The sequence below is a fragment of the Parambassis ranga genome, chromosome 15, assembly GCF_900634625.1.
Source record: "Parambassis ranga chromosome 15, fParRan2.1, whole genome shotgun sequence".
Classification (NCBI taxonomy): Eukaryota; Metazoa; Chordata; class Actinopteri; family Ambassidae; genus Parambassis; species Parambassis ranga.
In genome coordinates this window covers 8,783,572-8,927,622 of record NC_041035.1, presented here as the reverse complement: position 1 = coordinate 8,927,622, position 144,051 = coordinate 8,783,572, and the positions used below count along the sequence as shown (strand labels likewise).

Below are 144,051 nucleotides of genomic sequence, written 5' to 3'. Positions count from 1 at the left end.
AAGACAAGGAGGCACAGGTGGCACACATTAGGACAGGGCAGGTAATCACACAAGGAGGGAAAACACAGGAAGCAAAACTCCAGACAATGCACAGGGGGTCAGGACTATCAAAGTAAAACAGGAAGCACAAGACACAACTAAACAAAACACTAGAACAACAGGAAAATAACAAGAACTAAACACAGATTAAACTAAAAACCCAAAACAAGGAAAACTAAACCATAAATAAACACCAGGTCGTGACAATTAATAGGTTTTGCAATACATTTTTCAATTTTAAATGGCCTACATTTCTCTGTTTTAATTGTTTAATTTAATTGTAATGGTTATTCGAGTAGACTATTTTAATCAAAATAACATAGATACATGAATTTGAATGTTTTTATGATTATTTCCACATTGATACCCATAAGAAATCCACCCCGTCACATGAGTTGCCCCCCGTCACGTGTGTTACCACTCCGTCACAGTGTAATTTTCTTTAAAAAATGTGAAAGGAGAGTGAAATGCTCTATAAATGAATGTGTCATAATGCTCTCACTTCTTGGACTGTTCAAATAAATGCAACGTTCATTTGATAATATATAGTGAAATAGTGTTTTTTGTTTAGAAACTGAAGCTCTGGTCATGTCAAAATCATATTTCAAGACTAAAACTCTTAAAATGAATAAATAATAATTAAATAACAAGACTAAACTTATTAGTATCCTAAAAAAGGACAGTTTACTTATAGGAAAGCATTTGATTTAAAACAACTATTTAATGTATTACAAGTCAAATTGTACACAAACTGTCTGTGACAGGGTGGTGCAAGAATGACCCCCAGGTCTGAATTAAAAGGATAATATAAATAAGGATTATATGCCTGAGGTGGGAAAACACATTTTTCTGAATGTTTAACATGTCTTTTATAAAGAGGATTTCTAAAAAAAAACTCTTAGCCTTGATGAAAATTTTACAAATTGCAAAGTGGAAATGGCACCCGTTTCATAGAATGACCCGGCCCACACATACACACAGGGAGACATGGGAGTGATTATATGGTGATTGCTAAATTTGCTGCAGAAAAAATCTATTTGAATTTACTTTTGGGATTTAACATGAATGATTTTGCTCTGCTTCTTCATTAAGTTGTCAATAGACACTGTCCCCTCCCACATACACACACTTACATGTATGTAGGAGGATAACTGATCAGAGAAGTGAGAGCTCTTACCATTAACAGTACCTTACCAGACAGACGGCTGAGAGAGAGAGAGAGAGAGAGAGAGAGAGGACTTTACTGCTGGCTCCTCCAAAAATTTTAAAATATTAAATGACTTCAATGAAAACCTGAATAGGACCTAAAATAAGTGGATATTTTGCATTTAACCCTCATGCGTTGTTCGGGACATTTTTGTCCTCTGAGAGAAATTTTTCTGTTTATTTTGGCCATAACTTTGTCAATATGTGGACAAATTGAATCATTTTTCCTCAATAAGCTTAATTTTACATAAATTTTGTTAATATGATTTTAAAATTTTTCATAGGTCAACGGTACACTGTGGGCAAATTTTACCCCCTAATGTGTTGTTCGGGGACAAAAACGTCCCCTAACTTTAACGGTTTTAAAAATATATTAGATAAATATTTTTTTGAAATTTTTTTGCATAGACCTTTTAATTAACTTCAGTTCTAATCAACAGTAGTGAAAAAATCATTTTCCCCCAGGATTTTAACCCTTTAATCACCAATTTTATAAGGGGTGGTGCTGAAAATTGAAAAAAAAACACACAAAATGGCTCATTTTTAATAGAAAAGGTGAATGTGGACTGGATTCTTTTTAACCTTTATTATAGTCTTGGTCATGTCAAACATCAGTAAAAAAATTGACTTTATTGCATTATTAGTTTTTGCACAGCACTGGATTTTCTTTTTTTCTCCCATTTTGTCCCATAGACTTACATTATAAACACACTTTTTTTGACTGCACAGCCATGGCACTAAATAATCATGCATTCTTGATTGTTGGTGGTTTACCCTGTTGGTAGGAGGTAACATTTGTGATTTTTACAGTTAACAACTTAATTACCATATTAACCCTTTACCTGCAGGCCTGTGCTCATGTACTGTAGTTTCTGGCTTGTATATGGAGTTATAGGGAGTATTTTAGCACATAATTGTGTGTCTACACACTGTGTGTGTATGTTAGAGAGGAAGAGAGCCATTTGCACACTGTCAGGGAAGGAAAGTCAGGAAAATAAAGTTACTAAGTAAGTGAAGTGTACCTAATTCAGACGTACAACGGCAATGCATAAGCATGTAAAATGAAAACATCCAGGAGTTCTGGCGTCTGAAGTTGTGGATGGGTAAAATAGCTGTTTTTTTTTTTTTTTTTTAGCTTTCGGAAAACACGTCCTCCAGTAGAGTGACTTTACTTTTAGGTTAGTGTCTCAGTTGAGATCACTGAATTAGTCTAAGTGAGGTCTAAGTGCCCCTTTTCCATGGTGTGTTGCGCTCCACACGACCATACGTACATGTGCATGTTACTAAATAGACACCATAGATAGATAACTTGATAACATAATAAATAATCATTGACTAACTAAATCTAATCTACAGTTTAGTCCCCTACTAAAATTAGTATTAAAAGTAGTTTAGTAAAGTAAAGTAAAGTAAATTTGTTGCAGCCCTAAAAGTAAGTGCCGGGCCCTTTGATGCTGAGAGGTTCAGACTAAACAAAACAAAAACACTAGTGGACTTGCATGCATCCTCCTGGTCATTTAATGGTGACAAGAGCAGCAAGCAGCATGAAGAGAGGATTCACCTGTGCATGAGTGAAGGATTCACTTGTGAACAAATGAAGGATTCGCTTGTGAACAAGTGACGGATCTACTTGTGCAGCCTTCACAGCTTCACAGCCTGGCCCTTCATAGAGCCAGGCTGCACAATCATTTCCAGAGATTGTGCACAAGTGAATCCTCTCTTCATGTTGCTTTCTGCTCTTCTCACCATCAAATGACCACAAGGTCACATGTAAGACCACTTGCCTTTTTGTTTTGTTTAGTCTGCACCTGTAGACATCAAAGGGCCACACGTGCATAGCAACACTTTCTTTGTTTTTGTTTACTATGAAGACTCTGTGGTTGTGTGTACTCACAGACAACAAGATCAGTGTGCAAATGGCTCTCTTCCTCTCTAACATACACACACAGTGTGTAGACACACAATTATGTGCTAAAATACTCCCTATAACTCCATATACAAGCCAGAAACTACACTACATGAGCACAGGCCTGCAGGTAAAGGGTTAATATGGTAATTAAGTTGTTAACTGTAAAAATCACAAATTTTACCTCCTACCAACAGGGTAAACCACCAACAATCAAGAATGCATGATTATGTAGTGCCATGGCTGTGCAGTCAAAAAAAGTGTGTTTATAATGGAAGTCTATGGGACAAAATGGGAGAAAAAAAGAAAATCCAGTGCTGTGCAAAAACTAATAATGCAATAAAGTCAATTTTTTTACTGATGTTTGACATGACCAAGACTGTAATAAAGGTTCAAAAGAATCCAGTCCACATTCACCTTTTCTATTAAAAATGAGCCATTTTGTGTGTTTTTTTTTCAATTTTCAGCACCACCCCTTATAAAATGGGTGATTAAAGGGTTAAAATCCTGGGGGAAAATGATTTTTTCACTACTGTTGATTAGAACTGAAGTTAATTAAAAGGTCTATGCAAAAAAATTTCAAAAAAATATTTATCTAATATATTTTTAAAACCGTTAAAGTTAGGGGACATTTTTGTCCCCGAACAACACATTAGGGAGAAAAAAAGAAAATCCAGTGCTGTGCAAAAACTAATAATGCAATCAAGTCAATTTTTTTACTGATGTTTGACATGACCAAGACTGTAATAAAGGTTCAAAAGAATCCAGTCCACATTCACCTTTTCTATTAAAAATGAGCCATTTTGTGTTTTTTTTTTTCAATTTTCAGCACCACCCCTTATAAAATTGGTGATTAAAGGGTTAAAATCCTGGGGGAAAATGATTTTTTCACTACTGTTGATTAGAACTGAAGTTAATTAAAAGGTCTATGCAAAAAAAATTCAAAAAAATATTTATCTAATATATTTTTAAAACCGTTAAAGTTAGGGGACGTTTTTGTCCCCGAACAACACATTAGGGTAGTGTTTGCGAACAATGCATGAGGGTTAAACTACAACTGATGTGTCTGTAACAGTGTGTTTGTGTGGTGGCTTAGAGTTTGTACATTTCTGTCATGTTTCAAGTGTTTGATGCACATTGGTGAGATGTTTGCTGTGACAAGTAGTTCATAAACCCACTCCTACACATTTAAACAGGTGCAGGGCTGAACATTGAACAGCTTTTGTATAATATTGATTTTTGAATGAGTTACATGGCGACCGTTGTTGTTGTTGTTCTAATGATATACCATGTGAATGTCACTCAGAGAGCTCCAAAGCTCATTCCAGCTTCAGCCTGCAGAGAGGTAAGAGCACTTTTCAGCTGCTAAAACTTGATGTTTCTGAGGACATTTACTTTGCTGACATGTCATTGTGTTGCTGTGATGAGCAGATCTACAAACACTTTGTGTGAAAGATGATTTTCATCTGACAGCTGTGCTTCATTTCTTACCTGTGTTACATGTGTGCACAATGAACAGCTTTTGTTTTTACCTTTTTTTGGTAGATTTTTATGGCTGCTGTTGTAGTTTTCCTGACATGGTAATGTTAGCGAGTGGATTATTAGCTTAATCTTTGACTAGCATGATGCTAATTAAACTAGCAGACTAGCAGGAGTTAACAACCTGGGAGTTGTTTGATGGTTTCTAAGAGCAAGAGAAACATATGTCTGTAAGTATCTGCACATGCAAATCTATGTGTAGGTGTGTACCTTACCTTGAGTAATTTGTACCATTTGATTTCTTTTAATGGCGTCGCGGCACATATGCTAGTTTGTTTGCATGTCTATGGGATTTCCCATTATACATTAGCATAATGCTAAAGTCAGTGCGATAACTTTTGTTTTTAACTTTGCCGTAGTTGCAGAAGGTGTGTTTATGGTTATAAATGTCTTAGTTTAGGGTGAATAATCTTTGAAAGTGTGTAGAAAATGAACTTTTCTTAAAGCTCAGACATCACCTGGCAATCATGTCTTTCATTTGAAGAACTGTTTATCTATCTGCAGAACTGAAAAGCACCCACATTCAGGGAGGGCAGAATAGGTTTACTCAATCGACAATTAACCCACTCCCTCTGATTGTTTGGGTACAGCAACATAACTTGGTAAAATGGTTAAAGATCTCATTTTCTTATGGGGCCCACACATACACACAGGGAGACATGGGAGTGCAGTGACTTTAAGTTCAACATGACACAAACTCTGAATAAGATCCAATTTCTTTATTCATTTTTATGATGCTAAAAAAGATCTCATGCTGCTGGTAGTGTAGCCTTGTGGTGTAGATCATAATGTCAGTTATATATCGTTGTTTTTACAGATCCCAATAAACAAATTTTTTTCATTTTCTTACAGACATTTTGCACAATGTAAAGAGGTCACAACTGAGCAGACCAGATCTCAGCTTGCCACCCTTCTACCCAGCAACGTTATGGATGAGGTCATCAACCTGACAGAAAAAGTCCAGATGGCGTCGCCACAATAGAACTCCCAGGACAAATGGGTGAAGAACCTATCAATCAGACAGGGAGCTGAGCCAGCCTGAAAAAGATGTGCTGGTCAAACTTTGCCATCTCTCCGCAGCAGATTCCAGTGGTGGAACGCATCACAGCCACAGAGTCAGCAATCAAGAACAACAACCTGACGCCACAGAGCTTCTGATGTCCTTGTTGCAGACATGATGATGGGTAAGTCAATTCTTTTTTTCAAAACATGTTATGTGATTCAGGAACATTTTGCACGTGTGTGCAGGAACATGTAACACAGCTCTGTGTGTAGTTGATAGCATGGTAACAGATTCAAAAAAGAGGTGACATCACTTAAGCCTTTGGACCAGCAAAATTCAAAAGCAGGCAAGTTCCCACCTCATTTTTTGTTGATTATTTGTTGCTTTTGTATTTTAGACGGGGTCCGTCGAGCTTAACCTCACCACCCCGTCACGTGGGATTGATAGGGAAAACAGTGTTTTATCACTTTTTTTCCAGTATTAATGAAAAGAAGATCATATTTCAAGTTGAAAAGTACATATGCTAAGTTAGCTTGCTGACCACATGGTGAACTGCAGCCATTTTAGGTTGAAATTTACCACCCTGTCACATACCACCCTGTCACATTTTTTACTGTGACGGGGTGGTATTACATGCAATCTAAACTAGAAAACTAGTTAATTGGAGCCCACAACCTGTAGGTTAATATGCCATGAATAGGAAAGATCAATGGCATATATTATTAGTGTTTTTAATGTAATATAATCACTTTTCTTAACTTATCTGTTTTGTTCTTCTCTCTCTCATCCATTCACTCACTAGCTTTTCACAAACTCACTCAATCAACAACACCAATTCATCAATTCATTTTATTGTCTCACTCATTCACTGAGTCTTTCGCGCACACATTTAGTCAGTCAGTCACTTTCTCACACAATACCTGAATCTCTCAATAACTCACTACAGAATAATGATAATAATAAAATATTTGCACATAGAGATGTCTCCATCATGGCATCAAATTTTTATTCTTGCTATTTTATCAATTACCATAATTTTTTTTATCAGAGTTTCAGACACTGTTAATGTCACGACCTGGTGTTTATTTATGGTTTAGTTTTCCTTGTTTTGGGTTTTTAGTTTAATCTGTGTTTAGTTATTGTTATTTTCCTGTTGTTCTAGTGTTTTGTTTAGTTGTGTCTTGTGCTTCCTGTTTTACTTTGATAGTCCTGACCCCCTGTGCATTGTCTGGAGTTTTACTTCCTGTGTTTTGGAACGAAACATGGAACGAAACAAACCCTACACCAGACGAGGCAAACTAGCAAAGACAGAGGGGAAGACACAGACTATATACAAAGGGACCAGGGAAGACAAGGAGGCACAGGTGGCACACATTAGGACAGGGCAGGTAATCACACAAGGAGGGAAAACACAGGAAGCAAAACTCCAGACAATGCACAGGGGGTCAGGACTATCAAAGTGAAACAGGAAGCACAAGACACAACTAAACAAAACACTAGAACAACAGGAAAATAACAATAACTAAACACAGATTAAACTAAAAACCCAAAACAAGGAAAACTAAACCATAAATAAACACCAGGTCGTGACAATTAATAGGTTTTGCAATACATTTTTCAATTTTAAATGGCCTACATTTCTCTGTTTTAATTGTTTAATTTAATTAGGGCCCGAGCACCGAATGGTGCAAGAGCCCTATTGAAACCCTTAGGATTATTATTTTTAGGGCCCGAGCACCGAATGGTGCAAGAGCCCTATTGAAACCCTTAGGATTATTATTTTTTTTTTTTTTTTTTTTTTTTCCCCCTCCGAGATCGCATTTTTGGAGGCCTTAACATGCCCAAAAACTCACCAAACTTGGTAGAAAAATTCATTCGCCCGAAAAATTTTGAAATTTGCTGACTTTTGAAATGCACATATAAAAATGGCTCTATAGCGCCCCCAATGCGTAGCCCCTCTGGCCGGTTTGACACAGGATTATGAAAATTGGCACACATATGTATCACCTCAAGACGCACAAAAAAGTCTCTTGGACCCCCCCTCCAAACCCAACAGGAAGTCCGCCATTTGAAGGTTTGTGGCCATTTTTGGCGATGTGTGACCCTGCTGCCAAACTTTTCACGCCTCGCATACTTCATCGGATTGAGCTGAAATTCGCTGTGTCCACTCAGGACACCATAGGGAATAGACGCATTCCAAAACTCTTACAAAAGTCTGACGGTGTGGCCGGGGCGTGGCCTCAAAGTTTGACCATTTCTGAGGACACAGAAAGTCTCTATAACTTCTTCGTTTTCTGTCCGATCTGTACGAAATGTCACATGTATGATCAGAGTCCGACCCTAAACACATCTATACAACAATATTGAGGCTTTGACAGAGCGCCACCTACTGGCTACACAAAATGTTGTGTTTTCATAGGTTTTTCTGCCTGCCCCCCTGGCCTGTTTTGAGTAGGGTCATGAAAATTGGCACACATGTGTATCACCCCAAGATGCACAAAAAAGTCTCTTGGACCCCCCCTCCAAACCCAACAGGAAGTCCGCCATTTTGAAATTTCTGTTAATTTTTGGCGATTTGTGACCCTGCTACAAAACTTTTCACGCCTCGCATACTTCATCCAATCAAGCTGAAAATCACTGTGTCCACTCAGGACACCATACGGAATAGACGCATTCCAAAACTCTTACAAAAGTCTTACGGTGTGGTGGGGGCGTGGCCTCAAAGTTGACCATTCGCCATTACAAAAGAACTCCCTGTATTTTTTGCCCTAACGCGTAGCCCCTCTGGCCAGTTTGACACAGGATCATGAAAATTGGCACACATGTGTATCACCCCAAGACGCACAAAAAAGTCTCTTGGACCCCCCCTCCAAACCCAACAGGAAGTCCGCCATTTTGACTTTTGTGGGCATTTTTTGCCTATTTTTGACCCTGCTTCAAAACTTTTCACGCCTCACATACTTCATGCAATTGAGCTGAAATTCACTGTGTCCACTCAGGACACCACAGGGAATAGACGCATTCCAAAACTCTTACAAAAGTCTTACGGTGTGGTGGGGGCGTGGCCTCAAAGTTGACCATTCGCCATTACAAAGGAACTCCCTGTATTTTTTGCCCTAATGTGTAGCCCCGCTGGCCAGTTTGACACAGGTTCATGAAAATTAGCACACATGTGTATCACCCCAAGACGCACAAAAAAGTCTCTTGGACCCCGCCTCCAAACCCAACAGGAAGTCCGCCATTTTGACTTTTGTGGCCATTTTTTGCCTATTTTTGACCCTGCTTCAAAACTTTTCACGCCTCACATACTTCATGCAATTGAGCTGAAATTCACTGTGTCTACTCAGGACACCATAGGGAATAGATGCATTCCAAAACTCTTACAAAAGTCTTACATTGTGGTGGGGGCGTGGCCTCAAAGTAGACCATTCACCATTACAAATGAACTCCCTGTATTTTTTGCCCTAACGCGTAGCCCCGCTGGCCAGTTTGACACAGGATCATGAAAATTAGCACACATGTGTATCACCCCAAGACGCACAAAAAAGTCTCTTGGACCCCCCCTCCAAACCCAACAGGAAGTCCGCCATTTTGACTTTTGTGGCCATTTTTTGCCTATTTGTGACCCTGCTGCAAAACTTTTCACGGCTCACATACTTCTTGCAATTGAGCTGAAATTCACTGTGTCCACTCAGGACACCATAGGGAATAGACGCATTCCAAAACTCTTTCAAAAGTATTACCGTGTGGCGGGGGATTTGCCTCAAAGTTGACCATTCGCCATTACAAAGGAACTCGCTGTGTTTTATGCAGTACTACCCATATACTTTATGCAATGTGGACAAAATCTTACAGTACTGCCATGGAGCCGAGTCTAAACAGATATATATGCTAATAGGATGATACGGTCATAGCGCCACCTACTGGTAGCAGGAAAGTTTGGTTGTAAACATGTGTTTGTTGTATATCTGTGGAAATGAGAGGAGGAGAGCATAGCACAGGAGAGTATAGGAGACGCGAGCATAGGAGAGAAGACTGCGATGACCCCACGGATCGCAAGGTGCGCGAGGGCCCGCAATGCTGCTTGCAGCTTTAATTTTTTTTTTTCCCCCTCCGAGATCGCATTTTTGGAGGCCTTAACATGCCCAAAAACTCACCAAATTTGGTAGAAAAATTCATTCGCCCGAAAAATTTTGAAATTTGCTGACTTTTGAAATGCACATATAAAAATGGCTCTATAGCGCCCCCAACGCGTAGCCCCTCTGGCCAGTTTGACACAGGATTATGAAAATTGGCACACATATGTATCACCTCAAGACGCACAAAAAAGTCTCTTGGACCCCCCCTCCAAACCCAACAGGAAGTCCGCCATTTGAAGGTTTGTGGCCATTTTTGGCGATGTGTGACACTGCTGCCAAACTTTTCACGCCTCGCATACTTCATAGAATTGAGCTGAAATTCGCCGTGTCCACTCAGGACACCATAGGGAATAGACGCATTCCAAAACTCTTACAAAAGTCTGACGGTGTGGCCGGGGCGTGGCCTCAAAGTTTGACCATTTCTGAGGACACAGAAAGTCTCTATAACTTCTTCGTTTTCTGTCCGATCTGTACGAAATGTCACATGTATGATCAGAGTCTGACCCTAAACACATCTATACAACAATATTGAGGCTTTGACAGAGCGCCACCTACTGGCTACACAAAATGTTGTGTTTTCATAGGTTTTTCTGCCTGCCCCCCTGGCCTGTTTTGAGTAGGGTCATGAAAATTGGTACACATGTGTATCACCCCAAGATGCACAAAAAAGTCTCTTGGACCCCCCCTCCAAACCCAACAGGAAGTCCGCAATTTGGAAATTTCTGTTAATTTTTGGCGATTTGTGACCCTCCTACAAAACTTTTCACGCCTCGCATACTTCATCCAAATGAGCTAAAACTCACTGTGTCCACTCAGGACACCATAGGGAATAGACGCATTCAAAAACTCTTACAAAAGTCTGACGGTGTGGCGGGGGCGTGGCCTCAAAGTTGACCATTCGCCATTACAAAGGAACTCACTGTATTTATTGCCCTAATGTGTAGCCCCGCTGGCCAGTTTGACACAGGATCATGAGAATTAGCACACATGTGTATCACCCCAAGACGCACAAAAAAGTCTCTTGGACCCCCCCCTCCAAACCCAACAGGAAGTCCGCCATTTTGACTTTTGTGGCCATTTTTTGCGTATTTGTGACCCTGCTTCAAAACTTTTCATGGCTCACATACTTCTTGCAATTAAGCTGAAATTCATTGTGTCCACTCAGGACACCATAGGGAATAGACACATTCCAAAACTCTTTCAAAAGTATTACCGTGTGGCGGGGGAGTGGCCTCAAAGTTGACCATTCGCCATTACAAAGGAACTCGCTGTGTTTTATGCAGTACTACCCATATACTTTATGCAATGTGGACAAAATCTTACACTACTGCTATGGACCCGAGTCTGAACAGATATATATGCTAATAGGATGATACGGTCATAGCGCCACCTACTGGTAGCAGGACAGTTTGGTTGTAAACATGTGTTTGTTGTACATTTCTGCAAATGAGAGGAAAAGAGAGCATAGGACAGGAGAGTATAGGAGACAAGAGCATAGGAGAGAAGACAGCAATAGCCCCGTGGATCGCAAGGTCTGCGAGGGCCCGCAATGCTGCTTGCAGCTTTAATTGTAATGGTTATTCGAGTAGACTATTTTAATCAAAATAACATAGATACATGAATTTGAATGTTTTTATGATTATTTCCACATTGATACCCATAAGAAATCCACCCCGTCACATGAGTTGCCCCCCGTCACGTGTGTTACCACTCCGTCACAGTGTAATTTTCTTTAAAAAATGTGAAAGGAGAGTGAAATGCTCTATAAATGAATGTGTCATAATGCTCTCACTTCTTGGACTGTTCAAATAAATGCAACGTTCATTTGATAATATATAGTGAAATAGTGTTTTTTGTTTAGAAACTGAAGCTCTGGTCATGTCAAAATCATATTTCAAGACTAAAACTCTTAAAATGAATAAATAATAATTAAATAACAAGACTAAACTTATTAGTATCCTAAAAAAGGACAGTTTACTTATAGGAAAGCATTTGATTTAAAACAACTATTTAATGTATTACAAGTCAAATTGTACACAAACTGTCTGTGACGGGGTGGTGCAAGAATGACCCCCAGGTCTGAATTAAAAGGATAATATAAATAAGGATTATATGCCTGAGGTGGGAAAACACATTTTTCTGAATGTTTAACATGTCTTTTATAAAGAGGATTTCTAAAAAAAAACTCTTAGCCTTGATGAAAATTTTACAAATTGCAAAGTGGAAATGGCACCCGTTTCATAGAATGACCCGGCCCACACATACACACAGGGAGACATGGGAGTGATTATATGGTGATTGCTAAATTTGCTGCAGAAAAAATCTATTTGAATTTACTTTTGGGATTTAACATGAATGATTTTGCTCTGCTTCTTCATTAAGTTGTCAATAGACACTGTCCCCTCCCACATACACACACTTACATGTATGTAGGAGGATAACTGATCAGTGAAGTGAGAGCTCTTACCATTAACAGTACCTTACCAGACAGACGGCTGAGAGAGAGAGAGAGAGAGAGAAAGGACTTTACTGCCGGCTCCTCCAAAAATTTTAAAATATTAAATGACTTCAATGAAAACCTGAATAGGACCTAAAATAAGTGGATATTTTGCATTTAAACTACAACTGATGTGTCTGTAACAGTGTGTTTGTGTGGTGGCTTAGAGTTTGTACATTTCTGTCATGTTTCAAGTGTTTGATGCACATTGGTGAGATGTTTGCTGTGACAAGTAGTTCATAAACCCACTCCTACACATTTAAACAGGTGCAGGGCTGAACATTGAACAGCTTTTGTATAATATTGATTTTTGAATGAGTTACATGGCGACCGTTGTTGTTGTTGTTCTAATGATATACCATGTGAATGTCACTCAGAGAGCTCCAAAGCTCATTCCAGCTTCAGCCTGCAGAGAGGTAAGAGCACTTTTCAGCTGCTAAAACTTGATGTTTCTGAGGACATTTACTTTGCTGACATGTCATTGTGTTGCTGTGATGAGCAGATCTACAAACACTTTGTGTGAAAGATGATTTTCATCTGACAGCTGTGCTTCATTTCTTACCTGTGTTACATGTGTGCACAATGAACAGCTTTTGTTTTTACCTTTTTTTGGTAGATTTTTATGGCTGCTGTTGTAGTTTTCCTGACATGGTAATGTTAGCGAGTGGATTATTAGCTTAATCTTTGACTAGCATGATGCTAATTAAACTAGCAGACTAGCAGGAGTTAACAACCTGGGAGTTGTTTGATGGTTTTTAAGAGCAAGAGAAACATATGTCTGTAAGTATCTGCACATGCAAATCTATGTGTAGGTGTGTACCTTACCTTGAGTAATTTGTACCATTTGATTTCTTTTAATGGCGTCGCGGCACATATGCTAGTTTGTTTGCATGTCTATGGGATTTCCCATTATACATTAGCATAATGCTAAAGTCAGTGCGATAACTTTTGTTTTTAACTTTGCCGTAGTTGCAGAAGGTGTGTTTATGGTTATAAATGTCTTAGTTTAGGGTGAATAATCTTTGAAAGTGTGTAGAAAATGAACTTTTCTTAAAGCTCAGACATCACCTGGCAATCATGTCTTTCATTTGAAGAACTGTTTATCTATCTGCAGAACTGAAAAGCACCCACATTCAGGGAGGGCAGAATAGGTTTACTCAATCGACAATTAACCCACTCCCTCTGATTGTTTGGGTACAGCAACATAACTTGGTAAAATGGGGCCGGGTCATTCTACCAAACGGGTGCCATTTAAGTCCTCAACATTTGATGCAATGTAAAAGTTATAAAATATATCAATCTGCATGTTCTACAGTTTAAATTTGTTAATTAAAGTCTCCTTAATCACACAATATATGAATTAATGCTATTTCAAAACAATAAGATATAATTTTTAATCATTTTTTAATTTATTTTTTTTGCCCCCCGTCACGTGTGTTACCACTCCGTCACAGTGTAATTTTCTTTAAAAAATGTGAAAGGAGAGTGAAATGCTCTATAAATGAATGTGTCATAATGCTCTCACTTCTTGGACTGTTCAAATAAATGCAACGTTCATTTGATAATATATAGTGAAATAGTGTTTTTTGTTTAGAAACTGAAGCTCTGGTCATGTCAAAATCATATTTCAAGACTAAAACTCTTAAAATGAATAAATAATAATTAAATAACAAGACTAAACTTATTAGTATCCTAAAAAAGGACAGTTTACTTATAGGAAAGCATTTGATTTAAAACAACTATTTAATGTATTACAAGTCAAATTGTACACAAACTGTCTGTGACGGGGTGGTGCAAGAATGACCCCCAGGTCTGAATTAAAAGGATAATATAAATAAGGATTATATGCCTGAGGTGGGAAAACACATTTTTCTGAATGTTTAACATGTCTTTTATAAAGAGGATTTCTAAAAAAAAACTCTTAGCCTTGATGAAAATTTTACAAATTGCAAAGTGGAAATGGCACCCGTTTCATAGAATGACCCGGCCCACACATACACACAGGGAGACATGGGAGTGATTATATGGTGATTGCTAAATTTGCTGCAGAAAAAATCTATTTGAATTTACTTTTGGGATTTAACATGAATGATTTTGCTCTGCTTCTTCATTAAGTTGTCAATAGACACTGTCCCCTCCCACATACACACACTTACATGTATGTAGGAGGATAACTGATCAGTGAAGTGAGAGCTCTTACCATTAACAGTACCTTACCAGACAGACGGCTGAGAGAGAGAGAGAGAGGACTTTACTGCCGGCTCCTCCAAAAATTTTAAAATATTAAATGACTTCAATGAAAACCTGAATAGGACCTAAAATAAGTGGATATTTTGCATTTAAACTACAACTGATGTGTCTGTAACAGTGTGTTTGTGTGGTGGCTTAGAGTTTGTACATTTCTGTCATGTTTCAAGTGTTTGATGCACATTGGTGAGATGTTTGCTGTGACAAGTAGTTCATAAACCCACTCCTACACATTTAAACAGGTGCAGGGCTGAACATTGAACAGCTTTTGTATAATATTGATTTTTGAATGAGTTACATGGCGACCGTTGTTGTTGTTGTTCTAATGATATACCATGTGAATGTCACTCAGAGAGCTCCAAAGCTCATTCCAGCTTCAGCCTGCAGAGAGGTAAGAGCACTTTTCAGCTGCTAAAACTTGATGTTTCTGAGGACATTTACTTTGCTGACATGTCATTGTGTTGCTGTGATGAGCAGATCTACAAACACTTTGTGTGAAAGATGATTTTCATCTGACAGCTGTGCTTCATTTCTTACCTGTGTTACATGTGTGCACAATGAACAGCTTTTGTTTTTACCTTTTTTTGGTAGATTTTTATGGCTGCTGTTGTAGTTTTCCTGACATGGTAATGTTAGCGAGTGGATTATTAGCTTAATCTTTGACTAGCATGATGCTAATTAAACTAGCAGACTAGCAGGAGTTAACAACCTGGGAGTTGTTTGATGGTTTTTAAGAGCAAGAGAAACATATGTCTGTAAGTATCTGCACATGCAAATCTATGTGTAGGTGTGTACCTTACCTTGAGTAATTTGTACCATTTGATTTCTTTTAATGGCGTCGCGGCACATATGCTAGTTTGTTTGCATGTCTATGGGATTTCCCATTATACATTAGCATAATGCTAAAGTCAGTGCGATAACTTGTTTTTAACTTTGCAGTAGTTGCAGAAGGTGTGTTTATGGTTATAAATGTCTTAGTTTAGGGTGATAATCTTTGAAAGTGTGTAGGAAATGAACTTTTCTTAAAGCTCAGACATCACCTGGCAATCATGTTTTTCATTTCAAGAACTGTTTATCTATCTGCAGAACTGAAAAGCACCCACATTCAGGGAGGGCAGAATAGGTTTACTCAATCGACAATTAACCCACTCCCTCTGATTGTTTGGGTACAGCAACATAACTTGGTAAAATGGTTAAAGATCTCATTTTCTTATGGGGCCCACACATACACACAGGGAGACATGGGAGTGCAGTGACTTTAAGTTCAACATGACACAAACTCTGAATAAGATCCAATTTCTTTATTCATTTTTATGATGCTAAAAAAGATCTCATGCTGCTGGTAGTGTAGCCTTGTGGTGTAGATCATAATGTCAGTTATATATCGTTGTTTTTACAGATCCCAATAAACAAATTTTTTTCATTTTCTTACAGACATTTTGCACAATGTAAAGAGGTCACAACTGAGCAGACCAGAACTCAGCTTGCCACCCTTCTACCCAGCAACGTTATGGATGAGGTCATCAACCTGACAGAAAAAGTCCAGATGGTGTCGCCACAATAGAACTCCCAGGACAAATGGGTGAAGAACCTATCAATCAGACAGGGAGCTGAGCCAGCCTGAAAAAGATGTGCTGGTCAAACTTTGCCATCTCTCCGCAGCAGATTCCAGTGGTGGAACGCATCACAGCCACAGAGTCAGCAATCAAGAACAACAACCTGACGCCACAGAGCTTCTCATGTCCATGTTGCAGACATGATGATGGGTAAGTCAATTCTTTTTTTCAAAACATGTTATGTGATTCAGGAACATTTTGCACGTGTGTGCAGGAACATGTAACACAGCTCTGTGTGTAGTTGATAGCATGGTAACAGATTCAGGGTATCTGATTCAGGAACAGTTTGCACGTTTGTGCAGGAACATGTGACACAGCTCTGTGTGTAATTGATAGCATGGTAATGGACTCATGCTGTCTGGACAGGCGAGTATGGAAGACTGGTTCGCCTATGACGGGTAAGATCCCTTCTTGACCACCGGGACAACCTAAAGCAGGCACAGCCACGATTACTCGACCTCTAGTTCCCACTGTTGGCAGGAACAGTTTTCACGTGGGTGCAGGAACATGTGACACAGCTCTGTGTGTAGTTGATAGCATGGTAACAGATTCAGGGTGTCTGATTCACGAACAGTTTGCACGTGTAGTTGATAGCATGGTAGCGGATTCAGGCTGTCTGGACAGGCGAGTATGGAAGACTGGTTAGCCTATGACGGGTAAGATCCCTTCCTGACCACCGGGACAACCTAAGGCAGGCACAGCCACGATTACTCGTCCTCTAGTTCCCACTGTTGGCAGGAACAGTTTGCACGTGTGTGCAGGATCAAGTGACACAGCTCTGTGTGTAGTTGATAGCATGGTAACCTATTCAGGCTGTCTGGATAGGCGAGTATGGAAGACTGGTTCGCCTATGACGGGTAAGATCCTTTCCTGACCACCGGGACGACCTAATGCAGGCACAGCCACGATTACTCGACCTTTAGTTCCCACTGTTGGCAGGAACAGTTTGCACATGTGTGCAGGAACATGTCAAGCAGTTCTGTGTGTTGTTGATAGCCTGGTGAAAGTCATGTTATGTGATTCAGGAACAGTTTGCACATGTGTGCAGGAACATGTGACACAGCTCTGTGTGTAGTTGATAGCATGGTAATGGACTCATGCTTTATTGACAGGCGAGTATGGAAGACTGGTTCGCCTATGACGGGTAAGATCCTTTCCTGACCACCGGGACAACCTAAGGCAGGCACAGCCACAATTACTCGACCTCTAGTTCCCACTGTTGGCAGGAACAGTTTGCACGTGTGTGCAGGAACATGTGACACAGCTCTGTGTGTAGTTGATAGCATGGTAACAGATTCAGGGTATCTGATTCAGGAACAGTTTGCACGTGTGTGCAGGAACATGTGACACAGCTCTGTGTGTTGTTGATAGCCTGGTAAAAGTCATGCGATTCAGGAACATTTTGCATGTGTGTGCAGGAACATGTAACACAGGTCTGTGTGTAGTTGATAGCATGGTAACCTATTCAGGCTGTCTGGATAGGCGAGTATGGAAGACTGGTTCGCCTATGACGGGTAAGATCCTTTCCTGACCACCGGGACAACCTAAGGCAGGCACAGCCACGATTACTCGACCTCTAGTTCCCACTGTTGGCAGGAACAGTTTGCATGTGTGTGCAGGAACATGTGACACAGCTCTGTGTGTTTTTGATAGCCTGGTGAAAGTCATGTTATGTGATTCAGGAACAGTTTGCACATGTGTGCAGGAACATGTGACACAGCTCTGTGTGTAGTTGATAGCATGGTAATGGACTCATGCTGTCTGGACAGGAGAGTATGGAAGACTGGTTCGCCTATGACGGGTAAGATCCTTTCCTGACCCCCGGGACGACCTAAGGCAGGCACAGCCACGATTACTCGACCTCTAGTTCCCACTGTTGGCAGGAACAGTTTGCACATGTGTGCAGGAACATGTGACACAGCTCTGTGTGTTGTTGATAGCCTGGTGAAAGTCATGTTATGTGATTCAGGAACAGTTTGCACATGTGTGCAGGAACATGTGACACAGCTCTGTGTGTAGTTGATAGCATGGTAACCTATTCAGGCTGTCTGGATAGGCGAGTATGGAAGACTGGTTCGCCTATGACGGGTAAGATCCTTTCCTGACCACCGGGACAACCTAAGGCAGGCACAGCCACGATTACTCGACCTCTAGTTCCCACTGTTGGCAGGAACAGTTTGCACATGTGTGCAGGAACATGTGACACAGCTCTGTGTGTAGTTGATAGCCTGGTAATGGACTCATGCTGTATTGACAGTAGGGTTGGGCGATATTGGCAAAAAAATTAATCACAATTAATTGTGGCATTTAGCCAATAACGATTAATTTGACGATTAATTGATGACAATTGCACTTACATGTTTTTGACTCTAAATTGGCACAGTGTTCTAGCATGATACCGACAAATCATCAGTCAAGTTAACTACTTCATTCTAACAGGTTAAGCTGGTGAGTAGTGATTAGGCACCAACCAGCCATGGAAATATTTATTGATAATATTGAGGCACAAACTGCTTCAAAATAATAATGAAGCAAACATTTAAAGTAACTTTGTCCTTCAAATGTTTTTATCTTAAGGTCACAAAGCATGTCAACACTAAAATTAAACAGACAAAGTTCAGAAAAGTCACATCAGTGATTATTTCAAGTTAAAAAATGTGAATATGTCCCACAGTAGTGCATGTTTTCACTCACACTGTTGAACAGCAGCAGAAAAAACAAACAAATAAACAAACCGGACAATTTCACATTTAAATGTGTGTCTGTGCAAATCAACCTACGTTACGTTCTTCCAGCGCTTAGTTTGGTCGTAAGCAGCACACTGACTAACATATCGCGGATTCTCGGCTGAGTGGAATTCTTTGCAATATCTGCTGGAGGAGACTTCGCTGTTGTAATGTTTCCTATCTTGCTGTGGAGTCCTTAAATAAAGATCGGAGTTTATTCATTTGATACGAGCAAAAATTCAGTTACTATGGCAACAACCAATGCTCCACGCTTCACCTAATGCATGTTGCGGCACTATATACAGCTGTAGCCGGCGTTGTGTCCTCGTTGTGCTTTCTTCGACTTTCTTCGTGCTCGGACTTATGGTGACAACGTTGAACTCCGCATTATTTAACTGAACACCACTGCCTTCCACCGTTATTGTTATTGTGGGCTCACATGTGCGCGGGTGATGGTGAGAGTACGCCGCACACAAAAATACGTCATCATGACGAGGCACTAATCGCCGTAATCGATAAGTGGCAAATATTAATCGATGACAGTTTTTTTGACGATTAATTGCACACGATACGATTTTGCACAAGCCTAATTGACAGGCGAGTATGGAAGACTGGTTCGCCTATGACGGGTAAGATCCTTTCCTGACCACCGGGACAACCTAAGGCAGGCACAGCCACGATTACTCGACCTCTAGTTCCCACTGTTGGCAGGAACAGTTTGCACGTGTGTGCAGGAACATGTGACACAGCTCTGTGTGTTGTTGATAGCACGGTGACAGTCAGGTTATGTGATTCAGGAACAGTTTGCACGTGTGTGCAGGATCAAGTGACACAGCTCTGTGTGTAGTTGATAGCATGGTAATGGACTCAGGCTGTCTGGACAGGCGAGTATGGAAGACTGGTTAGCCTATGACGGGTAAGATCCTTTCCTGACCACCAGGACAACCTAAGGCAGGCACAGCCACGATTACTCGACCTCTAGTTCCCACTGTTGGCAGGAACAGTTTGCACGTTTGTGCAGGAACATGTGACACAGCTCTGTGTGTTGTTGATAGCCTGGTGAAAGTCATGTTATGTGATTCAGGAACAGTTTGCACATGTGTGCAGGAACATGTGACACAGCTCTGTGTGTAGTTGATAGCATGGTAATGGACTCATGCTGTATTGACAGGCGAGTATGGAAGACTGGTTCGCCTATGACGGGTAAGATCCTTTCCTGACCACCGGGACAACCTAAGGCAGGCACAGCCACGATTACTCGACCTCTAGTTCCCACTGTTGGCAGGAACAGTTTGCACGTGTGTGCAGGAACATGTGACACAGCTCTGTGTGTTGTTGATAGCTTGGTGAAAGTCATGTTATGTGATTCAGGAACAGTTTGCACATGTGTGCAGGAACATGTGACACAGCTCTGTGTGTTGTTGATAGCCTGGTAAAAGTCATGCGATTCAGGAACATTTTGCATGTGTGTGCAGGAACATGTAACACAGGTCTGTGTGTAGTTGATAGCATGGTAACAGATTCAGGGTGTCTGATTCACGAACAGTTTGCACGTGTGTGTAGTTGATAGCATGGTAGCGGATTCAGGCTGTCTGGACAGGCGAGTATGGAAGACTGGTTCGCCTATGACGGGTAAGATCCTTTCCTGACCACCGGGACAACCTAAGGCAGGCACAGCCACGATTACTCGACCTCTATTTCCCACTGTTGGCAGGAACAGTTTGCATGTGTGTGCAGGAACATGTGACACAGCTCTGTGTGTAGTTGATAGCATGGTATCCTATTCAGGCTGTCTGGATAGGCGAGTATGGAAGACTGGTTCGCCTATGACGGGTAAGATCCTTTCCTGACCACCGGGACGACCTAAGGCAGGCACAGCCACGATTACTCGACCTTTAGTTCCCACTGTTGGCAGGAACAGTTTGCACATGTGTGCAGGAACATGTCAAACAGTTCTGTGTGTTGTTGATAGCCTGGTGAAAGTCATGTTATGTGATTCAGGAACAGTTTGCACATGTGTGCAGGAACATGTGACACAGCTCTGTGTGTATTTGATAGCATGGTAATGGACTCATGCTTTATTGACAGGCGAGTATGGAAGACTGGTTCGCCTATGACGGGTAAGATCCTTTCCTGACCACCGGGACAACCTAAGGCAGGCACAGCCACGATTACTCGACCTCTAGTTCCCACTGTTGGCAGGAACAGTTTGCACGTGTGTGCAGGAACATGTGACACAGCTCTGTGTGTAGTTGATGGCATGGTAACAGATTCAGGGTATCTGATTCAGGAACACTTTGCACGTGTGTGTAGTTGATAGCATGGTAACCTATTCAGGCTGTCTGGATAGGCGAGTATGGAAGACTGGTTCGCCTATGACGGGTAAGATCCTTTCCTGACCACCGGGACAACCTAAGGCAGGCACAGCCACGATTACTCGACCTCTAGTTCCCACTGTTGGCAGGAACAGTTTGCACGTGTGTGCAGGATCATGTGACACAGCTCTGTGTGTTTTTGATAGCCTGGTGAAAGTCATGTTATGTGATTCAGGAACAGTTTGCACATGTGTGCAGGAACATGTGACACAGCTCTGTGTGTAGTTGATAGCATGGTAATGGACTCATGCTGTATTGACAGGCGAGTATGGAAGACTGGTTCGCCTATGACGGGTAAGATCCTTTCCTGACCACCGGGACAACCTAAGGCAGGCACAGCCACGATTACTCGACCTCTAGTTCCCACTGTTGGCAGGAACAGTTTGCACGTGTGTGCAGGAACATGTGACACAGTTCTGTGTGTTGTTGATAGCCTGGTGAAAGTCATGTTATGTGATTCAGGAACAGTTTGCACATGTGTGCAGGAACATGTGACACAGCTCTGTGTGTTGTTGATAGCATGGTAATGAACTCATGCTGTCTGGACAGGCGAGTATGGAAGACTGGTTCGCCTATGACGGGTAAGATCCCTTCCTGACCACCGGGACAACCTAAGGCAGGCACAGCCACGATTACTCGACCTCTAGTTCCCACTGTTGGCAGGAACAGTTTGCACGTGTGTGCAGGAACATGTGACACAGCTCTGTGTGTAGTTGATAGCATGGTAACCTATTCAGGCTGTCTGGATAGGCGAGTATGGAAGACTGGTTCGCCTATGACGGGTAAGATCCTTTCCTGACCACCGGGACAACCTAAGGCAGGCACAGCCACGATTACTCGACCTCTAGTTCCCACTGTTGGCAGGAACAGTTTTGCACGTGTGTGCAGGATCAAGTCACACAGCTCTGTGTGTAGTTGATAGCATGGTAACCTATTCAGGCTGTCTGGATAGGCGAGTATGGAAGACTGGTTCGCCTATGACGGGTAAGATCCTTTCCTGACCACCGGGACAACCTAAGGCAGGCACAGCCACGATTACTCGACCTCTAGTTCCCACTGTTGGCAGGAACAGTTTGCACGTGTGTGCAGGAACATGTGACACAGCTCTGTGTTTAGTTGATAGCATGGTAATGGACTCATGCTGTCTGGACAGGCGAGTATGGAAGACTGGTTTGCCTATGACGGGTAAGATCCTTTCCTGACCACCGGGACAACCTAAGGCAGGCACAGCCACGATTACTCGACCTCTAGTTCCCACTGTTGGCAGGAACAGTTTGCACGTGTGTGCAGGAACATGTGACACAGCTCTGTGTGTAGTTGATAGCATGGTAATGGACTCATGCTGTATTGACAGGCGAGTATGGAAGACTGGTTCGCCTATGACGGGTAAGATCCCTTCCTGACCACCGGGACAACCTAAGGCAGGCACAGCCACGATTACTCGTCCTCTAGTTCCCACTGTTGGCAGGAACAGTTTGCACGTGTGTGCAGGATCAAGTGACACAGCTCTGTGTGTAGTTGATAGCATGGTGAAAGTCATGTTATGTGATTCAGGAACAGTTTGCACATGTGTGCAGGAACATGTGACACAGCTCTGTGTGTAGTTGATAGCATAGTAACCTATTCAGGCTGTCTGGACAGGCGAGTATGGAAGACTGGTTCGCCTATGACGGGTAAGATCCTTTCCTGACCACCGGGACAACCTAAGGCAGGCACAGCCACGATTACTCGACCTCTAGTTCCCACTGTTGGCAGGAACAGTTTGCACGTGTGTGCAGGAACATGTGACACAGCTCTGTGTGTAGTTGATAGCATGGTAATCGACTCATGCTGTATTGACAGGCGAGTTTGGAAGACTGGTTCGCCTATGACGGGTAAGATCCCTTCCTGACCACCGGGACAACCTAAGGCAGGCACAGCCACGATTACTCGTCCTCTAGTTCCCACTGTTGGCAGGAACAGTTTGCACATGTGTGCAGGAACATGTGACACAGCTCTGTGTGTTGTTGATAGCCTGGTGAAAGTCATGTTATGTGATTCAGGAACAGTTTGCACATGTGTGCAGGAACATGTGACACAGCTCTGTGTGTAGTTGATAGCATGGTAACCTATTCAGGCTGTCTGGATAGGCGAGTATGGAAGACTGGTTCGCCTATGACGGGTAAGATCCTTTCCTGACCACCGGGACAACCTAAGGCAGGCACAGCCACGATTACTCGACCTCTAGTTCCCACTGTTGGCAGGAACAGTTTGCACATGTGTGCAGGAACATGTCAAACAGTTCTGTGTGTTGTTGATAGCCTGGTGAAAGTCATGTTATGTGATTCAGGAACAGTTTGCACATGTGTGCAGGAACATGTGACACAGCTCCGTGTGTAGTTGATAGCCTGGTAATGGACTCATGCTGTATTGACAGTAGGGTTGGGCGATATTGGCAAAAAAATTAATCACAATTAATTGTGGCATTTAGCCAATAACGATTAATTTGACGATTAAGTGATGACAATTGCACTTACATGTTTTTGACTCTAAATTGGCACAGTGTTCTAGCATGATACCGACAAATCATCAGTCAAGTTAACTACTTCATTCTAACAGGTTAAGCTGGTGAGTAGTGATTAGGCACCAACCAGCCATGGAAATATTTATTGATAATATTGAGGCACAAACTGCTTCAAAATAATAATGAAGCAAACATTTAAAGTAACTTTGTCCTTCAAATGTTTTTATCTTAAGGTCACAAAGCATGTCAACACTAAAATTAAACAGACAAAGTTCAGAAAAGTCACATCAGTGATTATTTCAAGTTAAAAAATGTGTCTGCGCAAATGAACCTGTGACTGAATATGTCCCACAGTAGTGCATGTTTTCACTCACACTGTTGAACAGCAGCAGAAAAAACAAACAAATAAACAAAGCGGACAATTTCACATTTAAATGTGTGTCTGTGCAAATCAACCTACGTTACGTTCTTCCAGCTCTTAGTTTGGTCGTAAGCAGCACACTGACTAACATATCGCGGATTCTCGGCTGAGTGGAATTCTTTGCAATATCTGCTGGAGGAGACTTCGCTGTTGTAATGTTTCCTATCTTGCTGTGGAGTCCTTAAATAAAGATCGGAGTTTATTCATTTGATACGAGCAAAAATTCAGTTACTATGGCAACAACCAATGCTCCACGCTTCACCTAATGCATGTTGCGGCACTATATACAGCTGTAGCCGGCGTTGTGTCCTCGTTGTGCTTTCTTCGACTTTCTTCGTGCTCGGACTTATGGTGACAACGTTGAACTCCGCATTATTTAACTGAACACCACTGCCTTCCACCGTTATTGTTATTGTGGGCTCACATGTGCGCGGGTGATGGTGAGAGTACGCCGCACACAAAAATGCGTCATCATGACGAGGCACTAATCGCCGTAATCGATAAGTGGCAAATATTAATCGATGACAGTTTTTTTGACGATTAATTGCACACGATACGATTTTGCACAAGCCTAATTGACAGGCGAGTATGGAAGACTGGTTCGCCTATGACGGGTAAGATCCTTTCCTGACCACCGGGACAACCTAAGGCAGGCACAGCCACGATTACTCGACCTCTAGTTCCCACTGTTGGCAGGAACAGTTTGCACGTGTGTGCAGGAACATGTGACACAGCTCTGTGTGTTGTTGATAGCACGGTGACAGTCAGGTTATGTGATTCAGGAACAGTTTGCACGTGTGTGCAGGATCAAGTGACACAGCTCTGTGTGTAGTTGATAGCATGGTAATGGACTCAGGCTGTCTGGACAGGCGAGTATGGAAGACTGGTTAGCCTATGACGGGTAAGATCCTTTCCTGACCACCAGGACAACCTAAGGCAGGCACAGCCACGATTACTCGACCTCTAGTTCCCACTGTTGGCAGGAACAGTTTGCACGTTTGTGCAGGAACATGTGACACAGCTCTGTGTGTAGTTGATAGCATGGTAACCTATTCAGGCTGTCTGGATAGGCGAGTATGGAAGACTGGTTAGCCTATGACGGGTAAGATCCTTTCCTGACCACCGGGACAACCTAAGGCAGGCACAGCCACGATTACTCGACCTCTAGTTCCCACTGTTGGCAGGAACAGTTTGCACGTTTGTGCAGGAACATGTGACACAGCTCTGTGTGTTGTTGATAGCACGGTGACAGTCAGGTTATGTGATTCAGGAACAGTTTGCGCGTGTGTGCAGGATCAAGTGACACAGCTCTGTGTGTATTTGATAGCATGGTAATGGACTCAGGCTGTCTGGACAGGCGAGTATGGAAGACTGGTTAGCCTATGACGGGTAAGATCCTTTCCTGACCACCAGGACAACCTAAGGCAGGCACAGCCACGATTACTCGACCTCTAGTTCCCACTGTTGGCAGGAACAGTTTGCACGTTTGTGCAGGAACATGTGACACAGCTCTGTGTGTAGTTGATAGCATGGTAACCTATTCAGGCTGTCTGGATAGGCGAGTATGGAAGACTGGTTTGCCTATGACGGGTAAGATCCTTTCCTGACCACCGGGACAACCTAAGGCAGGCACAGCCACGATTACTCGACCTCTAGTTCCCACTGTTGGCAGGAACAGTTTGCACGTTTGTGCAGGAACATGTGACACAGCTCTGTGTGTTGTTGATAGCCTGGTGAAAGTCATGTTATGTGATTCAGGAACAGTTTGCACATGTGTGCAGGAACATGTGACACAGCTCTGTGTGTAGTTGATAGCATGGTAATGGACTCATGCTGTATTGACAGGCGAGTATGGAAGACTGGTTCGCCTATGACGGGTAAGATCCTTTCCTGACCACCGGGACAACCTAAGGCAGGCACAGCCACGATTACTCGACCTCTAGTTCCCACTGTTGGCAGGAACAGTTTGCACGTTTGTGCAGGAACATGTGACACAGCTCTGTGTGTTGTTGATAGCCTGGTGAAAGTCATGTTATGTGATTCAGGAACAGTTTGCACATGTGTGCAGGAACATGTGACACAGCTCTGTGTGTAGTTGATAGCATGGTAATGGACTCATGCTGTATTGACAGGCGAGTATGGAAGACTGGTTCGCCTATGACGGGTAAGATCCTTTCCTGACCACCGGGACAACCTAAGGCAGGCACAGCCACGATTACTCGACCTCTAGTTCCCACTGTTGGCAGGAACAGTTTGCACGTGTGTGCAGGAACATGTGACACAGTTCTGTGTGTTGTTGATAGCCTGGTGAAAGTCATGTTATGTGATTCAGGAACAGTTTGCACATGTGTGCAGGAACATGTGACACAGCTCTGTGTGTATTTGATAGCATGGTAATGGACTCATGCTGTCTGGACAGGCGAGTATGGAAGACTGGTTCGCCTATGACGGGTAAGATCCTTTCCTGACCACCAGGACAACCTAAGGCAGGCACAGCCACGATTACTCGACCTCTAGTTCCCACTGTTGGCAGGAACAGTTTGCACGTTTGTGCAGGAACATGTGACACAGCTCTGTGTGTTGTTGATAGCCTGGTGAAAGTCATGTTATGTGATTCAGGAACAGTTTGCACATGTGTGCAGGAACATGTGACACAGCTCTGTGTGTAGTTGATAGCATGGTAATGGACTCATGCTGTATTGACAGGCGAGTATGGAAGACTGGTTCGCCTATGACGGGTAAGATCCTTTCCTGACCACCGGGACAACCTAAGGCAGGCACAGCCACGATTACTCGACCTCTAGTTCCCACTGTTGGCAGGAACAGTTTGCACGTGTGTGCAGGAACATGTGACACAGCTCTGTGTGTTGTTGATAGCACGGTGACAGTCAGGTTATGTGATTCAGGAACAGTTTGCACGTGTGTGCAGGATCAAGTGACACAGCTCTGTGTGTAGTTGATAGCATGGTAATGGACTCAGGCTGTCTGGACAGGCGAGTATGGAAGACTGGTTAGCCTATGACGGGTAAGATCCTTTCCTGACCACCAGGACAACCTAAGGCAGGCACAGCCACGATTACTCGACCTCTAGTTCCCACTGTTGGCAGGAACAGTTTGCACGTGTGTGCAGGAACATGTGACACAGCTCTGTGTGTTGTTGATAGCCTGGTGAAAGTCATGTTATGTGATTCAGGAACAGTTTGCACATGTGTGCAGGAACATGTGACACAGCTCTGTGTGTAGTTGATAGCATGGTAATGGACTCATGCTGTATTGACAGGCGAGTATGGAAGACTGGTTCGCCTATGACGGGTAAGATCCTTTCCTGACCACCGGGACAACCTAAGGCAGGCACAGCCACAATTACTCGACCTCTAGTTCCCACTGTTGGCAGGAACAGTTTGCACGTGTGTGCAGGAACATGTGACACAGCTCTGTGTGTAGTTGATAGCATGGTAACCTATTCAGGCTGTCTGGATAGGCGAGTATGGAAGACTGGTTCGCCTATGACGGGTAAGATCCTTTCCTGACCACCGGGACAACCTAAGGCAGGCACAGCCACGATTACTCGACCTCTAGTTCCCACTGTTGGCAGGAACAGTTTGCACGTGTGTGCAGGATCATGTGACACAGCTCTGTGTGTTTTTGATAGCCTGGTGAAAGTCATGTTATGTGATTCAGGAACAGTTTGCACATGTGTGCAGGAACATGTGACACAGCTCTGTGTGTAGTTGATAGCATGGTAATGGACTCATGCTGTATTGACAGGCGAGTATGGAAGACTGGTTCGCCTATGACGGGTAAGATCCTTTCCTGACCACCGGGACAACCTAAGGCAGGCACAGCCACGATTACTCGACCTCTAGTTCCCACTGTTGGCAGGAACAGTTTGCACGTGTGTGCAGGAACATGTGACACAGTTCTGTGTGTTGTTGATAGCCTGGTGAAAGTCATGTTATGTGATTCAGGAACAGTTTGCACATGTGTGCAGGAACATGTGACACAGCTCTGTGTGTATTTGATAGCATGGTAATGGACTCATGCTGTCTGGACAGGCGAGTATGGAAGACTGGTTCGCCTATGACGGGTAAGATCCTTTCCTGACCACCAGGACAACCTAAGGCAGGCACAGCCACGATTACTCGACCTCTAGTTCCCACTGTTGGCAGGAACAGTTTGCACGTTTGTGCAGGAACATGTGACACAGCTCTGTGTGTAGTTGATAGCATGGTAACCTATTCAGGCTGTCTGGATAGGCGAGTATGGAAGACTGGTTCGCCTATGACGGGTAAGATCCTTTCCTGACCACCGGGACAACCTAAGGCAGGCACAGCCACGATTACTCGACCTCTAGTTCCCACTGTTGGCAGGAACAGTTTGCACGTTTGTGCAGGAACATGTGACACAGCTCTGTGTGTTGTTGATAGCCTGGTGAAAGTCATGTTATGTGATTCAGGAACAGTTTGCACATGTGTGCAGGAACATGTGACACAGCTCTGTGTGTAGTTGATAGCGTGGTAATGGACTCATGCTGTATTGACAGGCGAGTATGGAAGACTGGTTCGCCTATGACGGGTAAGATCCTTTCCTGACCACCGGGACAACCTAAGGCAGGCACAGCCACGATTACTCGACCTCTAGTTCCCACTGTTGGCAGGAACAGTTTGCACGTGTGTGCAGGAACATGTGACACAGCTCTGTGTGTTGTTGATAGCACGGTGACAGTCAGGTTATGTGATTCAGGAACAGTTTGCACGTGTGTGCAGGATCAAGTGACACAGCTCTGTGTGTAGTTGATAGCATGGTAATGGACTCAGGCTGTCTGGACAGGCGAGTATGGAAGACTGGTTAGCCTATGACGGGTAAGATCCTTTCCTGACCACCAGGACAACCTAAGGCAGGCACAGCCACGATTACTCGACCTCTAGTTCCCACTGTTGGCAGGAACAGTTTGCACGTTTGTGCAGGAACATGTGACACAGCTCTGTGTGTTGTTGATAGCCTGGTGAAAGTCATGTTATGTGATTCAGGAACAGTTTGCACATGTGTGCAGGAACATGTGACACAGCTCTGTGTGTAGTTGATAGCATGGTAATGGACTCATGCTGTATTGACAGGCGAGTATGGAAGACTGGTTCGCCTATGACGGGTAAGATCCTTTCCTGACCACCGGGACAACCTAAGGCAGGCACAGCCACAATTACTCGACCTCTAGTTCCCACTGTTGGCAGGAACAGTTTGCACGTGTGTGCAGGAACATGTGACACAGCTCTGTGTGTAGTTGATAGCATGGTAACCTATTCAGGCTGTCTGGATAGGCGAGTATGGAAGACTGGTTCGCCTATGACGGGTAAGATCCTTTCCTGACCACCGGGACAACCTAAGGCAGGCACAGCCACGATTACTCGACCTCTAGTTCCCACTGTTGGCAGGAACAGTTTGCACGTGTGTGCAGGATCATGTGACACAGCTCTGTGTGTTTTTGATAGCCTGGTGAAAGTCATGTTATGTGATTCAGGAACAGTTTGCACATGTGTGCAGGAACATGTGACACAGCTCTGTGTGTAGTTGATAGCATGGTAATGGACTCATGCTGTATTGACAGGCGAGTATGGAAGACTGGTTCGCCTATGACGGGTAAGATCCTTTCCTGACCACCGGGACAACCTAAGGCAGGCACAGCCACGATTACTCGACCTCTAGTTCCCACTGTTGGCAGGAACAGTTTGCACGTGTGTGCAGGAACATGTGACACAGTTCTGTGTGTTGTTGATAGCCTGGTGAAAGTCATGTTATGTGATTCAGGAACAGTTTGCACATGTGTGCAGGAACATGTGACACAGCTCTGTGTGTATTTGATAGCATGGTAATGGACTCATGCTGTCTGGACAGGCGAGTATGGAAGACTGGTTCGCCTATGACGGGTAAGATCCTTTCCTGACCACCGGGACAACCTAAGGCAGGCACAGCCACGATTACTCGACCTCTAGTTCCCACTGTTGGCAGGAACAGTTTGCACGTGTGTGCAGGAACATGTGACACAGCTCTGTGTGTTTTTGATAGCCTGGTGAAAGTCATGTTGTGTGATTCAGGAACAGTTTGCACGTGTGCAGGAACATGTGACACAGCTCTGTGTGTAGTTGATAGCATGGTAATGGACTCATGCTGTCTGGACAGGCGAGTATGGAAGACTGGTTCGCCTATGACGGGTAAGATCCTTTCCTGACCACCGGGACAACCTAAGGCAGGCACAGCCACAATTACTCGACCTCTAGTTCCCACTGTTGGCAGGAACAGTTTGCACGTGTGTGCAGGAACATGTGACACAGTTCTGTGTGTTGTTGATAGCCTGGTGAAAGTCATGTTATGTGATTCAGGAACAGTTTGCACATGTGTGCAGGAACATGTGACACAGCTCTGTGTGTATTTGATAGCATGGTAATGGACTCATGCTGTCTGGACAGGCGAGTATGGAAGACTGGTTCGCCTATGACGGGTAAGATCCTTTCCTGACCACCGGGACAACCTAAGGCAGGCACAGCCACGATTACTCGACCTCTAGTTCCCACTGTTGGCAGGAACAGTTTGCACGTGTGTGCAGGAACATGTGACACAGCTCTGTGTGTTTTTGATAGCCTGGTGAAAGTCATGTTGTGTGATTCAGGAACAGTTTGCACGTGTGCAGGAACATGTGACACAGCTCTGTGTGTAGTTGATAGCATGGTAATGGACTCATGCTGTCTGGACAGGCGAGTATGGAAGACTGGTTCGCCTATGACGGGTAAGATCCTTTCCTGACCACCGGGACAACCTAAGGCAGGCACAGCCACAATTACTCGACCTCTAGTTCCCACTGTTGGCAGGAACAGTTTGCACGTATGTGCAGGAACATGTGACACAGCTCTGTGTGTTGTTGATAGCATGGTAATGAACTCATGCTGTCTGGACAGGCGAGTATGGAAGACTGGTTCGCCTATGACGGGTAAGATCCCTTCCTGACTACCGGGACAACCTAAGGCAGGCACAGCCACGATTGCTCGTCCTCTAGTTCCCACTGTTGGCAGGAACAGTTTGCACGTGTGTACAGGATCAAGTGACACAGCTCTGTGTGTAGTTGATAGCATGGTAACCTATTCAGGCTGTCTGAACAGGCGAGTATGGAAGACTGGTTCGCCTATGACGGGTAAGATCCTTTCCTGACCACCGGGACGACCTAAGGCAGGCACAGCCACGATTACTCGACCTCTAGTTCCCACTGTTGGCAGGAACAGTTTGCACATGTGTGCAGGAACATGGCAAACAGTTCTGTGTGTTGTTGATAGCCTGGTGAAAGTCATGTTATGTGATTCAGGAACAGTTTGCACATGTGTGCAGGAACATGTGACACAGCTCTGTGTGTAGTTGATAGCCTGGTAATGGACTCATGCTGTATTGACAGTAGGGTTGGGCGATATTGGCAAAAAAATTAATCACAATTAATTGTGGCATTTAGCCAATAACGATTAATTTGACGATTAATTGATGACAATTGCACTTACATGTTTTTGACTCTAAATTGGCACAGTGTTCTAGCATGATACCGACAAATCATCAGTCAAGTTAACTACTTCATTCTAATAGGTTAAGCTGGTGAGTAGTGATTAGGCACCAACCAGCCATGGAAATATTTATTGATAATATTGAGGAACAAACTGCTTCAAAATAATAATGAAGCAAACATTTAAAGTAACTTTGTCCTTCAAATGTTTTTATCTTAAGGTCACAAAGCATGTCAACACTAAAATTAAACAGACAAAGTTCAGAAAAGTCACATCAGTGATTATTTCAAGTTAAAAAATGTGTCTGCGCAAATGAACCTGTGACTGAATATGTCCCACAGTAGTGCATGTTTTCACTCACACTGTTGAACAGCAGCAGAAAAAACAAACAAATAAACAAACCGGACAATTTCACATTTAAATGTGTGTCTGTGCAAATCAACCTACGTTACGTTCTTCCAGTGCTTAGTTTGGTCGTAAGCAGCACACTGACTAACATATCGCGGATTCTCGGCTGAGTGGAATTCTTTGCAATATCTGCTGGAGGAGACTTCGCTGTTGTAATGTTTCCTATCTTGCTGTGGAGTCCTTAAATAAAGATCGGAGTTTATTCATTTGATACGAGCAAAAATTCAGTTACTATGGCAACAACCAATGCTCCACGCTTCACCTAATGCATGTTGCGGCACTATATACAGCTGTAGCCGGCGTTGTGTCCTCGTTGTGCTTTCTTCGACTTTCTTCGTGCTCGGACTTATGGTGACAACGTTGAACTCCGCATTATTTAACTGAACACCACTGCCTTCCACCGTTATTGTTATTGTGGGCTCACATGTGCGCGGGTGATGGTGAGAGTACGCCGCACACAAAAATGCGTCATCATGACGAGGCACTAATCGCCGTAATCGATAAGTGGCAAATATTAATCGATGACAGTTTTTTTGACGATTAATTGCACACGATACGATTTTGCACAAGCCTAATTGACAGGCGAGTATGGAAGACTGGTTCGCCTATGACGGGTAAGATCCTTTCCTGACCACCGGGACAACCTAAGGCAGGCACAGCCACGATTACTCGACCTCTAGTTCCCACTGTTGGCAGGAACAGTTTGCACGTGTGTGCAGGAACATGTGACACAGCTCTGTGTGTTGTTGATAGCACGGTGACAGTCAGGTTATGTGATTCAGGAACAGTTTGCACGTGTGTGCAGGATCAAGTGACACAGCTCTGTGTGTAGTTGATAGCATGGTAATGGACTCAGGCTGTCTGGACAGGCGAGTATGGAAGACTGGTTAGCCTATGACGGGTAAGATCCTTTCCTGACCACCAGGACAACCTAAGGCAGGCACAGCCACGATTACTCGACCTCTAGTTCCCACTGTTGGCAGGAACAGTTTGCACGTTTGTGCAGGAACATGTGACACAGCTCTGTGTGTAGTTGATAGCATGGTAACCTATTCAGGCTGTCTGGATAGGCGAGTATGGAAGACTGGTTCGCCTATGACGGGTAAGATCCTTTCCTGACCACCGGGACAACCTAAGGCAGGCACAGCCACGATTACTCGACCTCTAGTTCCCACTGTTGGCAGGAACAGTTTGCACGTTTGTGCAGGAACATGTGACACAGCTCTGTGTGTTGTTGATAGCCTGGTGAAAGTCATGTTATGTGATTCAGGAACAGTTTGCACATGTGTGCAGGAACATGTGACACAGCTCTGTGTGTAGTTGATAGCATGGTAATGGACTCATGCTGTATTGACAGGCGAGTATGGAAGACTGGTTCGCCTATGACGGGTAAGATCCTTTCCTGACCACCGGGACAACCTAAGGCAGGCACAGTCACGATTACTCGACCTCTAGTTCCCACTGTTGGCAGGAACAGTTTGCACGTTTGTGCAGGAACATGTGACACAGCTCTGTGTGTTGTTGATAGCCTGGTGAAAGTCATGTTATGTGATTCAGGAACAGTTTGCACATGTGTGCAGGAACATGTGACACAGCTCTGTGTGTAGTTGATAGCATGGTAATGGACTCATGCTGTATTGACAGGCGAGTATGGAAGACTGGTTCGCCTATGACGGGTAAGATCCTTTCCTGACCACCGGGACAACCTAAGGCAGGCACAGCCACGATTACTCGACCTCTAGTTCCCACTGTTGGCAGGAACAGTTTGCACGTGTGTGCAGGAACATGTGACACAGCTCTGTGTGTTGTTGATAGCACGGTGACAGTCAGGTTATGTGATTCAGGAACAGTTTGCACGTGTGTGCAGGATCAAGTGACACAGCTCTGTGTGTAGTTGATAGCATGGTAATGGACTCAGGCTGTCTGGACAGGCGAGTATGGAAGACTGGTTAGCCTATGACGGGTAAGATCCTTTCCTGACCACCAGGACAACCTAAGGCAGGCACAGCCACGATTACTCGACCTCTAGTTCCCACTGTTGGCAGGAACAGTTTGCACGTTTGTGCAGGAACATGTGACACAGCTCTGTGTGTTGTTGATAGCCTGGTGAAAGTCATGTTATGTGATTCAGGAACAGTTTGCACATGTGTGCAGGAACATGTGACACAGCTCTGTGTGTAGTTGATAGCATGGTAATGGACTCATGCTGTATTGACAGGCGAGTATGGAAGACTGGTTCGCCTATGACGGGTAAGATCCTTTCCTGACCACCGGGACAACCTAAGGCAGGCACAGCCACAATTACTCGACCTCTAGTTCCCACTGTTGGCAGGAACAGTTTGCACGTGTGTGCAGGAACATGTGACACAGCTCTGTGTGTAGTTGATAGCATGGTAACCTATTCAGGCTGTCTGGATAGGCGAGTATGGAAGACTGGTTCGCCTATGACGGGTAAGATCCTTTCCTGACCACCGGGACAACCTAAGGCAGGCACAGCCACGATTACTCGACCTCTAGTTCCCACTGTTGGCAGGAACAGTTTGCACGTGTGTGCAGGATCATGTGACACAGCTCTGTGTGTTTTTGATAGCCTGGTGAAAGTCATGTTATGTGATTCAGGAACAGTTTGCACATGTGTGCAGGAACATGTGACACAGCTCTGTGTGTAGTTGATAGCATGGTAATGGACTCATGCTGTATTGACAGGCGAGTATGGAAGACTGGTTCGCCTATGACGGGTAAGATCCTTTCCTGACCACCGGGACAACCTAAGGCAGGCACAGCCACGATTACTCGACCTCTAGTTCCCACTGTTGGCAGGAACCGTTTGCACGTGTGTGCAGGAACATGTGACACAGTTCTGTGTGTTGTTGATAGCCTGGTGAAAGTCATGTTATGTGATTCAGGAACAGTTTGCACATGTGTGCAGGAACATGTGACACAGCTCTGTGTGTAGTTGATAGCGTGGTAATGGACTCATGCTGTATTGACAGGCGAGTATGGAAGACTGGTTCGCCTATGACGGGTAAGATCCTTTCCTGACCACCGGGACAACCTAAGGCAGGCACAGCCACGATTACTCGACCTCTAGTTCCCACTGTTGGCAGGAACAGTTTGCACGTGTGTGCAGGAACATGTGACACAGCTCTGTGTGTTGTTGATAGCACGGTGACAGTCAGGTTATGTGATTCAGGAACAGTTTGCACGTGTGTGCAGGATCAAGTGACACAGCTCTGTGTGTAGTTGATAGCATGGTAATGGACTCAGGCTGTCTGGACAGGCGAGTATGGAAGACTGGTTAGCCTATGACGGGTAAGATCCTTTCCTGACCACCAGGACAACCTAAGGCAGGCACAGCCACGATTACTCGACCTCTAGTTCCCACTGTTGGCAGGAACAGTTTGCACGTTTGTGCAGGAACATGTGACACAGCTCTGTGTGTTGTTGATAGCCTGGTGAAAGTCATGTTATGTGATTCAGGAACAGTTTGCACATGTGTGCAGGAACATGTGACACAGCTCTGTGTGTAGTTGATAGCATGGTAATGGACTCATGCTGTATTGACAGGCGAGTATGGAAGACTGGTTCGCCTATGACGGGTAAGATCCTTTCCTGACCACCGGGACAACCTAAGGCAGGCACAGCCACAATTACTCGACCTCTAGTTCCCACTGTTGGCAGGAACAGTTTGCACGTGTGTGCAGGAACATGTGACACAGCTCTGTGTGTAGTTGATAGCATGGTAACCTATTCAGGCTGTCTGGATAGGCGAGTATGGAAGACTGGTTCGCCTATGACGGGTAAGATCCTTTCCTGACCACCGGGACAACCTAAGGCAGGCACAGCCACGATTACTCGACCTCTAGTTCCCACTGTTGGCAGGAACAGTTTGCACGTGTGTGCAGGATCATGTGACACAGCTCTGTGTGTTTTTGATAGCCTGGTGAAAGTCATGTTATGTGATTCAGGAACAGTTTGCACATGTGTGCAGGAACATGTGACACAGCTCTGTGTGTAGTTGATAGCATGGTAATGGACTCATGCTGTATTGACAGGCGAGTATGGAAGACTGGTTCGCCTATGACGGGTAAGATCCTTTCCTGACCACCGGGACAACCTAAGGCAGGCACAGCCACGATTACTCGACCTCTAGTTCCCACTGTTGGCAGGAACAGTTTGCACGTGTGTGCAGGAACATGTGACACAGTTCTGTGTGTTGTTGATAGCCTGGTGAAAGTCATGTTATGTGATTCAGGAACAGTTTGCACATGTGTGCAGGAACATGTGACACAGCTCTGTGTGTATTTGATAGCATGGTAATGGACTCATGCTGTCTGGACAGGCGAGTATGGAAGACTGGTTCGCCTATGACGGGTAAGATCCTTTCCTGACCACCGGGACAACCTAAGGCAGGCACAGCCACGATTACTCGACCTCTAGTTCCCACTGTTGGCAGGAACAGTTTGCACGTGTGTGCAGGAACATGTGACACAGCTCTGTGTGTTTTTGATAGCCTGGTGAAAGTCATGTTGTGTGATTCAGGAACAGTTTGCACGTGTGCAGGAACATGTGACACAGCTCTGTGTGTAGTTGATAGCATGGTAATGGACTCATGCTGTCTGGACAGGCGAGTATGGAAGACTGGTTCGCCTATGACGGGTAAGATCCTTTCCTGACCACCGGGACAACCTAAGGCAGGCACAGCCACAATTACTCGACCTCTAGTTCCCACTGTTGGCAGGAACAGTTTGCACGTGTGTGCAGGAACATGTGACACAGTTCTGTGTGTTGTTGATAGCCTGGTGAAAGTCATGTTATGTGATTCAGGAACAGTTTGCACATGTGTGCAGGAACATGTGACACAGCTCTGTGTGTATTTGATAGCATGGTAATGGACTCATGCTGTCTGGACAGGCGAGTATGGAAGACTGGTTCGCCTATGACGGGTAAGATCCTTTCCTGACCACCGGGACAACCTAAGGCAGGCACAGCCACGATTACTCGACCTCTAGTTCCCACTGTTGGCAGGAACAGTTTGCACGTGTGTGCAGGAACATGTGACACAGCTCTGTGTGTTTTTGATAGCCTGGTGAAAGTCATGTTGTGTGATTCAGGAACAGTTTGCACGTGTGCAGGAACATGTGACACAGCTCTGTGTGTAGTTGATAGCATGGTAATGGACTCATGCTGTCTGGACAGGCGAGTATGGAAGACTGGTTCGCCTATGACGGGTAAGATCCTTTCCTGACCACCGGGACAACCTAAGGCAGGCACAGCCACAATTACTCGACCTCTAGTTCCCACTGTTGGCAGGAACAGTTTGCACGTATGTGCAGGAACATGTGACACAGCTCTGTGTGTTGTTGATAGCATGGTAATGAACTCATGCTGTCTGGACAGGCGAGTATGGAAGACTGGTTCGCCTATGACGGGTAAGATCCCTTCCTGACTACCGGGACAACCTAAGGCAGGCACAGCCACGATTGCTCGTCCTCTAGTTCCCACTGTTGGCAGGAACAGTTTGCACGTGTGTACAGGATCAAGTGACACAGCTCTGTGTGTAGTTGATAGCATGGTAACCTATTCAGGCTGTCTGAACAGGCGAGTATGGAAGACTGGTTCGCCTATGACGGGTAAGATCCTTTCCTGACCACCGGGACGACCTAAGGCAGGCACAGCCACGATTACTCGACCTCTAGTTCCCACTGTTGGCAGGAACAGTTTGCACATGTGTGCAGGAACATGGCAAACAGTTCTGTGTGTTGTTGATAGCCTGGTGAAAGTCATGTTATGTGATTCAGGAACAGTTTGCACATGTGTGCAGGAACATGTGACACAGCTCTGTGTGTAGTTGATAGCCTGGTAATGGACTCATGCTGTATTGACAGTAGGGTTGGGCGATATTGGCAAAAAAATTAATCACAATTAATTGTGGCATTTAGCCAATAACGATTAATTTGACGATTAATTGATGACAATTGCACTTACATGTTTTTGACTCTAAATTGGCACAGTGTTCTAGCATGATACCGACAAATCATCAGTCAAGTTAACTACTTCATTCTAATAGGTTAAGCTGGTGAGTAGTGATTAGGCACCAACCAGCCATGGAAATATTTATTGATAATATTGAGGAACAAACTGCTTCAAAATAATAATGAAGCAAACATTTAAAGTAACTTTGTCCTTCAAATGTTTTTATCTTAAGGTCACAAAGCATGTCAACACTAAAATTAAACAGACAAAGTTCAGAAAAGTCACATCAGTGATTATTTCAAGTTAAAAAATGTGTCTGCGCAAATGAACCTGTGACTGAATATGTCCCACAGTAGTGCATGTTTTCACTCACACTGTTGAACAGCAGCAGAAAAAACAAACAAATAAACAAACCGGACAATTTCACATTTAAATGTGTGTCTGTGCAAATCAACCTACGTTACGTTCTTCCAGTGCTTAGTTTGGTCGTAAGCAGCACACTGACTAACATATCGCGGATTCTCGGCTGAGTGGAATTCTTTGCAATATCTGCTGGAGGAGACTTCGCTGTTGTAATGTTTCCTATCTTGCTGTGGAGTCCTTAAATAAAGATCGGAGTTTATTCATTTGATACGAGCAAAAATTCAGTTACTATGGCAACAACCAATGCTCCACGCTTCACCTAATGCATGTTGCGGCACTATATACAGCTGTAGCCGGCGTTGTGTCCTCGTTGTGCTTTCTTCGACTTTCTTCGTGCTCGGACTTATGGTGACAACGTTGAACTCCGCATTATTTAACTGAACACCACTGCCTTCCACCGTTATTGTTATTGTGGGCTCACATGTGCGCGGGTGATGGTGAGAGTACGCCGCACACAAAAATGCGTCATCATGACGAGGCACTAATCGCCGTAATCGATAAGTGGCAAATATTAATCGATGACAGTTTTTTTGACGATTAATTGCACACGATACGATTTTGCACAAGCCTAATTGACAGGCGAGTATGGAAGACTGGTTCGCCTATGACGGGTAAGATCCTTTCCTGACCACCGGGACAACCTAAGGCAGGCACAGCCACGATTACTCGACCTCTAGTTCCCACTGTTGGCAGGAACAGTTTGCACGTGTGTGCAGGAACATGTGACACAGCTCTGTGTGTTGTTGATAGCACGGTGACAGTCAGGTTATGTGATTCAGGAACAGTTTGCACGTGTGTGCAGGATCAAGTGACACAGCTCTGTGTGTAGTTGATAGCATGGTAATGGACTCAGGCTGTCTGGACAGGCGAGTATGGAAGACTGGTTAGCCTATGACGGGTAAGATCCTTTCCTGACCACCAGGACAACCTAAGGCAGGCACAGCCACGATTACTCGACCTCTAGTTCCCACTGTTGGCAGGAACAGTTTGCACGTTTGTGCAGGAACATGTGACACAGCTCTGTGTGTAGTTGATAGCATGGTAACCTATTCAGGCTGTCTGGATAGGCGAGTATGGAAGACTGGTTCGCCTATGACGGGTAAGATCCTTTCCTGACCACCGGGACAACCTAAGGCAGGCACAGCCACGATTACTCGACCTCTAGTTCCCACTGTTGGCAGGAACAGTTTGCACGTTTGTGCAGGAACATGTGACACAGCTCTGTGTGTAGTTGATAGCATGGTGAAAGTCATGTTATGTGATTCAGGAACAGTTTGCACATGTGTGCAGGAACATGTGACACAGCTCTGTGTGTAGTTGATAGCATGGTAATGGACTCATGCTGTATTGACAGGCGAGTATGGAAGACTGGTTCGCCTATGACGGGTAAGATCCTTTCCTGACCACCGGGACAACCTAAGGCAGGCACAGTCACGATTACTCGACCTCTAGTTCCCACTGTTGGCAGGAACAGTTTGCACGTTTGTGCAGGAACATGTGACACAGCTCTGTGTGTTGTTGATAGCCTGGTGAAAGTCATGTTATGTGATTCAGGAACAGTTTGCACATGTGTGCAGGAACATGTGACACAGCTCTGTGTGTAGTTGATAGCATGGTAATGGACTCATGCTGTATTGACAGGCGAGTATGGAAGACTGGTTCGCCTATGACGGGTAAGATCCTTTCCTGACCACCGGGACAACCTAAGGCAGGCACAGCCACGATTACTCGACCTCTAGTTCCCACTGTTGGCAGGAACAGTTTGCACGTGTGTGCAGGAACATGTGACACAGCTCTGTGTGTTGTTGATAGCACGGTGACAGTCAGGTTATGTGATTCAGGAACAGTTTGCACGTGTGTGCAGGATCAAGTGACACAGCTCTGTGTGTAGTTGATAGCATGGTAATGGACTCAGGCTGTCTGGACAGGCGAGTATGGAAGACTGGTTAGCCTATGACGGGTAAGATCCTTTCCTGACCACCAGGACAACCTAAGGCAGGCACAGCCACGATTACTCGACCTCTAGTTCCCACTGTTGGCAGGAACAGTTTGCACGTTTGTGCAGGAACATGTGACACAGCTCTGTGTGTTGTTGATAGCCTGGTGAAAGTCATGTTATGTGATTCAGGAACAGTTTGCACATGTGTGCAGGAACATGTGACACAGCTCTGTGTGTAGTTGATAGCATGGTAATGGACTCATGCTGTATTGACAGGCGAGTATGGAAGACTGGTTCGCCTATGACGGGTAAGATCCTTTCCTGACCACCGGGACAACCTAAGGCAGGCACAGCCACAATTACTCGACCTCTAGTTCCCACTGTTGGCAGGAACAGTTTGCACGTGTGTGCAGGAACATGTGACACAGCTCTGTGTGTAGTTGATAGCATGGTAACCTATTCAGGCTGTCTGGATAGGCGAGTATGGAAGACTGGTTCGCCTATGACGGGTAAGATCCTTTCCTGACCACCGGGACAACCTAAGGCAGGCACAGCCACGATTACTCGACCTCTAGTTCCCACTGTTGGCAGGAACAGTTTGCACGTGTGTGCAGGATCATGTGACACAGCTCTGTGTGTTTTTGATAGCCTGGTGAAAGTCATGTTATGTGATTCAGGAACAGTTTGCACATGTGTGCAGGAACATGTGACACAGCTCTGTGTGTAGTTGATAGCATGGTAATGGACTCATGCTGTATTGACAGGCGAGTATGGAAGACTGGTTCGCCTATGACGGGTAAGATCCTTTCCTGACCACCGGGACAACCTAAGGCAGGCACAGCCACGATTACTCGACCTCTAGTTCCCACTGTTGGCAGGAACAGTTTGCACGTGTGTGCAGGAACATGTGACACAGTTCTGTGTGTTGTTGATAGCCTGGTGAAAGTCATGTTATGTGATTCAGGAACAGTTTGCACATGTGTGCAGGAACATGTGACACAGCTCTGTGTGTATTTGATAGCATGGTAATGGACTCATGCTGTCTGGACAGGCGAGTATGGAAGACTGGTTCGCCTATGACGGGTAAGATCCTTTCCTGACCACCAGGACAACCTAAGGCAGGCACAGCCACGATTACTCGACCTCTAGTTCCCACTGTTGGCAGGAACAGTTTGCACGTTTGTGCAGGAACATGTGACACAGCTCTGTGTGTAGTTGATAGCATGGTAACCTATTCAGGCTGTCTGGATAGGCGAGTATGGAAGACTGGTTCGCCTATGACGGGTAAGATCCTTTCCTGACCACCGGGACAACCTAAGGCAGGCACAGCCACGATTACTCGACCTCTAGTTCCCACTGTTGGCAGGAACAGTTTGCACGTTTGTGCAGGAACATGTGACACAGCTCTGTGTGTTGTTGATAGCCTGGTGAAAGTCATGTTATGTGATTCAGGAACAGTTTGCACATGTGTGCAGGAACATGTGACACAGCTCTGTGTGTAGTTGATAGCGTGGTAATGGACTCATGCTGTATTGACAGGCGAGTATGGAAGACTGGTTCGCCTATGACGGGTAAGATCCTTTCCTGACCACCGGGACAACCTAAGGCAGGCACAGCCACGATTACTCGACCTCTAGTTCCCACTGTTGGCAGGAACAGTTTGCACGTGTGTGCAGGAACATGTGACACAGCTCTGTGTGTTGTTGATAGCACGGTGACAGTCAGGTTATGTGATTCAGGAACAGTTTGCACGTGTGTGCAGGATCAAGTGACACAGCTCTGTGTGTAGTTGATAGCATGGTAATGGACTCAGGCTGTCTGGACAGGCGAGTATGGAAGACTGGTTAGCCTATGACGGGTAAGATCCTTTCCTGACCACCAGGACAACCTAAGGCAGGCACAGCCACGATTACTCGACCTCTAGTTCCCACTGTTGGCAGGAACAGTTTGCACGTGTGTGCAGGAACATGTGACACAGCTCTGTGTGTTGTTGATAGCCTGGTGAAAGTCATGTTATGTGATTCAGGAACAGTTTGCACATGTGTGCAGGAACATGTGACACAGCTCTGTGTGTAGTTGATAGCATGGTAATGGACTCATGCTGTATTGACAGGCGAGTATGGAAGACTGGTTCGCCTATGACGGGTAAGATCCTTTCCTGACCACCGGGACAACCTAAGGCAGGCACAGCCACAATTACTCGACCTCTAGTTCCCACTGTTGGCAGGAACAGTTTGCACGTGTGTGCAGGAACATGTGACACAGCTCTGTGTGTAGTTGATAGCATGGTAACCTATTCAGGCTGTCTGGATAGGCGAGTATGGAAGACTGGTTCGCCTATGACGGGTAAGATCCTTTCCTGACCACCGGGACAACCTAAGGCAGGCACAGCCACGATTACTCGACCTCTAGTTCCCACTGTTGGCAGGAACAGTTTGCACGTGTGTGCAGGATCATGTGACACAGCTCTGTGTGTTTTTGATAGCCTGGTGAAAGTCATGTTATGTGATTCAGGAACAGTTTGCACATGTGTGCAGGAACATGTGACACAGCTCTGTGTGTAGTTGATAGCATGGTAATGGACTCATGCTGTATTGACAGGCGAGTATGGAAGACTGGTTCGCCTATGACGGGTAAGATCCTTTCCTGACCACCGGGACAACCTAAGGCAGGCACAGCCACGATTACTCGACCTCTAGTTCCCACTGTTGGCAGGAACAGTTTGCACGTGTGTGCAGGAACATGTGACACAGCTCTGTGTGTTGTTGATAGCCTGGTGAAAGTCATGTTATGTGATTCAGGAACAGTTTGCACATGTGTGCAGGAACATGTGACACAGCTCTGTGTGTATTTGATAGCATGGTAATGGACTCATGCTGTCTGGACAGGCGAGTATGGAAGACTGGTTCGCCTATGACGGGTAAGATCCTTTCCTGACCACCGGGACAACCTAAGGCAGGCACAGCCACGATTACTCGACCTCTAGTTCCCACTGTTGGCAGGAACAGTTTGCACGTGTGTGCAGGAACATGTGACACAGCTCTGTGTGTTTTTGATAGCCTGGTGAAAGTCATGTTGTGTGATTCAGGAACAGTTTGCACGTGTGCAGGAACATGTGACACAGCTCTGTGTGTAGTTGATAGCATGGTAATGGACTCATGCTGTCTGGACAGGCGAGTATGGAAGACTGGTTCGCCTATGACGGGTAAGATCCTTTCCTGACCACCGGGACAACCTAAGGCAGGCACAGCCACAATTACTCGACCTCTAGTTCCCACTGTTGGCAGGAACAGTTTGCACGTGTGTGCAGGAACATGTGACACAGTTCTGTGTGTTGTTGATAGCCTGGTGAAAGTCATGTTATGTGATTCAGGAACAGTTTGCACATGTGTGCAGGAACATGTGACACAGCTTTGTGTGTATTTGATAGCATGGTAATGGACTCATGCTGTCTGGACAGGCGAGTATGGAAGACTGGTTCGCCTATGACGGGTAAGATCCTTTCCTGACCACCGGGACAACCTAAGGCAGGCACAGCCACGATTACTCGACCTCTAGTTCCCACTGTTGGCAGGAACAGTTTGCACGTGTGTGCAGGAACATGTGACACAGCTCTGTGTGTTTTTGATAGCCTGGTGAAAGTCATGTTGTGTGATTCAGGAACAGTTTGCACGTGTGCAGGAACATGTGACACAGCTCTGTGTGTAGTTGATAGCATGGTAATGGACTCATGCTGTCTGGACAGGCGAGTATGGAAGACTGGTTCGCCTATGACGGGTAAGATCCTTTCCTGACCACCGGGACAACCTAAGGCAGGCACAGCCACAATTACTCGACCTCTAGTTCCCACTGTTGGCAGGAACAGTTTGCACGTATGTGCAGGAACATGTGACACAGCTCTGTGTGTTGTTGATAGCATGGTAATGAACTCATGCTGTCTGGACAGGCGAGTATGGAAGACTGGTTCGCCTATGACGGGTAAGATCCCTTCCTGACCACCGGGACAACCTAAGGCAGGCACAGCCACGATTGCTCGTCCTCTAGTTCCCACTGTTGGCAGGAACAGTTTGCACGTGTGTACAGGATCAAGTGACACAGCTCTGTGTGTAGTTGATAGCATGGTAACCTATTCAGGCTGTCTGAACAGGCGAGTATGGAAGACTGGTTCGCCTATGACGGGTAAGATCCTTTCCTGACCACCGGGACGACCTAAGGCAGGCACAGCCACGATTACTCGACCTCTAGTTCCCACTGTTGGCAGGAACAGTTTGCACATGTGTGCAGGAACATGGCAAACAGTTCTGTGTGTTGTTGATAGCCTGGTGAAAGTCATGTTATGTGATTCAGGAACAGTTTGCACATGTGTGCAGGAACATGTGACACAGCTCTGTGTGTAGTTGATAGCCTGGTAATGGACTCATGCTGTATTGACAGTAGGGTTGGGCGATATTGGCAAAAAAATTAATCACAATTAATTGTGGCATTTAGCCAATAACGATTAATTTGACGATTAATTGATGACAATTGCACTTACATGTTTTTGACTCTAAATTGGCACAGTGTTCTAGCATGATACCGACAAATCATCAGTCAAGTTAACTACTTCATTCTAATAGGTTAAGCTGGTGAGTAGTGATTAGGCACCAACCAGCCATGGAAATATTTATTGATAATATTGAGGAACAAACTGCTTCAAAATAATAATGAAGCAAACATTTAAAGTAACTTTGTCCTTCAAATGTTTTTATCTTAAGGTCACAAAGCATGTCAACACTAAAATTAAACAGACAAAGTTCAGAAAAGTCACATCAGTGATTATTTCAAGTTAAAAAATGTGTCTGCGCAAATGAACCTGTGACTGAATATGTCCCACAGTAGTGCATGTTTTCACTCACACTGTTGAACAGCAGCAGAAAAAACAAACAAATAAACAAACCGGACAATTTCACATTTAAATGTGTGTCTGTGCAAATCAACCTACGTTACGTTCTTCCAGTGCTTAGTTTGGTCGTAAGCAGCACACTGACTAACATATCGCGGATTCTCGGCTGAGTGGAATTCTTTGCAATATCTGCTGGAGGAGACTTCGCTGTTGTAATGTTTCCTATCTTGCTGTGGAGTCCTTAAATAAAGATCGGAGTTTATTCATTTGATACGAGCAAAAATTCAGTTACTATGGCAACAACCAATGCTCCACGCTTCACCTAATGCATGTTGCGGCACTATATACAGCTGTAGCCGGCGTTGTGTCCTCGTTGTGCTTTCTTCGACTTTCTTCGTGCTCGGACTTATGGTGACAACGTTGAACTCCGCATTATTTAACTGAACACCACTGCCTTCCACCGTTATTGTTATTGTGGGCTCACATGTGCGCGGGTGATGGTGAGAGTACGCCGCACACAAAAATGCGTCATCATGACGAGGCACTAATCGCCGTAATCGATAAGTGGCAAATATTAATCGATGACAGTTTTTTTGACGATTAATTGCACACGATACGATTTTGCACAAGCCTAATTGACAGGCGAGTATGGAAGACTGGTTCGCCTATGACGGGTAAGATCCTTTCCTGACCACCGGGACAACCTAAGGCAGGCACAGCCACGATTACTCGACCTCTAGTTCCCACTGTTGGCAGGAACAGTTTGCACGTGTGTGCAGGAACATGTGACACAGCTCTGTGTGTTGTTGATAGCACGGTGACAGTCAGGTTATGTGATTCAGGAACAGTTTGCACGTGTGTGCAGGATCAAGTGACACAGCTCTGTGTGTAGTTGATAGCATGGTAATGGACTCAGGCTGTCTGGACAGGCGAGTATGGAAGACTGGTTAGCCTATGACGGGTAAGATCCTTTCCTGACCACCAGGACAACCTAAGGCAGGCACAGCCACGATTACTCGACCTCTAGTTCCCACTGTTGGCAGGAACAGTTTGCACGTTTGTGCAGGAACATGTGACACAGCTCTGTGTGTAGTTGATAGCATGGTAACCTATTCAGGCTGTCTGGATAGGCGAGTATGGAAGACTGGTTCGCCTATGACGGGTAAGATCCTTTCCTGACCACCGGGACAACCTAAGGCAGGCACAGCCACGATTACTCGACCTCTAGTTCCCACTGTTGGCAGGAACAGTTTGCACGTTTGTGCAGGAACATGTGACACAGCTCTGTGTGTTGTTGATAGCCTGGTGAAAGTCATGTTATGTGATTCAGGAACAGTTTGCACATGTGTGCAGGAACATGTGACACAGCTCTGTGTGTAGTTGATAGCATGGTAATGGACTCATGCTGTATTGACAGGCGAGTATGGAAGACTGGTTCGCCTATGACGGGTAAGATCCTTTCCTGACCACCGGGACAACCTAAGGCAGGCACAGTCACGATTACTCGACCTCTAGTTCCCACTGTTGGCAGGAACAGTTTGCACGTGTGTGCAGGAACATGAGACACAGCTCTGTGTGTTGTTGATAGCACGGTGACAGTCAGGTTATGTGATTCAGGAACAGTTTGCACGTGTGTGCAGGATCAAGTGACACAGCTCTGTGTGTAGTTGATAGCATGGTAATGGACTCAGGCTGTCTGGACAGGCGAGTATGGAAGACTGGTTAGCCTATGACGGGTAAGATCCTTTCCTGACCACCAGGACAACCTAAGGCAGGCACAGCCACGATTACTCGACCTCTAGTTCCCACTGTTGGCAGGAACAGTTTGCACGTTTGTGCAGGAACATGTGACACAGCTCTGTGTGTTGTTGATAGCCTGGTGAAAGTCATGTTATGTGATTCAGGAACAGTTTGCACATGTGTGCAGGAACATGTGACACAGCTCTGTGTGTAGTTGATAGCATGGTAATGGACTCATGCTGTATTGACAGGCGAGTATGGAAGACTGGTTCGCCTATGACGGGTAAGATCCTTTCCTGACCACCGGGACAACCTAAGGCAGACACAGCCACAATTACTCGACCTCTAGTTCCCACTGTTGGCAGGAACAGTTTGCACGTGTGTGCAGGAACATGTGACACAGCTCTGTGTGTAGTTGATAGCATGGTAACCTATTCAGGCTGTCTGGATAGGCGAGTATGGAAGACTGGTTCGCCTATGACGGGTAAGATCCTTTCCTGACCACCGGGACAACCTAAGGCAGGCACAGCCACGATTACTCGACCTCTAGTTCCCACTGTTGGCAGGAACAGTTTGCACGTGTGTGCAGGATCATGTGACACAGCTCTGTGTGTTTTTGATAGCCTGGTGAAAGTCATGTTATGTGATTCAGGAACAGTTTGCACATGTGTGCAGGAACATGTGACACAGCTCTGTGTGTAGTTGATAGCATGGTAATGGACTCATGCTGTATTGACAGGCGAGTATGGAAGACTGGTTCGCCTATGACGGGTAAGATCCTTTCCTGACCACCGGGGCAACCTAAGGCAGGCACAGCCACGATTACTCGACCTCTAGTTCCCACTGTTGGCAGGAACAGTTTGCACGTGTGTGCAGGAACATGTGACACAGTTCTGTGTGTTGTTGATAGCCTGGTGAAAGTCATGTTATGTGATTCAGGAACAGTTTGCACATGTGTGCAGGAACATGTGACACAGCTCTGTGTGTATTTGATAGCATGGTAATGGACTCATGCTGTCTGGACAGGCGAGTATGGAAGACTGGTTCGCCTATGACGGGTAAGATCCTTTCCTGACCACCAGGACAACCTAAGGCAGGCACAGCCACGATTACTCGACCTCTAGTTCCCACTGTTGGCAGGAACAGTTTGCACGTTTGTGCAGGAACATGTGACACAGCTCTGTGTGTAGTTGATAGCATGGTAACCTATTCAGGCTGTCTGGATAGGCGAGTATGGAAGACTGGTTCGCCTATGACGGGTAAGATCCTTTCCTGACCACCGGGACAACCTAAGGCAGGCACAGCCACGATTACTCGACCTCTAGTTCCCACTGTTGGCAGGAACAGTTTGCACGTTTGTGCAGGAACATGTGACACAGCTCTGTGTGTTGTTGATAGCCTGGTGAAAGTCATGTTATGTGATTCAGGAACAGTTTGCACATGTGTGCAGGAACATGTGACACAGCTCTGTGTGTAGTTGATAGCGTGGTAATGGACTCATGCTGTATTGACAGGCGAGTATGGAAGACTGGTTCGCCTATGACGGGTAAGATCCTTTCCTGACCACCGGGACAACCTAAGGCAGGCACAGCCACGATTACTCGACCTCTAGTTCCCACTGTTGGCAGGAACAGTTTGCACGTGTGTGCAGGAACATGTGACACAGCTCTGTGTGTTGTTGATAGCACGGTGACAGTCAGGTTATGTGATTCAGGAACAGTTTGCACGTGTGTGCAGGATCAAGTGACACAGCTCTGTGTGTAGTTGATAGCATGGTAATGGACTCAGGCTGTCTGGACAGGCGAGTATGGAAGACTGGTTAGCCTATGACGGGTAAGATCCTTTCCTGACCACCAGGACAACCTAAGGCAGGCACAGCCACGATTACTCGACCTCTAGTTCCCACTGTTGGCAGGAACAGTTTGCACGTTTGTGCAGGAACATGTGACACAGCTCTGTGTGTTGTTCATAGCCTGGTGAAAGTCATGTTATGTGATTCAGGAACAGTTTGCACATGTGTGCAGGAACATGTGACACAGCTCTGTGTGTAGTTGATAGCATGGTAATGGACTCATGCTGTATTGACAGGCGAGTATGGAAGACTGGTTCGCCTATGACGGGTAAGATCCTTTCCTGACCACCGGGACAACCTAAGGCAGGCACAGCCACAATTACTCGACCTCTAGTTCCCACTGTTGGCAGGAACAGTTTGCACGTGTGTGCAGGAACATGTGACACAGCTCTGTGTGTTGTTGATAGCACGGTGACAGTCAGGTTATGTGATTCAGGAACAGTTTGCACGTGTGTGCAGGATCAAGTGACACAGCTCTGTGTGTAGTTGATAGCATGGTAATGGACTCAGGCTGTCTGGACAGGCGAGTATGGAAGACTGGTTAGCCTATGACGGGTAAGATCCTTTCCTGACCACCAGGACAACCTAAGGCAGGCACAGCCACGATTACTCGACCTCTAGTTCCCACTGTTGGCAGGAACAGTTTGCACGTTTGTGCAGGAACATGTGACACAGCTCTGTGTGTTGTTGATAGCCTGGTGAAAGTCATGTTATGTGATTCAGGAACAGTTTGCACATGTGTGCAGGAACATGTGACACAGCTCTGTGTGTAGTTGATAGCATGGTAATGGACTCATGCTGTATTGACAGGCGAGTATGGAAGACTGGTTCGCCTATGACGGGTAAGATCCTTTCCTGACCACCGGGACAACCTAAGGCAGGCACAGCCACGATTACTCGACCTCTAGTTCCCACTGTTGGCAGGAACAGTTTGCACGTGTGTGCAGGAACATGTGACACAGCTCTGTGTGTAGTTGATAGCATGGTAACCTATTCAGGCTGTCTGGACAGGCGAGTATGGAAGACTGGTTCGCCTATGACGGGTAAGATCCTTTCCTGACCACCGGGACAACCTAAGGCAGGCACAGCCACGATTACTCGACCTCTAGTTCCCACTGTTGGCAGGAACAGTTTGCACGTGTGTGCAGGATCATGTGACACAGCTCTGTGTGTTTTTGATAGCCTGGTGAAAGTCATGTTATGTGATTCAGGAACAGTTTGCACATGTGTGCAGGAACATGTGACACAGCTCTGTGTGTAGTTGATAGCATGGTAATGGACTCATGCTGTATTGACAGGCGAGTATGGAAGACTGGTTCGCCTATGACGGGTAAGATCCTTTCCTGACCACCGGGACAACCTAAGGCAGGCACAGCCACGATTACTCGACCTCTAGTTCCCACTGTTGGCAGGAACAGTTTGCACGTGTGTGCAGGAACATGTGACACAGTTCTGTGTGTTGTTGATAGCCTGGTGAAAGTCATGTTATGTGATTCAGGAACAGTTTGCACATGTGTGCAGGAACATGTGACACAGCTCTGTGTGTATTTGATAGCATGGTAATGGACTCATGCTGTCTGGACAGGCGAGTATGGAAGACTGGTTCGCCTATGACGGGTAAGATCCTTTCCTGACCACCAGGACAACCTAAGGCAGGCACAGCCACGATTACTCGACCTCTAGTTCCCACTGTTGGCAGGAACAGTTTGCACGTTTGTGCAGGAACATGTGACACAGCTCTGTGTGTAGTTGATAGCATGGTAACCTATTCAGGCTGTCTGGATAGGCGAGTATGGAAGACTGGTTCGCCTATGACGGGTAAGATCCTTTCCTGACCACCGGGACAACCTAAGGCAGGCACAGCCACGATTACTCGACCTCTAGTTCCCACTGTTGGCAGGAACAGTTTGCACGTTTGTGCAGGAACATGTGACACAGCTCTGTGTGTTGTTGATAGCCTGGTGAAAGTCATGTTATGTGATTCAGGAACAGTTTGCACATGTGTGCAGGAACATGTGACACAGCTCTGTGTGTAGTTGATAGCGTGGTAATGGACTCATGCTGTATTGACAGGCGAGTATGGAAGACTGGTTCGCCTATGACGGGTAAGATCCTTTCCTGACCACCGGGACAACCTAAGGCAGGCACAGCCACGATTACTCGACCTCTAGTTCCCACTGTTGGCAGGAACAGTTTGCACGTGTGTGCAGGAACATGTGACACAGCTCTGTGTGTTGTTGATAGCACGGTGACAGTCAGGTTATGTGATTCAGGAACAGTTTGCACGTGTGTGCAGGATCAAGTGACACAGCTCTGTGTGTAGTTGATAGCATGGTAATGGACTCAGGCTGTCTGGACAGGCGAGTATGGAAGACTGGTTAGCCTATGACGGGTAAGATCCTTTCCTGACCACCAGGACAACCTAAGGCAGGCACAGCCACGATTACTCGACCTCTAGTTCCCACTGTTGGCAGGAACAGTTTGCACGTTTGTGCAGGAACATGTGACACAGCTCTGTGTGTTGTTGATAGCCTGGTGAAAGTCATGTTATGTGATTCAGGAACAGTTTGCACATGTGTGCAGGAACATGTGACACAGCTCTGTGTGTAGTTGATAGCATGGTAATGGACTCATGCTGTATTGACAGGCGAGTATGGAAGACTGGTTCGCCTATGACGGGTAAGATCCTTTCCTGACCACCGGGACAACCTAAGGCAGGCACAGCCACAATTACTCGACCTCTAGTTCCCACTGTTGGCAGGAACAGTTTGCACGTGTGTGCAGGAACATGTGACACAGCTCTGTGTGTAGTTGATAGCATGGTAACCTATTCAGGCTGTCTGGATAGGCGAGTATGGAAGACTGGTTCGCCTATGACGGGTAAGATCCTTTCCTGACCACCGGGACAACCTAAGGCAGGCACAGCCACGATTACTCGACCTCTAGTTCCCACTGTTGGCAGGAACAGTTTGCACGTGTGTGCAGGATCATGTGACACAGCTCTGTGTGTTTTTGATAGCCTGGTGAAAGTCATGTTATGTGATTCAGGAACAGTTTGCACATGTGTGCAGGAACATGTGACACAGCTCTGTGTGTAGTTGATAGCATGGTAATGGACTCATGCTGTATTGACAGGCGAGTATGGAAGACTGGTTCGCCTATGACGGGTAAGATCCTTTCCTGACCACCGGGACAACCTAAGGCAGGCACAGCCACGATTACTCGACCTCTAGTTCCCACTGTTGGCAGGAACAGTTTGCACGTGTGTGCAGGAACATGTGACACAGTTCTGTGTGTTGTTGATAGCCTGGTGAAAGTCATGTTATGTGATTCAGGAACAGTTTGCACATGTGTGCAGGAACATGTGACACAGCTCTGTGTGTATTTGATAGCATGGTAATGGACTCATGCTGTCTGGACAGGCGAGTATGGAAGACTGGTTCGCCTATGACGGGTAAGATCCTTTCCTGACCACCGGGACAACCTAAGGCAGGCACAGCCACGATTACTCGACCTCTAGTTCCCACTGTTGGCAGGAACAGTTTGCACGTGTGTGCAGGAACATGTGACACAGCTCTGTGTGTTTTTGATAGCCTGGTGAAAGTCATGTTGTGTGATTCAGGAACAGTTTGCACGTGTGCAGGAACATGTGACACAGCTCTGTGTGTAGTTGATAGCATGGTAATGGACTCATGCTGTCTGGACAGGCGAGTATGGAAGACTGGTTCCCCTATGACGGGTAAGATCCTTTCCTGACCACCGGGACAACCTAAGGCAGGCACAGCCACAATTACTCGACCTCTAGTTCCCACTGTTGGCAGGAACAGTTTGCACGTATGTGCAGGAACATGTGACACAGCTCTGTGTGTTGTTGATAGCATGGTAATGAACTCATGCTGTCTGGACAGGCGAGTATGGAAGACTGGTTCGCCTATGACGGGTAAGATCCCTTCCTGACCACCAGGACAACCTAAGGCAGGCACAGCCACGATTACTCGTCCTCTAGTTCCCACTGTTGGCAGGAACAGTTTGCACGTGTGTACAGGATCAAGTGACACAGCTCTGTGTGTAGTTGATAGCATGGTAACCTATTCAGGCTGTCTGAACAGGCGAGTATGGAAGACTGGTTCGCCTATGACGGGTAAGATCCTTTCCTGACCACCGGGACGACCTAAGGCAGGCACAGCCACGATTACTCGACCTCTAGTTCCCACTGTTGGCAGGAACAGTTTGCACATGTGTGCAGGAACATGGCAAACAGTTCTGTGTGTTGTTGATAGCCTGGTGAAAGTCATGTTATGTGATTCAGGAACAGTTTGCACATGTGTGCAGGAACATGTGACACAGCTCTGTGTGTAGTTGATAGCCTGGTAATGGACTCATGCTGTATTGACAGTAGGGTTGGGCGATATTGGCAAAAAAATTAATCACAATTAATTGTGGCATTTAGCCAATAACGATTAATTTGACGATTAATTGATGACAATTGCACTTACATGTTTTTGACTCTAAATTGGCACAGTGTTCTAGCATGATACCGACAAATCATCAGTCAAGTTAACTACTTCATTCTAATAGGTTAAGCTGGTGAGTAGTGATTAGGCACCAACCAGCCATGGAAATATTTATTGATAATATTGAGGAACAAACTGCTTCAAAATAATAATGAAGCAAACATTTAAAGTAACTTTGTCCTTCAACTGTTTTTATCTTAAGGTCACAAAGCATGTCAACACTAAAATTAAACAGACAAAGTTCAGAAAAGTCACATCAGTGATTATTTCAAGTTAAAAAATGTGTCTGCGCAAATGAACCTGTGACTGAATATGTCCCACAGTAGTGCATGTTTTCACTCACACTGTTGAACAGCAGCAGAAAAAACAAACAAATAAACAAACCGGACAATTTCACATTTAAATGTGTGTCTGTGCAAATCAACCTACGTTACGTTCTTCCAGTGCTTAGTTTGGTCGTAAGCAGCACACTGACTAACATATCGCGGATTCTCGGCTGAGTGGAATTCTTTGCAATATCTGCTGGAGGAGACTTCGCTGTTGTAATGTTTCCTATCTTGCTGTGGAGTCCTTAAATAAAGATCGGAGTTTATTCATTTGATACGAGCAAAAATTCAGTTACTATGGCAACAACCAATGCTCCACGCTTCACCTAATGCATGTTGCGGCACTATATACAGCTGTAGCCGGCGTTGTGTCCTCGTTGTGCTTTCTTCGACTTTCTTCGTGCTCGGACTTATGGTGACAACGTTGAACTCCGCATTATTTAACTGAACACCACTGCCTTCCACCGTTATTGTTATTGTGGGCTCACATGTGCGCGGGTGATGGTGAGAGTACGCCGCACACAAAAATGCGTCATCATGACGAGGCACTAATCGCCGTAATCGATAAGTGGCAAATATTAATCGATGACAGTTTTTTTGACGATTAATTGCACACGATACGATTTTGCACAAGCCTAATTGACAGGCGAGTATGGAAGACTGGTTCGCCTATGACGGGTAAGATCCTTTCCTGACCACCGGGACAACCTAAGGCAGGCACAGCCACGATTACTCGACCTCTAGTTCCCACTGTTGGCAGGAACAGTTTGCACGTGTGTGCAGGAACATGTGACACAGCTCTGTGTGTTGTTGATAGCACGGTGACAGTCAGGTTATGTGATTCAGGAACAGTTTGCACGTGTGTGCAGGATCAAGTGACACAGCTCTGTGTGTAGTTGATAGCATGGTAATGGACTCAGGCTGTCTGGACAGGCGAGTATGGAAGACTGGTTAGCCTATGACGGGTAAGATCCTTTCCTGACCACCAGGACAACCTAAGGCAGGCACAGCCACGATTACTCGACCTCTAGTTCCCACTGTTGGCAGGAACAGTTTGCACGTTTGTGCAGGAACATGTGACACAGCTCTGTGTGTAGTTGATAGCATGGTAACCTATTCAGGCTGTCTGGATAGGCGAGTATGGAAGACTGGTTCGCCTATGACGGGTAAGATCCTTTCCTGACCACCGGGACAACCTAAGGCAGGCACAGCCACGATTACTCGACCTCTAGTTCCCACTGTTGGCAGGAACAGTTTGCACGTTTGTGCAGGAACATGTGACACAGCTCTGTGTGTTGTTGATAGCCTGGTGAAAGTCATGTTATGTGATTCAGGAACAGTTTGCACATGTGTGCAGGAACATGTGACACAGCTCTGTGTGTAGTTGATAGCATGGTAATGGACTCATGCTGTATTGACAGGCGAGTATGGAAGACTGGTTCGCCTATGACGGGTAAGATCCTTTCCTGACCACCGGGACAACCTAAGGCAGGCACAGTCACGATTACTCGACCTCTAGTTCCCACTGTTAGCAGGAACAGTTTGCACGTGTGTGCAGGAACATGTGACACAGCTCTGTGTGTTGTTGATAGCACGGTGACAGTCAGGTTATGTGATTCAGGAACAGTTTGCACGTGTGTGCAGGATCAAGTGACACAGCTCTGTGTGTAGTTGATAGCATGGTAATGGACTCAGGCTGTCTGGACAGGCGAGTATGGAAGACTGGTTAGCCTATGACGGGTAAGATCCTTTCCTGACCACCAGGACAACCTAAGGCAGGCACAGCCACGATTACTCGACCTCTAGTTCCCACTGTTGGCAGGAACAGTTTGCACGTTTGTGCAGGAACATGTGACACAGCTCTGTGTGTTGTTGATAGCCTGGTGAAAGTCATGTTATGTGATTCAGGAACAGTTTGCACATGTGTGCAGGAACATGTGACACAGCTCTGTGTGTAGTTGATAGCATGGTAATGGACTCATGCTGTATTGACAGGCGAGTATGGAAGACTGGTTCGCCTATGACGGGTAAGATCCTTTCCTGACCACCGGGACAACCTAAGGCAGACACAGCCACAATTACTCGACCTCTAGTTCCCACTGTTGGCAGGAACAGTTTGCACGTGTGTGCAGGAACATGTGACACAGCTCTGTGTGTAGTTGATAGCATGGTAACCTATTCAGGCTGTCTGGATAGGCGAGTATGGAAGACTGGTTCGCCTATGACGGGTAAGATCCTTTCCTGACCACCGGGACAACCTAAGGCAGGCACAGCCACGATTACTCGACCTCTAGTTCCCACTGTTGGCAGGAACAGTTTGCACGTGTGTGCAGGATCATGTGACACAGCTCTGTGTGTTTTTGATAGCCTGGTGAAAGTCATGTTATGTGATTCAGGAACAGTTTGCACATGTGTGCAGGAACATGTGACACAGCTCTGTGTGTACTTGATAGCATGGTAATGGACTCATGCTGTATTGACAGGCGAGTATGGAAGACTGGTTCGCCTATGACGGGTAAGATCCTTTCCTGACCACCGGGACAACCTAAGGCAGGCACAGCCACGATTACTCGACCTCTAGTTCCCACTGTTGGCAGGAACAGTTTGCACGTGTGTGCAGGAACATGTGACACAGCTCTGTGTGTTGTTGATAGCACGGTGACAGTCAGGTTATGTGATTCAGGAACAGTTTGCACGTGTGTGCAGGATCAAGTGACACAGCTCTGTGTGTAGTTGATAGCATGGTAATGGACTCAGGCTGTCTGGACAGGCGAGTATGGAAGACTGGTTAGCCTATGACGGGTAAGATCCTTTCCTGACCACCAGGACAACCTAAGGCAGGCACAGCCACGATTACTCGACCTCTAGTTCCCACTGTTGGCAGGAACAGTTTGCACGTTTGTGCAGGAACATGTGATACAGCTCTGTGTGTTGTTGATAGCCTGGTGAAAGTCATGTTATGTGATTCAGGAACAGTTTGCACATGTGTGCAGGAACATGTGACACAGCTCTGTGTGTAGTTGATAGCATGGTAATGGACTCATGCTGTATTGACAGGCGAGTATGGAAGACTGGTTCGCCTATGACGGGTAAGATCCTTTCCTGACCACCGGGACAACCTAAGGCAGGCACAGCCACAATTACTCGACCTCTAGTTCCCACTGTTGGCAGGAACAGTTTGCACGTGTGTGCAGGAACATGTGACACAGCTCTGTGTGTAGTTGATAGCATGGTAACCTATTCAGGCTGTCTGGATAGGCGAGTATGGAAGACTGGTTCGCCTATGACGGGTAAGATCCTTTCCTGACCACCGGGACAACCTAAGGCAGGCACAGCCACGATTACTCGACCTCTAGTTCCCACTGTTGGCAGGAACAGTTTGCACGTGTGTGCAGGAACATGTGACACAGTTCTGTGTGTTGTTGATAGCCTGGTGAAAGTCATGTTATGTGATTCAGGAACAGTTTGCACATGTGTGCAGGAACATGTGACACAGCTCTGTGTGTATTTGATAGCATGGTAATGGACTCATGCTGTCTGGACAGGCGAGTATGGAAGACTGGTTCGCCTATGACGGGTAAGATCCTTTCCTGACCACCGGGACGACCTAAGGCAGGCACAGCCACGATTACTCGACCTCTAGTTCCCACTGTTGGCAGGAACAGTTTGCACATGTGTGCAGGAACATGGCAAACAGTTCTGTGTGTTGTTGATAGCCTGGTGAAAGTCATGTTATGTGATTCAGGAACAGTTTGCACATGTGTGCAGGAACATGTGACACAGCTCTGTGTGTAGTTGATAGCCTGGTAATGGACTCATGCTGTATTGACAGTAGGGTTGGGCGATATTGGCAAAAAAATTAATCACAATTAATTGTGGCATTTAGCCAATAACGATTAATTTGACGATTAATTGATGACAATTGCACTTACATGTTTTTGACTCTAAATTGGCACAGTGTTCTAGCATGATACCGACAAATCATCAGTCAAGTTAACTACTTCATTCTAATAGGTTAAGCTGGTGAGTAGTGATTAGGCACCAACCAGCCATGGAAATATTTATTGATAATATTGAGGAACAAACTGCTTCAAAATAATAATGAAGCAAACATTTAAAGTAACTTTGTCCTTCAAATGTTTTTATCTTAAGGTCACAAAGCATGTCAACACTAAAATTAAACAGACAAAGTTCAGAAAAGTCACATCAGTGATTATTTCAAGTTAAAAAATGTGTCTGCGCAAATGAACCTGTGACTGAATATGTCCCACAGTAGTGCATGTTTTCACTCACACTGTTGAACAGCAGCAGAAAAAACAAACAAATAAACAAACCGGACAATTTCACATTTAAATGTGTGTCTGTGCAAATCAACCTACGTTACGTTCTTCCAGTGCTTAGTTTGGTCGTAAGCAGCACACTGACTAACATATCGCGGATTCTCGGCTGAGTGGAATTCTTTGCAATATCTGCTGGAGGAGACTTCGCTGTTGTAATGTTTCCTATCTTGCTGTGGAGTCCTTAAATAAAGATCGGAGTTTATTCATTTGATACGAGCAAAAATTCAGTTACTATGGCAACAACCAATGCTCCACGCTTCACCTAATGCATGTTGCGGCACTATATACAGCTGTAGCCGGCGTTGTGTCCTCGTTGTGCTTTCTTCGACTTTCTTCGTGCTCGGACTTATGGTGACAACGTTGAACTCTGCATTATTTAACTGAACACCACTGCCTTCCACCGTTATTGTTATTGTGGGCTCACATGTGCGCGGGTGATGGTGAGAGTACGCCGCACACAAAAATGCGTCATCATGACGAGGCACTAATCGCCGTAATCGATAAGTGGCAAATATTAATCGATGACAGTTTTTTTGACGATTAATTGCACACGATACGATTTTGCACAAGCCTAATTGACAGGCGAGTATGGAAGACTGGTTCGCCTATGACGGGTAAGATCCTTTCCTGACCACCGGGACAACCTAAGGCAGGCACAGCCACGATTACTCGACCTCTAGTTCCCACTGTTGGCAGGAACAGTTTGCACGTGTGTGCAGGAACATGTGACACAGCTCTGTGTGTTGTTGATAGCACGGTGACAGTCAGGTTATGTGATTCAGGAACAGTTTGCACGTGTGTGCAGGATCAAGTGACACAGCTCTGTGTGTAGTTGATAGCATGGTAATGGACTCAGGCTGTCTGGACAGGCGAGTATGGAAGACTGGTTAGCCTATGACGGGTAAGATCCTTTCCTGACCACCAGGACAACCTAAGGCAGGCACAGCCACGATTACTCGACCTCTAGTTCCCACTGTTGGCAGGAACAGTTTGCACGTTTGTGCAGGAACATGTGACACAGCTCTGTGTGTAGTTGATAGCATGGTAACCTATTCAGGCTGTCTGGATAGGCGAGTATGGAAGACTGGTTCGCCTATGACGGGTAAGATCCTTTCCTGACCACCGGGACAACCTAAGGCAGGCACAGCCACGATTACTCGACCTCTAGTTCCCACTGTTGGCAGGAACAGTTTGCACGTTTGTGCAGGAACATGTGACACAGCTCTGTGTGTTGTTGATAGCCTGGTGAAAGTCATGTTATGTGATTCAGGAACAGTTTGCACATGTGTGCAGGAACATGTGACACAGCTCTGTGTGTAGTTGATAGCATGGTAATGGACTCATGCTGTATTGACAGGCGAGTATGGAAGACTGGTTCGCCTATGACGGGTAAGATCCTTTCCTGACCACCAGGACAACCTAAGGCAGGCACAGTCACGATTACTCGACCTCTAGTTCCCACTGTTGGCAGGAACAGTTTGCACGTGTGTGCAGGAACATGTGACACAGCTCTGTGTGTTGTTGATAGCACGGTGACAGTCAGGTTATGTGATTCAGGAACAGTTTGCACGTGTGTGCAGGATCAAGTGACACAGCTCTGTGTGTAGTTGATAGCATGGTAATGGACTCAGGCTGTCTGGACAGGCGAGTATGGAAGACTGGTTAGCCTATGACGGGTAAGATCCTTTCCTGACCACCAGGACAACCTAAGGCAGGCACAGCCACGATTACTCGACCTCTAGTTCCCACTGTTGGCAGGAACAGTTTGCACGTTTGTGCAGGAACATGTGACACAGCTCTGTGTGTTGTTGATAGCCTGGTGAAAGTCATGTTATGTGATTCAGGAACAGTTTGCACATGTGTGCAGGAACATGTGACACAGCTCTGTGTGTAGTTGATAGCATGGTAATGGACTCATGCTGTATTGACAGGCGAGTATGGAAGACTGGTTCGCCTATGACGGGTAAGATCCTTTCCTGACCACCGGGACAACCTAAGGCAGGCACAGCCACAATTACTCGACCTCTAGTTCCCACTGTTGGCAGGAACAGTTTGCACGTGTGTGCAGGAACATGTGACACAGCTCTGTGTGTAGTTGATAGCATGGTAACCTATTCAGGCTGTCTGGATAGGCGAGTATGGAAGACTGGTTCGCCTATGACGGGTAAGATCCTTTCCTGACCACCGGGACAACCTAAGGCAGGCACAGCCACGATTACTCGACCTCTAGTTCCCACTGTTGGCAGGAACAGTTTGCACGTGTGTGCAGGATCATGTGACACAGCTCTGTGTGTTTTTGATAGCCTGGTGAAAGTCATGTTATGTGATTCAGGAACAGTTTGCACATGTGTGCAGGAACATGTGACACAGCTCTGTGTGTAGTTGATAGCATGGTAATGGACTCATGCTGTATTGACAGGCGAGTATGGAAGACTGGTTCGCCTATGACGGGTAAGATCCTTTCCTGACCACCGGGACAACCTAAGGCAGGCACAGCCACGATTACTCGACCTCTAGTTCCCACTGTTGGCAGGAACAGTTTGCACGTGTGTGCAGGAACATGTGACACAGTTCTGTGTGTTGTTGATAGCCTGGTGAAAGTCATGTTATGTGATTCAGGAACAGTTTGCACATGTGTGCAGGAACATGTGACACAGCTCTGTGTGTATTTGATAGCATGGTAATGGACTCATGCTGTCTGGACAGGCGAGTATGGAAGACTGGTTCGCCTATGACGGGTAAGATCCTTTCCTGACCACCGGGACAACCTAAGGCAGGCACAGCCACAATTACTCGACCTCTAGTTCCCACTGTTGGCAGGAACAGTTTGCACGTATGTGCAGGAACATGTGACACAGCTCTGTGTGTTGTTGATAGCATGGTAATGAACTCATGCTGCCTGGACAGGCGAGTATGGAAGACTGGTTCGCCTATGACGGGTAAGATCCCTTCCTGACCACCGGGACAACCTAAGGCAGGCACAGCCACGATTACTCGTCCTCTAGTTCCCACTGTTGGCAGGAACAGTTTGCACGTGTGTACAGGATCAAGTGACACAGCTCTGTGTGTAGTTGATAGCATGGTAACCTATTCAGGCTGTCTGAACAGGCGAGTATGGAAGACTGGTTCGCCTATGACGGGTAAGATCCTTTCCTGACCACCGGGACGACCTAAGGCAGGCACAGCCACGATTACTCGACCTCTAGTTCCCACTGTTGGCAGGAACAGTTTGCACATGTGTGCAGGAACATGGCAAACAGTTCTGTGTGTTGTTGATAGCCTGGTGAAAGTCATGTTATGTGATTCAGGAACAGTTTGCACATGTGTGCAGGAACATGTGACACAGCTCTGTGTGTAGTTGATAGCCTGGTAATGGACTCATGCTGTATTGACAGTAGGGTTGGGCGATATTGGCAAAAAAATTAATCACAATTAATTGTGGCATTTAGCCAATAACGATTAATTTGACGATTAATTGATGACAATTGCACTTACATGTTTTTGACTCTAAATTGGCACAGTGTTCTAGCATGATACCGACAAATCATCAGTCAAGTTAACTACTTCATTCTAATAGGTTAAGCTGGTGAGTAGTGATTAGGCACCAACCAGCCATGGAAATATTTATTGATAATATTGAGGAACAAACTGCTTCAAAATAATAATGAAGCAAACATTTAAAGTAACTTTGTCCTTCAAATGTTTTTATCTTAAGGTCACAAAGCATGTCAACACTAAAATTAAACAGACAAAGTTCAGAAAAGTCACATCAGTTATTATTTCAAGTTAAAAAATGTGTCTGCGCAAATGAACCTGTGACTGAATATGTCCCACAGTAGTGCATGTTTTCACTCACACTGTTGAACAGCAGCAGAAAAAACAAACAAATAAACAAACCGGACAATTTCACATTTAAATGTGTGTCTGTGCAAATCAACCTACGTTACGTTCTTCCAGCGCTTAGTTTGGTCGTAAGCAGCACACTGACTAACATATCGCGGATTCTCGGCTGAGTGGAATTCTTTGCAATATCTGCTGGAGGAGACTTCGCTGTTGTAATGTTTCCTATCTTGCTGTGGAGTCCTTAAATAAAGATCGGAGTTTATTCATTTGATACGAGCAAAAATTCAGTTACTATGGCAACAACCAATGCTCCACGCTTCACCTAATGCATGTTGCGGCACTATATACAGCTGTAGCCGGCGTTGTGTCCTCGTTGTGCTTTCTTCGACTTTCTTCGTGCTCGGACTTATGGTGACAACGTTGAACTCCGCATTATTTAACTGAACACCACTGCCTTCCACCGTTATTGTTATTGTGGGCTCACATGTGCGCGGGTGATGGTGAGAGTACGCCGCACACAAAAATGCGTCATCATGACGAGGCACTAATCGCCGTAATCGATAAGTGGCAAATATTAATCGATGACAGTTTTTTTGACGATTAATTGCACACGATACGATTTTGCACGAGCCTAATTGACAGGCGAGTATGGAAGACTGGTTCGCCTATGACGGGTAAGATCCTTTCCTGACCACCGGGACAACCTAAGGCAGGCACAGCCACGATTACTCGACCTCTAGTTCCCACTGTTGGCAGGAACAGTTTGCACGTGTGTGCAGGAACATGTGACACAGCTCTGTGTGTTGTTGATAGCACGGTGACAGTCAGGTTATGTGATTCAGGAACAGTTTGCACGTGTGTGCAGGATCAAGTGACACAGCTCTGTGTGTAGTTGATAGCATGGTAATGGACTCAGGCTGTCTGGACAGGCGAGTATGGAAGACTGGTTAGCCTATGACGGGTAAGATCCTTTCCTGACCACCAGGACAACCTAAGGCAGGCACAGCCACGATTACTCGACCTCTAGTTCCCACTGTTGGCAGGAACAGTTTGCACGTTTGTGCAGGAACATGTGACACAGCTCTGTGTGTAGTTGATAGCATGGTAACCTATTCAGGCTGTCTGGATAGGCGAGTATGGAAGACTGGTTCGCCTATGACGGGTAAGATCCTTTCCTGACCACCGGGACAACCTAAGGCAGGCACAGCCACGATTACTCGACCTCTAGTTCCCACTGTTGGCAGGAACAGTTTGCACGTTTGTGCAGGAACATGTGACACAGCTCTGTGTGTTGTTGATAGCCTGGTGAAAGTCATGTTATGTGATTCAGGAACAGTTTGCACATGTGTGCAGGAACATGTGACACAGCTCTGTGTGTAGTTGATAGCATGGTAATGGACTCATGCTGTATTGACAGGCGAGTATGGAAGACTGGTTCGCCTATGACGGGTAAGATCCTTTCCTGACCACCGGGACAACCTAAGGCAGGCACAGCCACGATTACTCGACCTCTAGTTCCCACTGTTGGCAGGAACAGTTTGCACGTGTGTGAAGGAACATGTGACACAGCTCTGTGTGTTGTTGATAGCACGGTGACAGTCAGGTTATGTGATTCAGGAACAGTTTGCACGTGTGTGCAGGATCAAGTGACACAGCTCTGTGTGTAGTTGATAGCATGGTAATGGACTCAGGCTGTCTGGACAGGCGAGTATGGAAGACTGGTTAGCCTATGACGGGTAAGATCCTTTCCTGACCACCAGGACAACCTAAGGCAGGCACAGCCACGATTACTCGACCTCTAGTTCCCACTGTTGGCAGGAACAGTTTGCACGTTTGTGCAGGAACATGTGACACAGCTCTGTGTGTAGTTGATAGCATGGTAACCTATTCAGGCTGTCTGGATAGGCGAGTATGGAAGACTGGTTCGCCTATGACGGGTAAGATCCTTTCCTGACCACCGGGACAACCTAAGGCAGGCACAGCCACGATTACTCGACCTCTAGTTCCCACTGTTGGCAGGAACAGTTTGCACGTTTGTGCAGGAACATGTGACACAGCTCTGTGTGTTGTTGATAGCCTGGTGAAAGTCATGTTATGTGATTCAGGAACAGTTTGCACATGTGTGCAGGAACATGTGACACAGCTCTGTGTGTAGTTGATAGCATGGTAATGGACTCATGCTGTATTGACAGGCGAGTATGGAAGACTGGTTCGCCTATGACGGGTAAGATCCTTTCCTGACCACCAGGACAACCTAAGGCAGGCACAGCCACGATTACTCGACCTCTAGTTCCCACTGTTGGCAGGAACAGTTTGCACGTGTGTGCAGGAACATGTGACACAGCTCTGTGTGTTGTTGATAGCACGGTGACAGTCAGGTTATGTGATTCAGGAACAGTTTGCACGTGTGTGCAGGATCAAGTGACACAGCTCTGTGTGTATTTGATAGCATGGTAATGGACTCAGGCTGTCTGGACAGGCGAGTATGGAAGACTGGTTAGCCTATGACGGGTAAGATCCTTTCCTGACCACCAGGACAACCTAAGGCAGGCACAGCCACGATTACTCGACCTCTAGTTCCCACTGTTGGCAGGAACAGTTTGCACGTTTGTGCAGGAACATGTGACACAGCTCTGTGTGTTGTTGATAGCCTGGTGAAAGTCATGTTATGTGATTCAGGAACAGTTTGCACATGTGTGCAGGAACATGTGACACAGCTCTGTGTGTAGTTGATAGCATGGTAATGGACTCATGCTGTATTGACAGGCGAGTATGGAAGACTGGTTCGCCTATGACGGGTAAGATCCTTTCCTGACCACCGGGACAACCTAAGGCAGGCACAGCCACAATTACTCGACCTCTAGTTCCCACTGTTGGCAGGAACAGTTTGCACGTGTGTGCAGGAACATGTGACACAGCTCTGTGTGTAGTTGATAGCATGGTAACCTATTCAGGCTGTCTGGATAGGCGAGTATGGAAGACTGGTTCGCCTATGACGGGTAAGATCCTTTCCTGACCACCGGGACAACCTAAGGCAGGCACAGCCACGATTACTCGACCTCTAGTTCCCACTGTTGGCAGGAACAGTTTGCACGTGTGTGCAGGATCATGTGACACAGCTCTGTGTGTTTTTGATAGCCTGGTGAAAGTCATGTTATGTGATTCAGGAACAGTTTGCACATGTGTGCAGGAACATGTGACACAGCTCTGTGTGTAGTTGATAGCATGGTAATGGACTCATGCTGTATTGACAGGCGAGTATGGAAGACTGGTTCGCCTATGACGGGTAAGATCCTTTCCTGACCACCGGGACAACCTAAGGCAGGCACAGCCACGATTACTCGACCTCTAGTTCCCACTGTTGGCAGGAACAGTTTGCACGTGTGTGCAGGAACATGTGACACAGTTCTGTGTGTTGTTGATAGCCTGGTGAAAGTCATGTTGTGTGATTCAGGAACAGTTTGCACATGTGTGCAGGAACATGTGACACAGCTCTGTGTGTATTTGATAGCATGGTAATGGACTCATGCTGTCTGGACAGGCGAGTATGGAAGACTGGTTCGCCTATGACGGGTAAGATCCTTTCCTGACCACCGGGACAACCTAAGGCAGGCACAGCCACGATTACTCGACCTCTAGTTCCCACTGTTGGCAGGAACAGTTTGCACGTGTGTGCAGGAACATGTGACACAGCTCTGTGTGTTTTTGATAGCCTGGTGAAAGTCATGTTGTGTGATTCAGGAACAGTTTGCACGTGTGCAGGAACATGTGACACAGCTCTGTGTGTAGTTGATAGCATGGTAATGGACTCATGCTGTCTGGACAGGCGAGTATGGAAGACTGGTTCGCCTATGACGGGTAAGATCCTTTCCTGACCACCGGGACAACCTAAGGCAGGCACAGCCACAATTACTCGACCTCTAGTTCCCACTGTTGGCAGGAACAGTTTGCACGTTTGTGCAGGAACATGTGACACAGCTCTGTGTGTAGTTGATAGCATGGTAACCTATTCAGGCTGTCTGGATAGGCGAGTATGGAAGACTGGTTCGCCTATGACGGGTAAGATCCTTTCCTGACCACCGGGACAACCTAAGGCAGGCACAGCCACGATTACTCGACCTCTAGTTCCCACTGTTGGCAGGAACAGTTTGCACGTGTGTGCAGGAACATGTGACACAGTTCTGTGTGTTGTTGATAGCCTGGTGAAAGTCATGTTATGTGATTCAGGAACAGTTTGCACATGTGTGCAGGAACATGTGACACAGCTCTGTGTGTATTTGATAGCATGGTAATGGACTCATGCTGTCTGGACAGGCGAGTATGGAAGACTGGTTCGCCTATGACGGGTAAGATCCTTTCCTGACCACCGGGACAACCTAAGGCAGGCACAGCCACGATTACTCGACCTCTAGTTCCCACTGTTGGCAGGAACAGTTTGCACGTGTGTGCAGGAACATGTGACACAGCTCTGTGTGTAGTTGATAGCATGGTAACAGATTCAGGGTATCTGATTCAGGAACACTTTGCACGTGTGTGTAGTTGATAGCATGGTAGCGGATTCAGGCTGTCTGGACAGGCGAGTATGGAAGACTGGTTCGCCTATGACGGGTAAGATCCTTTCCTGACCACCGGGACAACCTAAGGCAGGCACAGCCACGATTACTCGACCTCTAGTTCCCACTGTTAGCAGGAACAGTTTGCACGTGTGTGCAGGAACATGTGACACAGTTCTGTGTGTTGTTGATAGCCTGGTGAAAGTCATGTTATGTGATTCAGGAACAGTTTGCACGTATGTGCAGGAACATGTGACACAGCTCTGTGTGTTGTTGATAGCATGGTAATGAACTCATGCTGTCTGGACAGGCGAGTATGGAAGACTGGTTTGCCTATGACGGGTAAGATCCCTTCCTGACCACCGGGACAACCTAAGGCAGGCACAGCCACGATTACTCGACCTCTAGTTCCCACTGTTGGCAGGAACAGTTTGCACGTGTGTGCAGGAACATGTGACACAGCTCTGTGTGTAGTTGATAGCATGGTAACCTATTCAGGCTGTCTGGATAGGCGAGTATGGAAGACTGGTTCGCCTATGACGGGTAAGATCCTTTCCTGACCACCGGGACAACCTAAGGCAGGCACAGCCACGATTACTCGACCTCTAGTTCCCACTGTTGGCAGGAACAGTTTGCACGTGTGTGCAGGAACATGTGACACAGCTCTGTGTGTTTTTGATAGCCTGGTGAAAGTCATGTTGTGTGATTCAGGAACAGTTTGCACATGTGTGCAGGAACATGTGACACAGCTCTGTGTGTAGTTGATAGCATGGTAATGGACTCATGCTGTCTGGACAGGCGAGTATGGAAGACTGGTTCGCCTATGACGGGTAAGATCCTTTCCTGACCACCGGGACAACCTAAGGCAGGCACAGCCACAATTACTCGACCTCTAGTTCCCACTGTTGGCAGGAACAGTTTGCACGTATGTGCAGGAACATGTGACACAGCTCTGTGTGTTGTTGATAGCATGGTAATGAACTCATGCTGTCTGGACAGGCGAGTATGGAAGACTGGTTCGCCTATGACGGGTAAGATCCCTTCCTGACCACCGGGACAACCTAAGGCAGGCACAGCCACGATTACTCGACCTCTAGTTCCCACTGTTGGCAGGAACAGTTTGCACGTGTGTGCAGGAACATGTGACACAGCTCTGTGTGTACTTGATAGCATGGTAACCTATTCAGGCTGTCTGGATAGGCGAGTATGGAAGACTAGTTCGCCTATGACGGGTAAGATCCTTTCCTGACTACCGGGACAACCTAAGGCAGGCACAGCCACGATTACTCGACCTCTAGTTCCCACTGTTGGCAGGAACAGTTTTGCACGTGTGTGCAGGATCAAGTCACACAGCTCTGTGTGTAGTTGATAGCATGGTAACCTATTCAGGCTGTCTGGATAGGCGAGTATGGAAGACTGGTTCGCCTATGACGGGTAAGATCCTTTCCTGACCACCGGGACAACCTAAGGCAGGCACAGCCACGATTACTCGACCTCTAGTTCCCACTGTTGGCAGGAACAGTTTGCACGTGTGTGCAGGAACATGTGACACAGCTCTGTGTGTAGTTGATAGCATGGTAATGGACTCATGCTGTCTGGACAGGCGAGTATGGAAGACTGGTTTGCCTATGACGGGTAAGATCCTTTCCTGACCACCGGGACAACCTAAGGCAGGCACAGCCACGATTACTCGACCTCTAGTTCCCACTGTTGGCAGGAACAGTTTGCACGTGTGTGCAGGAACATGTGACACAGCTCTGTGTGTAGTTGATAGCATGGTAATGGACTCATGCTGTATTAACAGGCGAGTATGGAAGACTGGTTCGCCTATGACGGGTAAGATCCCTTCCTGACCACCGGGACAACCTAAGGCAGGCACAGCCACGATTACTCGTCCTCTAGTTCCCACTGTTGGCAGGAACAGTTTGCACGTGTGTGCAGGATCAAGTGACACAGCTCTGTGTGTAGTTGATAGCATGGTAACCTATTCAGGCTGTCTGGACAGGCGAGTATGGAAGACTGGTTCGCCTATGACGGGTAAGATCCTTTCCTGACCACCGGGACGACCTAAGGCAGGCACAGCCACGATTACTCGACCTCTAGTTCCCACTGTTGGCAGGAACAGTTTGCACGTGTGTGCAGGAACATGTGACACAGCTCTGTGTGTTTTTGATAGCCTGGTGAAAGTCATGTTATGTGATTCAGGAACAGTTTGCACATGTGTGCAGGAACATGTGACACAGCTCTGTGTGTAGTTGATAGCATGGTAACCTATTCAAGCTGTCTGGACAGGCGAGTATGGAAGACTGGTTCGCCTATGACGGGTAAGATCCTTTCCTGACCACCGGGACAACCTAAGGCAGGCACAGCCACGATTACTCGACCTCTAGTTCCCACTGTTGGCAGGAACAGTTTGCACGTGTGTGCAGGAACATGTGACACAGCTCTGTGTGTAGTTGATAGCATGGTAATGGACTCATGCTGTATTGACAGGCGAGTATGGAAGACTGGTTCGCCTATGACGGGTAAGATCCCTTCCTGACCACCGGGACAACCTAAGGCAGGCACAGCCACGATTACTCGACCTCTAGTTCCCACTGTTGGCAGGAACAGTTTGCACGTGTGTGCAGGAACATGTGACACAGCTCTGTGTGTACTTGATAGCATGGTAACCTATTCAGGCTGTCTGGATAGGCGAGTATGGAAGACTAGTTCGCCTATGACGGGTAAGATCCTTTCCTGACCACCGGGACAACCTAAGGCAGGCACAGCCACGATTACTCGACCTCTAGTTCCCACTGTTGGCAGGAACAGTTTTGCACGTGTGTGCAGGATCAAGTCACACAGCTCTGTGTGTAGTTGATAGCATGGTAACCTATTCAGGCTGTCTGGACAGGCGAGTATGGAAGACTGGTTCGCCTATGACGGGTAAGATCCTTTCCTGACCACCGGGACGACCTAAGGCAGGCACAGCCACGATTACTCGACCTCTAGTTCCCACTGTTGGCAGGAACAGTTTGCACGTGTGTGCAGGAACATGTGACACAGCTCTGTGTGTTTTTGATAGCCTGGTGAAAGTCATGTTATGTGATTCAGGAACAGTTTGCACATGTGTAAAGGAACATGTGACACAGCTCTGTGTGTAGTTGATAGCATGGTAACCTATTCAAGCTGTCTGGACAGGCGAGTATGGAAGACTGGTTCGCCTATGACGGGTAAGATCCTTTCCTGACCACCGGGACAACCTAAGGCAGGCACAGCCACGATTACTCGACCTCTAGTTCCCACTGTTGGCAGGAACAGTTTGCACGTGTGTGCAGGAACATGTGACACAGCTCTGTGTGTAGTTGATAGCATGGTAATGGACTTATGTTGTATTGACAGGCGAGTATGGAAGACTAGTTCGCCTATGACGGGTAAGATCCTTTCCTGACCACCGGGACAACCTAAGGCAGGCACAGCCACGATTACTCGACCTCTAGTTCCCACTGTTGGCAGGAACAGTTTGCACATGTGTGCAGGAACATGGCAAACAGTTCTGTGTGTTGTTGATAGCCTGGTGAAAGTCATGTTATGTGATTCAGGAACAGTTTGCACATGTGTGCAGGAACATGTGACACAGCTCTGTGTGTAGTTGATAGCCTGGTAATGGACTCATGCTGTATTGACAGTAGGGTTGGGCGATATTGGCAAAAAAATTAATCACAATTAATTGTGGCATTTAGCCAATAACGATTAATTTGACGATTAATTGATGACAATTGCACTTACATGTTTTTGACTCTAAATTGGCACAGTGTTCTAGCATGATACCGACAAATCATCAGTCAAGTTAACTACTTCATTCTAACAGGTTAAGCTGGTGAGTAGTGATTAGGCACCAACCAGCCATGGAAATATTTATTGATAATATTGAGGAACAAACTGCTTCAAAATAATAATGAAGCAAACATTTAAAGTAACTTTGTCCTTCAAATGTTTTTATCTTAAGGTCACAAAGCATGTCAACACTAAAATTAAACAGACAAAGTTCAGAAAAGTCACATCAGTGATTATTTCAAGTTAAAAAATGTGTCTGCGCAAATGAACCTGTGACTGAATATGTCCCACAGTAGTGCATGTTTTCACTCACACTGTTGAACAGCAGCAGAAAAACAAACAAATAAACAAACCGGACAATTTCACATTTAAATGTGTGTCTGTGCAAATCAACCTACGTTACGTTCTTCCAGCGCTTAGTTTGGTCGTAAGCAGCACACTGACTAACATATCGCGGATTCTCGGCTGAGTGGAATTCTTTGCAATATCTGCTGGAGGAGACTTCACTGTTGTAATGTTTCCTATCTTGCTGTGGACTCCTTAAATAAAGATCGGAGTTTATTCATTTGATACGAGCAAAAATTCAGTTACTATGGCAACAACCAATGCTCCACGCTTCACCTAATGCATGTTGCGGCACTATATACAGCTGTAGCCGGCGTTGTGTCCTCGTTGTGCTTTCTTCGACTTTCTTCGTGCTCGGACTTATGGTGACAACGTTGAACTCCGCATTATTTAACTGAACACCACTGCCTTCCACCGTTATTGTTATTGTGGGCTCACATGTGCGCGGGTGATGGTGAGAGTACGCCGCACACAAAAATGCGTCATCATGACGAGGCACTAATCGCCGTAATCGATAAGTGGCAAATATTAATCGATGACAGTTTTTTTGACGATTAATTGCACACGATACGATTTTGCACAAGCCTAATTGACAGGCGAGTATGGAAGACTGGTTCGCCTATGACGGGTAAGATCCTTTCCTGACTACCGGGACAACCTAAGGCAGGCACAGCCACGATTACTCGACCTCTAGTTCCCACTGTTGGCAGGAACAGTTTTGCACGTGTGTGCAGGATCAAGTCACACAGCTCTGTGTGTAGTTGATAGCATGGTAACCTATTCAGGCTGTCTGGATAGGCGAGTATGGAAGACTGGTTCGCCTATGACGGGTAAGATCCTTTCCTGACCACCGGGACAACCTAAGGCAGGCACAGCCACGATTACTCGACCTCTAGTTCCCACTGTTGGCAGGAACAGTTTGCACGTGTGTGCAGGAACATGTGACACAGCTCTGTGTGTAGTTGATAGCATGGTAATGGACTCATGCTGTCTGGACAGGCGAGTATGGAAGACTGGTTTGCCTATGACGGGTAAGATCCTTTCCTGACCACCGGGACAACCTAAGGCAGGCACAGTCACGATTACTCGACCTCTAGTTCCCACTGTTGGCAGGAACAGTTTCACGTGTGTGCAGGAACATGTGACACAGCTCTGTGTGTAGTTGATAGCATGGTAATGGACTCATGCTGTATTAACAGGCGAGTATGGAAGACTGGTTCGCCTATGACGGGTAAGATCCCTTCCTGACCACCGGGACAACCTAAGGCAGGCACAGCCACGATTACTCGTCCTCTAGTTCCCACTGTTGGCAGGAACAGTTTGCACGTGTGTGCAGGATCAAGTGACACAGCTCTGTGTGTAGTTGATAGCATGGTAACCTATTCAGGCTGTCTGGACAGGCGAGTATGGAAGACTGGTTCGCCTATGACGGGTAAGATCCTTTCCTGACCACCGGGACGACCTAAGGCAGGCACAGCCACGATTACTCGACCTCTAGTTCCCACTGTTGGCAGGAACAGTTTGCACGTGTGTGCAGGAACATGTGACACAGCTCTGTGTGTTTTTGATAGCCTGGTGAAAGTCATGTTATGTGATTCAGGAACAGTTTGCACATGTGTGCAGGAACATGTGACACAGCTCTGTGTGTAGTTGATAGCATGGTAACCTATTCAAGCTGTCTGGACAGGCGAGTATGGAAGACTGGTTCGCCTATGACGGGTAAGATCCTTTCCTGACCACCGGGACAACCTAAGGCAGGCACAGCCACGATTACTCGACCTCTAGTTCCCACTGTTGGCAGGAACAGTTTGCACGTGTGTGCAGGAACATGTGACACAGCTCTGTGTGTAGTTGATAGCATGGTAATGGACTTATGTTGTATTGACAGGCGAGTATGGAAGACTAGTTCGCCTATGACGGGTAAGATCCTTTTCTGACCACCGGGACGACCTAAGGCAGGCACAGCCACGATTACTCGACCTCTAGTTCCCACTGTTGGCAGGAACAGTTTGCACGTGTGTGCAGGAACATGTGACACAGCTCTGTGTGTTTTTGATAGCCTGGTGAAAGTCATGTTATGTGATTCAGGAACAGTGTGCACATGTGTGCAGGAACATGTGACACAGCTCTGTGTGTAGTTGATAGCATGGTAACCTATTCAAGCTGTCTGGACAGGCGAGTATGGAAGACTGGTTCGCCTATGACGGGTAAGATCCTTTCCTGACCACCGGGACAACCTAAGGCAGGCACAGCCACGATTACTCGACCTCTAGTTCCCACTGTTGGCAGGAACAGTTTGCACGTGTGTGCAGGAACATGTGACACAGCTCTGTGTGTAGTTGATAGCATGGTAATGGACTTATGTTGTATTGACAGGCGAGTATGGAAGACTAGTTCGCCTATGACGGGTAAGATCCCTTCCTGACCACCGGGACAACCTAAGGCAGGCACAGCCACGATTACTCGACCTCTAGTTCCCACTGTTGGCAGGAACAGTTTGCACGTGTGTGCAGGAACATGTGACACAGCTCTGTGTGTAGTTGATAGCATGGTAATGGACTCATGCTGTCTGGACAGGCGAGTATGGAAGACTGGTTTGCCTATGACGGGTAAGATCCTTTCCTGACCACCGGGACAACCTAAGGCAGGCACAGCCACGATTACTCGACCTCTAGTTCCCACTGTTGGCAGGAACAGTTTGCACGTGTGTGCAGGAACATGTGACACAGCTCTGTGTGTAGTTGATAGCATGGTAATGGACTCATGCTGTATTAACAGGCGAGTATGGAAGACTGGTTCGCCTATGACGGGTAAGATCCCTTCCTGACCACCGGGACAACCTAAGGCAGGCACAGCCACGATTACTCGTCCTCTAGTTCCCACTGTTGGCAGGAACAGTTTGCACGTGTGTGCAGGATCAAGTGACACAGCTCTGTGTGTAGTTGATAGCATGGTAACCTATTCAGGCTGTCTGGACAGGCGAGTATGGAAGACTGGTTCGCCTATGACGGGTAAGATCCTTTCCTGACCACCGGGACGACCTAAGGCAGGCACAGCCACGATTACTCGACCTCTAGTTCCCACTGTTGGCAGGAACAGTTTGCACGTGTGTGCAGGAACATGTGACACAGCTTTGTGTGTTTTTGATAGCCTGGTGAAAGTCATGTTATGTGATTCAGGAACAGTTTGCACATGTGTGCAGGAACATGTGACACAGCTCTGTGTGTAGTTGATAGCATGGTAACCTATTCAAGCTGTCTGGACAGGCGAGTATGGAAGACTGGTTCGCCTATGACGGGTAAGATCCTTTCCTGACCACCGGGACAACCTAAGGCAGGCACAGCCACGATTACTCGACCTCTAGTTCCCACTGTTGGCAGGAACAGTTTGCACGTGTGTGCAGGAACATGTGACACAGCTCTGTGTGTAGTTGATAGCATGGTAATGGACTCATGCTGTATTGACAGGCGAGTATGGAAGACTGGTTCGCCTATGACGGGTAAGATCCCTTCCTGACCACCGGGACAACCTAAGGCAGGCACAGCCACGATTACTCGACCTCTAGTTCCCACTGTTGGCAGGAACAGTTTGCACGTGTGTGCAGGAACATGTGACACAGCTCTGTGTGTACTTGATAGCATGGTAACCTATTCAGGCTGTCTGGATAGGCGAGTATGGAAGACTAGTTCGCCTATGACGGGTAAGATCCTTTCCTGACCACCGGGACAACCTAAGGCAGGCACAGCCACGATTACTCGACCTCTAGTTCCCACTGTTGGCAGGAACAGTTTTGCACGTGTGTGCAGGATCAAGTCACACAGCTCTGTGTGTAGTTGATAGCATGGTAACCTATTCAGGCTGTCTGGACAGGCGAGTATGGAAGACTGGTTCGCCTATGACGGGTAAGATCCTTTCCTGACCACCGGGACGACCTAAGGCAGGCACAGCCACAATTACTCGACCTCTAGTTCCCACTGTTGGCAGGAACAGTTTGCACGTGTGTGCAGGAACATGTGACACAGCTCTGTGTGTTTTTGATAGCCTGGTGAAAGTCATGTTATGTGATTCAGGAACAGTTTGCACATGTGTGCAGGAACATGTGACACAGCTCTGTGTGTAGTTGATAGCATGGTAACCTATTCAAGCTGTCTGGACAGGCGAGTATGGAAGACTGGTTCGCCTATGACGGGTAAGATCCTTTCCTGACCACCGGGACAACCTAAGGCAGGCACAGCCACGATTACTCGACCTCTAGTTCCCACTGTTGGCAGGAACAGTTTGCACGTGTGTGCAGGAACATGTGACACAGCTCTGTGTGTAGTTGATAGCATGGTAATGGACTTATGTTGTATTGACAGGCGAGTATGGAAGACTAGTTCGCCTATGACGGGTAAGATCCCTTCCTGACCACCGGGACAACCTAAGGCAGGCACAGCCACGATTACTCGACCTCTAGTTCCCACTGTTGGCAGGAACAGTTTGCACGTGTGTGCAGGAACATGTGACACAGCTCTGTGTGTAGTTGATAGCATGGTAATGGACTCATGCTGTATTGACAGGCGAGTATGGAAGACTGGTTCGCCTATGACGGGTAAGATCCCTTCCTGACCACCGGGACAACCTAAGGCAGGCACAGCCACGATTACTCGTCCTCTAGTTCCCACTGTTGGCAGGAACAGTTTGCACGTGTGTACAGGATCAAGTGACACAGCTCTGTGTGTAGTTGATAGCATGGTAACCTATTCAGGCTGTCTGGACAGGCGAGTATGGAAGACTGGTTTGCCTATGACGGGTAAGATCCTTTCCTGACCACCGGGACAACCTAAGGCAGGCACAGCCACGATTACTCGACCTCTAGTTCCCACTGTTGGCAGGAACAGTTTGCACATGTGTGCAGGAACATGGCAAACAGTTCTGTGTGTTGTTGATAGCCTGGTGAAAGTCATGTTATGTGATTCAGGAACAGTTTGCACATGTGTGCAGGAACATGTGACACAGCTCTGTGTGTAGTTGATAGCCTGGTAATGGACTCATGCTGTATTGACAGTAGGGTTGGGCGATATTGGCAAAAAAATTAATCACAATTAATTGTGGCATTTAGCCAATAACGATTAATTTGACGATTAATTGATGACAATTGCACTTACATGTTTTTGACTCTAAATTGGCACAGTGTTCTAGCATGATACCGACAAATCATCAGTCAAGTTAACTACTTCATTCTAACAGGTTAAGCTGGTGAGTAGTGATTAGGCACCAACCAGCCATGGAAATATTTATTGATAATATTGAGGAACAAACTGCTTCAAAATAATAATGAAGCAAACATTTAAAGTAACTTTGTCCTTCAAATGTTTTTATCTTAAGGTCACAAAGCATGTCAACACTAAAATTAAACAGACAAAGTTCAGAAAAGTCACATCAGTGATTATTTCAAGTTAAAAAATGTGAATATGTCCCACAGTAGTGCATGTTTTCACTCACACTGTTGAACAGCAGCAGAAAAAACAAACAAATAAACAAACCGGACAATTTCACATTTAAATGTGTGTCTGTGCAAATCAACCTACGTTACGTTCTTCCAGCGCTTAGTTTGGTCGTAAGCAGCACACTGACTAACATATCGCGGATTCTCGGCTGAGTGGAATTCTTTGCAATATCTGCTGGAGGAGACTTCGCTGTTGTAATGTTTCCTATCTTGCTGTGGAGTCCTTAAATAAAGATCGGAGTTTATTCATTTGATACGAGCAAAAATTCAGTTACTATGGCAACAACCAATGCTCCACGCTTCACCTAATGCATGTTGCGGCACTATATACAGCTGTAGCCGGCGTTGTGTCCTCGTTGTGCTTTCTTCGACTTTCTTCGTGCTCGGACTTATGGTGACAACGTTGAACTCCGCATTATTTAACTGAACACCACTGCCTTCCACCGTTATTGTTATTGTGGGCTCACATGTGCGCGGGTGATGGTGAGAGTACGCCGCACACAAAAATGCGTCATCATGACGAGGCACTAATCGCCGTAATCGATAAGTGGCAAATATTAATCGATGACAGTTTTTTTGACGATTAATTGCACACGATACGATTTTGCACAAGCCTAATTGACAGGCGAGTATGGAAGACTGGTTCGCCTATGACGGGTAAGATCCTTTCCTGACCACCGGGACAACCTAAGGCAGGCACAGCCACGATTACTCGACCTCTAGTTCCCACTGTTGGCAGGAACAGTTTGCACGTGTGTGCAGGAACATGTGACACAGCTCTGTGTGTTGTTGATAGCACGGTGACAGTCAGGTTATGTGATTCAGGAACAGTTTGCACGTGTGTGCAGGATCAAGTGACACAGCTCTGTGTGTAGTTGATAGCATGGTAATGGACTCAGGCTGTCTGGACAGGCGAGTATGGAAGACTGGTTAGCCTATGACGGGTAAGATCCTTTCCTGACCACCAGGACAACCTAAGGCAGGCACAGCCACGATTACTCGACCTCTAGTTCCCACTGTTGGCAGGAACAGTTTGCACGTTTGTGCAGGAACATGTGACACAGCTCTGTGTGTAGTTGATAGCATGGTAACCTATTCAGGCTGTCTGGATAGGCGAGTATGGAAGACTGGTTCGCCTATGACGGGTAAGATCCTTTCCTGACCACCGGGACAACCTAAGGCAGGCACAGCCACGATTACTCGACCTCTAGTTCCCACTGTTGGCAGAAACAGTTTGCACGTGTGTGCAGGAACATGTGACACAGCTCTGTGTGTAGTTGATAGCATGGTAATGGACTCATGCTTTCTGGACAGGCGAGTATGGAAGACTGGTTCGCCTATGACGGGTAAGATCCCTTCCTGACCACCGGGACAACCTAAGGCAGGCACAGCCACGATTACTCGACCTCTAGTTCCCACTGTTGGCAGGAACAGTTTGCACGTGTGTGCAGGAACATGTGACACAGTTCTGTGTGTTGTTGATAGCCTGGTGAAAGTCATGTTATGTTATTCAGGAACAGTTTGCACATGTGTGCAGGAACATGTGACACAGCTCTGTGTGTAGTTGATAGCATGGTAATGGACTCATGCTGTCTGGACAGGCGAGTATGGAAGACTGGTACGCCTATGACGGGTAAGATCCTTTCCTGACCACCGGGACAACCTAAGGCAGGCACAGCCACGATTACTCGACCTCTAGTTCCCACTGTTGGCAGGAACAGTTTGCACGTGTGTGCAGGAACATGTGACACAGCTCTGTGTGTAGTTGATAGCATGGTAATGGACTCATGCTGTATTGACAGGCGAGTATGGAAGACTGGTTCGCCTATGACGGGTAAGATCCCTTCCTGACCACCGGGACAACCTAAGGCAGGCACAGCCACGATTACTCGTCCTCTAGTTCCCACTGTTGGCAGGAACAGTTTGCACGTGTGTGCAGGATCAAGTGACACAGCTCTGTGTGTAGTTGATAGCATGGTAACCTATTCAGGCTGTCTGGACAGGCGAGTATGGAAGACTGGTTCGCCTATGACGGGTAAGATCCTTTCCTGACCACCGGGACAACCTAAGGCAGGCACAGCCACGATTACTCGACCTCTAGTTCCCACTGTTGGCAGGAACAGTTTGCACGTGTGTGCAGGAACATGTGACACAGCTCTGTGTGTAGTTGATAGCATGGTAATGGACTCATGCTGTATTGACAGGCGAGTATGGAAGACTGGTTTGCCTATGACGGGTAAGATCCTTTCCTGACCACCAGGACAACCTAAGGCAGGCACAGCCACGATTACTCGACCTTTAGTTCCCACTGTTGGCAGGAACAGTTTGCACATGTGTGCAGGAACATTTTTTGTTTTGTTTTTTTTTGTTTTTTTTTTAATCTTTATTTAACCAGGTAAAAAACCCATTGAGATCCAAAACTCATTTACAAGGGTGACCTGGCCAAGTGGTCAGCAGCACACGCCAAGAACAGCAGGACAACATTTCAAAGTTGGCTAACAAGATCAAAACAGTTATCTGAGCAGTGAAAATAAGAGCAGCAATGGAAAGATATCTTAAAAACACAGGCACTGATAAATGGATGCTTTTTGCCGAATGTGTAATAAAGAATTAAAAGTTTTAAATGAGATAAGCTCAGAGATTTTTAAATCAGTCTGGAGGGTATTCCAGGCTGAAGGGGCAGAGTAGCTAAAGGCCCGCTTTCCTAGCTCAGTCCGCACATGAGGGACCTGCAGGTGGTAAATGCCACTGGAGTGTAGGGCATAGTGGCTGGTGGTTCGCTGGAGAAGAGCAGACAGATAAGGTGGAGCCAAACCAAGGAGGGTTTTATAGATCAATGCCAGTGTGACCGCCTGGACAACCTAAGGCAGGCACAGCCACGATTGCTCGATCTCTAGTGTAAAGTGTACACAGCTGATCTCACCTTGCATGGCAGTACACTGCGTGAGCACCTGGAGAGGGAGTATGTCGTACCATGGATGAGGGAGATTCATGGTAATTTCATAATGGTAAGTTCTTTTATCATTTATCCATCAACAATACACGAGAAAACAGACAGAGGCTATTTTTGTCCATGAAGTTTGGTTTTAAAATGGCCTAAACCGTGCGTTCATCAATTAGATCAAATTGGGTAAAAAACATGATAATGGTGACTCAGTATTATAAAGTCTAACAGCTTATGAGTTGTTCCCAGAAATTTATATTCTGTGTAAAGGCATGCCACACTGTGAGGCTTCCAAATTTGGCTGGGTTTTGTCATGCATTTGACCGATTTCCCATTCTTTCCTGTGAGAAGTCAGCTTAACTGGCTGGCTTGTCCAAACGTAAGTGGCATGGACATGGGGACTGAATATGTCTAACCCTTATGTGTATTTGACCTTTTGATTGAAAGTTCTGTCTGACACCATGACCAATCATAATGCCTCTATAGTGTGACAGTGTTTTGGTGCCTGTGGGGAGGGTTGATTATAGTTTTTCTGGATTTTTTCAAACACTGTTTGTCTGATCACTACCAAACCTCACAGGGTAGTAGACTACAAAGATCCATGTAGAAATAATTTCTATTTTATAGGAATAAGTATGGATCAAGCTTAAGCAATCTGAGTTAGAAGAAAGGAGAAGCTAGGCAGGGCCCTACACATTTGGACATGACATCAACATTAATATGATTTTCTGAATCTTTTCTTCAGGTAAAGCAGAAGCTGATTTTCAAAGTTCATAGAGTCTATCTGGCTCCGTTTGGATGTAAACAGTCATTGACATGCAGCTGAGGCAGGAAGAGGTGTTTTTTTAGACAGTTTCTTTATGGCTGGGAAGGAAAGTCAAGCTAAACTGGATTCTGCAGCATTCTGGAGAGCGGCCTGGAGAAAAACTTGTCATCGTCACATGACTCTCTTTGCTGATCCTCACCTTCTTGTTTTCTCAAGGTGTTGTTTCAGGTATGTCAGCACTGTGATTACAACATAATACTTCAATTTTATTGAATATGTTTGAATACATAGTCATCATTCTGTGTTGCAAACACATGGAAGGCTTTGATGAAGTTGGATCCACTATCAGTTGTGCTCCTTACAGCTTTTTCTCTTATCTTGTATTGGCAGTGTACATCATCAAGAGCACCAGCAATGATGTCGAATGTGTGAGATCCTCTCAATCTTTTGCTTGCTAGAGCTGCAGATCTTCTTTCCAATGACTCTTCCTCTATCTAATGGCAAGTGACACTAAGGTAACTTTTTTGATAAGCAGACCAACAGTGGTGGTTGCAACAAATGTATGTTTATTCTTACTTATTGAAGTCATTAGTTCTTTGAATGCTTGCTGTTCTACCACTGCAAACCTTCACATATGAAATTGACAATAAGCTTGTCGATGGCTGCTTGAGGTACATGTTTGCTTGCAGCTGCCAACATCATATCTGCTAACTTGGTTTGCTTACTGGTTGAAAATGTGTTAGGTGTGGCTGTGGTCTTCTGTTAATGGGATGCTGCTGCTACAATGTCATGGAACTGATCAATCTTTGATGGATGTTTTTTCTACAGAGTGAAAATATGAATAGTTATATATCACTTTTATAAACTTGTTTAAAGTCCAATACATGGAGTTTTTAGATAGCTTAGGTGCTATCTGTTTTACAAGATTAAGCTGTAAAACAGTTAAGGCAGATAAATATAGAACACAAAAAGCTACTCTGTCATTGTTATATATGTAATTGGTAAAGTAATTTTATTTAGCCTTAGCTCTCTATGAAGAATCCACATTTGATTTGGCTTAGGTATGTCAGCCTTATAACTAAGAAAACTTACCTCATAATGAACATCAGTGAGCAGGACTGTTCAAAAAACAATGTTTGAAGACACAAGAGTAACATAAACTCCTCAAGTTCTTCACAGATTTAAACCACAACAAAGGAGGTCCCTTTGTCGTCAGGCTGGATCATGACGTCATGGGCAACCAGATTCATGCAGGATCTCCACAGCAAGCTGCCGATAGAGGACAGACAGCCAGGACATGGTTGATGGTGGACATCAAGAGTGAGTTCATCATTGTTATTTCCCCCTTTAATCCCAGTTGTCTTTGTTTCCATAAATTGATTATATGTTTGATTTTGTTCCGTTCAAAGCTCCCAGGTGGTGCAGTGGTTTGCACTGTTGGCGTGAATATAATATATATATAATATATATAATATAATATCCTGTAGGTGTGAATGGTTGTTTGTCTCTGTGTCTTTAAAACCTCACGTGTTATTAGTGCTCTGTGCTCCCCCACACATCATAATCTGGGATTTATTTACATTCTTTTTTGCACTTGATGCTTTACAAAAAGAATTTATAGGGCCCATCATCTCATTAACACTATGTACATCTGTCATGATATTAGCATCATCACAGTCTGGCACTATGCAGACTCTGATATTAAGCCCTCTAATATTTACATTTTGGCTGAGCTTTGATTTGCATGTGCTGCTGATAATCAGTTCTTGATTAATTGATCATCAGCAGGTGTGCAAATAATCAAAACTGATCAGTTTGTCTAACTGTGTGTGTTTTAGCTGCTAGCTTTTAGCTGTAAAAGATGATGTGAAAGTACAAAGTAAATGTGTGCAACAGTTCATGTTGACATTATCTATGACGGCTGATGAAGAATATAGAAATGAGTGATGGCCCTGAAATAAGAGAGGATGAGGAACAGATTTAAAGATGACCTCATGAATTCAGATAGATCTTTGAATCATTGATCTTAAAAGGAGACCTTGGGTGTGCTACGATGACAGAAGCTTTTCATGTCATTCAGAGAAAGTGAATGTACAGCCCCCTGAATGCTAAATGTCAGAATAATGTCAAAGCTGAGCTCATGATAAAGTCCCTGTGTTTACCTGACCTGCAGGTGGACCTCAGTACCAGGAGCACAGCCGGCTTTTGTCAGCTGATGGACAGAGAGTGATCATAGGAAAGCTTGTCCCCTCACAGATCAACAGGAGAAGAACCTGAATGAAGCATCTGACCACAAACTGTATGTCCTGAAACCAAAGCATGTGTAACACATCAGAGATCAACATATTTGTTTGATTGTGTGCACATACAGAGCAGTTTGCATCTTTATGTCCTGCAGATGGAAACTTAATGGTGTCCACATGATTACAAATGGCAGCTAAAGCTTTTGAAGTGACAGCATCAGTCTTCAGGCCTGGAGGCAGCCTTCCTTGTGATCCGTTTCTTCTTTTTGCCCTAAAATAAAACACATTGAAAACTCAGAAGACAAACACTTTGCAATGACTAGTAGTGATGTGAACATGTCTGACTGGAATGTGAGTGTACATACATAGTTGTTGGAGTTGGACCAGTCCAGGTGTTCATTAGAGCCACCAAGCCACATACAGAAACAGCAGACCCAGCAGTCCAAACAAAAAATACCAGAGCTATCAGACCATCTGCAGATCCAGCAGACACACCATTCATTTGTCATTAGGTGATGAACATCTGTCCAACTTGAATGTATACCTCCCTGTTCCAAAGAGACCACACCCCAAGGATCTGAACCGCCACTATCTCTGTCAGAGCTGAAGAGGTTTGGCCATGGCGCAGTCAAAACAAAGCAAACCTTACAGCAGCTGCCATTATCCACAAGACGCGTCATTATGACAAGTGAAATGCTTTTGTAAAATGATGGAGCTTCATCTTGTTAAATGGTCATTATACCCTGCATTCATTGTGTTGGTGCAAAATTCTCTGTCAGGAGAAATGCTGATATGATACTTATTTTAGCCTCAGAACTGTTCAGCTTGTGTTCAATGGCCATATGTTATCCTGGACATGGATACACACACACACATCTTTGAAATCTTTTACCAGTCTGTCTGTTGTGACCAGCACTCTGTTCTCCTGTGTGTCCTGAATTTTGACATACTTATTTCATAAATCATAATTAATAAACTTTTGTTCTCAGAATTTGAACATTTCTTCTCTTTTATTTATATTTGTTTAATTAATGTTAATTTTTACAGTGTCATTTTATTTTAACCATATCCTCTTTGCTGCTTGGGCCCTCAGTATTATAACTGCTTGATAGTTTAAGCAGTTTTAACATTGAGCAGGATGGTCTCCAGACTCCAAAGCATTTGGAAAGGTCCAACACTGCTGCTGCGTGATGAGGCCTGACATGCATGGATGGGTTTGAGGTCAGGTATAAAGATCAATGTATCATCTGATACACTTCCAGAACACTGTTTTAAAGCAGCATTGTATGTTTGTGAACACTCTAACCTGCATCTCAAAACAGCAGCAAAGTGGCTACACACTGATCAAATAGAATGAAACACAGCTGGGTAATACTGGCACAGAAGCCCATGCGCTGCAATTATTTTGTGAATGATTCTCTTTTGTTTAATGAAGGTCACATTATAGAAAAAGATTTTATTTTGAAATGATGAAAGCAAGGATATGTAAAAAATTAACAACTTTTCTCCCAGCCTACACTGGTCCTCAGAAGACTACAATGGACTCTGACTTATTCTCTGATTAAAAAATAAAGAATAGAAGAATAGAATAAAAAATACTTTATTCATCCCAAGCTGGGGAATTTCACTATTGCAGCAGCAAAAATATTATTTTATAATATATAAAATATACCTATAATTGTAAAAATTAAACAGTATAAACATTATTTACAGCAAGATAAAAAATAAACATCATTATGATTTATTTCACAACACGTTTTGTTCTTTTCATTGTCCTGGCTGTCTGTCTGAAAAATAATTTCATAAAAAGATGTTTATCGAAACTCGGTGAATGAGTGGGCGTGGCTGGTGTGACTGACAGGTCTATCCTCCAATCACTGACGGGCTCTTTGACCCTGGCCTGAGCTCACAATGGAAGCCGGAAGTACACAGAAGTAACACCGGGCGATGGAGACCTTGCTGCAAAAGTTATGATCCACGCCGTTTTCCAGGTTAACCTTTAATAAAAAATACTAATTAGTCTGCGAACAAAGACCATCACCAGATGATATTTCGAGCAGGAAACCAGCGCATTCATTTTAACGGGCGGATTTAGCATCAACAGCGGAGCATAAGCTGGAATTGTTTGTTTTTTGGCGGCTGGCTGTCACGGTCTAAATGTCCTTAATTTGGAGGAACTGCTGATGGCTTTAAAAGCGAAGGACCAGTTGCTTCAACTATTTCATCCAACAGGACGAGATGACAGACTGTTTTCAAGTTGTCAAAAGGTAGGTTTTTAAATGCTAAATGGCTGCTGTGCTAGCTAGCTATCATGGGTTAAGTTCTGTTTGTAGTCTGTATTTGAAGGTATCTGTAAGAGTGGAAATCAGCATATATACAGAGAAGAACACTGAGCAGCTCTTCTTACCTGCTCTATTCACACATATGCACACAGACTTTATACAAGGCAGCTGGCAGAATAAAAACCAGTGATGTCCAGTATGACTGAATCAGACATTTGTCTTTTCTCTCTCTCTCTCTATTCATCATGCACATCTTAAACCCTGATTTCATGACTTCAGTTCATATAGCGGCAGAAAACTTTACTTTACTATTCAACCTCTAATCTCAGACTGCTGTGTTTATAGGTGCTTCATCAGGATCAATCCAGAAAGAGGCTCAAAGACTGGTCAGGGTACTGCTGTCTCCAAGAGGACAGGGAAAGTGGTCCAGAAGAAGTCTGCCACCATCAGTCCTCATGTCTCCTCTGTCTTCTGATGAAGCGGAGTGGAGTTTCATAGGTCAGTGAGAGCTCTCTATCCAGACACTTTACATCACTGCTACCATGGATATTTTTTCTGTCAATCATATTGTTATTCTCCTGATATATTCCATTCAGAAATAGAAGTATGTGATGTAGAATACTGCAGACAAACTGTCCATATCTGTCTCTCACACAGACATGGACACTTCTTCTGTATATCTATAAAGTACTTTCCATACAACACATCTTGTAACACAAAGTTCTTTCTAGGAAAACAACAAAGAAACAAAAACATTTAAATGAGTGTGTCTAATTAGATAATGTCTAATTACACTACACTACATCTCTTCACTGGCTCAAGCAGAGAGAGTTTGTTTGGGGAAAAATTGGTGCTTAACTCTATGAGTAAGCTTATATTTAATCAGTCTTATAGTATCATCAGATGAAATCTGGTTTTGAACCTGAAACTAATTTTCATAAAGGTAAAAATATAAAGCAGCTCAACATTATATTCAAAAACATCCTTCAATCAGGTAAATCTGAATCACCACAGGCTTTAATAACATCTGACACAGTAAATATCAGTTATTTGTGTGCAGCAGCTTTCTCCTTAATGCTGCTTTCACACACAAATGAGGCACATGTCTGTTCAGGAACAAAGAATATAGCTCAAAGTTCTAATCACTTCCATAGACACAGGTGTATAAAATTTTACCTTCACTAAATATTCCACACTCAACTCACAGTGGTATTATAACAAAGTGGAAGTGAGTACGGATGACAGCAACACAAAGTGGTAGGCCATGCAAAATGAGCAGTTGCTGAGGCAGTCAATCGCTACCGACCTCCAAACTTCAGGCGGCCTTCAGGTTAGCTCAAGAACACTGTGTAGAGAGCTTTATGGAATGTGTTTCTATGGCTGAGCAGCTGCATCCAAGCCCAACATCACCAAGTGTACTGGACTAGAGCAGTGGAGACGCTTTCTTTGGAGTGCCAAATCATGCTTCTCCATCTGGCAATCTGATGGATGAGTGGATTAAGTTCATATATGTGTAATAGTGTAATGAGCGAATACTTTGGACAATGTAGTGTTCAAGTAGCAGTAGTCATTGTGGAGTAGTCATTCGAGATGGAAAGACACTACTACACTACTACTAGCACACAGGAGGCTCTGGAGATGATCATGCACTCTGAGTGCAAGGATAATGAAAAAAATGTTCATTCAGCACTAACAAAAATCCCCCAGCACCTGTTTGACCAGACAGAGTCAGAAATGTCTCTTCCCAGCCCACCATGTCTGAGTCTCACCCACCAACTCCTCAGTTACAGTTTTTATCTATTTGCTAAAACGTTTGTGATGATTTCATAGTCTGTGTTTCATAAACTAATTGGCCAATAATTTTCCAGTTAGTTTTTTCTTATAAATGAATGTTATTGTTCCTTTTGCAAAGTTTTCAATTGTTTTCTTTCTATATTGTTAAATTATAAAACACAATATAAAGTAACAAAGTATAATTTTTATTTGTTGTTAGTATAATCAGACATAGAGTAAATGTGGTGTCAGATTTGAACAGTCAATTTAAAAACAATAAATCAGCACATCAAAGACATCAGACTGTCCTGGATAGTTTGTCACAGCTCTTTATCTGATCAATACTTATACAGTATTTATCATATATATATGTTATCATTGTGATCAATATTATGAAATGCAAAAAACAATATCAAATCAATAATCAAAAAGAGATGGTTATTTTCTGTTTGTGTTGGACTTTTTCTCTACTTTCAAAGATGGCGACTGTCTGCTGAGTCTGTATGTGGAGAATTCTTCCTGTTATAAATGTGATGAACAGTAACAAGCTGTTAAACCCTCACAGCTCCTTTACATAACTACACACGTGTTCTGTCATTAGTCTATGACATTGCACAGCTCAGCAGTGTCTCCAGAACGAAACGGTTCAAGTCCAGCATAGAGTCTCTCTGTGAATGTGGTCTGCACTCTGTGGAGGAGAGTTGTGGTTTCAGTGATGCTGTAGAAGGACAGAAATCCTGCTCTGTGATCCAGGTACACTCCTACTCTGGAGGAAGGAGGACCTGAGACCTTAGTGCGTCTCTTGTTGTGATAAAATGCATAACTGTCTGCGAAACAATATAATGACCAGGATTTATCATTCAATCCAAACCCCTCTGCTCTGCTGATATTCTTGTATGCGACTGATATACCAACTCCTCTTCTTCCTCTCCACTCCACCTCCCAGTAGCAGCGTCCAGTCAGACTCTGTCTGCTCAGGACCTGAGACCACCCAGTGAATCTCTCTAGATGATTTGGAGGAGATTGTTTGTTCTTCAGTAATGTTACTTTCCTGTTCCCTTCAGATAATAACAGCTTTGCGTGTGCTGTGTTTGGATCCAGGGTGAGTTCACATGAATACTTTGAAAATCCAGCTCTGGTCTTTGGCTCTGGTTCTGACAGTAAAACATCCACTTCAGTCAGTGAGATATTTGTCCACGTCTCACTCAGAATGTCCTGTAGTTTGTCTCTGAGCTCTGACACGGCTGCTGTCACGTCCTCAAAGGACCTCAGAGGATGGATGTTGATGCTGGATGAGTGTGTAGACTCACTGAGTGCTGACAGTGAGTGGTAGTTGTGTAGAAAGTGGTTGTGGTCCTCTGTGTGTGAGAGCTGCTCCAGCTCGGCGTTTTTCCTCTTCATCTCAGTGATCCTCTGCTCCAGCTTCTCCTGACACTCTTTGACTCGACTTACTTCAGTTTCCTGCTGGGATCTGACCCGCTGCTTCACATCAGAGCTTCTTTTCTGGAAGAGACAGATCAGCTCAGTGAAGATCTTCTCACTGTCCTCCACTGTTTTATCAGCAGAGAGAGTGAGGGCCTCCACCTGCTGTTGGAGCAGCTTCACATCTTTCTCTGCGTCCTGGATTCCCTGCTGGAGTTGTAGTCTCGTCACCTGGAGCTCCTTCTGCTTCTCAGCCCTTTCTGCTGCAGCTGAGACTGTTTCATGGCCTTTATGTTCCTCCATTGTGCAAAGATGACAGACAGACTGCTGATCAGTGCGACAGAAGATCTTCATCACCTCACCATGACGAGAGCAGATGTTCTCCTGGAGGTTCTTGGAGGGCTCCACCAACTTGTGTTTCTTGAACGTAGCTGCATCATAGTGAGGTTGGAGGTGTTTCTCACAGTAAGAGGCCAAACACTGCATGCAGGATTTCAAGGCTTTCAGCTTCCTGTCAGTGCAGACATCACAGGCCACATCTTCAGGTCCAGCATAGCAGTGATCAGCAGGAGCAGCTTGGAGTCCAGTCTTCTTCAGATCCTCCACTAACTCTGCTAACAGGATCTGTTTCACCAGGACAGGCCTCGGTGTGAAAGTGCTCCTGCACTGAGGGCAGCTGTGGATTCCCTTCCTGTCCTCTTCATCATCCCAGAAGCTTTTAATACAGTTCATGCAGTAGCTGTGTCCGCAGGGAACAGTCACTGGATCTTTCAGGAGATCCAGACAGATGGAACAGGAGAACCTCAGTGAATCCTGCTGATTTCTTCGCTGCGCCATTTCAGCTCTCGACAAGTCTGAACGAGGCCGGTTCTGGGCAGGGGCGTGAGGCGGCAGCGCCCCCTCAAATAAATGTCTTGCCCCCTCAAATCAAACTTTTAGAAGCTGAGAAAGCACATGTCAATATACTCACAAAGTTAGTATATTACGAGTTGACAAAATTATCAGCGATAGCGGAAAAATCCGACAAGAAGGGGCACTTCTGGTTAGCGTTCCCCGTCCGTCCGCTGTGTGTATTCACAGACTGCGGCGCGCACACACCCTGAGCCCTGAGTAAACGTCCAATCAGCGTCCGTATGCAAATGAGTCACCGCGTAGCCTTACGGTGTAGCGTCAGGTTTCAGTGGTTACGGAGAGGGAAGACTAGGAGAAGCTGCACTCACGCTTCTTGGGGTGAATACTCCGTGCCGAAACGAAATTTTTTTGTTATTCTTGCCACCTCGGGAGCGAGGAGAAAGTTCTTTGTTCTCGTGGAGCATGCTCCCAGCGTTACAACAAGCACAGAGACGTGTCCATGTCCGCTGAATGTGACAGACTGGAGACAAATGACCGCTGTCTGCCAGAGACATACGTAAAACCCCGCCCCAGACTGCAGTTCTACACTGTTCATATCATCACAGCAGTTTCTACAAAGTCAACTGACTTAATTTCCGCTCCAGCTTTCAGCAGGACACAGTTGTTTTATGAAAGTTTTTGCAAAGCGAAATAGGAGACTGTGGTTGTAAAGTGGACAGGAGTAGAGTGCTTTAAAAAATACAAATAACACAAACAAACAATAAAAAAAGAGTAAACATAAAATGATCTATGGCCTATCTGCTGCTTTATATATTTTAGTTTAACTTAGCTTTTGTTTTATTCATAAGACTACCTTTTAGTTTTGTAAACTTAAACTTGCTTGTTTCCTTCAAAATAAGGTGACAGCTTTTTAAATTAATCTGTTTAGCCATTGTCAGTGAAGTCTGTATAACTTACAGTATACTTAGTGGCACATCTCCACCTGAAAGGACACACTATGAATTTACAATAATATAAACGCAGTGAGATAATATAACTTGCACTGTAGTTAGCCACTAAAAATAATTAGCTTTTCCAGCTCAAGCAGGCAAATCATTTTCACTGAGCTCAATTATTGTTCAATGAAACAAGTTTTTTTTTTCTCAGAGAAACCGCACATCCTCCCTCCACACACTCACATGTAACTACAGAATCAGATGATGTGTGGGAATGATGTAACCTTTGAACACAGGTTTGTTGTTGAGCTGTTTATTCTTCAGAATTCATCGTTTCCGCTGCAGAGAACAACAAAGAGAAGTATACTGATGATCTGGAGAAAGGGACAGCCGTACATATGGGTGATAAACATACAGATGTGGACAGAGAGACAAACACAGGCCTCTGTTAGCTGAAGGGCAAGGAACTTACACTGATTAACACACTAGCACATGCACGCAGAGGTGGACTCACATCATTATGATTCCAAGAAAAGTGGCAGGCCTACACTGTTAAAAAACAACCCACAATGTAGACCCAGAAAGGGACTGAAAGGATAATTAAAACAGATTCTTTAAAACACATTATACAGGATAACATTCTCTCATCTGCAACAAGCCTCTGGTGATGAATTAAATGTATGTATACATCACAATGGAAATCCATCTTTCATTTGACTGCCCCCAAGTGGCCAATAAAAGGTCTGCATGTTCAGGTTTAGGTGGAATCTTATCAGAATCTGATAAATGAAAGAATCTGGTAAAAGTGGCAGAAAAGGGAAATAAATGCGCCCTTTTTACAAACATGTCATCAAGATAAGGTACGACCTCTGCAGCCACACTCAGGCTTTTACTGACACTTTATTAGAACTGGACAAGTTGATTGCAGAGTACTACAGTTTATAGTTATGCACTAGCTTTTCCATCAGTCTTCTTCTAATCAGTATAGCTCCGTAAATCATCCTCATTAACAGCCAGTCACGCCTCCTTCAATCTAATGACTTACTTGCTACAGTATGTGACTGTATGATGAACAAATGTCTCTCTCTCTCTCCTCCTGATCACTCCCCTATGTCCTTCTACTCTCAGAAGACAAGGACCTTTTTGTACAAAAGGGAAATCATAGGACTCACATGCTTTGGAAGAGAGACAGTGAGTGACCAGAGCGGAAGATAGGGTTGTTCAGAGGAGAGGATCAAGGCGGAGGAGCGGGTTCCAGTTGTTTTGAGCTGGACAAGGAACTTGTACTACAGAGAAATAGACAGAACAGGACATCACAAACATGGAGAATGGCAAAACAGAGACAGAGGACAAGCTGGACGGCATGTCAGAAGGTAAAATAAAAAAAGAAAAGGCTTCCACTGAATGTTTGTTTAGTCTCTAAAATATGAGAAAGTATAAAAACTACCATAAAAATGAATGTACCAGAGATCAAAAGCACAGGGATACTTTTTAGAGATGTTTCATCAGGCCTTCATCTCCATAGGATTATATATATATAATAGGAAAATATATTGACATCCTTAAAACCAATAGATAACATACATTTATTTGTTAATACACTGACATTGTACATTCATACTGGTACATTCATGTCATGCTCTTTACTATGTAAAGGTTTTTATACAGTAGTATGTTCTTTAGATACAACTCAGGGATTTAAATGCTGTCTAGGTTTTTAGATATTTATTATATATTTCTATTTCATATTTCAATTATTTCTTCTATGTGTCTGTAACAAACAAGAATTTGATTCCCTCAGGGATAAATAAAGTCATTTCTGATTCTGATTCTAATAACTTGTAGAGTGTAGAGTATTTTAAAGTAGATGTAATTTAGTTAACACACAGCTGGTACATAGAGATCAGCCTGTTGGTATTGTTAGCATTGTTAGCTTGCTAAACAGAGAAGATAGAGAAATAGTGACATCATATTATGTTTACATGGTGAGAAACTTTTTTTTCATAGTTTTCATTCTGTGGTGTGAAAGAAGAATGAAAAATTGGATCTTTTATCAGATAAAACCTCACCATCAGAGGGACTCCTGGGTTCAGCTTACATTTGAAAGTTTTATTGTGTGAATGTCATATTCATGCACTGTTGCACACAACAGTAATGTGGCCAAATGATCCAAAATATTCAAAACGCAGTTCTTACTTTGGGTAATTAGATGGAAATTTCATGTTGATTCAAAGCATGCAATCCATTAAAAGGGCACTGATTTAACAGAGTATGAACCCTTTCACACACTATTGTTTTTACTGGAGTATACAAAGGGTCATATTTGTCACCACATACAGTAGAAACCGTAATAATCACCATGTGCCTCTTTCTGTCTGGAAGTCAGAGGTCCCTCTGGGACAGCAGTTTAACGAGGCATCTTGATGCCTGTAACAGTTGGAGCAAAATGCACAAATCTCTGTCGCCAGAGGAAATTTGACACACACCCTGTGTTCCTGCAGACAGAAAGAGGGACTCCGTTGTTTGGAACATTATCATTTTCCTTTGGCTCTTTTTTGTACTTAGGAAGTGTTACGCAGTAGACTCTGGCTGTCACATTACGCATGATAATATATGTTAGTAAATGCGTGTTTCAGATGACCCTCTACAGTTTTGAAAGGCAGCCTCAATGTGTGACATTTACTCAACAGACAGACTCATTGTGCTTTTATACAACCAGTTAACTGTGCATTATAAGTACAAATCATAATTCTGAATATGCTGATGCAGCATTTTGTAATGAATGGAGAAACTCTCGGTTTTAAGTCATGACATGAAAGGACTTTAAAATGAGGCTGGATCGCATGTGTAGCTGGACAGGACCTGCCTTTAGAGAGTTTAACGTGTAGTGCTTTCACATGACTGCTGAAATCTTTTACTGTGCTAACCTCTCCGTCTCAGGCCTAAAACACATATTATGAGCTCTGCTTTGATAAAAATCTGACACATTAATGGTACCTATGCATTGGATTAAAGACTAGATTGAGATATCTCTTTGTCTGATCTACGTAATCCCTTCAATTAACTTACATTTCATGTTAGACTTGACACAGGACACAGGAGAGAATTTAAATCTGTGCTATGATTTATGGTGTTTTTTAAGATTATGATGTTGGAATTGGGAGATTTATTGGCCATGTTTATTCCAGTGAGTTAAAAAATTGATGTTTTTTGCTTGTTAAATTTACACACAAAACACATTTACCTCAGACAAAGAACAGTATTATTAGCAAATACTATGCATTTATCAAAAAAAGCAGATAACATGAGGAGAGCTGAAGCATCTGATGTTCTGGAGTCTTATCCATGTCATTTTACATATTTGGAAGAATTTGCAATGCTATTATGAGAAGATGCATGTTTCAAACAGTTTTGCTCCAATGATTTCAGTGTTTGTAGCAACAGCTATCACAAAAACCACAAACGGTCATGACAGTTCCGAATGACCTAGCTGGCGGTGTGTGTGTGTGACGTAATCTGGTCATGGGGATGGTCAACAGACAGAGGTGGAGGAGTAGATGGAGCATACAACTGACTTTTTGTGTCCAATATGGGACCTTTTTATTTAAGTGCTAACAAAGTCACTGACTTTGCCCTTTACTGTATTATTCAGTGTAAGAATATTTCATCCATCCATACCTGACCTGTATTATTCATTGTTAATTTTTTCTATATTTTTTGATTTCTAGAAACAGAAGAAAATGTGGAAGAAGCCAACATGGAGATTGCTCAGGTAATCAAGATAATAATTCCTGTTAATTACTTCCTCCAGGAGCAAACATCCACATATTTCTACAGGGAAACCCTGATGTTTAATATCTTTATGTCTGCTGCTGGTACATCACTGTGCTACTACAAACTTGCCTCAAGCAGTCTCAATAACATTTGCTTTTCATTTTTTCATGGTAAAAACGCGTGGAAAAATCTCAAGGAAACCTTCAGGTCATAAGTCAGAAAAGGGTCAAAGGTCAGTGTAGTCATGCCAGAGTGCTGTCTCTTCTTGACATTCTTGGATTGAAGTTACATCGGTTTTATACTAACACCTTTCAACCAGAAATGTTAAGTTCTAAATTTAAAGTCATAGTTGTCGGTGCTCACTCAAGCTTGAGAGCAACATGAGAGAAGAAAAGTCTCAGTGTCTGTGTTCTTATCATTTTGCAGGAGCTGTGAAAATGCGAAGTGAGTGAAGCTTCCGCTCTCTCTGTATGAGGTCTCATGACATTTGATCAAGATTGCATAGTTACTCACGGAAGAGCAGATCCAATATATGAGACTAATGTTGAGGCATGAGCCTCTGTGGGTTAAAGCAACATTTTACTGGACAAGAGCTCAGAAAACCATTCAACATAATTAAAAAAAAAAAATGTTTTTTTTTTAAAATGAGTTTTGAGTATGTCTTTCACTGAGGCTGCTAAAGCTTGCTTTCAATGTCGTGTTATGTGCTGATTAACTGAAACATTTCAGCATGCAGATGACTAATATAGACCAATGTAAAGAAATAACTAAACATGTCTTAACTAAGCCTGCAATCGGTGTAAGTAAATAATGAGATCTAGGACTTTTCCTGGTGTTCGAATGCTCAGCATCTCTGTCAACTATAGTAAGGCTGAAAAAGAGCAGCAGGCAAACAGGACAGACTCTCTATTGAGTCTTCTGCCTGATGCTTTTCACATGACTGAGAAAAAGAGCAAGAGAGATGGAAAGATAGAGAGCGAGCTGCTCAGCCCATGTAATGTTCCCATGAGCTGATTTAGTTATCCCCACTAAATAAATTCAATCAGCTATGCATGAGAAAACTGAGAATAAAACTGCAGAAAAGAGGGAATTTTTAAGTTTTTAGTAAGTAGAGAAGAGACGCCTGTAAAGAAAGTCACGTCTTAAAAAGCACCAAAAAGTCAGAGAAGATCAAGCACATCAAAACCCAAATAGGCAAAAAATAAATAAATTAATAAAATAAAATAATCAAAGTATAAAATTAAGAAATTGTGCATTAAAATATTCCTTGTGATGCAGTTGCAGGGCCTGGTGGCTGAGCTGCGCGAAGGGCTCCAGGCCGCTCTGATGGAGCTGTGCGAGCTGCGCCAGAGGGACCACCGCCTGGAAGAGAAGCTGCAGGCCCATCAGACTGATGTGGATGATAAGATAATGGGCCTCAAGAACTCGCTCAACACTTTCAAGGTGCTGAAGACACTCGCCAGTAAAAACACACACACACACACACACAAACACAGTCTATTCTGAGTGAGGTGAAGAGGCCTCAGTAACATAATTTGGAGCATCTGACTGCAACTCTGTAGAAACTTTAAACTAATTTAATCTATTAGACAGGAAGCAAGGCCTGTGTAATGCATCTGCACACACACCAATAGCCCGACCAGCCAAACTGATTCTTATTCCGTTCTATACAAAATATTAGTCTGGTCTATGAATCCGATTCACCCAATCAGAGACTGATCCTTGTGGTGTAGGCAGAGCAACAACCAGAATAGTATCAACAAAAGGGTGTGCAGTGGTGTTCACGCCTAAAAATCCAAAGTGTTATTAACAATTCTGCAAATATTTTGAAGTGGCAAGTCATCAACCCTGCTACATTGCAGATTATTGATGGATCTGTTTGTGAATAGGAGGACTTCAGGAGGACCATTTTTGACAGTCAGAACTTTTACAGAGTGAATGGTATGGCAGGTCAGGCTGACACACCAACACATACATACTCCTAATATATTTATGGTGTGTGTGTATGTTCATAGTATATTTAATATAATTACTATCAGACTGGATTCTTAAAAAAGGCCCCTATCCTTTTCACCTTAGAATTTAGTGGTTGTTAGACTCACTTACGGTGGTCTTTATTTTTACACAGCTGATATTAAATAATATTTTTGAGTTCTTTTGGATAAGCAGTTGAACTAAAGTTGTTTCTTTCTTGCAGGAGGAGCTGAATGTGGCGTTGTTCCACATCAAAGACATGTCCAGCAGACAGAGAGAGGTGCAGAAGAGGATGGAACTACTGCAGTCTGAAAACATCATCTCGGTCCCACATAGGTAGGCTTAAACACATTATCCATTTTTTAATTTTTATTATTTTTATAAATAAACCTGCTTTTTAATCTTACACCATTATTTGTAGAGACACAGACTGTGTTGCATAACTCGTCAATTAAGTTGTTTTTGTCCAACAGCAGGAAGAGTTCCAGGGCTGATGTGCTAACAGCGTCGGGGGATGAACATATCTGTTCACCCAGCCAAACAGATCTCAGTGTTATTCAGCACTTTTTTTCCAGCCTGCAACACAGCGGGTCACCACAGAGGAGTAACACATCGACACAGAGTGAGTCTGGGTAGCTTGAGTGAGGATGAACCCTGTAGGAGCCATTTTGCTCATATTTGTGTGTGTGTGTGTGTGTCAGCCTCCACCTCTGAGCAGGAGGCTCAGCAGCAGAGATGTGGTCTCTCCAAATCTCCAGTGTGGGGAGAGAGGAATAGTAACAGAGATGAGACAGAGACTCCCAGCAGTCACACTGAAAACAGTAAGACTTACACTTGTTACTGCCACCAATGATACCATGGCTGCAACCATTTATCATCAGTACTCTTACCGCTTACTGCTGCTGATACTATATGCACATCCATGTATTTGTTACTTAATAATTGTGGACAACACTCACCTTCTAACACTAGTAAATGAATTGATTTTCCAAAAAAAAAAAAGAAAAGTGTTACCCTTGGTGCTTTGAAATACTTAGCAGGTGAGCTAATGTAGCTTCCAGTATATATCCAGGTGCAGTCCAGCCAATAGCCCATTTTAATGCCCCTGCTTTTTACTAGCGAGTAACGTGTTTAATCTTAGAGTACGTTGTGTGTGCAGATAAGAGACAGAGAGCAGCCCTGGAGCTGCTGGAGTCGGAGAGGGTTTACGTATCCCACCTGTCTCTGTTACTGAAGGCCAACATCTCCTTTAACGGATCAGAGGCTCTCACTCCCAAAGACAAACGGTAAGCCTGCAGACACAACAAAGACATGGAAAGACATTACTAAAAAGGTCAGACTGATACAAACCTATGGAGAGATCTGCTCTGCTCTAAACAGTGTGTAATTCAGGAGTGCTGCTTATCTAATTTGTGCTCTTACAGTGAGAGGAGAACAGGAAATAAATAAATCAAATAAAAGCTGCTCATAAACACCAGAGAGACAGAGAAGTTACTCTCGTTAATGTAATCACTGCTAAGCTTCAGCACACGTGTTCCCAATGGTGCGACCACTGAACTGGGTCAAACGGCGTTATAAATGACTCCATTTGTTTAAACCCCTTTAACCTGCTGCCAGATGTCCATTGCACAAAATGGCACCATAAATTGTCAAACGTACTACATGAAGGGATAAACATGGTCTGAAAAAGTAGTGATGTGTAAACAACAGGCTTTCAAAACCATACTGTGTATTTAAATCCTTCTCACACGTTGGTTTTCTCATGCTTTTTTTTTCATTTTTCTTTAATTCCATCTATCTTGACTCCATACAAAATAGGAAAATATTCTCAATAACTGACCTCATCTCTCTTCTTCTCCTGTCTTTAGTCCATTTCCCAGCAGTCTGAGGTTTCTGATCCAGCAGCACCTGGAACTCCTCCATACTCTGCAGGAACGTGTGCTCAAGTGCCAGTGGCAAGGCATCATGGGAGATGTATTCATGAGGCTCACCAGCAAAGAGGTAAACACAGAATCAGAAAAACGTGTAGGAACTACAGTGCATTTTATGTCAAATGTCATTAACCCTACACGAGTCTGGGTTGTTGCTCCATCTGCTCTTTACAGTAGGGGACAGACATTTGCTACCCGATGTTCTGGAGGACTGTGTGTTTGTGGAATTATGTCTCTGATAAGTGTCCAACACCATGGTGTTATAAATAATCTGACACCAACAGAAAAGGTCTTTATTTTCTCGTGGGCCTCATGAGGGAGGTCTTTTGCTGTCATTACAAACTTTGTTCATTGTCATTGCTGTAGTTTAGGGTTTGTTGGTTGTCATGGACCCTGACTGACCTGCGGCGCAAGCAGTCACCCGCCTTGCCTGCTGGCAAGCCGTGGTTCGGCTTGCCTGTAAATCAAAATCCTTTCTACAGTTCAATACCCAGTGCTGTTTAATCTGGAGGGTCAAAGATTCAGACCCTCATACTGAGTCTGAATCACTGTGGCGGCAGTGTTTAAATGTCAAATTCCAGCGGAGCCATGTTGACAGCTGGAGCAGACAGAAACACTGATTCTTGTTACAACTGTGCGGAAGACTGATGGCAAAAAAGACACTGGAAAGATAGTATAATAGTATAGTACTATATATATTAGATATACCCTGTGTACAATGGAAAGACTTACATTATGTTTTTACAGTCTTAATATTTGGATTGAAAGTAATCCACCACTGAATGTTTTATTAAGGTGGTGTATAAACCCATCTGAAAGCCAGGATCAGACTCAAAACACTGAAGCTAATGAGTCTGTTTTATTAAAGCCAATGTGAGGCTGATTGTGTCTAAGTGAGAGGGAGGAACAGCAGTAATTGGAAAGAACATCTTGCAAATGAATGGCAGAACATTAAGAGACTTTATGAGTGGCGCAAGAAGGAAGAATTGCCTGTGGATGACTCTCTCTCTCTCCCTCCCTCCCTCCCTCTCTTCATCCATCCATATCCAGAGTGATTTCTTGGACTTCTATGTGTCCTACTTGAAGGAGCTTCCAGACTGTCTGGCAGTTGTCACCATGCTGGCCTCGAGCTCTGTGAAGTCCTCAGCCTTTGTGGAGGTAACACAGAATGAAACACAAATAAGGGAGAATATCAATATATATATATATATATATATATATATCAATACCATATTCTGCAGCTAATACCAAGAATGACTCAGACGCAGCTAAGTAACACCACGGTGCTTACACCTGTACTAACATGTTTCCTCCTTCTATCCTGATTGGTCCCTCTGTGCTGCTGTGTGCTCTGATTGGCTGTCAGAGTGACATAATGGGGGATGAATCCAAACCGTCCCTGCACACTCTGCTCCTTCAGCCGGTTCAGAGGATCCCTGAGTACCTGCTACTACTCCAGGTTGGATCAACACTGCTGTGAAAATGAGCAATAATAATCAGCATCTATTCTTTTCTCTATACATATGCAAATTCATCTGTGCATATATATTTATATGTGAATAAACAGGGACTGCTTAGACAGACAGATGCAGAGCACCCAGACTACTACCTGCTGCTGGTGTGCATCCAGCAGTTCAGGTCCTTCACAGCACAGTACCACCACCTCCTCCAGCACAACCAAGAGCTTCTGCTGCTCAACCGCAAGGAGGTGAAGAGGTCAGGAGTGAAAGCACTGCAGCTCACATTTAAACAAATCTGTCTCATAATTGAAATCTGTGCAAATAAGAAATGTGTTAACTGTGCAGGTCAACCATGAAACAGCTGTTAAAGACAGTGGAGAGTGGGATTCAAGCCAACATCAGCTCACCTTACACATGCAGCAGCACAATGATGTGAGTATCCACTTGCGTATATCTTTCCATCTATATTTTATTGTTTGATACATTTTTTTCAGTTTTTATTCGAGAAACTTCAAAAATATCCCTTGTGTTTATGTTATGCAGGGATCATGCCAACCAGGTGAAGCTAAGGAAGCAGTGTCTTCTGGAGCAGATCCAGTCTCACCGCTTCCAGGACTGGGATCGGGACCAAGAGCCTGAATCCCGTTGTTATGACTCAGAGTGGACCCCCCAGGTCCCATTCTTCAGCCCCGAACAGGACCCGCAGAACCACAAATCAGCAGGTCTGTGCATTATGTTTGATTACACACAGGATCTTGGGACCAGTGCTGCTTCAACAGAAAACCTTGTCACTTAAATGCATTTGGGACAATCACTCTAATCAACAGTTTTCTCTCAGGCCTTGGTAGTATCCGAGAGAGTGACATGTCTGAAAGGTCCATGTCATGCCAGCACCATCTACCCTCCAGACCTGCAGAATTCCGTCAGGTTCAGCCCGGCTCAGCTCTGGCTGATGCCCTTGGAGAGTTCCTCCTCCCTCCCGACCCCCCAGGGATGGAGAGCCTTTATGAAGAGGATGGAGGCTCCCTTCATGACGCATCCATGTTCGATCGCTGCTCATCTGCCTCTTCAGATTCCTCCATTGACATAGCCTTTGTGAAGTGCCCCAAAGCCCCCTCAGCGTCGCATCATGCAATAGCCACAAATGTTTCGACCGCACGAGATATCTTTGGTGGCGGCGGAAGCCAAGGGAGTAGTTACAATAAACTGCCCAGCCGGGGCTGCGTGTCTCCAGATGAAGCTGTGATGATGCGTCGCAATCAGCATCGCCCTCTTCAGGCCAGCCAGCGTAAGAGTAAGGTATGCTTGTTTACATGGAGAAATACTCACATCATTTTTACATATGTATCAAATCAACATGTACATCCTGTCTGCGATTTAGTCGCTGAACGGCCTCCAGATGGAGAACACAGTGAGCGGTCTGGATGGTGGACCTTTGTCAGACCCCCTCCAAAGGGTGGGAGTAGGCAGCCACGCCAAGCTAGAGCGCCAGGGCAGCAAGGGAAGCAAAGGAGGTTCCACCCCGTCCCGTAAGGTCCAGAGCCCCCGAGTGGACACTGACAAACACAGCCCAGATCTTCAGGGACTGCTCAACATGGTGGGTTTTTATCATATTCATCCCTTCAGTGTTGTCATGTTCACCCACTTTGTGCAAATGTAATATTGCGTTCAACCCCAACAGGACTCTGGGATCCAGTCATGGGGAGATGAGTCAAAGTGGAGGGGTGGGGCTGAGGAGAATAACCACACCCCCTTCAGTGAGAGGAGTCGCAAAGACAAAGGAGGCTTCAGGAGCTCCTTCAAGAAGCTCTTCAAGAAAAAGTAAGAATGATACCATGGAAATATGCACACGGATAGACTGATACCAAATCTGCTTTAACATTTTTTTTTTCCCTTCTCTCGTTTTTAGGACCGGCGATGAGAAGAAGGAGAAGGCAGGTGAGAAAACATCAGAAAACCAAAACAATGGTGAACAAGAGACACCAGGGAAGAATTTCAAACTGGTCCATGTGGAGTTAAACCGTGGCACCGCTGTATAAACACCACTGGCTGAACACATTAGCAGGCTTTTCTTACATACTAATAAGCTCCAGAGACTGTTTTTTTTTTACACCTGCTGTATTAATGCTGTATAGCGTTATCTGCCAAAGTTTTGTTCCAACCAAAAATGATACAGGTGGTACAGTTAATATGTCTGCCACATTACTGAGACAGGAGAATCAACTGAGGGTACTTTTATCTATATGCTGTAAATGACTGCTTTCAGTCTGCTTAAATTCTTAAGCAATAATAAGAATTATAAATATATATATACTCAGGAGAACAAATATTTAGCAATTAATATTTTGTGTATACATTTCTCTATATGTTTAAGCATTTTGTAAAACATGTTCTTTGATAATAACTTCATTATATTATATAAAAGGTGGCTCAGTTATACTGATCCGTGCTAACAGGTGAAACCAGTAAGTGTTATAAAATTATTTTATTCCTATCAGCGCCTTTTCATCATAAATGACCACAAAACAAACATGTCACTTCCTTCTTTTTAATGTGTTAACCAGTCATCTCATAAATCTGTTACACTTCTGAAACAAAATATAGGCAATTATACAGTATGTAAAACAAACCCATTTTATTTTACACTATGTACACTTAATAACGTATGCGTTGCATTATGAAAACAAAAGACAAAGGTAATGTAAAAGCGACAGAATAGATGTGACCTACTGTATTTTGTATTAAACAACAGAGAGGGTGGATTTTAAAACAGGCGGTCTCAGAATAATCATCTAAAAGCCAATTATGTATTGTTTTATATCATTCTGGTAAGCGAAGGATCCTAAAACACAACATACATTATTTGATTTAGGCCCACCTGTACTTGATTTATTTAAAAAAAAAAAAATCAGCAAAGTCCATAAAGGAGGGAGTATGAACATTATTATGTTTTATGACATTTTCCCAAAATTACATATTTTGAGTGTGGAGTCTGTGGAAAATGGGCAAAAGAGGTTAGGCCTCCCTGAATGCTGTTTGAAAACATGTCCACATTAAATGTGCAGCTATAGCTTAAGAATTTTTTGAGATCTCACATTTCAGAATAAACTTTGATCTGTGATATTTAAGTAACTTTTGTTCATTTACACACATTGACTGAGAGGACACACAGTTTAGAGAGAATGCTGTGGACAGGTGTCATTAGAGCCAGACATTTTTTGTGTTGTTTTTTTTTACTACAGCACGAGGTAGACTAATCTAAATATGGCCATAAGTACATTTCAGCAACATATTTTGGCATTCGGTTAAGAAATGTCGAACATGTTTTCTGATGAGCCCTAATAAATGTAAAGGAATACTTGATTTATTTTTCCTAAATGTCTAATGAAAGGTTTCTCGTGCAGGGCTGATGGCATTTATATGACCAAGGATCAACCAAAATCAATCCAATCTGATGTGAAGCATGATTAAATTGGCCTACAGATAAAATTAATCTGTTTTACAGTAATGGCCATTTTTTGGTTTAAAAACTCAGCCCTGTTACTAAGCCCACTCTGTATTAATGGCTGTTGGCAGGAAGCACGTGTATTAGCATGAACTTGGCTAAGATTGCTCATTGGGGCACTGATACATTTTGTAGGCAATTTAAAGCAATATAAATGCATGTTATTGTGTGGATGTCAAGACACCATAACCAAATTTCACTGTACACAAGGGTAATAACAAATCAGAACTAAATACTGGTACATTCCTTTCCATAATGTCTCTTAATTACTGCTGACAGGGAGGCAGATGTAATGTTAACCACAAGATGGCAGCAGTAACAGGATTTATGACCTTCAATGGTAGTAACCTAATAACCACTCATTTGTATTTAGTGTTGCTTGGTGATCTGAGGAAGTCCCTTGTGTGCTTTGTTTGTTTTCTCATTATGTGGTCTCATGTACTTTAGTTTACACCTCTACATATGTAAAGGACGTGACAGCTCTGGAAGATTTCAGCATTAGGTTCAGCTAAACTAGTGTCAAAGTCCTCAGAAGCAACGTCTAGTGTCACAGTTTGTAAAGACTGGTAGTGTACTGCCACACCTTAGACTCTCCTAGACACCACACAGTGCGCATCTACATGCATGTAGTGTGATCTCTCGTGCAGATGTTGGTCTTTAAGAGTCACAGCGGTAAAGGCTGCTGATGAAAACCCCCATATATAGTGCAATGATCAACATGCAAGCTTAGACTTACACAGAAAAAAAAACATGGTCTTAAAGATTAATATCACTAAGACACGGCAATGTAAGGGTTAATGTTATATCCTGCAGATTTTGAGAATCTGTATCCTGTGTGTCTCTCTTGAGTATCAGATTAGAGTTCTATAGCTAATATTAAACAGGGTGTCACGTCAGCTGTGAAATACTCATCAATTCAACACATTGTTGGGGTCAAAAAATTTAATTGTAATGCCTAAATGGGTTAACCTGTTAGTGTTTTTTTTGGTGTAAATCCAGCTTTTTTCTTTTTATATAGCTTGATATTTTTTTCCCCAATCAGCCTTAACCAGAAACATGACTGTCACTTAAAGACCAAATCTGTACATATTCTAGGTCTACACCCACATTCACACACACTCACTGTGCATACATACAAGGTCATATATTATAATGACATCACATTTGTTTATGAAATACATTTTTCTCTGTGCAAACGTTTAACACCAGTGGTTGAATAAAAAAAAATTAAAAAACACAAAGAACAAAAAAGATTTCTGATTAAATCAGCATTAAAAAATTAAATGGATGATGTCGAAACAGGAGAAACGAATGTAAATAAACAGAACGCTGCTGCCCTGATGAGTTGCTATGACAGGTGCAAACAAGCAGGAAGCTATGATGCTGCATGCAGAATGAAAATGACCATTCAGTGTTGCTTCCTGTGTTCGCTCAGTTCCATCCTGAGCCATACACCATTAAGAGAGTAATATCCGATTACTAAAGCTGTTCACCTGAGGAGACTGCAGGGTTTTCTAGACCCTCGTCACATGATCAAGGAGAGAGAATGCATTGTCCCATCACTCCTCCACGCCTCTCTCTTTTTTGTCTCCACAGCTGTACAGAGCAACTATACACACGCCTATCTACATGACCAGTCCTTTTTAGTGTTTGTCAAAAAAATACTACATTTATATTTACAACAATTAAATAGAGGTCAATTAAGCACTTGTGTGTTGTGGTGAGGGGTACTGGACTTTGATGCTAGCGAAAGTGGCGAAGCTTTTTTTTTTTTATCCTTTTAAAAAAACACAACAAATAAAACAGAAGAGCCATCCTGGTTGATAAAGTTACATCATGCCACAATAAATAAAGGGACAGTCTAAAATAAAAAGGGAAGGAGGGGGAGGAAAGACAGAGGAGGACGAGGCAGTGGAAGAGGAAGGGCGATGAAGGAGAGAAGGTAGAACTTCTGTGCAAGATGGCCCCTCTGTGAAGCTTTAGCGCAAGTAGCAGTAGTATAGTAGTGTTGTAGTCATATTTGCGTGCTGGATGGTGTTTTCCCATTGTGCAGTATACAGGGGAAGGTGGTATCAGGAAAAAGGAAAAGCTATCTCAAACAAACCTGGCCTCAGCCCAGCAGTTCAAATCCCCAAAACCCTGCTGCTCTAACACAATACGCTTTACTGATACACACATATAACACTGCGGTGCTTTTAAAAATGGCTACAACTGGGAATACACACCTGCAACTCATGAGCTGCTCATCCCTCAGTCACAGTGCCAGCAGGCCGGATGAAGAGGTGAAGGCTAGGTGGGTTAAAGATCTACCAGTTGCTTCCTCCCTTGTCTGCAATAGTGATGAGAATTGTTTTTTTTGTGTGTGTGTTTGTGTATGTGAGTGTAGCTCAGTAGCTGTTTTCATGGCCTGCCAGGATGTAGAGGTTGCTGTGGGCTGTGGGGTTGTCCGTAGGCCTGCTCTCCAGCACCACCACCCTGAAACACAAACACACATGGCCATAAACACACACACATCGATACATCAAGTTTAGTTTCAAGGGCAACTGTTGACCTTTATATCCCAAACAAGAGAACAGCCCGGCATGATGTTCTAACAAAATAGTGAAAACATGTTAGAATCCAGGTCAAGAATCAAGTAAACACCCAGAATTTATTGTAACCATATGTGCAAGAGCCAGTAACCCACACAGGATATGGTCTGAGTCTAAAAAGCCATGTTATCTGGAAAAAGACACTGAGAGAGGACTGTGTGTACTCTGTTTACCCAAAGGGGAAGTGTGAAAAAGCTGTTAAGAGGCTCACACATTCACACATCATAACTCAAAGGGTCTTAGCTTCTCAGTAATGTGGCAACAGATACCAAAATCATCGTCTTGTATTTTTCAAACTGAGTGAAGTTGCAGTAAATGACATCTAAGACGTGTCAACTTCTACATTTATAGAAACTGATTATGTCCTCAAATGATTTTGGTATCCAATATCCACGTCTCAAGAGCCCCGACAAAAAGAGTTTCAAAAACCATTTGTGGCCAGTGAGCAGTGAGTGTACCTGGGCAGAGTGAGGCCTCTGTCCTCAGCCTCTGGATCTCTATGGTCAGTTAGTGACGAGACATCAGAGAAGACGTTAACAGAGAACTAAGCGTGTGTTTGTCCGTGTGATTTAGGTATGATATATAAAGGAAGTGTCTGTGTTTCTTACCTGTCTGATCCCAGTAGTCTGAAGATACGTGTGTTGTCAGAGATCTCCTGTGTGATCTGATGGGTGAAAGTCACACAATATGTAGGGTAGCATGATAAGATACTGACATCTTGACAGACATCTTTGATTTTAGGAGCCATCCTTAACATGTACTGTAATTACAGAAAAGACAGAAGCCATGTATCACGCTTACCTCATTGGTCTTGAAACTCCGTCCCTGCATGCCATGCCTCCAGAAGGCCAGTACACTGTCTTGGAGACAAACTGCAAAAAAATAATTATTGCTTGTTTGTCGATTACTAATTCACTAGAAGAAAATGATATATGTAGCTCTGAGTGACACTGTGCAATAATTTTAAATATTTGGCTCCTCTCTTTCCATTTACCTATGGATTCAATCTGGAAGTTGAAGGTTAGCTCAGCTGACAACTTTCTGCTGGATTTCAACCTGCCCTGGAGGTTCACAATCTTTATACATCCTGCAGAACGAAGAAAGAGACAGGAATTCAATGAGTAAAGTCTCATGTTTTAAAATGATCAATGTTAAAAAGTGGAGAAGTAGAAATGATTATAAATGTTCAGTTACTCACTGTCGAGGCAGACGAGGATGGTGTCTCTCTCTAGCTGCGTGACATGGATCACACATGTCTGTGGAGTGTCTGCATAGAGGAAGAAGAGGAATATTTTGGTCTCAATGATGTACACATCAACTTTAAGCTGTAGCACCACTCTCACAGTTCTTACCTGCTTCCGTGAACCAGGAGGAGGTAGAGTTTGGGTTGACGGTGCCGAATCGGACCACCTGGTTGAGCTCGGTTCCTTTACTGACTGCCACACAGATCAGGGGATACATTTGCTCCGGAACCACCAGCATCTCAAAGACTTCCAACGGACATGGCAACGGGAAGTCGATGGTCTGTGTTGAGTAGATGAAGAGAAGGTAGGAACAAAAGTGAAGCACTAACTGTGCTTGTGTAGAATTCTGTGATAAAATGAGCTAAAAAGAAGCACAGAGATACAAAGGTGGAGGCAAACTGACCTTGATGAGCATGAACTTCTGCATGGACTCCACCCATTCCAGCAGCATGACACTGGACTGAAAGGCTCCACACAAGTACTTATGGCCTGTGTACGGGTTACGAACTGCACAAAAACAAGATAAAATAATTCAAATAAAAACATTTTCTTTTTACACCTCTGTTAACATGTTTCTAAAGATTATTTTAAAGCACAAAGTATATGAAGTCCTCTGCTATAGTAACTCACCTACGCAGCACTTTTGGCACCCTTTAGTGTCTGGAATTTTGTTGGACACAGCAAACTTCCTGTAACCAAAAGACATGTTACCTCTTAAAAACGCTTTTTATTTTATTGTTGATATTACCTAATTAAATATGGATTTCATACCTGAATATTTTAGGTTTTAAGTTATTGAAAATCTTGAAACATTGGCTCAGGTGAGTTACAAGGAAATAAGACTCTGTAAATAATTGACTTTGACTTTACCTGGGAATCATCTTATCAGGCAGCTTGTGTGTGGGAATGGCTACTGGTAACTTCTGTAACTGTCGGGCCTGTTCAAACAGACCACTTAGACTATGGGAGTACAGCTGCGAGGCTTTTCCTGGAATGGGACCACACAGAACAAAATATATATAAAAATAAATCATTCAAGTGTTTATTATCAAGGGTAATTTTAGGTTAAAAAGAGAACACCCTTATCTATTAGTAAACAATTCCATTACACAGATACAGGTCATTGTGACTCACCGGATATGGAAAGAAGACAGCTGTTCATGACATATAACCAGGTACACCGCCGAGGGAACAGCTGCATACAAACGCAGAGATTACATTTGCAGCAACTAGTACACTTTCTTTTTCTTACGAAGATTATTGCTTTTATTTATAAATGTAACTTTTCGAGTCTTACCTGTTCCATTGTTGTCTCATGCAGCTCATTGAGGTTTAATGTGTAGATTCCCTCTTCAGCTCCGAATATCAAATACTGGTCTGAAACACAACATTAATTATTTTATGAGGTCCCAACAAAACTCCCAAACCCTCAGAGACACAGTGTTGTGACTCAGGATGACATCACCATGCAGTTTTAACTACGCTTTTGTTTTCCTGTTACCTCTGGTGTCAGGGTTGATCCATGAAGTGGCACAGTGGATCTTCAGAGGACAGCCATTGAACACTTTGGAGAAACATGCACCCATCTGGAAAAACACAAAAGATCATCTTTGTTCAACTGTAGTTGTTTTTGCAAAGTAATACAAAAATTAAAACAACACATAAATGAAGACAGAAAAAAGAAAATTCTACTTACATGGACTTTAGGTGTAGGTGGAAGACCATTACTGATCGGCTTCTGGGGCAACAACACACACATATTAACTAAACAATATTAGAAAATAACCTACAATGCTATAATGTAAAAAAAAATGAACATCTGACTTGGAGCATTGCATTTCTTTTTTTCCATTTATCAAATTTAAAGACTTGAAAAACTATCTAATGTAGACTGAGGACTCCATGGTGCACTGTTGTCTTCTTACCGGAGTATCCTTTTTGTCTTTCCGTGTGGGGACACTAGGGGGCATGGTGGACTGTCTCTCTGCTGGACTGTCCCTCTCGCCATTATGGGGAGAGTTAAGCCCATTACCTTCAATGACACAGACACCATGCGATGAATGCAAGCTGCACAGAAACACGATGCCTGTGCATCTGACACAGATACAGACACAGCCCAATAACACTATTCGTAAAAAATGCTGCTTATAATTTCTAAATAATATCATTTTCTAAAGACAGTAAAGAGTTAAAGTAATGAAAAAAAACTACTGGGCGCAGAGAGGGAGAGGAGGGCGGGAAGGAGCAGGCTAGCAGGAAGAATACAGAGGATCAAATGTTGTCATGAACGTAGGTGGGTTTGAACACTCCACACACCATCAGTTAGACAGTGGTGAACTATGACTGGGAGGTTTGTCCCTTTTATCGCACAGACACACAAGTAATCACTGAATCTAGACCTACTCTGGTAATAAAGTTTACGTTGGCTTTCACACTGAATGGAAAAAGTGCAAAATCAGAGAAGCAGGGGTATATATGTGTATGGTTTTTCTCCAATTAACAAAGCCAACAGTGAAATGAATCCAAGTTTGGATTTAAGACCCCATAATGCACAGTGTTTTGAAACAAAACTGAACCCATACACATTTCTATGTACATCATCTATAATCCTATGTTCTGACAAAGCCAGGAAAATGTTTTCTCCTCTTCCTTCTTCCTACTAGGAAGCGAGGGGGACAGGTAGCAGCTTTTGAATGATTGGATTAAGCAACCAATCAGACTTGACTAGAAAATGGCTTTAGAGACAAACAGTCATATTGAGCAGGAGCTGATGAACAGAAGGTATCTACAAACAAAAACAAAATAAGAGGTGTTATTGTTAATGGACTTATGGAACAAATATATCGATTAGACTTCAGGGATTGAGCAATGGGAGACCACACAACCAATCGAAGGGGACGACAGGATCTGAGGACACTACCCATCTATCAATCAGCTGCTCTTACTCTTTTCCTCCTGTTTTTCCTGCTCCTCTTTCACCTCCTTCAGCACCTCCCACGCCTCCTCCAGCTCCTCCTCAGTGTGAGGTGTGTGGAGCCACTCCCAGAAATGCCTAAAGCTCCCATCATCCTCTGGGGCAGAGTTTTCCACGTCTTTGCGCATCGGGCTCTCGTTACCTAGGCTACTGCGGCGGTGGGGCGGCAGCTTCGGGGGTGGGGGCCGTGGGGGGACGTTAGAGGCCGGCCTGGCGGGGCTTGGTGTCTCTGGGACAGGACAGCGTTTGATGGTCCCTCCGCCTCCACCGTCATCCTCGCTGTGTGATTGGCTGTCGTCTTGTTTTTGTTGCTGCTGCTGTTGAGGCGAGCTGATGGACTTAGGCTGGAAGGAAAATACAGTACATACATCTTTGTAATAATAAGAGAATATACAATATAGACTGACTGTGGCTGGGTTGTTCCTACCTTGGGAGGAAGTGGGGGTGGAACCTTTGGCCTCATGATAGTGCTTGATTTACTAAAGTATGAGAAGATATTTCACATTATATTTTCATATAACAAAAATCAAGATAAAGCAATCAATAGATTTTAACTTGTCACTTCCAGATCAGATAAAAAAGTGAAAATGACAGCCATAGCCTGACACTATTTAACATAGAGACAGACAACAGATAGTCATGAAAAGGTTAACCACTAAATACAGTGACTAGAACCAGAAGATGCAAATGTATAAAGTCTCTGAAAAAATGGTAGAAGATATTACTTTATCATGAATAAATGTTTTTCAGCATCTGGATAGACAACAATCCTAATTTAGTCTTCAGATCAGATCTACTTTCAGAGACTTTATGCATGACAGCTCGGAAATTTCAGATCTGAAGAGTAATTGATGAATGACACAAATTCAAATGGAGAGAAGCTGGGAGGCAATCACAGTGAAAACAAATACAGCTACATCAGTACGACTCAGTCACAGTGACTCAGCTGAATTGTAAGTAACAGACACGCAGCTTATCCCCCTCACAGACGCTTATACTTGACAGTAATATGCGATCTGACAGTTTACATAAGGGTCATATAAGGAGGTGCAGAAATGCAGAGGGTGGGAAAACAGCATCTAAAAGAAGCCAGGTTAGCAGAGTCAAAAGGTGGGAAGTTTAGGCCTACAGTTTGGCGTTTGAAATCCATCTTTAACAGTTGGTGATGGAAAAAGGAACATGACTGATCTGTCAGGTGCTGAATCCATAGGCATTAGCAAAAGGAAAGCACAAAACTGTTTTTTACAAGCTCCACAGACACATAGTTACTATGAATACCTTGCAATTGCTGGCAGTCTTTTCCTAAATGTAAATATTAAGGGCCTATAATTTTACCAACATTTTCAGTATTTAATTCCCTAGAACACACAAACGTTAGGTTGTTATATAATAGCCTGAAACTGTAACACTACTGATCAGAACTGATTGTGGTGTGTTTGCAAATCAGGAATTCAGGTCCCTTCTATTTTTATTGTCATTGCACTGTGTGCACTGGATGTGATTATAAGTAAAAATGCTGAAACATAAAGCACAAAAGGCTTTTCTGACTTCAGTGGAAAATCTGTCTAGAAAGAACACTCTGGCCCACCACAGACTTTTGGCTTTTACACAATGAGCGAAGAGGCTGGACGCCAGACCTGCAGAGTTTTATGGGAGGCAAGAGAAGACAGAAGGTAGTGCGAGTACACACAGACACACAGACACAGAGACACAGAGACACAGAGACACAGAGACACACACACACACAGACACACACACACAGACACACACACAGACACAGACACAGACACAGACACACAGACAACAGACACACACACACACACACACACACACACACACACACACACACACACACACACACACACACACACACACACACACACACACACACACACACACACACACACACACACACACACACACACACACACACACACACACACACACACACACACACACACACACACACACACACACACACACACACACAGCAAGGAGGCACACACAGCAAGGAGGCACACAGATGGCGATGCAAGTGGAGAACAAAACAAGACAACAGCAAATAAGACGACAAGGTCACAGGATCGGTTATCAAAGGAGTGAAACTGAACTCCAGACTTGTGTTGCATCAAAGAAAAATAGCTAATAATCCAGTAAGAATTTCATATGACCTACTGTAGGACTAAAAAGAGAGAGCATTGTTACTATCGAATCAGCTGTAAAAACACTGACAGTCTGTTGGTTAGCTGTTAGGGTTACTGTTAGTAGTTCACACCGGACAGCAGTAACAGCATGGAAAACACACAGGCAGTAAACACACACACAAACACAGGTGGCGTATGTGGGGTGACGGTGGTGTGTGCTGCATAGAGATGCATGGATGAAACCTTGGTAGGAGGCCTTTCTCCCCATCTTCCTCCTAATCCTCATTCTTTCCCCTTAGATATAAAGGAGGGGAAAGAAAGGAAGATGTGGAGACAAGGAAGGAGGAGGAAGGAAGCTTTCAGTTCTAAGACTGAGAGGGAACTTACTGAGTGTGAGTTTCATCATCATCTGCACCATCATCATCCTCATCCTCATCATCCCCTAAGTGTGCCACATGGCCCCTGGGAGAGGAGGTGAAGACAGGAGGGGAGTGGGAAAGAAAGTAGAATGTAGATGTAGGAGGGGGGAATAGAAATTGTGGTGCCAGGGAGAACGAAAGAGGAAAGGGAGCAAGCAAAGACAGGAGACAGGAGATGACAAGAAGAGGAGGTGAAAGAAGATGGAGGGAGAAGGGAAAGGGGAAGGGAGAACTGAGTGACTCTTGGTTCACAAACTACCTCTAACCCCTAAACCCTGGGCTGATCTGAAAGGACTGGACAGATCCAAACAACAGCTACATGTTCATACTGCAACAAACACAATTAACAAACTGGTCAACATCTAGTGAAATTCCATCACAAAACATTCAAACTTAACTGTGCTGTTCGCATCTATACAGTCCTTACAGATCCACACACACCTTAACAGACTGAACTTCTATACTCTTCACAGTACACATTATCAACAGGGCAGGTCTTTGAACCTGATTTTTAACAAGTGATAAAGACACTAATTTATATTCAATGCAATTTAGTGGCTTTACACCTATAAAAATTAAGAAGAAATACAATGACATGATTTTATGACTAATGGGACTAATAAACACAGTTTATTTATTGGTGCCCTGCTGCTAACTGCTAACAGCTGATTGGCTGTACCCACAAATCTGACTCCCTCCGTGTTTTACCTTCCTCCGAAAACATGGTGTATAGGACGTCAGGCTGTCCAATCGTCCAATCAGAGCATATAATCATCCAGTAGAGTGTGCCTTTGACCTGTTTCCTTGCCAGCATGCTACTGCCAAACGCTAACAGCTGATTGAGTAGGATGGCCTGTACACCTGAACTTGTTGGTACAGTGACTCAATCATCCCCTCTAAATGATGCTTGTTAACACAGTTGCAGTTATAAACGTTGCCCTCGTTTCAGCACCACCAGGGAATGAAACTTAATACTACTCACTACAACAAAGCATGAAAGGGGACAATCTTTACCTAGTTGTTACTGATTTTAGCGCCAATACAAATGTTACATCCACTGTATCACTTTTAGCATGATAGTCATTGTCAAAACTGTCACTGCTGCTAGCTAATGCCAGCTACTGTCGGATATCTACACAAACCCAGTGACCCATATTTTACTTAGGCTAACTACAGTTAGTGTTTAATTGCCTCATTAACAGCCAGAGCTAAAAGTCTTCAGACCCACCTTGAAAAAAATGCTACTAACTTATTTAAGGAAATTCTAAACACTAAAACAAACGACGAACCATTGGGCAACAAACTACTAAAACTACATATAGACATATGAACTGACACATAAATAAACTAAAGGAGACATACATAGACAAAACCAGGCACAACTCAAACTGTGGCAAGGAAATCTTTAAGAATGAAACACTACCAGTCCATAAAACACTGATCCAACAAACACTGCCTACAAAATGTGGAACTGTATGGAAAATTGGTATAAAATTGAATCTAAGTGAATATTTATTAAGCATTTTTTTTTATCCTGAGGTAATACATGTAAGCAGTCTTTCATGTAGACCAATGAATTTAGTGGACATTTGTTGTGTGAGATTGCCTCATAGAAAAGAGCAAAGCACATAAACAGCAATCATATTTTCAGCAATTTGATTATTCCACAGACTTCCCAGCATTTTTGCTATAATTAATTTGGCTACACAAATTAACGTGCATGTGTTTAAATGCTGACATGCACAAAGGTGTGTGTGTGTGTGTGTGTGTGTGTGTGTCATGCTCTGCAGGAAGCTCCTATGAAGCACAGCCTTTCCTGATGACATCAAAGCATGAAGCAAGCCGCAGAGAGAAAATAAAAACCAGCAGAATCCAAAGTGCAGCGAGCTGTGACAGCCTGAAGTCATTATACCAGCATTAGTTGCGTGTGATTGGCCCGATTAGTCCTGGCATTAAACAATGATTGGCTGATGGGTGGGCGAGGTTAGAGCTCCAGCTGACCAAGTACGTCCCAAAGGATTCAAAAGGAAAAAATTATCTGACTTACCTCTGCTGTAGTTCCTCCTCCACAGATTTGAGAAGACTCCTGTAAATTAAAAGATATAGTACATGAGACATAAAAACAAGGAAAAAAAATACATATTTACAGACTCCTTGCCAGTGACAGTGGAGGACATTTAGCTACCCTGATCTGAACTTGAGCTTTCTGCTTACAAAGCACACGAAAATAGAACTCACACCTTATATCCTCAAGTTACGATTATGAATAAACCATGTAACATAAAGCACAACATATCTATTATCTAGATATCTATTATCTATTATCTATATAACTATTTCACTTTGTGACATGTTTCTCCACAGCTTCCCTTCATCATAAAAATACTAGAAAAGGTGGTGGGAGAAGAGATGAAATGAGAGAAGACAGAAAAAAGGCTTACTTATTTCCTCCCAGAAGACTTGGTGAATCATGGCCATAATCCAACTGCAAATCCTACAACACAAACAAAAAACATTACTACTGTGCCAAGTACTTCATAACTTGTAAACTGTGCAGCAGTGTGGAAGTAAAACTACATTTAAAGCAGTGACAACCAACGAACCCCTCTTGAATCACCAAATTATGGTAGAGGCTGCCACTGTAGCCATTGTGGCAATAAATACAGCAGCCTGCTTCAACTTACAAACAACACTTTCATCTTTCATAACCACATTCCCAGAGGTACAAAATCTGATTTTGACTCTTGCCTAAAAATAATTTGTTAATCATAAGATATTAGCCACAGCAGCATCTTATTATAGATTAATTAACCCAAATGCTATTCAATTAATTTTCAAATGCAGGATAGATTGCTGAATTATTTAGCACAATGAAAATTTAGATAACAAAACTATCAGAAAAAAAACATAAAACTGGTTTGACAATCAACGTGTTGAGTTTCCTTTGCACAAAGAAGTGAAAGTGTACAGTGAGAAAAAAGCATGAATTAAGAGAAAGCCAGAAAGCGACAGATGCTACCTAAATTAGCTAGCAGCAACTAACCACCTTTTCCTCCACTAAATACCACACACTGGGTGTCCTAGTTATAAGGCACTCCTTGAATGTAATGCTCACTTGATACTGTAGGCAGTGAGGTGCAGATTATTTTGTGCAAATATGTTAAGAGGGATAAGCTTACTTGTTTTTGGCTTTGAAAATGTAACAGTAACTTGAGTTTTTCTTAATGCTGAATATAACAAATGAATCAAAGTCTGGATAATTGTGACTCATCTGCCGTGCGATTATGTTACCTCTGTTACATAAAACCACAATGTGAATGCAGCATTGTGTCACAGAAACGTTGTTGAAGGTAATGATTTTAAGGCTACGAGCGTGCTAGGGGAAACACACACACTGAAAATGAACAGAGAGACACAAGCAGACACACCCACATAAGAAAAGGCCTCTGTTTTTTGTCAGCTACAACATGTAAGAGGTTAGAGAACATAGAAACACAAGTTCATAAGGGAGAGGACACACACTGTAGGGACAGATATCCTATGTATTTCAACTACATAGGACATGCAACACAGCATTAGAGGGCTGTATGTGTGTGTGTTGTCTGTCTACAACTGACCACTACCATCTACTGTATCTACTTGTGTGTGTGTGTTTTATACACATGAAAACGACAACACTGAAAGACTCTAATCACCATGACAGCAACAACTACAACACCAGTTAGTGAGGCACAAGCTGAAGCTGGAAAAAGAAGAACAAAATGAACAGTAACAGATGGATAGACCAGAATAGATGAACCAACACTGTGAAAATGAACAAAAATACATGTTGGACAACCGTGCAGCCAAAGAGTCAGCCCTCTGAAAAACAGAACGCATAACAGAGACAGCGAAGGCTCAGACGGCAACAGAGCCAAAAGAAGGACAAGGACTTGTCCTTCAGAACAAGCAATGTGGAGAGTAATAAGAAGGAGTAAAGGAAAGGCGTGATGCTAGAAGGAGACCGAAACGCAGAGGCTAAAACAGAGAAAGAGAGAGACAGAAGGAGTACTACCAGATTAGATCTCGCGGTATAGTAGAGCTCCTCAACACAGTCCAGATAGGGCTCAGAATCACACTGGTCAGCAAGACAGAGCGAGAGAGACCTCAGTTAATACATTAACCTGGACTGATGGAGGGATAGGGGAGGAGTGGAGGCAAGAGTGAGGATGAGGGGTGAAAATGGATTAAGGCCAAAATGGGCTAAGAAGTCCATGAATCAGCAGTTTGGAGGTGGAGGATATGGGATATCAGTTGAAAGAGGGGATGGATGTGATGGTGTAGACGGGTTAAACTCAGCAAAATGAATTGGTGTGGCATTAATTAATTGCAATATATCATGGATGTAATCTTACTAAATTCAAAATGAGAAAGATGATGCAGCTGTATTCTTGCTAGTATTTCTTTGAATAAAGACCATATAACTGAATCTAGATTGAACCTCCAAACTGTTTTATATAAAATACCATCCCATTGGAAAGACCTATATCTGTGAATAATTCTGAGAATACTAATAGAAACTTATGAATAAAATAAAGAGAGACGGAACAAGGTCAGAACTTAATTCAGTTTGACATGATTCATTTAAGCTCTTTCAGGAGAGGGGGAGTACAAAAGGGTATAGTGGAAAAAGTGCATAGAAGGACAAAAAAAAGAGTGGGAGGGTGTGAGGGAGCGGTAGACCAACAATATGCTGTGATTGTGAATGAACCTTGCACCATCCCATTAAACTACCAGCCACCACATCGTTCAGCAGCAGAAGGAATTGATAAAAGCACAGCCACAGCATGTGAAATCTAGAAAGTCAATGTAAGGCGCAACTGTGGCTTAAATGATGTATGTCTAAATAGACTGACAATTTTCTAGCTAACAAAAATGTCCACCTTCCCTTTGAATTCTAACATCATAAAGATCTTGAGTGCATCCATATCTATGTGACCTTCCATGATTGTAAGTAAAGAGACTTTAGGGAAAAAAAGAGCATACATCTGTGTTCACTGTCAGTGATGAAAGCATGGGTCGTGTTTGCAAAATTGCTCAGATGTTGCTCAGTCTAACCACCTTCTCCACCCTTCTACAAACAGACCTAAGGCATTCCAGGCAAGGTGAAACACCCACTTACAAGCTTTAGGTCTGTCCCAGGGTCTCCTCCCTGTATGATATGCTTAGGCTTCTTCCACTGGACAGCATCCAAAAGGTAATCCCTAACTTTCTCTCTAATCTGAAAATGCACTGGAAAGAGATTAATACCTGACCTCTAGCCAGACTTCAATCATTCCTAAATTAACTTTTGTTTTTTTTTTTGTTTTTTTTGTTTTTTTAAATAGTAATGCAATACTGCAGTTATCTTAGTGACATTGATTTCAAAACCTTTCTGTGTGGATGGGCTTTACATTTGGTTCATCAGACTGATGAATTGGTGGGGGCAGGGAGCTTCCACTGTAGAGGTGAGGATCACCCATGCCAGTATTGGTGAAGTGACATTCAAAACAAATATAACCTCACCCACACACACATACTAACATATATCACAACCATAACTCACCGGTTCATGATGTGGCTCTGTTTCCTTTCTCAATGGAGGATCAAACTTCACCTGACCAACTGGGATGGATATTGGCATTGACAGACAGAGGCAGAAAAGAGACGGGATAAGAGAGAACAACATGAGTTGGGGAGAGACAGACTTGAAATGTATTTACTCCTGTCAACCTTGTGTAGGGACTCACAGTTAATCTCAGACAGTGTCTTTCCTTCCCTGGTGCTCCTGCTGGTGGAACGGATGCGATGAGGAACAGAGACCGGAGACTATGAGGAAAGAGAAGGAGACACACTCAGAGTCAGAGAGCCGTTCCTATACACAGTGAAGTAGTTTACATGAAAGAGATTACAATAGGTTTTAAAAAAACATAATCCCCCTGCTATTTCCTGCAAGGGGGATTTGATGACTCAGCAAAAGAGCCGGCCACACAATGCAACAAGACAACCAAAACATAGCAACACAGTCACAGTAAGACACAATCCTTCCCTGGCGACAACACATTTCTATTCATGCTGAAACTGTAAGCTCAAACATCTTCAAAACATTTAGTATGATAATGATAGAGGACATTTTTAAAAGTGACTCTCTGCCAAACACATATTTCAAAACAGGTGACCCCTTTATCCACTGCACTGCACCAGGCTCCATTAAACAGGCTAAATAAAAACAAGTTGACAAAATCAACTAAGGTATTGATGAAGGATAGTTATTTGGAAATAATGGCGTCTCATATTGTTTCATGTTTATATTATTGGCCATTCATAATTTACCATCCACAGTGGGTTGTACAGAATGCTTTTTTTTACTGTACTTCTCACACAGTTAATTTTCCTCTCCACGGAAAAACACAGCAACCATAAACCATGCTTGAAAAGACTGGAAAACTCAAACCAACACTATGAAAATGCATCAATCAAAACCACATCTCTGGCTTACATTCACTAATAAACCTGGCAATTTAAAGTCAGATTTACAAAGCACACAACTCATGGTTAGTGAAATAAAGGCAGATAAAATGGCTACCACACCTGTAACATTTGAGAATCACAACCTTTTTCAGAGATGTGGCTTTCATCTTTTAAAAAGAGCCGATTAAACAATTCAATAACTATTTCAATGTGCTTGTAAAGCTGGGTCAGACTTACTGTACCATTACCTTACTTACAAATTCATCTACCCTCAAAATGGATAGGATGCATTATTTTAGTGAGTGTCATAATTTGGAAGCCATCTCGTTTGAATGTCTGTGGATGCTTTCATTCATCCAGGTCATGTTATGTCCAAGAGTTTAAATCGAGGCAACTGGACTCATGACATTTTTTTTTGTTTTTCTGAAGAAAAAAAAAAATCTATGAGTTGCCTCGATTTAAACTCTTGGACATCTCCTCCGATCTTAAAAAATGTGTTCAAAATCTAGCTTTTGCCACAGAACTGGAATGAATCAAGATGTTTCTTAGGACATTGTTTGATTTTTTTTTTAGTTATCACCATTATGGCCAAAGCGTCTCACCAATGTTGCCATGGAAATAAGCAGTATGTTTTTGATGCTGCCTTAAATGCTGGATGTTACGCTGGAAATAATTTTTTCTTTGCCAATCTAAAAACTGAACTTCCTGTGTAGGCTATGGGTTTCCTCTGGCATAACATTAGTAAAAGTAACCAGAATGTTTGCTATTTGACAATATTTTACTTTTTTACCAATGCAGTGTGGACAGCATATAAAGCTGAAGTTTTGACCGTTTACACTAGTCAAATTAGTTTTGTAATTGCTGTAACTTTTCTTACGTCTTAAAGTTTCAAGACTGTTATCAATAATGTTAACAGAGGGAACTAAAACTGTGAAATACTACAAACTTCACAGTTATTTAAACATGTGAAGTACAAAGCTTGAACATAAAACAATAGTGTTCACTGACATTTCTAGCTAATTATGCAACTACATGGTAATCCATCAACTGTCTGAATCTCACATACCAATGCCAACTTCCATGACAACACCAGTAAACACTGAATCGAATGGAAATCGTGTCTATTCATTCAGTTCTCCAGCCCTCCTCCAAGTCAAAAAAAAAAAACAACTGGCAGAATGGTTTGTGTTAGAATGACATCACTGCAGCCAACACTGGTACCTTCCTACGGGCCGCAAAACGGGGTGCACGTCGAGCACCGGGGCTTATGGGAAGGAAATGACCCCTGTACTTAAACTGAGGAGGAGGGAGACGATGTGAGGTGGAGACAAGAAGACAAGAGAAAAAATGGAAGGGAGAAAGAAGGGGAGAAGAAAAGTGGGGAGAAAGGAGAAGTGCTACAAAGGGGAAAAGAGAGGAGGAAACCAAGCACAAGGAGAGAAACAAACGGGAAAAGAAAGTAGAAATAACAAGAGAGGAAAGAGGGAAAAGGACAAAGAACAAAAAGATGAGTCACATGTGCCAGAGAAAGGAGGGACTGAGGGTGAGGAGAGAATATACGAGTGATGGTGGATGGAAAAAGGAATTTCATAAATAACCAAATGAAACACACAATTTAAGGGGGGAGGGAAAAGAGGGAGATCAGGCAAAATAATGAAGTAATAATTACTCCTCTGCTGCCCTGCTACCAAGCGTGAATTATTTTTCATACCCTGAGGAGGTCAAAGGTTACCTCAGGTTCTGGGTCGTCATCGTCAAAGTCGTTGTAGGTGCTGTGGTCAGGGTTGTTGGCTTTGTCCAGCAGCTCAATTGCTAGTGTCCTGCTAAGGGGCTGGGACACAAAAGGATACTGGAAGACAGACAAGACAGGTGTCAATCAGAGTGAGGTACCCAAAGACCACAATAGACTCCCAGTTATTAACAGTGATAGCTGTTATAAACAACCTGCCATAAGTGCTTATCAAAGCTCTTATGTACCGTAGTATGCCGTCAGGTGTCAAGTCTACTTTCACAGTATTGATGACTAATTGCTGTGGAACTTGTATAAATGACACATAGTGACTGAGGATCTTCACAGAGTTATTTGTGATGTTTATGCTTGGGTTACCACATTTATTGTGTCAACTGTCAATATGTTGTTTTGTTTCACCTGCAGCAGTTTCTCAGCTGTGGGCCTCTTCTTTGGGTTCTTCGTCAAGGCGAGTTTCACAAACTGGTGGAAATTATTTGTCCTATGGTTTAAAGAGTAAATGGTTATTATTTAAAGGACTGACCTAACCTTGGCAAAAAAAAACACAAAAGCAGGTTTTCTCTATTAGATGGAGGTTGTTTTCTTACCACTTGAGTTTATCTTTCAACTTAGGAGGCTGGAAATTACTCTTGGTCATTAAGAACAGAGCCCTTTGGGAAATAAAACACAGTAAGACTAGGATTAAATTTTGTTCTGCAGCCACCTGCACAGCATGGAGGTATAATGCCACACAACTAAACTAACACATTTGATGCTGTATGATATGAATTCAGTTTCCACATTAGACATCATCACCGAATCACTGCCTAACCCCATATTGTTTTGTCACATGGAACCAACCTCATTGGATGCAGGTCAAACATGGGTGGCTGTAGCTCAGCCAGCTCTATTGCAGTAATGCCCACAGCCCAGATATCACACAGCTGGTTGTAACCTCCTTTTCTCTCCACTGCTGCTACCTCTGGAGCCATCCTATGTAAAGACAAAGGTAGACAACAGCAGAGAAAAAAACTGTCAGCTGATCAGCTACTCAGTGAAGTTAATTTCATAACCATGCACTAGAGAAAAGACCATGACCCTGATATGCAACTTCTTGACTTATTTGTGCATAAAAAAAAACAATCGTTCCTGGTATGCTAAGTTTATCAGCACTAAAAAACATCAGCTAATTAGAGTGTATTCGGGTATATTGCTGGAGCACAGCCAAATGAACATCTGAGAATTTACTGAATTGAAAAGAAGTCTTGCATTATTTATGCTGGATGTTACACTTAGCTCTACTGTATGTGTATTGATATGGTGTATCAAAGGAGCTAATGGAAGAAAATAACAACAACTCACCAGTAAGGCGTTCCAATGAACGACTTCCTCTTGGCTAGAGTTGCTGTGATCTGGGCTGATACACCAAAGTCAGCTAAGAGAAGAAAAAATGATAGTGAAGAAAAGAGGAGTGGGGAAAGAAACAAAGTCAGCGTCCAGAGTCACTCAAGATTCACTCTTCTGAAGCAGGGGATCATTACTGAGGCCTTGCAATTTCTTCTCACCTAGTTTAACATAGCCGTTGTCTGTCAAGAGGATGTTGGCTCCCTGTCAAAAAAAACAGGCAACTCACAAATCAACACCAGAAAAGCAGGTTTGCCACAATCAATGTTGCCTGCAGCTAAGGTCAAAAATAATTTTAGTCATAAACACCAACAGCTGTAGTAGTAGCAGTAATTTACCAATTTTTCTATGTCACTAAACATATTTTTATGTACTCCTGTGATTAAGTAATCTGCTCTTCAACACCCCATAGCCAATGCAAGAGTAGGAAATACTATTGATTTTTACCAATAATGGTAAAATACATCACTACTGACATTAATTCAGCTCAGTAGCAATCTGTAATTATGATGATGAATTACAAGCATAAAGTAACATACAGATTAAAATGAAAATTGTTTTATGACCAGATTTTCTTATATTCATACACTCTCCAAACTCACCTTAATGTCTCGATGCATTTTGCCTTTATTGTGCAGATAGTATAAACCCTGCAAACAAAAAGGAAAGTCAATGGAATATATTGATCCATTTTTTAAATTAAAATCAAATATACTGGAGATCAGATCAACTACACTCATTTGTATGGACAATGTCTGTTCCTCTCTTGTTATACTCAATTCAACATTTGCACAAATAAAACATCATTACAACCAAAACAGTTCTTTTTTCATAAATGATTCTGGTACTGATTCAGGAAATTATTTTACAGCAAAGCAGTTCCAGCTAAGCAGAGGACTACTCGACTAAATATGCCTGTTGTGTTTAGACAGGAATGTGCTGCCAATGAATACACAGCATACTCTACCTGCAGGGTCTCCCGTGACATATAGGCTATCTGTGACTCTGACAAGGGTCCAGTTACTGTAGGAGTAAAGAGGTTGATAACATCAATGAGGGGAAAAAGGGGAGAAAATAGTTAAGATCACAGTGTGTCTGTGTGTATGTTGTCCGTACCGTGATAGATATCCTGCAGAGAACCACCTCCACAGTACTCCATACTGATCCATAACTTATCTCTCCTGCACACACAAAGAAAACTCTGTTAAAAGTGCATCTTCTGGCATAATCTTTTATTTTCTCACATGCACCAGCTTATCTCTCAGTCCTGACAATCATGCACGTCATGACATGCTTTAAATTTCAACAATGTGCATTTTTATAACAACATTGTGAACATTCCACACACATACACACACTTACCGGAGATAACTGCCAAAATAGGCAACAATGTTGGAGTGTTTACAGTCCTTCATCATTATAATCTCCTGCTGGACGACGGCAAAGTCCTCACCTAGAGTCAAATGTATACACATATTATTATTATATTGGTAATGTAGTAACAACTGTAGCTTCACATTGTTATTACGACTAACAGGATGATACAAAATTTTGTCTTAGTGCAAGAGTATGTGTATAAACAGCTAAGAAGAGCATAACTGAAACAAGGACAAACTGTCAAGCAATTAACAGTGTGGTGATATGTTTCTATAGTTGCCCTCTAATCCGGTAAGTTTATTTAATCTTTTGAGCACTTCGTGAGAGCATCGGTATCTAAGTATCTGGTCTTTTGGGAGGAGGACAGAATCACAGACAGTGGGGTGAGAGAGGAAAAGATGTGGAAAAGAGGTTTGTGTGTCTGATGATGGGCAAAGGCAATTGTCCACAGAGGACAACAAAAAGAAAAAGAGGAAAATGAAGGATGGCAGAGCTAAGAGAGGCTGATAAAAAGAAAGAAAGATGAGGTAACTCACCCGGTTCCAGTTTGATGACTTTGATAGCAGCCAGCTCTCCTGTGTTTACATTACGAGCCTAAAGGACAAGAAGAGGGAAAGTGAGTCACTGAAGTCTGGGAAACACAAACCAAGAATGCTTGTTGTTTGAGCAACACGAAGGTAAAAATGGGAAGACAGAATCCTACAACTCAGATGGGCGGTGTGGGGTGAGGAATGTATGGACTTCAACAGGAAATCGAGATGGTTTTTCTGTATGCCTGAAAAGCTAGAATTAGTCAGAAACTAGGGGGATTGTGGGATACACATGCTGCTTTTCTATAAATAGCAAGCTGTGTTTACATACAGCCGTGCTGCTGGTTTGGTGGGAGAGGAATTATATATGAAATATACATGAATAAAAGATGGCTTTCAGAGAGACATGAATTGCTGACTTCTCTCAGGCCTTTGCAAGAATGTGTGAGTGTGACGCTGTAGAACTATGTGTGAGGGAATCAGAGAAAACTGGTGACTTTCAAAAAAAGAGATTCTATTTAATGAACATGTCAAAGAGTTGTGTTTGTCTCTAAAACAGCAGCTTATTAGGTTCTCCAGTCTGGATGGATGATGGAAACACTCTCATCCACCCTGATTCTTAAAGAGTAAACAGAAGAAAACAAGTGCATTATCTAATTTAAGTGAACTGAATATCACTAAGTAGGACAAAAAGTGCTCCAGTTCAAGAGCAAGATGAAGTGGAGACGAACAGAGGCAGGAGGAATGACAGAAGCCTACCCACACCAAAACAAAGCTGTGATCAGAGAGCAAGAGACAAAGACATGCAAAGAGAAAAGAGGGAGATAGAAGCTAACTGGAGAGCAGAGAGACAGAGCGTCTTCAGTCAGCAGACAGACCAGAGATGACTCATAACACTGTTAGTGGCAACAACACACAGCCTGACTTGACTTGAGTGGCTGCTACAACTGACTGAAGCATGCCGTTTGGTGTAACCAAGGGTTTAAATCTCAGGACAGACAACTGAACAAATGAACTCAGGAATAATAAAAATATATTCTCAAACTTGCTCAATTAAACTAAAGATTTAAAATAATAAAAAAATGCACTAGTCCTTGAAAATCCAACTTCCATGTGACACACAGCCAAAAAATGAATGAATGACAACCGTCTTGCTCAATTTCCAGTTCAACAAAAGACTCCATCACTTCCTAAAATTTCAGAAAACGATTGAAAAAACAAGCATAAAGCATATACAAAAGAAGACATGGCTGAAGATTATTATGGCGATTCAATATGATTAGGAGTTTTCCTACCAATGCAAGTGCCCAGAATTTCCTGACGTTGCTAAGGGCCGTCAGTGGTTGCTTGATGTGGAAAAATTTAACTAATCATATACGACAAAGGCGGTGAGTATTTGTGTCATAGACAGAGCATATGGCTAGCTCAGTGGACATATCAGTGGTGCATTTTATTCTCTCCTCCCTCTCTGACCATGAAAAACAACCTAAGCAATTACAACTCAGCTAATAATCCCCCACAGTTTGAGTTGTATTCCTGAGCCTATAGTAATTCAAAAAAAATCAACCAAAGGTGCACCATTAGATTTTATTCTAAGGGAGTTTTTCCAAGCTGAAATAAAGTGCACATCCGACTTCAAGATGTCTAACTTGCATAAGGTCAGAGTTCATGTCAGGGAAGTGGTGGTCCTCATATCTGCACTGACTCAGGTCACAGGTTTATGTGCAAGGCTTTACACACTTACACCTAGCTTGTGTACTAGTGTTGGGAATCACCTGTCTGACATTTTAAAACTGTGATTTCCACACAGAACTTTACAAATGGTTGTTTTTGTAAAGATTAACACACCTACATACGGGAGCTGATAGTCCCATATAACCACAGCCATCTGCTGAGAGCCACTGTGCAGCTCCACTGCATTAGTGGTGGGGTTTAAGCCTAGCCTGGGGCATCAGTTGCAATAATAGTTAGCCATTTACTTCCTCTAACAAGATTTCTCAGAGAGATTTGAGGTGTTCTTCCAATCACCACCATGTTTCTCCGGTCTTTTTTGCCTTGTCACGTTTCTCACCTTACAAGAATTTTATCCTGCTCATTACATAATAACAAATGCTGACATGCTTTTCCTAAATTTCTTATAACTTATATTATGACACGATCTTTACATAAACATTTACACAGACAATTTGAAATTATTTTCAAATGTTTAACTAACTTCTAAAGCCTATGAACTGGCACGTCAGCCTGATTCTTACATATTTTGTTTTGTCAGAAAGCTTTTCTCAGTGCCCCTGGAGGGAAACAGGTGAGGTGAAGGCTAAATGTAGTGAAGTGTGTTTAATTAGCATGCCTGTCTTTCAAAGAAAAACCCACTCACTCAAGCAAACCAAACATAAATGCACAAACACACACAAACACAATCCTTTAAAGCCTCTCAGGTCTACTTCAACTTTTCTTTAAGCACTTAAACACACACTAGAAACTCACCCACCCAGAGGAGTCACTTAATCCAGCATTTACTATCAAATTCCTTCTTCCTTTGAAGCAGATGATCAGGTCAGCAAATAGAAGGTTAAATGGCATATAAGATCTTAAGTACTACAAACTATAACTATAAAGTACTGAGGTATAAAATCAAGCCTGTGAGATAAGTATGATTGACTTTTCCCTCACACCACTGACATTCACACGTTAGCCTATGAAGTCTGAACACACACATACTTGCAACAATGACTCTCCCAAACAAGTATGCAGGAATATGTGCACAAGTATGTGTTTGTAATTGCAGTTAGATGAAGTAAAGAAAAACAATAATCCAAGAAAACATTTCTACCAGAGCTTGATTATCTTCATCATAAGAAACATTTGGCTAGAATTAATAAATCATTTAGTTCGAGCCAAGTTTGAGCATTCCCAACTCCAATCACATGAACACACAATCTCAAAATAGGATTTGACACTTGTACTACAATAGAGCCAAGATTTACAGAACAACTTCTACAGCAGAGTTGTGACCTGGCAGAGGTACGATCACCAAGGTGCTCCAAACAAAAACTGACCTCAACCACTTACCAGAAATACAAATCAACATTGCTTCTGAAGCCAAGTGTGATGAAATGCTGTTTTATGTTTATTCATGTGTCATAGTGAAAAGCATTTTATAACTGACTGTAACTTCCATTTGTAACAGTTTAGTTGTCGTTTGTTTAGAGAGAAAGCTAAATCCTGGTGAGTGACAGTAGCAGCTTCTGTAGAGGAAAAGCTTAAATGTGCTGATTGGACTCTTTTTCCTGTGCAACTATGGGAACACTGCTGTAAACACATGTGCTTGTGGGGGAAGGCTCCGACACTTCTTCACCTGTCACATCATTAATTCTTCCCTACAAAGAAGTGTCACTGTCTGGCCTGTGCCAACCAGCAGCCTATTCTCAGGCATTTATCAAAAATGGATAAACACAGACTGAAAGATTATATATTAAACTTTATTAATACGGTTTATGTGTTCTTTAAATAGCTGGTTACGCCCTGGCTCAAGATAGCCTGAATCACATTGGCTCAGGCATTTATTTACATAGATAAAAACACTTGGAGCAGGTGATTGACACATAATCCCACAATAATGCAAACCCTACCTTAAAAGCCAATATTATTTCATATTATATCATAATTTATTGATCTGTAATCTCAGTGATCTTAAAAAGCATAACAAGTAAACCAAAGTTAATCCCACATTGCCTAAATGTCCAGCCGATCAATTATTTTTACAGGTACATTTTGTTTTGTCCTTTCTGTATGTACAGTAAGCATGCAAGCTGATGCAAGCTATAATACATCACTGCACCAGGGGCACAGAGACAAATGCCTGCCTAGTACATAAACTGAATTTGGAGAACAAAGAGTGCCAAGATGGGGACTGAATTTCCAAACCTTACACACTGAGGTCTAAGTGTCTACCTTAGTGAGCAAACAACTGGAGGAACAGTGACCAACACAGGGTGATTGTGGACCTGCTGCTTTAATTGCGACTCTCAGCCATTTGTGTATGTGTGTGCCCATGCATGAGATGATACAATTATGTTATATTGTGTGTATTTGTTTCACTTCAGCTCTGCTCTGTCGTCTTCCTCTGTCGGACTTGTGCAAAACAATAGGACACAAACACGCACACACGGAGGAAGTGAGGATTCCTGCATTCCTAAACCACAGCTACCCAGCTGTGCCACACACACCAAGTGTGGGCAGAGGAAGTTGTTATCCGTTACCACATTTATGACAGTAAAGTCTTTGCATACGTTAGTAGAGAATGCGGGTACACAGAAAGTACTTAACATGGCAGGTTGAGAACAGTGATTACACTAGAGTTACTGTAAAGATGCAACTATCTTTTCTGTAAAAAGCCACATTTCAGTGTGACTCTGCCTGATAATTAGCCATGGTGTTATTTTACTGTGTTGAGTTTTAATAAATACCACAAATAACTACATCAGCTTAAGAATAGTTATCTATCCATGCAGCTAAACAGATTCAATACAAGCAAAAAGGTGAACTTGTCCAGTAGCATTGCCTGCCCCGAAATACCCACATGGCTGCTGTGTTACAGAAACACACACACACACAGCTACTGAAACAGATCTGTCATTAAACGATCATGCCCACTGAAAGCTGTTGCCTGCCGATACTTCCTCATTCAAAGCCACATGCACTGTCACCACTGGCTAAATACTTAGCCAGTGATTAGTGTTTTAAAACACATTCAGAGAGCTATAACAGTGGCAGGTTTTTGTGGCTTTAGTAGGACATAAAAGGCTGACACTGATATTTATTAGAAGTAGTCTAGATGACAAAAAGCTACTGCAAAAGAAGAGCAATTTCACTTCACTGCACTCACATAAAGTAACAATTAATAAACCTGGTATCGCAAACGTCACAGAGCAAAAGCCAAGCTAATCGATAGATATTGATCTGTGAACATAAATATACAATGTACACTTTTACTGCATCATGCTACATCATTCTGACCATGGACGTTTTAATTTAATGGTTGTTTACGAAGGCGTTTCAAGCCACAACAGGGAGAAGCAGACTGGTCTGAGTTTAAATTAGGAAATTAGACAAAGCCGTCACCTCTGACTCACTAATAACAGTGCAGCTTCACTGATAATGATTCATGTCAAGGAATTTTAAGTACGTTGTCCAGTTGGTGGTATTTACACCAGTCAAAGATAACAGCCTGAAGATTTGAAGAATTTCTCTACAAAAAGTTTAAAAACTACACGACTAAATGATACAACAAAAACTTTGATGCATTTCACAGGTCTTTATGGTGTACTGTCCCTTTAACCTTGACAACCTCAGGGTTGTCTGTTACAGTTGAACTTTTTGAGTAAAGTAAAAAATACATTTAAATGGAGAGTTCTGTGACTACAAAACAATCTTGGTATCAAGGCATTGCTGAATCTTTACCGGAGTTTAGGGTGAAATATAGTATCTGGCATAAAATGACCCATTTTGTTGACATTATCAGTTTCATTCTTGGCAACTAATTGTGTCTCCCTTACAAAAACATGGGAATCCCTATGAGCAGACTCTTAAGGAACATCAAACCTGTCATGTGTTTGTTAAGCAGAACTGTCTCACAAACAAACCTCCTCCTTTTTTTTTTTTTTTATAGATGCAGACGGAGTCAGAGCTACAAACATACGGTGAAAACAAGCTAGCAGACTCCATGCTTTGTTTCCTGCTCAAACATTCCTATCCAAGCCACACTTTTTCACACAGTGATAGAACCAAATATAGGCATCAATGATGTTTACCAAGTGCTCTGGTGCTTGGAAGCACATCCTTTAATCCACAGGTTTCAGGTTTAAGCATTGGCCTTCACCAAACCGACTATAAGCTATGGGCCTTATCAATGTCAATACATTTTTTTTTATTTATTTCCCTTTTTTAAATATTTTTGTCACGTTTATGTCAAACAGCTGAACAATTATCACCCTTTAAATTTGTTTTTAAAAGGACATTAGTGCACATTAATCAGCTAAGGAATGTTTGTGACAGTCCTGGCAGGCAAGTTAGCTGTGAGCTGGCGGCCTGTTAAAGATATTTTGCCAGACCTATCTGTCTGGACCATGGCAAGATACCGAACCTAAATTAGAAGCAAATGAGATTAGCTGCAGCATAGAGAGAAACAAAATAAACAACACAGACACAAAAAAAGAAATGTATGTGTTTAGAATGTTCTTTTCCAATTAATTGCAGCAATTTGTTCAGAAATACTGGAAATCCTATACATCACTATCCTTTAGGATTGTTGTAATTACAACAAAGAGCCTGGAGGTTAACCAAACATCATCTCATTCTATTAAAGCATTTAATGAATCCTCTGTCTGCCAAAAGCCTCTCCCTCACACTGCAGTTAAATTAAATTCCACAACAGACTGACTGCTGCACAAACAACTACAGAAGTGAGGGCATAGACGCTTTCCTTGCATAACCCGCCCGATGTACATACTATAAAAAGTGGTGGTGCAAATCAGCCAGGTGAGGATGATGCAATGCCTCTAAAGTCATCAAGCATGAAAATCACTTCTGTGGTATTTACCAGACCTTGTTCTTATGAATCCAATAAGATGTTACACTGTGCTCCTGCATGGATCTTTACCAGCCTCACCTGATGCCATTTGTTCTTAATGGACTGCTGCATGGTTTCTCGGATTTTGCAATATGTAAATGCTTGATTTTGGTAAAAACGTGTTAAATCGGATTGCATTTGTGGAAGACAATAGAAAATGTGTCACTTGATGTGACTGGTCGGTTGTAATTCACAAACTGTCTCCCAGCTTGGAACTCCCTGCTCCCTGCAAAGGGCCTTGATGTAGTGAGGGGGAGACACACCAGCTATAATAACACCTACATCAACAGACTACATAGAAACGAGCACCCCAGTTCCTTCATAACCTTCATAACTGCAACTTGTTTTCCGTGATGTTAAAAAGCGAATAACAGCAGTGAGAAGTGTTCATATAAATCTTGTTGTTGTTGTCGCTTGCACAACCTGAGCGCTTTAGCCACAGTGTTTCTGCGGGCAGGCATCTGTCAGTCTCTGTCTAAGCTAAATTTTAATGATTTTAAACAAATAATACTATTAACTGAGCCTCCTTGGTTCCCCCTGCTTCCATCTATGTTCCCCTACAGGTAACAAATCACTGCACCTTGAAATATTGACACCAAGTCCCTACGAAGCGGCTAAACGCCTGGTTAGCATCTTGATGCTATCGGGTTAACCACATCCGTTGTCGGACAGCTAGTAGCTAAACGTCTATTATCGGATACGACTCAAAATCAATTCTACTCTATTCAGCGCAATGTTTAGGCGACGACCACAGCCTAAGTCTTGTAAACAAGCAAGTCTGCCTTCTATCTGAACATACGTTGCAACAAATAACACTGAAAGGAAGAAATTCCGATTTCTACAAGACGTAAAAACAGCTTTAACGTATGCGCCAGACAACATTGTTACGGCCACCGTTTACGTTAGCTATGATTGTTTATCATTATCTGAGCACTGGGACGTTTTTACTAAGAAAAAACATTTTTTATTGCATTACCCGTGCGGATATACTGTCACAAAGACAATCTTCAATACAATAACAGCCATTAAACACCAGTAAAGTGCAGCCTTAGCTGCGTGTCCGACATTGGAATTACAGCACCAGCAGACGTAGAAGTAACTACTGTAGCAGCAACATCAAAACAAACACAAGCTCGACACGCTATGATACAAACAACTCGATGATGTCACACGTTTAGTTTTCTGACATTTGACACAGCTGGAAAGAAACATTATAAACCAGATATTGTCTACGACTCTGTGTCCGAAAATGGAACTCGAAGGCTGGTTCCGACTGCAGTTTTACCTTGTACACATCTCCGTATGTGCCGCTTCCTATCCTCTGGATCAGCTCGAAATCCTCCTGCGGATTCCGCCGGGACAGGTCGACACTGGAGTTCATCATTTCCACTGCCGATTACGGCGCCAGTAGCGCACGGTTGGCGAACTCCGACAATGTATGAAAACAGATATTTTAAGAAAAACATACGGCGTCAGAAAATCCCAGCCCGATTCCACTGTACCTCCAACATGGCTTCCACTGCGCAATGGGCATGCGCAATGGACATTATGGCGTGCCCTTTCCATCGTGTCAAGGGAGAAGGAGCTGTTGAAAATAATGAATTTGCGAATGCATTCACAAGCCAGGTACAGTAAATACACAACACCGGACACAAAACTTGAACTTAAAGTGAACTGTCAATGTATTTGCACAGTCAACAGCAACGTATTTATTTATTTAAAAAAGTCAGTCTAACAATAAAACAAAAACAATATTGTTTTTTAATTACTGAATTCATACAATATAAATAAAACCATGTTTTCGGATCTCGTTTTCACTCAAAACAGGAAGTTTATATCTATAAGTGAAAGGAAATGAATGAAAACACTGAGCTCTATGTGGCCTTTTCTGGCCCTTCCAACTGGGCTAAGTAGGGCTAAACATTGGCAGATGGCAATGCAACCAATGTCGTCTGTGTTGCAGGCAGCACAAAAGTATCATTAGTGAAAAACCATTACATCCAACAATGCTAATCACAAATACCATGCATGTAGTCATGACCAAAACCCAATATTGTCCACTGTTCTGTCACCTTGATGTCAAAAAATCACTTTCCCTTATTGTTACGAATTTACTTGAATAGCAGATACTGTATGTTTCATCAGATGGGTAAAATGTGCTTTATCACAATTTATTCCATGATTAAGCATTTTCTTTTGTTGGACTGTTTTTAAATATTTACATCCTCAAAGGAAGTTAAACTAAAGGGTTGGGGGGTGGCACGTCCTTGAGGAGTTGAACACCCTGTTTGAAGGATTGCAAAAGGTAAAGTGTGACATCTCATCAAAGTGTCTGTTTGACATATTTATGGAGAAGTCCATCTATGGCTCCTAAGCTGACTCTGAGAGTTGTTTGGTGCCTCAGTGAGAACAAATGTGACGGCAGACTGTGCTGAGGTCCCATTTCCCAGCTCGATGAGGATTTGATTCCTGGGTGAATTTGAAAAATCTGCTGATTTGACTGAGATTCAGAAGGAGATGAGTGTTTGTGTATCCCAGTTTGAGGCTTTGTTTCCTGTGTGGATGTTGGCCCTGTGTCTTTTTGTATCAGAATTTTTTTCAGGAGACAAGATAACTGAGGGCTCAGGAGGAGAACAAGGGTACCACCGGCACAGAGAACTCTAGACACACAAAAATCAGATGAGTTAGTTGTACATTTAAACAAAGGGCTCCACAACTGACTGATGGTACATGGAAATACAAAAAAGTCACATTTTCTGTTTCACTGAACAATTAGAAAAGAAACGAGTGAAAAAAGGGGAACAAAGGAGAACAAACCTCTCCATCTCAGTGAGGATGAGCAGCAGATTGGCAGCCATGTTTATTTTAGTACTGAACTTCCTGCCAAACGGCAGGTCACAGATCACAGCATCTACACTGGCACTGGGCAGAGGCAACACTGCACACACACACACAAATCAAACAAGCCAAGGGGTAATTTAATACATGACAGCAGGCTCCACACCTCCTACACCTCCCATCCAAAACAAGCAGTGAAAGTTAACAGTTCAATTTGTATATTGAACGTATGTACAGTATAGAGGGATTTATTATTTATTATATTTTATTTATCACAGGGCAGATTTTGTGTGAGATCTGTATTTTGCTGAATCATAAATGGATTATTCAAATGTTACTGTGCATCTCCTTTACAATCATGCTAAGTTAATGGCAGCATAACGGTTATATTATTCCTGAGGTAATGTTGTGCATGTTTCTTACCCACAGATGATGCTTTCAGCAGCTGTATCCTGTTTCCCAGATCTGCATATGCCACATTTTCACTGGCTCTCTGCAGCTGTCCATCATCATTGTCCATTCCCAGGAAACAAGCTGCCTGAAGATCCAAGTGACAGTGGTCCAACACATCATTACATATGCAAAACAAACAACTGACCAACACATGCATAAAATGAGCTGACTTGTGTGTTCTGACCGTGTGTTCCTGTGCTGCTTCTATTAAGATGGTTCCCACACCACACATGGGGTCGAGTACACGGAAGCCTGGCTGGTAAAGAGATTTTATATGTAGCACATACAGGTGGTTACCCTCATAAACACTGACAATGCCTTCTGATTTTCATACATTCATGAACAACAACAACATTTGCATATAGAAGTTAAACTGTAAACAAATAATACAGCAGCTTTGGGCGTTAACACCTGTATCTGAGCCAGTGAAGCCATGGCCCAGGCTATTGTAGACCTCAGTCCTGTGGTTTTAATATAGCTCCGACTAGCCAGAGGTAATCTGAGCAAAAGAAAAATGAAAAAATAAATAGAGCTCCAACCCACCAATACTGTACATATTAAGGAGAAAAGCACTTGTAAAAATGCATTGAGGGATTAGCACAAATTTAAAAAATATACTAGAAAACAGTGAATAATAACCTGCTCAGTGGAATCCCTAGAAGGCAGTGATCATCACTCAAATAGACATTTATCTGCAGGAAAGAACAAACAACTATATTTGAAATGACAGAGAAGGGAAAGGGAGCTGGAAATTTTCTGCCAAAACCCATTATCCAAATAGTTTGTGTTTGCTTTCAAAATATTTACAGTTAAACACACCAAGTGTAAATACACAATAACTATTGCAACCATTAAGATATTTACCTCCAGCTGGGGATTCTTAAGCTCTGCCCTCCAGCCCAGCCATTTGCTCAGACCTACTCCAATCACTTTGTTTACCTCCTATTTTAGACATAATATGCAAACATACATTATTCCTCCTGAACATAATTTCACCTATTAATGTAAATATGTTTTTTTATATAAAGCATTGATATCTGTTTCTGTGTGTTAGGGAGTATTCTATGAAATATATAGCCCTTACCAAACCTTTTTTCAGTACCTGTGTGCTGAGGCAACGGGACAAAGATCCAGTACATTTGCAGCTAATCCTAAAAGACACTGCGCCAAAGGAGGACATCTCTTTGCAAGTTGCGAGTAGGTCCGTATCTCTTTCTTCAGTGGTATTCTCTTCATATGAATGCAAACATGATAAGAAAAATAAAGGCGTTAGAAAAACATAAAATGTGTTAGCGATTTAAATTAATATTATACAAGTATTAAAAAGTGATTCATCCCATTACCACATTTCACATTTTCTACAGCAAAGTTCTTTCCAGTGTCATCAAGCATCCGGCTGCTGGTTTTTATGTTGTGTTCAAGTCGTGTTGTTGAATGATCACTAACTGATCCTCTGCCATTGACGTCTGTTTCATTTTTTCTACAGCCCATAAACCCAATATCCATTGCCCCCTCCTTATGTTCCTCTCTCTTCCTTTCTTTGGATGTCTTCCCTTTTTCCACATTCTTGTCATTATTAGATTCCACTGCGGCACTCTTCCTCTTCTCTTCCGCTTCCTCATCATCCCTCTTTCTCTTCTTTCCAAGTGTCCATGATCCATTTTGTTTGTCACTTTTCAGCTTCTCATTGCCAATGTCCTGCTGCCTCTGCTCTCCTGTACACTTTCTAGACTCTGCAAGGCACGTCTCCCCCGCTTCTGTCTGTTCTACACACTCTGTCCCCTCCGCCCTCTTACTTATCACTCCCAGAGCAGTGCTTGGTGTTTTGGCAGTAGTTCTGGTGCTCGCTAGCTCCCCCTGCAGGCGGCTCCACGTCATTACAGCACTTGTCCACTGATTCCTGTCATCCAACAATTTGGACTGCAGTATAGAGGCTGCCTTTGCTGTAAGGGAACACAATACAAAAGTCAGTGCAAAATGTTACACAAAGCATTCTATTTTATTCGTACTATGGTAAGTCTTGTGGTTTTGTAAATGTGTTTCTGTGTCAGACTGGTACCTGTCTTAATGTGGACAGAAACTCGCAAAGGAGAGTCTTGTTTCAACAGCAGGAAGACTCTCTCTGCTGCCTTTAGCTCACAGACACTCTTGATCCCTGCAGAAGTGCTGAACAACACTTTACCAGGCATCTGACACACCTGGACACAAAATACAGTCTCACATTTAAGGGCTGTCTTGTCCTAAATATAATTAAACAACTATCTAACTTGTTGACCTGTACCAGGTTTACAGTTAATTTTTGAGACTAAGCTAGAAAATGTCCTTCTTCATAATGCCTAAGCTGCATTGTAATGGTTTCAAACTTTTACCTGTCTTTTTTGTTGGAATTTCAATTTTTATGTTTATCTCTAATCCCCGTGTTTAATTTCAAATCCGTGTCTTTTTAATAATCTAAACCACTTCACAGAATTACCCAGTGTATGAATTGTGCCATGCAAATAAAGCTGCCTCGACGTTCTTCGCAAAATAAGTAATAAAGCGAGTCTTAAAACTTAAGAAACATCCAAAATAATGATAATAACCACATAATGACAACTAGCCATGAGCTGAGATACCAAATCATGTACAGAAGTAGGTTAAACTGACAGTCAAGCTTTCATATTTAAGTCAACACATGGTATAAGTCATATTTAAAATCATTAATATCTGTCTTTCATATTCTTTGAAACATAATGCATGTGCAGTTTAGAACAGCCGCTGGGATAAACATTTTTCTCAGTCTTACTGGCATGCATGTGGCTAACACTCACGTCTTCAGCTGCTAGCTTCCTCTTCACTTCTTCGATTAAAAAAGTCTCCATACCGTTACCGGCAGTGCAGTAATAGCGAACTGTGCTCGTTTCACTTGTAGGGTTAGACATTATGCTGTAATAAAGTTTTTAGCGTACACAAAATATCTTTGCGTGTAAAAAGTTAAATCTTCTACTGCTTGTCAATGAAAGCCGCCATATTTTTGTGTTTGTTTACACCGGAAGCGGAAGTGCGTCCTGACACATTGGAGGTCTTGGCCAGCAGGGGTCACTGTTATACAGTGGAAAAACAGTGATCAGGTAAATAGACATTTTGCATAATGTACCAGAGAGTGTGTAATAATGTTTGTGCCCATATGTGATACAGCTTCACAGGGGCTATGCAGACAACACTGTGTGATTATTTTATGGATGGAAACCAATGTTCCTGCAATCTGCATATTCACGTACACTCACACATTGCATATTTAGATGGACACACTACATGCACCTCTGCTGCAGTAGATTACCTGGAGGCAATCTGAGCAGGTGTTCCTCCAAACCTCAGAGGAAAACAAATAAAACTTGCTGCAGAGTTTTCTCTCTACTTCCTCCTCTTTAACCTTCATCCCTTGGAAACAGAGAGATCCTCCCTCCGAACATGTCTCAACACCTACCTACTTTAAATCCCTTTCTTATCTCTGCCTCTCCTTCTGCCTTGTCACATTCTCCCTTTTAATCAATCCCTGACATTTTAATGACCCTAAACACATTTAATCCTTTATTCAATTAACAATGTTCTCAGGCTATAAAGCTCTCAGATGTTGACAGGCTGGTGTGGCCTGCCACTGTGTACTGTGCACTCATAACAATGTGAAGAATTATGATAAGTACAAATGTTTACATAACAGCCAGTACTGCTGTTAGGCTACTGGAGATTGATGTATTATTGCTTCAGGGGATTGGGCTGATTCCAGATATATTAATAAGCATGATTTTGATTCTTGTACAAGAACAAGAGCAAATTTATATAAAGGTTAGGAGAATAAATGTTTAATTCTCAATCTCTTGGCTGACAGTGCTATTGTCAGAGCAACTCATGGATAAGAAATATGTCTGCATTACTCAGACTTAAAGTCATTAAAATCCACACTTTGGCAGTGAGGACATTATTTATTTCTTCTGATATTTAAAGGTTTTATGTTGTCAAAAATACTAAAAATGAATGGGTCATCCAGCATCTGGCAACTATTGTGTTTCAATATGGATGATGATTACAGGAGCTTGAGTCTGTGACAGATTTAATTAAATGTAAAGTTGGATTTATGAGGCTTTTATAAGGCTTAACAAGACACATTTCAGCCCCACTTTACCATATGACACCTAAAAGTTTCACCTGTGACTACTTTAATCAGCCCATATTGCTGGATGTAGCCGTGTAGAAAGGACACATTAATACATCTTTCAACAGCTGCCATTTGCAATAATTAGTCCCGCTGCTGCTAAGTGAACACAACAGCTTCACAAAATGGATGCAGACTGGCAAACCACTCATGGCATGATGTATGGTCATGCATTAAACTCGCTTTTATTCTCCTCCATACCCCATAAATGACTAGATTGAGAGAGGGAGAGAGGTGGATGAAAGCAGAAAGAGGGACATAAAGCAGAGGATGAATGAGAAGAGAGAGGAAGATGAGGGGAAGAAACTGAGGGGATAAGCATGATATGCATAACTGAGGGAACGGAAACAGCAGCTCTATACTGCAGTATATCATCACAAACTAATTAGTGCAGCCTTGGATGTGTGTGTGTGTGTGTACACTGCAGGAAATGAGAACAGTTGCTAACATTGTAAACAATGCAGCAAACTTCTGCATATATAATAGTAAAAAAGCAGAATCTCAAACACAATCACAACCTTAACATTTGTCAAATGATGGCGGCGAGTTTTGTTTTTACAAATATAAAAAGAGTCAAGGCAGCGTTATGGCCAGAAATTCTATAATTTACTTTAGACAGAGCCTCACCGTGTTTGTTTTATGAAAGTCTTGGTTGCAGACCGTCCAGTGGAGAAGATCAGAAGATGAAGCAGTGGAAAGTGGGTTACATCTTCACAAACCAAAGGGTGAACCAAGCCTGATCAGTCAAGCCAACGCCTGAATGTCAGAGGTCTGCGACCTGAAGGACCTGCTTACTAATTGAAAATCAAAGTTGCATTATCTCATAAAATTACACATGCAGCATGTGTTGATTAATATTCAGTGAGGTTTCAAGAGGGCTGTCATTTAAAAGGCCAGACTATTCATGCATGTGTGTGTGGTGGCTGCCTGAAGTCCATCTGTCATTTTCTTCTGACTCTGCATCACCTTTACTTCGTCTCTTTCTTTTAGTTTTGCTTCACTTTCTCTTACATATCTTATTTTTTTCTGTCTTGCCCTCTTTCCAGTGTTTTTCTTTTATCTTCATTCCTTAGATGGAAATGAGACCTTTAAAAGAAAACACCCAACACACAATACACAGGAAGTGAGGGGTACTAAATTTTCACCACTATATGTGTGCTTGCATGCCTTTGAAGCATGAAGTGTGTAAAAAAAGGGCCAAGCATCCTTGGAGAGAGAAGGACACACACACACATGCATGCACTGCAGTGGCTGAGTTCAAGTTCAGCGGGTAAACACAGCAACAAACTGACAAAAGCTATTAAAATCAACAATAGCAGGAGAAATGGGGAAGAGCGAGAGGCCAACTGGAAAGACAGGAATACGTGTGAAGAGGAGAGGAAATAGATGCTGAAAAGTAGATGTGTGTGGGTCTGTGTGTGCTTTGTGTTGTGCCTGCTGCATGATTTAGAGGTTCACTGTTGTGCTGCAACACAAGCAAGCACCCAAAGTGACCATTATAAAATGTAATTTTATTTACTGACACCCATCTATGGAATGATACAATGTTCAGATGTTAATGAAACTTAAATTGTGCAGTGAAATTTCCATATTTTTGCTACTGAACATGCCAAAGTGTGCAGTGTTGTGCATTTAACTCTTTCCTAAAATCTGTGATCTCAGCAGTTTCGCAAACCTGTCTTTCACTGTGTTTATGTGTATTTGGCCCTTTAAGTCCTTTTACCATCTGCTTTTGTGTGGCACTTAATGAAAAAGCTTAATCGTGTCGGACAGCTTGTGGCTACTACATATGCTGCTTGTGCAAAATGACATTACACAACTAAACACACAGCCTGTGAACCACCTGAATGTCCATGCTGGCCAGATGTTCAGCCCACAGCTCTGTGTGGTTCGTGCAGCTGTAATTTTGGCAAAACTCTGAGGCCCTGAAGCGTGACAGTGCACAAGTCCTTGTCCCACTTAACAAAGAACATCACTCACACTACATCAAATCCCAAATCCCCTTGCCCCATATTATATCAAGTGAAAAAAGTCAACATCACACCACCACCAAGGCCACTGTTCCATTTAGCTAAATAAAAAAGCTGAAAGCCCTTGGCCTATTTTTTCAATGTTTAACCGCCATAAAGAGTTTGTAGCTATTACTTTATTCCCAAGGACCTCTGGCTTGTTCCAGGAAGTCTCCCGGCACAAGGAGGATTAGTTTAATTTCACTATGATGCTTTCACTTTCAGATAACGCTGTATAAAAAATAACTATTCTCAGAGGCCTTAACCCTCCATGCGCCACAGGACAACACAAACCTTCTGACACTGAGATCACAGGCTGGGGTTACTGAGTTGCACTTACAGGTCGCTGCTGGCAGGGGGCGGTGTAGGTTTGCTGCTAAGCTACATTGGGTTGCTGTGTTGTCTTGGTTCATGTCGTTAACTGCAGCAGCAGCAAGGGGAGAGACGAAGGAGAGAAAACAGGCCGGCGGACCAAAACAAGTCACTGCAGGTAAAGAGAGAGAGAGAGAGAGAGAGAGAGAGAGAGAGAGAGAGAAGGTGACAGAAATGCTGCTGAGATGTTAGTGTTGAAATGTTATGATGCTTAAATACATACAATAGCTACATTGTTTGTCTTGGTTTTGTAGACTGAACAGTCAACAACCCTCCATAATGTAGGCTTACTTCTTTAATTTTATACAAACATAAATAATTTTATTTATATTATTACATTTTCTGTGTTCTTCTTTAGAATCTTGAATTTAAGCAGATTTGCCCCCACACAAATCATATCAGATCATCATGGGCCAGCTGTTCTCATCAGAAGAAGAAGTTTCTCAAATGAAGGATGCAGCTGGTTCCCTCCTCTATGACGCCATGCTGGAAGGTGGTGCTGTGCCTGACCTGAGAGTCGTCCACCCTCTCCTCCTGGCTAATCAAAATGAGAACGTTGTCTCCCAGGCTGGCCTCCAGGAACAACTGCAACAGGTTAATAAAAACATTAACATGATGTGACATGATGTTTGGGAACTAAACATTTCTTTAAACTGGGCACATGATCTGCTTGACCTTTAAACCTATTCACATCTAAAAGTGCAGCTGGAGATGAAGGGGTTAAGGTGCTGTTGCCTTGAAAAGAGTAAAGAAAGATTGTAGCATTAAAATTGGGTCTTGCCAGAGATAGCAGGAGGTTACAATGAGAGAACTGACCATTTTATTATATTGAGACACCAGCACACTGTTGTCTGTTATATATATATATATATATATATATATATATATATGGACTGTTTTTTTCTCTTCCTTCAGCTGCAGAGCGACATTGGGAACAGGGCGCCCACCTACCTCAGGGATCTGATCGGCCGCCTGTCATCATTCTCTGATGAGCCACGCCTGGCCGGCCTTGTGGGATTAGTAGTTACTATGGTGATGGATATGGTTTACACGTCATCCAGACAGCCATCAGGTGTGAAAGGGAAGTCAGCAGGGTCATCATCATCCCAGGTAACAGCAGACAGGAAGAGCCATATACTGTAAACATGTGTGTGTTAACATAAGTCAAGTCAAATCTAGCAGGATATTTTCAAAGCTGTTTCATTACTCTATAAAAAAGACTCCTAAAACACACATAATACATTTTTTACCTTCCAGAATAAATATATATCTTCTTTAGGACAATTTCAGGCCTAAATATACAGGGTCATTTAAAACTTTCACCCCCTGCAGAGAGTCTGGGAGCTGCAGGAGGTGATGGAGGAGTACCTGAAACGCTGCAGAATAAGCCTAAATGACAAAAGCAGGTTGATCCAGGACTCCCTCAGACTTGAGGCTCAACTTAGCCTCACCCTCACCCAGCTAAAGACCTGTCTGCTGGCTGACTGTGATTCCAGGTAAAGAAGAAGAAGATAAGTAAAAGTACAGTAGGCCTGGTTTTGTTTTAATGCTGTTTGCGTCTCCAGGTCACTGAGACACTGGGCCAGCGGAGCAGCTTTTCACACACAGATGTTGATCCACCTGGCTGCTCTTGAGGGCAAAGCTGAGCCTCTGTCAGCAAGGGCAGCACTGAACCAGTACCAGGAAGACCTCGCACAGATCATACCTGTGTACAGGTGAAACCATAGACTTACATGTTCCACACATATGAACATCCAGGTGTATACAGACATGTGAAATATACCAGAGCCCCTATACAACATTGATTTAAAAAAACCTATTAACAAGAACTGACAGAATGTACAGCCACACCGAGCCTGCTTGTGTGCTAATCCAATGAGAGAGTTATTTAATTTTAATTTTCTGTCCTTACATCCCAAATTTTTCTTCTATCCTGTCACATCCTGCATTTTTACATTCTAGGCGTTATAAGTCTAACACTATCTGTGTCGTGAAATGTCGAGGGAGTCTTCTGGCAACGTCTGACCCCTCTGGAGAAGTGCTGGAAGAAGGCGCCATGACTGGACTCACTGTGACTGACAGGGAGACGGGGAAGAGTGTGACCGTCCCCCTATCCAGCATGGAGGCGGAGACAGGTATACTGTGCTGAACAGTAAAACTACATAAACCAGTCCTGCTGTAAATAAAAACTGTACTCAAATGACTTTTTCAGGAAGTAGGAGACTCAACCTGGACCTGATCACATCAGATCAGTACACTCAGGTATATCTGGACCACCTGTTCTCTAATAAGGGGCCTGTGGAAAAGCTGAAGAACTACTTCTCTAAAGCTAATGAGCGTCTGAAGACATTAAGAACTGAATGTACAATAAAGACCAGGGAGAGAAATGAAGGAGTGCATCTTACCGAACAGGCAGAAGGAACAAATGAAGAACAAAGAGCAGACAAGGGCAGGAGGAGTGAAGAGACGGAGACATGCAATGAAAGGGAGGAAAGTTTAAAACTGAGCATTGTAGAGACACAGCCAGAGGAGAGCACCAATCATAGTCCAACAAGTGCGTAAATGTAAAAAACACTGAAGCTGGGTCAAGATGTCACTGAAGACAAAAACAAAGAGCTGCACTCAGGAAGGTTAACTGTGTTGTTTGAAGCTTTCAGAGACCTCAAAGAAAAAAAAACAACACTGGCCAAACATGAAGTTTGGTTATTGATTATGAAAGTGAAACCAAAAAATACTTTGACTACTAAATTATGCAGCTGCGATTTTCCCCTTAATATACTATGCAGGTTAAATATGTTGACAAATCTGGCAAAATGACATTTCACACACGTCATAGTGGTCATATAGTGCCTTAACTTTGAATGTGATGGTGCCAATTAAGAAACATGTTCACCACGTTCAACCTTGTGTTTAATGCAGCCTACAGCAGAGATTAAAAAAAAAGTCTAAGTCTAAGTTTGGACACAGCAGACACTGTGTTCTTGAAGGAACAAAGAAAAAGCTCACCGCATTTATTTTGCAATAGAGCACTGCAGAAAGCAGTCCATAGCAGCAGTAACTCCATCACTTAAAAACAGTGACCACTGAGCTATCGCTTCGTCTTGGTGAAAATGTGTTTGCCTTATCAGGTGAACAGGGCAGGTGTTGGATGAGTTTAAATCCCATCTCTGGAAGGCAGCCATCACCACCGTGACAGCACAGACTTGCAATTTTCAGTTACATGAAACAGAAACACCACAAACACTATTGACATCAAACTTCCTGCACAATCACTGAAAGAACTGAAGTGTGTGTACATGTAACAGGAGCTGCAGAACTACTGTTTGTACCTCATATTTGAGGATTTGAGGCTCTATGAGGTCGTAGCTTTGCAAGCAAACACATTTCTATGGTTACTGTGTGACAGATGTTTTCATGTTTAATGTCTGCTTAAGTATATACTATACCTTGTATTAATTAAACATATTTATCATATTTATTCATGTGTCATTTACCTCTTTTGGTGAGCAGCTAACCTGGATTTTGGAAAATGTTCTCTTTTATGTCTGTTAAATTGTGGTTAATAGAGAAAATGAACAATAAGTGCATGCCTTTTATAGTTTTACACCTGCTGAAAGGTCACAGGTACAACAAATTGTTCGCCACCTGCACAAGACAATTTGTTTAATGTGAAAGGAAGTGCATGCCCTGTAAAGGGGACAGTGATGTTCACAGGAGATGCTGCACTTTCCTTTAAAGTGTTTCTCACATGGAAAGGTTGAAAGGAGAGTGATGCAGGAGGCAGGTGGGCAGCACAGGAAGGAGCTCTTATGTGGCATAGCTGCAGCACTGTGTGAATGTCAAGCCAGGACAGAGAGCAAGAGAAAGAGTTTGTGGATTTGTATGTGTGTGTGTGTGGGTGTGTTGGCATGAATGTTAAAACTGGAAGAAGATGTGGAGATGTGAAGGATCTAGGAGTGTGAGAAAGATTGTGTTTCTCTGTGTAAATTAAAAATGTGCGACTGTATATGTGCATAAAAAGGGAGATGTGTGAGTGAATGAGGGGTACAAGTGGCTGATGGCTTTTGTGTGTGTGTGAAAGGTCTTGCTAATGAGTCACGCTTCATTGTTCCAGTTATTGGTCTCTGCGCTGCTAATGCTGTCTGATCGGTGTTATTGCTCTCGTTCTTTTGTTCTCCTCCTCCCTCTTCCTTTTAGCCCTTCACTGGCTATCAGATTATGCGATTTTAGTATTGAATAAAATAAAAAAAGATTGACTGGCTTTGCAGGCACACAGCAGTATGTACTTCAGGTACAGTCAGTCACATAGTTAAATGTACTTAAATTTCATTTCATAGTCAATGCACCCATAGTTTTATTCATTATTCTTCTGTTTTTGTTACTATGGGAAGAACTAACTTTGCTTAGTATGAAGTCTTGAACATTTTGACTTCTGCATCAGCATCAATGGGAATCCAAAACTTATCATTCACAAATCCATGCTAGACATAAAACATGACTTTATAACCACGTAAAGTATCACCCCAATCATTTATGGACACAATTGCTTTGTATTCACTATAAGAAACGAAATCATTTGGTTAACGTCAGC

The 144,051-nt window shown here is 43.4% G+C and overlaps 5 protein-coding genes across 19 annotated transcripts; 2 read left to right on the top strand and 3 right to left on the bottom strand.

Moving 5' to 3' along the window:
* Positions 1–86,396: 86,396 nt before the first annotated feature.
* On the bottom strand, positions 86,397–88,748 carry LOC114447693 (tripartite motif-containing protein 16-like). Its single transcript, XM_028424086.1, has one exon. It carries the CDS (start codon positions 88,468–88,470, stop codon positions 86,809–86,811), a length of 1,662 nt encoding a protein of 553 aa, XP_028279887.1. The 5' UTR covers positions 88,471–88,748; the 3' UTR covers positions 86,397–86,808.
* A 1,892-nt stretch (positions 88,749–90,640) lies between these two features.
* arhgef33 (Rho guanine nucleotide exchange factor (GEF) 33) lies at positions 90,641–101,687 on the top strand. 2 transcript variants are annotated; one of them, XM_028424303.1, is made up of 17 exons: positions 90,641–90,793; positions 93,149–93,192; positions 94,473–94,637; positions 95,392–95,504; positions 95,642–95,790; positions 95,870–95,989; positions 96,328–96,454; positions 97,037–97,169; positions 98,150–98,257; positions 98,466–98,558; positions 98,667–98,815; positions 98,905–98,991; positions 99,103–99,281; positions 99,398–99,858; positions 99,941–100,156; positions 100,241–100,380; positions 100,469–101,687. In XM_028424303.1, the coding sequence occupies exons 1-17, from the start codon at positions 90,742–90,744 to the stop codon at positions 100,596–100,598; spliced, it is 2,466 nt and encodes an 821-aa protein (XP_028280104.1). In that variant the 5' UTR covers positions 90,641–90,741; the 3' UTR covers positions 100,599–101,687. The 2 variants fall into 2 exon arrangements, 1 of the variants encoding a protein (XP_028280104.1); XR_003671865.1 differs by lacking the exon at positions 100,469–101,687 and having other exon boundaries at positions 99,398–99,853; positions 100,241–100,377.
* Positions 101,688–101,773: 86 nt separating this feature from the next.
* On the bottom strand, positions 101,774–131,108 carry LOC114447816 (mitogen-activated protein kinase kinase kinase kinase 3-like). 13 transcript variants are annotated; one of them, XM_028424289.1, is made up of 36 exons: positions 130,882–131,108; positions 122,972–123,029; positions 122,421–122,511; positions 122,175–122,239; positions 122,026–122,081; positions 121,661–121,708; positions 121,220–121,262; positions 121,017–121,089; positions 120,516–120,647; positions 120,263–120,325; positions 120,075–120,156; positions 119,658–119,774; positions 119,147–119,221; positions 117,205–117,283; positions 117,021–117,079; positions 115,491–115,553; positions 113,878–113,930; positions 113,484–113,522; positions 111,405–111,479; positions 109,301–109,352; positions 108,845–109,217; positions 107,825–107,931; positions 107,596–107,637; positions 107,401–107,485; positions 107,197–107,276; positions 107,034–107,094; positions 106,770–106,887; positions 106,530–106,588; positions 106,303–106,406; positions 106,008–106,179; positions 105,854–105,922; positions 105,650–105,742; positions 105,457–105,527; positions 105,264–105,319; positions 105,114–105,152; positions 101,774–104,539 (listed from the first exon to the last, which is right to left on the bottom strand). In XM_028424289.1, the coding sequence occupies exons 1-36, from the start codon at positions 130,978–130,980 to the stop codon at positions 104,452–104,454; spliced, it is 3,039 nt and encodes a 1,012-aa protein (XP_028280090.1). In that variant the 5' UTR covers positions 130,981–131,108; the 3' UTR covers positions 101,774–104,451. The 13 variants fall into 13 exon arrangements, with proteins under 13 accessions (XP_028280090.1, XP_028280091.1, XP_028280098.1 ...); XM_028424290.1 differs by having other exon boundaries at positions 107,596–107,634; XM_028424297.1 differs by having other exon boundaries at positions 109,016–109,217.
* Positions 131,109–131,290: 182 nt separating this feature from the next.
* Positions 131,291–135,903, bottom strand: thumpd2 (THUMP domain containing 2). Of its 2 annotated transcripts, XM_028423469.1 has the most exons (11): positions 135,698–135,903; positions 134,947–135,085; positions 134,231–134,830; positions 133,990–134,117; positions 133,752–133,829; positions 133,527–133,579; positions 133,299–133,386; positions 133,072–133,143; positions 132,858–132,972; positions 132,414–132,534; positions 131,291–132,256 (listed from the first exon to the last, which is right to left on the bottom strand). In XM_028423469.1, the coding sequence occupies exons 1-11, from the start codon at positions 135,806–135,808 to the stop codon at positions 131,920–131,922; spliced, it is 1,842 nt and encodes a 613-aa protein (XP_028279270.1). In that variant the 5' UTR covers positions 135,809–135,903; the 3' UTR covers positions 131,291–131,919. The 2 variants fall into 2 exon arrangements, with proteins under 2 accessions (XP_028279270.1, XP_028279271.1); XM_028423470.1 differs by lacking the exon at positions 134,947–135,085 and having other exon boundaries at positions 135,698–135,807.
* A 3,597-nt stretch (positions 135,904–139,500) lies between these two features.
* LOC114447343 (uncharacterized) lies at positions 139,501–142,938 on the top strand. Its single transcript, XM_028423562.1, has 7 exons — positions 139,501–139,578; positions 139,819–140,054; positions 140,376–140,570; positions 140,793–140,956; positions 141,026–141,175; positions 141,423–141,595; positions 141,673–142,938. The coding sequence occupies exons 2-7, from the start codon at positions 139,869–139,871 to the stop codon at positions 142,020–142,022; spliced, it is 1,218 nt and encodes a 405-aa protein (XP_028279363.1). The 5' UTR covers positions 139,501–139,578; positions 139,819–139,868; the 3' UTR covers positions 142,023–142,938.
* Positions 142,939–144,051: the final 1,113 nt, after the last annotated feature.

Bases quoted from the DNA above. Each gene is read 5' to 3' on its own strand.
- LOC114447693 (XM_028424086.1), bottom strand. From the start codon at position 88,470: ATGGCGCAGCGAAGAAATCAGCAGGATTCACTGAGGTTCTCCTGTTCC.
- arhgef33 (XM_028424303.1), top strand. From the start codon at position 90,742: ATGGAGAATGGCAAAACAGAGACAGAGGACAAGCTGGACGGCATGTCA. The intron at 93,193-94,472 runs GTAATCAAGATA...CTTGTGATGCAG, and splicing joins CCAACATGGAGATTGCTCAG to TTGCAGGGCCTGGTGGCTGA. The intron at 95,791-95,869 runs GTGAGTCTGGGT...TGTGTGTGTCAG, and splicing joins GAGTAACACATCGACACAGA to CCTCCACCTCTGAGCAGGAG.
- LOC114447816 (XM_028424289.1), bottom strand. From the start codon at position 130,980: ATGATGAACTCCAGTGTCGACCTGTCCCGGCGGAATCCGCAGGAGGAT. The intron at 121,263-121,660 runs GTGAGTTTGGAG...TTTTTTTGACAG, and splicing joins AAATGCATCGAGACATTAAG to GGAGCCAACATCCTCTTGAC. The intron at 107,095-107,196 runs GTAAGACTCGAA...GTTTGTATGCAG, and splicing joins ATGAGACAACAATGGAACAG to CTGTTCCCTCGGCGGTGTAC.
- thumpd2 (XM_028423469.1), bottom strand. From the start codon at position 135,808: ATGTCTAACCCTACAAGTGAAACGAGCACAGTTCGCTATTACTGCACT. The intron at 135,086-135,697 runs GTGAGTGTTAGC...TTTTGTGTCCAG, and splicing joins GGAAGCTAGCAGCTGAAGAC to GTGTGTCAGATGCCTGGTAA. The intron at 133,830-133,989 runs GTACTGAAAAAA...TGTCTAAAATAG, and splicing joins CCCGTTGCCTCAGCACACAG to GAGGTAAACAAAGTGATTGG.
- LOC114447343 (XM_028423562.1), top strand. From the start codon at position 139,869: ATGGGCCAGCTGTTCTCATCAGAAGAAGAAGTTTCTCAAATGAAGGAT. The intron at 140,055-140,375 runs GTTAATAAAAAC...CTCTTCCTTCAG, and splicing joins TCCAGGAACAACTGCAACAG to CTGCAGAGCGACATTGGGAA. The intron at 140,571-140,792 runs GTAACAGCAGAC...CACCCCCTGCAG, and splicing joins CAGGGTCATCATCATCCCAG to AGAGTCTGGGAGCTGCAGGA.